Source organism: Athene noctua, chromosome 3 (assembly GCF_965140245.1).
Source record: "Athene noctua chromosome 3, bAthNoc1.hap1.1, whole genome shotgun sequence".
NCBI classification, from domain to species: domain Eukaryota; kingdom Metazoa; phylum Chordata; class Aves; order Strigiformes; family Strigidae; genus Athene; species Athene noctua.
The window spans coordinates 14,613,341-14,757,519 of NC_134039.1; the positions used below are offsets into that span (position 1 = coordinate 14,613,341).

The 144,179-nt window shown below is 44.0% G+C and overlaps 3 protein-coding genes across 3 annotated transcripts; 2 read left to right on the forward strand and 1 right to left on the reverse strand.

Moving 5' to 3' along the window:
* Nucleotides 1-19,916: 19,916 nt before the first annotated feature.
* FAM180A (family with sequence similarity 180 member A) lies at nt 19,917-47,898 on the forward strand. Its single transcript, XM_074901275.1, has 3 exons — nt 19,917-20,141; nt 43,998-44,098; nt 45,044-47,898. The coding sequence occupies exons 1-3, from the start codon at nt 20,066-20,068 to the stop codon at nt 45,395-45,397; spliced, it is 531 nt and encodes a 176-aa protein (XP_074757376.1). The 5' UTR covers nt 19,917-20,065; the 3' UTR covers nt 45,398-47,898.
* Nucleotides 47,899-49,782: 1,884 nt separating this feature from the next.
* On the forward strand, nt 49,783-75,716 carry SLC13A4 (solute carrier family 13 member 4). The gene is made up of 16 exons (XM_074902037.1): nt 49,783-50,088; nt 55,997-56,125; nt 58,729-58,865; nt 59,390-59,571; nt 60,317-60,371; nt 61,988-62,027; nt 62,692-62,769; nt 64,232-64,422; nt 65,711-65,830; nt 68,699-68,800; nt 69,916-70,017; nt 71,072-71,169; nt 72,355-72,485; nt 73,297-73,458; nt 74,825-74,962; nt 75,579-75,716. Exons 1-16 carry the CDS (start codon nt 49,990-49,992, stop codon nt 75,714-75,716), a joined length of 1,902 nt encoding a protein of 633 aa, XP_074758138.1. The 5' UTR covers nt 49,783-49,989.
* A 9,742-nt stretch (nt 75,717-85,458) lies between these two features.
* Nucleotides 85,459-95,163, reverse strand: STMP1 (short transmembrane mitochondrial protein 1). Its single transcript, XM_074902038.1, has 3 exons — nt 95,024-95,163; nt 91,440-91,493; nt 85,459-86,771 (listed from the first exon to the last, which is right to left on the reverse strand). Exons 1-3 carry the CDS (start codon nt 95,036-95,038, stop codon nt 86,691-86,693), a joined length of 150 nt encoding a protein of 49 aa, XP_074758139.1. The 5' UTR covers nt 95,039-95,163; the 3' UTR covers nt 85,459-86,690.
* Between the last annotated feature and the right edge of the window lie 49,016 nt (nt 95,164-144,179).

A 144,179-nucleotide genomic window follows, 5' to 3' on the forward strand; every position in this document is an offset into this window, starting at 1 on the left:
GGGAAACATGTCTGAAGTCATGTCTATGGTCCAGTCCAGAGCCTTGATCACCACAAAATAACTATTCCCCCAACTTGACAGGTAACCTCAGTACAGTTTATCTGTGTTAAATGTACACTTTCTTCATTCAGGATAGATTGCTACTAAGTTTCCTTAGCAATTTTTTTGACTTTCAGTTTAACATTTTTCTTTTTACTTATTACAAAACATGAAGTAAATTACCACAGAAGTCCTAGTACAACAGAAATGCACACTAAATTATCTCTCTGCTCAAATGGTGTTAGTAATTACAATGCAGTAAGTAAAAACAAAATGCATGGGGTTTATGTGTATGCTACCCAATTATAGGAGCAGTTAATGAACTTGAGAGATTAAACATAAGGCATTTACAAATTAAACTGTATGTGAAAGGCAAAAAAGCACCAAGTGCAGTACTTGCTGTTATTTCTGTACTGAACCATTTCTAAGTTTAACTTGCCTGTATTTGGGTCAGTAAACAAAGCAAACATTAAAACACTCAACAGCTAAATTATCCAATAAACCAACATGAATTCAGCCCTTTGCTCACCTACAGGAGTTTGTGATTAAGACAGACCCTTAACAGTTTCTTCCTGGAACAGCCCTGGGAGTCTTCATTTAGACGTCAGTTTTCTAGGAAACTGTAGCAATCCGAGGTTAAAGATAATGGGCAAAAGTGAGAATGCTCTTGTAAAAAAGTATGTGATTGTTTATAGGTTTTTTTCTTTCTGGATGGCTTCAGATTAAAGCACTGCAGTCTTGATAATGAAACATAGCTTTATGAGGTGAATTAGTCTCAGCTGCACCATCTGAAAGTACAGTAGTTATAGTTAAGGCTTGGTTTGCTTTGCATAGCCATAAAAACAGTACAAAGCTGGTGTAAGATATTATTCATAGGCAGTAGCAGAGTCAAAGGCACAGAGTGAACTCTGAACATGTGAACTCATTGGGTTTTTTGACACTGAGTTCATCCTTTCACTACTACTACTACTGTGAAGGTACCTTACCTGTGCCTATTTGTTCATATGACTGCTCTGTGTCTTGGTATCCTCTTTAGCCTTTCATTTCAACTTAACACCCATAGGGCTATGTAAGTTCTATTTAATCAGTGATTTTCTTCATTTTCACAAAGATTGAAAGCTTTTTCATGGTGACACCTCTTTGGCATGTATGAGATTAGATATGGCCAAAGATATTCTGGTAGATGTTATGTTCCTGTTGCCTTTAGCTTTGCTTCATTTTGGCGAGAACTTCTGGTTACCTGGAAGATGTACAAGGTGGCTGTAACAATGAAGACAGTGAAATTTGGAACAAATTTAGAAGAGACTTGGCAAATTCACCATAATTTTGCATAATTTTACCAAGACAGGACAGCTTCCCAAAGGTGTAAGTCAAGGACATCTTTTCTCAGTGGAGCAAACATGGAAATATTGGATCCAAATTTGTGACTGGTGTTTTGCTATAGCTCTGTTATTATGACTTTCACCATCTCTTTTGATGTTTTGATAGGATGATTAAATTCCAAGCACGAAGATGTTCATTATAGCACTTTTACTTTTGGACCACATCCGAAGATGTCTTGCCCTGCCACTCAGTAGATTGTCAGATCTGTGGAGAGGTACAGGGAGCAGTGGAGAATACAGCAGTGTGTCTGTGTTGGCAGTGCTTGCACACTGGCACTTATTACAGCAGGCTGTTCCTAGAACACTCAACACTTGGTTGCACAGCCGTGTGGAGGGCATCCTAGAATATGTAGCGCTGCAGCAACGGGTGTTTCATCCAACTGCAAAGTGCCATGAATCAGCTGGAAATGCAATGATAGTCAATTAAGAATAGAAACACTTTATTATTTAAAGTTCAGATTTTTTAAGCTATTTTTTAGATGTTGTTTAATATTTCCTTTTTTTTTTTAGAACACATTAAAACTTTAAAAGCCTTAACAAATCTCATCTGCAGCGAAATTAACTTTTTTTTTTTCTGTTTTCATCCAACCACAAGGAATGTAGGGTAATTTCTTGTCTCCTTTAAGTGTTTATAAAAGAAATTATTCTGAAAATTTAACAGAACATAATTTTTTTGTCATCCAAATGTCCAGCATATACATCATGTTTCATGACAGAGAAAGTATTTCGGATTAAGTCATTTCACATTTTAATTAAGGTATTTTTTAGAAATACTTTTTAAGAAGCTTTTTCATCTTTTCAGAAAACGTGTTTATGGTGGTGTCCAAAATAATAATGCGAATAGCTTTTCTTCTTTTCTCTTTTATAACTCATGGCTTCAAACTGATGTCTTAAAGCTTACTCAAACTTTGAAATAGGAGAAACACAATTCTTTCCTTCTATTTCAAGAAAAAGCTAGACTAAGTCTTGGTACAAAAACTGAAACAAACTTTAAGGAAGTCTTAAAGTCTGGCACTATCAGAAGATGAGAAATGAAGCAGTGAAATGAAATGTGAAATTGTGCTTAAATTCAAAATCCAACCTCTTAAATTTCATCAGGATTTGAAAATTTCAGAACAAAAGAACAAAATATTCATGATTTTTTTTCTCCATTCTGGGGCAATTGGAAAGCAGATCTCTTTCTGGCAGAGCAGAGACTTCACTGACCAGACCCAGCTGTGCTGTGTTTCATGGCCCTCCGCTCTGCCCTGCATTGGTGGAGGCAGGAATGCTCACAGCCCCATGGCCGCTGGGCAGCCCCCAGGGCCAGCTGGGAGGTCTGCCCACCTGTGGGGAAGGTCCGGTACCGTGCCCCATGCCATTCGTTTGGTACAGGCAGCACAAGCTCTAGGAGAGAAAGGAAAAGGTTGCAAAGTCTGTGGGTTCCTGTGTGAGGTTTCCTCCTCCTCTAGTGTTGCAAGATTCAGGTCTCCACTGAACAAGGTCAGATCTAAAATCTTAGAAGCAGCTAATAGAAGTGGTACTCAGGTAGCAACACCAGCATTTCACCCTTTTTTAATAACAGCCATCTGTCCCAGTGAGGCATTTGGGAAATACATTCCCAGTGCAGTACCTGCTCACTTCAGTTACACTATTTTCTTTCTACCACACAATCTGAGATTTGCTTTTACAATTTTTTCACAATGTACATTAATTTCTTATTTCTTAACCTTTTCCAGTGCTTCTCCAAATATTGATCTGTACTGAGCAAATATTTTCTTTCTCCTAACAGACACTGTTAGAAGGACTTTTACCCTGTTGGCAGAATTTTAGTCTTGCAATCAGTCACACATTGACTTTTTTTTAAGAAAACAGGAGTATTTTGCCTAAAATTGTGTGACAAGGTATTTTATGTACAGAAATAACTCCAGTCGCAGGCTAATGGTTACAAGGCTCTAAAGAATATGACATTAATTTTCTCAAGACAATTTAAACCAAATACAATTCATATCAAACAGCAACATACCTTCTCAGTTAACACAGACACCAGACATCAGTGGTGTCATTTTCTTTCCACAAACTAATTAAAAAAAAAAAATCTATGTAATGCTCCCTTGTTAAGAGCAAACGGTTCATTTAAATAGGAATTATAGCTTTCATGACAAGTTTGAGAATCTGAAAATTTAATTTCTGTGTGGGAGGAAGAAGTGTGCTTTTTTTCCTTGCCTAGTTACAACTCTCCTCATTTTAGAAAAGGGGCCTCTGAACCACGGTAGAACTTCTTCCTGTGGCCTCCCTGATGACCAGCTGTGGTGACCGTGGGAACACGTGTTCACTTCCCAGGTGTTACTGTGGCTGCAGAGCACCTGAGCACAGTAGCTGCTTTAGAGAGCCTGTGTTTCTCCAGTGCAGACTGTTTCTGCCACTGAAGTGTTATACTGCTCCTTCCACCATTGTATACCCCAGCTGCACCAGGTGAGATGGGCCGTGGTGTACAAGGACACAGCAAACACGGGTCGGTTTGCTTTGACTCCTGGGTGTGCAATTCTGTGTTAGCCTACTATGGGTGTCAGCACCGCTCAGCAGCGTCCATGGTCCTAACTCCATGCCTCTTATAAGGGGTAGTCTAGAGTGCTTTCCCAGCTGATTTCAAGAAAACTATTCTGCCTTTTGTGGGGATGGGAGGGAAAGTGAGCTGTTGGGAAGAGGCTCGAGGGGTTGCAGATGGCCTTCTGCATTCATATATGTTGTTCTGTCCCCACAGAGCAAGGAGAGGGGAAACCAGCCCAGGCTCAAGCAGATCCCAGCATATGACCAGAAATCTGCTAATTCAGGTCAGAGGCTGCTCCGTATAAGAACCCACTTTATGCAGAGAAGATTCAGGCTAATACACAACCACAAAGCTAAATAAAACATATTTTCCCTTTCCCTGTCACAATGGTGAAAACTAATTTTAAAAGTATGTGCTCATTATGAGCCTGACAAAGAGCTCATTGTGCATCTTGCTAATTTTACCAATAGCCTTGGGTGGGGTCTTGGACATTTTGGTTAACTTTTTCTGCCAATGGGGTCAGCTGCTTCCTCTGTGATGATGTGTGTGCACGTGGGACAGAGACAGCATTGGGAAGGTATTGGCACATATCTGCCTCTCCTGGGATTCAGTAATGCCTCAGAAGACTATTTGACAAGCCACAGGGAACCACAGAGGGTAGGCACTTGTGGATATTATAATTAGGAGTAAACTAATGAGAGCATTTGGACAAAGAGGGAGGCAGAGTAAATAACCACAACTTGGCATATAGCACTTGGCTCCCAACTCTCCTCTGCTCCTGCCATTCCCCTATCCCAGGGACTGATACCATGAGGAAGCATGAGGAAGCAAGACACTGGGTCACTATAAGAGGAGGCTGTGAGACAAGGAGGTAGAGAGGTAAGAACGACAGACAGGGCAACCATAGCTGCTGGAGAGAATGTAAATCCTTCCCCCTTTGTGGCTGCTAGCGGGTCAACACACTGGGGAGAGCAGCCTCTACTTCAGCATCTGAATATCCCAATTCCTTTCCAACAGTCAAACACCAAACATAAAGTTTCTCCCCATTCAACTATCCATAAAGGCCTAACAGCTCTGTTGCAAATATTATTCTGTGATTAAAATGGGACTCCTGAAATATGTAAGGGCCCCTCGCCCAAAAGGGTGTTTCAGGACCAAGCCCTAGTTTACTAGCAGAAAATTAGAATAACGTCAGAGCTATTATCTCCCTGGGACACATGCTTGAACCCATTTATCTGCTAAGTTTCTTTCTGCTTTCCAACTAAAGACGGCAGGACATGCACATCCCCAGAGGGAGGGGGCGGAGGGAATAAAAGAGGTTATTGTCACAGAGGCAGTAACCTGTAAAATCTGCAAAGCTGCTTTCATCTTTTCCCTTTTCTATCCAATGTTTCAGAAATTTAGCTTTGCTGTTGGTGTTTTCCATTAGGCTTACTGTCAAAGTAAAAATAAAAAAGGAAGATAGTGGCTAAAAAAGAGAGAGAGGGAGAAGAGAAGGGATCAACCATCTTTATTTCATAATTTCAAAAAGGATTATGTTAAATTCCTTTTTTTTTTTGTTTCCCCAGTTTGCTAACGCTTACATTTAATCTCACTTTGATACTTACCAGCATCTGCTTCAGTATAATCTGTCTCCTTCCCTTATTCTCCCATTTTGACTAAAATGTGGCATAACCATTAGATCCAGCTCTTAAAGGTACAGAGTCATATTTTGCTTTTCCCTGTTATGCTGGCAGTGGTGAGCATTATGAGAGGAAGCAGAGGGACCTTTCAGAATGGAAATGAAAATTTCAGAACACTCCAGTTGTCTGGTTGTGTTGTGTTAATATAATGATCAAAAAGTTATATGGGTCACAAAAGGAGGTTACTTAGCACGTAACCTAAATTACCTTAGTAGTGATAGACTCTACATTCAGAGATTACTGGGGCATACAAGTGGTCTCAAGAGGACTGTGTCTGGACATTTCGTCTTACTCTTTTTTTCAAGTGCTGTTTGTTCCTAAACAACCTGCTAGCACACACTAGGCACGTTTTTTGCTATCACTATAGTTGTACCTACCTGTTTTCAGATAAAATTTGCCACGTGTGGTTTCCATATCTGACCAACCTGCACCCCTTTGTTAAGCACAAAGCACGAGATCTGTCCTGGAGGGGAACGAGCTCCAGGCCAGTGAGGTCAAGCAGTTCCCAGCTGCACCAGCCTGGCCAGTGAAATGGTCAGGAAGACAGACCAGTTAGGAGCCAAGAGTTCTAATGAAGCTACAGAACTGAATGAAGCCCGGCTGGATGGAGCAGCAAAGCCTGTCCTCATCCCCAACATGGAGGACAGGCTTCCCCTGGTGTCTAGGAGGGATGGAGATGTTCATGGCCCAGCAAAGCCTCTTGGTAAATCAGCTCCTGTAATAATCAGTGGAAACATCAGGCTGGGAATGCCCAGTATCCTGAGGCTATAAAGCTCCTGAGTCATGTTATGACTAAATCCTCAGAACATTGTGCTAAAATGTATTTTCAGGTTGTTTTTTTTTTTTTTTTTTTCTCATCTCCACCCATGCTCTGCAGTTTGGCTCAACCCTTTGCTTCCATGCTACAACTGCACATGCATTTGTCAGGATGTTACCTCTTCTCCCTTTTACTGTCTGCCCTGCAGCACTGCACTAGGGGGTTATTCCTCATCTCTGTGTGCTCTCCTGACCACCTTATTTCTGCATGAGAGCACCCTAAGAGCTTTCCAGCTTCTGCTGCATCAGTTAATCCCATCATAACCGTAGCATTGCATAGCTGTCCTACTATGGACTCCTACAAGTGGGGACCTAGTACAAACAGTGGGATGGATCTGGTGTGGTTTTGCCCAGCCCCCATCATACCTTCCTCTGACTTTGCTGATGACACCTAGCCTCTGCAGCTTGTGCTGCATGCATTTCTCTTTTCTGCACGCTGGATAGCGATACCAATGCACCCTCTTGATGCTGAGTTCTTCCTGGCAGATACACATTATTAGAGACATAAATTCTGCTTGATGAAACCTAGTATCTGAAGCCTGGTTTAAAGACAAGATGTCACAGCCATGTGAACACAGATGTATGAAAGAGAGTCAGATAGATAAGCATCTTGTTTTGCATTAGTCATCTGCATGTTTCTCCAAAGAGGATATTCATAAAACCTTTATCTGTAGATAAAAACCTACCACTGCTTTCTGTGGAGACTGACATAATGATTTGGCTCCAAGAGAAGCCAAACTGGTAGCATTTCTTCAACTGTCTGCATAATCCTTTTGTGCTTTATGAGCTCAACTAGAAGTACTAAATCCAAGTAATTCTTGGTTTGGATTTTAGTACCCAAACTTCACTTAGAGGTTTATTGAGCCTAGTTCTGCTTATCGTATCTTCTGTTACAGGGACATAATGCTGAGAGGAAACAAGACTTCCTGTCCTGCAAAAGATTTTCCATTGTCAACAAAGTTCTGCCTGTGTTAAGACAAATACAACACCTTTCAGAGAAGGTTCAGTTTCACTCCATTTGTTAAAGTGGTTTCACTTTGTGTAAGCAATTACTTTTTAAGAAGAATGAGCAAGGCATTAGCTAGGGTTATAAGATTCTCATGGGATGTAGAGGAGCCAAGTTGGGATACCTGCTTCAGTTAATATCGGTTTACTTGAAGGAAATGAAGTGCTTACAGTGGAGGAGCCTGAAGGACTCTCTCCTCATGTAGTCAAGACAGATAAGGCTCTTGTCTCAGATGTGGAAGTTACAAGGACTTGAACCCAAGTTTTCCATACCTTGTAGCAATATGCAGTAAGATTTCATTCATCCACTGATGACTGAATGCTCTTTAAAGTTGACCATCAGTTCTATCTGGGGTTTAGAAACCTCCTAGAATTTGCACACACATTTTTCTGTACCTTGAAAATTTTCAATTTCATTTAACTGATATTTTCCAAGAAGAAACAGACTCATCATACAGTTACTTATCACCTCTAGATTACCTGAACCTCATTGATTTTACAGTTTAGAAAAGGGAGACAGTATTTTTTTCCCCTCTCTTCTGCAGTATGGCTATCACTATATGTAAACACTTCTCTTGTTTTAGCCACAGGTGATGTACAAGAAATGGGGTCGGTGTGGCCTCCATTAATGTTTTTGCTACTTTGTACAAAACCAGTTGGGAACAACAGTAATGGTTCAAGTCCAGCTGAAATAAAGAAATTTACCAATAGGGAATTGTTAAGCTTACAGATAGGAGTTAGGTCTCTCAGTGTGGCAAGTACTGTTAGTTCACTGGACGTTTGGTGCAAGTCTGGAGCTAATTAGACTGTTCACTGGATCTCCTGGCACATCGTAGCACAGCTCAGGATGCAAGGAGCAGCTGATACAGTTTCTGATGAATAACAAGTGCAAACATTAAAGTGGTAAGGTCTCTGCAGTGCAAGTGATTCCATACAACCATGCTTTGCAGGTATGAAAGACAGCTTTCCCTCTCACTGAGAGAGCTGGTCTAAGCAGTATGCTCTCTCACTCTTTTATGACCCAGACTGGGAGCCCAGGGAATCATAAAGGTCCTGTGATCCCCTCTAGTTAAATTAAGGTGAAACAACACCAAATGACTGGTTAAAATATTTTACTTGCAGTAGAAACAACTTAAACTTGGAAAAGGATAATAAGCAATGTGGTCTCTTATAAATGTATGAGAAAGAAAAGAAAGGAAAGAAAAGAAAAACAAGAAAGAAAGAGAGTCAACGAAATCCAGTCACGATCCCTGGATTCAGTGTTGTCTCAGGTCTGGTAATCTTGGATGGTGGGTGCACACCCAGCAAAGTTTTCTGTCATCTTTTAAATTCATCTTATCAGCTGGTTAGCACACTAGATGAGGAGAGGCAGATATTACATTAATTCATTTCCATGAGAGATGAGGAAAAAGGTGGATCATGGGTTGTGCACAAGTGTTGAAGAGGAATGGGGTGCACCAAACCCTTTGTCCAATTCAGTCGATAGTCGTGCTCACCCCACTGCCATTACTTCTGCCACAGTTCCCACAGATTTTTGCTGACTTTCTCCTTCTTGAACAACCATCAGGCTTCTGGGGCAGAAATGCTCACTTCTTATCAGTCCTTATCTCCTTTTCAATGGCAGTGCCAGGCCTGCATGGTGTCAGGCTTACACGATAGAGCCACTAAGTATCGAGCTTACACAATGGAGCCAGTGATTAGCGGCCCTTGTGCTTGATGAGAAACATTTGGTTTCACTCAGTCCACAGTTCCCCACTTTGAGGTTTGTCAATACAACTGCAAGGGAGTGGGGACATGAATCCTTCGGTACACTCTGCACTTCCTTGGTGGCATTCCTTAGACTAATTACGAAGGACACAGGTTGTACTGGAGATTTTCTGTGTCAAAAAATATTTGAGGTATTACTTCCTTCAGTTCCTTACACTCTCCATATACATATAGACACACACATGCATATACATATAGTTTCTCAAGGAAAAAAAGAGGTGAGAATTTGCTGGGTTTTCCATTACACGAGCTTTCAAGCTTTTGTGCCAAGCTGAGGAAGGAAGAAAGTAAGAGTCCTTCATAGAGAAACTAGCCCACACCCTTCTTAGCAGCGAGAAAGGTAATCTGGTTGTGTTGTCACCTGTGCACTGTGCCGTACACAATCAAGAAATCTTGGCAGATAAGAAGAATGCTATGCTATCAGTTTTGGTGGTTTGTGGGTGCTAGGCATAAGAGAGGCAGCCTGTTCTGGGAGGGATCAGAGAAATGTAGCAGGCAGCAGCACCACAAGCTAGATTTTCCCCCGGGGCAACGTGTCTGACACAATTGGCAGCTCATTTCTCCTGCCCTTGGATGTGAGCTGCTTTTGAATGCCTCCCTTGTGCTAGGACTGGTACTGAGCTAAATGGAGGCCTCGTGCCAATGATTACAATTCCCATTAGCTGGAATATACATTAACTTCAGAGGTTGTGGACCTCTCCAGCAAAGGAACAGCCTGCTGAATGCATCCATTATTTTTCTGGAGGAGAAGCAACTCTGTTGTGCACTATTATTCACTCACACAATCTGTTTGTTTGGTTTTCTTTTATTTTTCAGGAAAATGGCACTACTGAAAATAATTTTATAAAGGCCCTGGGTCAGTTTCATCACTACACTGTAAAGTTTTAAGTTGTCAAGCAACATGACATTGGGCGGCTGCAGCCTGCTGGGGATGAGGACATGCCCCAGCAACAGGCAGCTCCTCGAGCCTGGAAGGATGGCTGAGAAGTTTGCAGCTACCTCTGCCCCACCATGTATGTACACACAAAGTGAGAGGACACCCTGAGAGCCTGAGCAGAGAGAGAGGGATCACAGCTGGGAAGAAAGTCTCTTGAAAGCTTCAATGGTTTAAAACAGTTGTGAGAGCACTTCTGAATCCAGGGCATTACCCGTGGTTTACACTCACCTTTGCTCCTTTATCCTTGAATGAATCTGCCATCCTGGACAGATTTTAGCTATAAACATGAGCTGTTAAATCAATGAGCTGTCTCTCCTCCTGAAGCCTAAGATACAGTCTAGAGCTTTAAGATGCTATTTACTTTATAGTTGTTTATCAAGAAAAATCTTGGTTCACAAGGGGGGAAAGTGTGTCTTGAACAATCATCCAACACTTCATGTGTTTACGGTATTGATTGCTACTGTAGTCTGTGCAGCTGAGGAGATTTAATTGTTTCTGACCTCCTTTTCCCCTCCAACCTTTGTGTTATTTTCTGTGCTGTCAGTAAAACTGTATCTCAGCCTTATCATTATGATCAAGTTGCTGTTTTGCAAACAGGAGCTGAGAAAAGGCCCAGGGAAGTGAGGAGCCAGTATCTGCTGCTGCTTTTGTGTGTCCTCACACTTTTCCATCACTGAAATAGGTGTCTTGATTTTTAACTTGGAGTAGCTGGTCATTTTTTTGCCCCCTAAGACTGCTGAACAAATATGTGTGCTAAATATCTCTGTTGGTTAGGTCATTCAGGAATGAATCAGGATATGACCTGTTTGAATAAAATAAAGTGAAAATTCCTTTCTCTCTTCCTTTGTCTTTGTGGCTCACTACAATCAGAGGCACAGCGCGGTGGATTGATAGAACGCCTAAAGTGCCCCAGGGCCTCAGCAGAGGTGAAGGCTCATATTTGCTTAGTATGGCACAGACAGTCTCTGGCCAAAAGATTTTACAGTCTAAAGAGATAAACAGATGAGGAACAAGGGCAGCACAGCATTGTCTTCTCTTTCCTGTACACAGGGAACCAAGGCAGAGGAAAGTCAATGTGGTTTACTCAAAGTTTTTTGCCTGAAGCCTGCATCACACAGAGAAAGAAACAAAAGGGTCCCTGAGTTCCTCTTGAAGACCTTTGCCACAAAGTTGTTCTCATATTTGAAAATTTTGCTGCTTCAGAAAATGATTAATTGCTTCTCTGGAGTTCTGACAGCCAAGCGTACTGGTAGCATGGAAAAGTAACTATTGCATCCATGAAGATCTGCACATTCTCAGTGGACCTAAAGTGTCAGGCACATGTCAGGCCTCCCATTTTTTGAGAATGTTTTGACTCCCTGCATCCCCCCTACCTGCAGACTGGTTTAAAGGGCTTATTTAGACAACTGAAGCTAGCAAGATTTTATTTTGCAACAGAAATACATTTGCTTTTTGAGTTCTTAGTGTAAAAAAGCTTGATGGGGTGGGGAATATTCATTTGCAGAGGGGAGTGTTCAGTCTACAGATTACGATATCTTAAGGTTCTGACTTTGCTTTGCAGGTCACCTGTTGCATCTCTCGTTGCTTTGCTCACACAGCTGCTCAAGGAGCAAGGAAAACCTGGACTGCACTACTGCTTCCATCTGGAGGTGATGGGTTGAGTTTTCCTCTTATCTCACTCGTGTTTTAAATCACCCACATGCCCCAGAGGAACCCCACCATTGCTACACTGGAGTAAACAAGTGAGAATGTCAGTCTGTTAACTGGTAGAAGCAGTAGGTGGAAGAAGTTTTCAGAGCAGGTACAACTGCAATCTAACTTTCATGTTGCACCTCCCATTGACTCAAGTTTTATCTCAGGCCTTTTAAAAAAGAGCCCAGGTCTGCTCAGTTCCTGTGCCTGTATGCTAATACCATAACCTCACCTGCATCTGGCTCTCATTCTTAATCCCACCCCTCTTCTGTCATCCTCTTTGTATGATCCAGCCTCATCTCATTCCCATTTGATTCTTTATGTAATACCACTGCATTGCACCCCATCTCTAATACTATCACCACATAATCCATCTTTACTGTGTCTCTAATCTCTTAGTTTTGTAATTATTAGCCAGAGCCTTTGACTATCTCTTTACTTCAGGACAATTTCCTTCCACAGTTTCAAAAGACTGATGAATCTAGGGTTATACTCTAAACTAAAACATAAAATATGTAGAAACATCTGGTCTGGCTGGTTTTGGTAATGATTGTCGTAATGAGCTTATGTTTAGCATTTGGTGTTTCTCTCTGCTCCAGAGATGGCATAAATTATTTTTAGATTTGTATTGTCAAGATCTTATATTTTTTTGTATTTGGATTTAACATTTCATGGCTACTTTTACTAAAGAGACTTTTTTTTCTCCTGTTCTGAGGATTTAGTCATAAAACTCCCCCTTTGAATGTTCACTGCTGTCATTATTGACTTTCTAGTCTGAAAGGCAGGAAATTCTCTGCATAGTTGACCTTCCTTTATGATCTTAGCAGTGATTTGTGACAGAAAATTCTTGTCTACTTCATTTCAGACCTTGTCCTACAGTAGCTCTGCTAACAGCATTTTCTGCTGCTTAACTGCAAGTCATGGCCTTGGTGTTTGCATTGGCTTCGTGCCATGTAGCTTACAGTGGCAGCCAACAGGTTGCAAAAAAGCAGAACTGATGGAATCTTTGAAAAGTTTAATTTTCCAAAAGGGTTATGCTTCATTACCCAGCAAGAATTACATGCTTATTAGCTGGTATAAATCAGCACAGATTCTCTAAGGTAAGTGTAGTTCTGGTGATTTACATCAGCAACTACCCCAGCAGCCTCAAGGGAAATCATCAGTCTGTATTTTATAAGGTGCAACAAGAGAAAATAGTCAGACTCTCATCAGTGACTTTCCATGCTACCTTCTGCTGACTCCTCTGTGGGTTGGTGTAAGGAGCACCACCTTGACTGATGCTTGAGGAATTGAAAGAAACCCCAAATCTTGCATATTGTCTTGAAAATTTTGGGAAAAAATTTGGTATCCTTAATTTTTTGTGGTGCAATACACTTTTGACCAAACCAACCTTACTAGCACATCAGTTTTATGAAGTCTTCATTTAGGAGAGACCCTGGCTCAGCATTGCTAGACTTAACTGTAAGCATGCTTAACTTCACTCTGAGCTGTATTCACAGCCCCAGTTTCAGTATCTGGGCTATCTGTACAGTGCCCGGGGAGAAAGCCTGATGTCTGAGAATGATTCACATAATCCAGGCTGAAACACAGAGACTATCTAAGCTAGTCAAGAGGAAATACCAAGTAGAAAGGGGCATATTAAATTCTGTGTCTCTTTGGAGCTTAAAGCTAGTGAGAGTTATTTGTCTCTGCTCAGGTTTTCATTGTAAATATGAATCATCCCCTGATTTTTTATATCTAAAACAGGAAAGGGATCTCTTCTTAGTTAATTAGTTGGTGTAGTGAACTAGGATCCAAGAACCTGGATTCAAATACATCTTCTTCCTGAGGCAACTTGAACTTTCATCTTTTTTATGAACCTGGTGAATAATGAAATATTAATGGAATGTATAGTGCTTCCAAATAAAAAAGATGGGTAGGTAGTAAGACCTGCATCTCATGTGTGAGTGCTGTGATCATGGTGAAAGAGTCATCCTCACATTCTTTCTCTGGGCCACAACAAATATTTAATTACCTCCAGGAGATAGTAACAGATTCAGCAATATAGCTGAAAATCTCCATCCCAGAAGATACTGTAGTTCAGGTCTTAGAGTCATCTTTTGTGATATGTATTCACGAAGAAAGGATCTGAGCCAGAACACCTTATAAAGCAGGCAACTTCCCGAAAAATCAAGTTACAGAGTAAAATGTGTGCTCCATCTGCTTCCTGAGTATGTGGAAAAAACCTGAAATGTGCAACATGGGACTTGAGGAGGGGCATTTGCAGTCATATATTTTTGTAAATATTAAGACAAGTCTCAATATGTTTGAAATATGAAATAGGATGTGAGTGGCTCAATGTTTTCAAGGTAGATACAGTGCTACAAGCTTAAGGAGCCTCACAAGGGAAGCTTAAGCACACAAGGAATTCAGATATCTGCAATGCTGCATGGGCAGAATTTAAATTTTGGTTATTTAAATGTAGATCTGTAAAGTGTCAGCTCAGCATCTAAGTGCTTTTGTGAATGTGAGCTGAGTCAGCTAGATCAAGGTAGCAAGGGAGTGAGCTCTGGGGCAGAAGCACAACTGAAAGGTGCCTGAAAGTCCCTTCCAGCTTACAACTCCATTGCACTGTATGGCTGTGTAAGGTTCATCCTGGCTGCTGTTGCTCTGAGTGTCGGAGATTCTGCCATCTAAACTGTTGCTGCAGGAAGCTGCAATCTCAATTGGGGGACCAGCAAGAGTCATCATGGATAATGAGGTTCAAATGCCAGTAGTCTGGTTTCGTAGACTTCTTCTTCTGGGAGCTTGTGTACAGCTATTTTTTTTCTCTTTTTTCTCTTTGTGCTCCACGTTGTAAGGGTACTTGTTGCCTCCTGTGGAAGTTACTTGATTTTACTGGTTGATGACATGGTGCTCTTGAGCTGCTGCAGTGCCAGATCAGGGCCTTATAATTGGGGCAGAGGAATGGATCAGCTTTTGGTTTCTAGTCCCAGCTCTACCATCAATTCATTCAGTGAGCGAGTCACTTTGTGTGTATGTCTCCATTTATCTATTCCTCTGGTGGGAAGGGGACCAATGTCCGTGTCATGCATCAATATTGTTCCACTGCACTGGCACAATAGCAGGCAGATACTGCATGGCCTATGGAGCAGGGCAGGGCTCTGACTGCAGAGCAGAGATTCTGGTTCAGAGGAACTTCCTCCCCACATACACTCTGTGTTCAAATTGAACAAGGGCAAATCTAAAAAAATATATTTGTTTGACAGAAGATTTGCAAGGGACACTCACAGCGACTGAGGCATCAGGGCAGACTGGAACCCTACCTTGTGTTTGACAGAAGCTCATCAAAGCCAAAGCTGGACTGACATCATGCACTGGTATTCTCCAGTGAAAAAGAGATTATTTTTCTTGGAAGATCAACAGGTTGTTGGTCTTGGATTACTTGTTGCCTTGTTTCCCCTTCTATTCTCTTTTTAGATTGTACGTTACTTCACACAGTGAGCTACTGAAGAGGACACAGAAGCACCTCACCTGAAGCACTGGTCACTCCAGAGCATCCCTGGGGAAATACAGAGTTTCTACACTCCCAACCTGTTGAAGTTGTCCTTTCACCATGACAGCATATGTGATGGGAAGAAAGGACAGCTTTGGAGTACCACTACCAGCTCTCTGCTCTCACTGTGCATGGGCTGCAAAAAGGCAGCTGGCAGCTTCCCTGTTTGGTCTTCAGCCACTCCTTTCCTCCTTGTCCTATTTCCATATGTCTTAAAAAGACTGTGTGGGAGTAGCAGGGTGTACAGACACTCATTGACAGCATCAGGATGGAGGATTCAAATGGAAAAGCTGCTCCCTTGGTAACTCATCATATTGCTGAGAGTTGTGTAAATGTCCATTTTCACCTCAAACAGCCTGTAGTCAGTCACAGCTTTCCTGTGACTGTCTCATAGATACTAGGGGCACTGGAGATTTTGCAGATTGAACACCTAAATTTATGAGAATTTGCAAAACATAAATATTCACCTCTACATAACTGTGACAGTGTCTAGCACTACACTGATTTTTTCAGCAGCGCTACAGGCTTGGGGAGGAGTGGCTGGAGAGCTGCCAGTCAGAGAGGGACCTGGGGGTGTTGACTGACAGCCGGCTGAACAGGAACCAGCAGTGTGCCCAGGGGGCCAAGAAGGCCAATGGCATCCTGGCTTGTGTCAGCAGGGACAGGGAAGGGATCTTGCCCCTGTACTCGGCACTGGTGAGGCTGCACCTCGATTCCGGTGTTCAGTTTTGTGCCCCTCGCTACAAAAAGGACATTGAATTACTCGAGCGTGTCCAGAGAAGGGCAACGGAGCTGGTGCAGGGTCTGGAGCACAGGTCGTACGAGGAGCGGCTGAGGGAACTGGGGGTGTTTAGTCTGGAGAAGAGGAGGCTGAGGGGAGACCTCATCACCCTCTACAGCTACCTGAAAGGAGGTTGCAGAGAGCTGGGGGTGAGTCTCTTTAACCGAGAAACAAGTGATAGGACAAGAGGGAATGGCCTCAAATTGCACCAGGGAAGGTTTAGACTAGATAGTAGGACGTATTTCTTTACAGAAGGGGTTGTTAGGCGTTGGAATGTGCTGCCCAGGGAGGTGGTGGAGTCCCCATCCCTGGAGGTGTTTAAGAGTTGGGTTGACATAGCGCTGAGAGATATGGTGTAGTTGGGAACAGTCATGTTAGGTCAGTGGTTGGACTGGATGATCTTCAAGGTTTTTTCCAACCTAGATGATTCTGTGATTCTGTGATTTAAGATGTGAATATTGACCAGCCAGCAGACCAGCTCTCAGCCTCCTGGCTTCAGCACCATGGTACCAACTTCTACCAGATGCATCTTCAGAATGAATTCTTCACCATCAAGCTCCTCTGCCTGATACTTCCAAAGCAATCTAGGAGCATTTAATATTTATAAATAGTGAGGATTTCTACCCTGCTTCAGCATTCGTTATAGTTGCAGTGACTCAAACCTCTAGCATAGGCAGAAACTGCCTTGAGCTGAAACTGAGCAACCATCTAATAAAATATAGTCATGAGATGAATAGAAGCTGTATAGTTGAAGTGCCATGAGCATGCTTGAAAGATTTATTTCCTGGCTTCATCTGGAGGGCTTTTTAATAGGGAGGATATGACTCTCTGTGTATATACATCCATACAGGACGGGAAAAGATCTCCAGTTTTAAGGGAGAAAAGGGGCATTTATACTTCTTGATGACATGCCACAGGGAAAGCATTCTTTATTTTACATGGACCTGTTATATTTACAGCTGCATTTCCTGTAATAAAACACATGTGAGTGCATCATTCACAGTCTTAAATTCAAACTTGCCCTACAGTTATAGTACATGGAGCCAGTCAAAGCTGGAATGTGTGAAGACTGCACTGTGGGGCCTTGAAGCACAGATAGTTTGTATTTGAGCTCAGATAAGGAAAAGGCTGCTAAGAGAGGATTCTGTAACCAGACTCAGATCAAGAAGAAATAAACAATAATTTAAAAATCACATTTAATGTAGCTTCAGAGCAACATCAGGGTCTGAAAAAGGAGAGATCAGTAATCATTTCGTGCTTTCATATCCCTTTGACCTGTATGCCAGTCCTATAACACATTTCTTCTGTCTCAGCTGCTGCTCTTCTGTTGCTCTAGGGTGCTTGCTCCAGAGGCTGGAGGTGGAGGGGAAGATTAGAGAATGAAATTCCTGGGATTCTTTTCCTCTCCCTTTCTAGTCTGGATACATAAAGCAGTGACAATGAATGAGCAGAGGAAGTGTGCTGTTGCTGGCAGCCAGGAGGCAGAGCCATCCTGTTGGAACCTTTCTGCAAAATAGTTCCCCTTCTGGTTTAGAGGGAGACAGACCCTGTCTGGCCTTCTTCACCCTCTCTTATCAGCTACCATTTCTCTAGGTGCAAACAATGAAATGATACAGCACCTCAGAAGAGCTTCCATCACTGAAAATGTGTTCCTTTGCTACCCCACAGGATTTAAAGTTTTCTCATAATCTTCTTCATTTTTCAAGCCTGCAAACACACATCCTAATTGCTGCTTCTCCCTTGTCTACCTCACTTTGAAACATCTTGTTCACAAACCCTGCTGACATTAAGATTGTCATGCCAGGGTAGCTAGGCTGATGAAGTTAAGTTAATGAAACCATATATACCCACTGTGTTCACTTGCTAGAGGGCTTTCACTAAGGTGGTTTACTAAATTAAAGTGTACTTCCTCAAGCCCTCCCTACTGGTTGAAGTCTTTCCAGTAGGAGTTATAATACAATGTTTATTCCTCAGCAGTTGACAGATCATTACTCCCTTCCTATGGTGCAACTTGCACCTTCTTGATGTATATCATCTTGACGCATATCCTCTCAGAATTGACCATGCTGATGTCTGGATCCACCTCCTCCAGAGAGCAACTCATCCTAAGTGACTTATCTGAGCTAAGTAGTAATAATCATCCTCTTGTGGCATCTCTCCTTCTCTCTTCCCCTCTCTAGGGAATGTAAAACTAGTTTACACCAGCTCCATGATTTCCAGACATATATGTGAGTGACCTCACTCCTAGCTTTAACCTTGCTTTCAGACCCATCTCTAATGTTATGGTAACAAGAAGAGCATATAGCAGAGAGTTAGTTAGCCACCCTCTGCTTGAATTACGCATTTTTTCATCTCCTTGGAATGTAAAATACTGTCTTGCATTCATGCGCTGTTCATGTGGGAGTAACCTGAGGCAGTCTGAGCAAAGGAAAATCTGTACATGTAGGAAAAGAAGTAGAGTCGCCTTAAGCAAGACAACCTTATTTGACCCTCCTTCTTCCTTTATAAATGGTGTTACTTGAAGCTGGAACAGAAAAGAATGAGGGGACTGAGGCTAACGCTAGACTTTGGCATGAGGCAGACAGGAGCTGCAGAGGTTTTCTCCGTGCCTTCCTGCCAGTGCCCATTAATCCTGAGCCACAGTGTCCTCTGTCATTCCAACTCTTGGTCCTTTCCCTTAATTCTTCTATTTATACCTTCTGAGCTGGAGTCTCCTTTCTTATGTGCCAGTTTTACAACAGTGTAAATTCATGGATGTCTTTGGATTTGTTCCTGGCTTACACTCACCTTTAAAAGAAGAAAATGAGACAGATTACTTCTAGGCACCGAACAGTGTGCCCTGTCCTTTGATTCTGCTAAATACTGCTTGTGTTCCTATTTTTCTTCAGTCTGTTCCAACACACAGCAACCTGCTGTTATTCCAGTGCTGTATTCCCACAAAGAATCCCCTGATGCTGACGATAACGCGGTGCCAGAGACAGTACATACCTGCAGCTTCCTCCATGCTGGATCACTCTGCATGGGATAAACATTTACAGTGTTGTCTTCTCTGGGGATAAACATTTCCAATTTGGGATAAACATTTCAAGTGTTGTCTTCTCTTGGGCTGGTGTCAATGAGAAGATGTCTATCAGTAACCTTTTTTTTCAGCATCACCTCTCTACATCCAGCCTGGCTATTGTAGATTGTCCTTAGAATTGCTCTGTGTTCCCATAGTACCCTTGAAGAGAGCCAGTTAAGTATTTGGGCCTTCCTGTTCTCTGCACTGCCCAAATGAAGGAAAAAGCCAGGACTTGTGTGGCAGAACTGAAGTCTAAGCACAGCATTATATGTTCTTAATAAAGGAGTGATTATATGAATCACAGTAGCAAAATGTTCTTGCAGAGCACATGCCCCACTCCCTAACTTAAGCGTCCAAGAGCAGCTGTACATCATTCCAGAGGAGCCTTTCGCCTTAGACACGGGTTAGTATATAGCCCACTAAGTTACAGAGGAGTAGCTACAGAGCTAGGATTCCAGAGTGTGCTTTAATGAAGTTACTTGTGGCTGTTTATTGGACAAAAATAAATTCCAACTGGCCCATATAACAAACGAAACTCAACTACAAAAATGTAATGATATTTATTCTCACAGCTGCCAGCAAACTCACATGCACCATGAGTCATTCCAGATGTGGATGAAAACAAAATCTGTCTGTGAAAGTAAGTTTCCTGATCCCGAGGAGACTTGGTTTGGGAGAAGAGCTGCACACTGACTTCAGCTGTACTCAGGAGAACAGACAGGTTCTCCTTCAAAGGGGGAGGGGGAGAGGAAAAGCTATTTATTTATTCCTAAAAAGAAAGGAGGTAGGAAATTAAAAAGCTACTGTAGAGCTAGACATACGTATTTTAAAGAGAAGCATGCTTTGGAAGACACTGCTGCTGCTGCTGTTCTATTACAGTGCTCATGCCACTATGACCCACAGATGGAGCAGAGGTAAGATTTAAACGTGAAAATCTATTTAAGAGAAAACTGAGTTTTTAGATTTGCTCTGAAATTACATCCCTTTATACATATCTATACATATAGATAAAATGTATCCCTCCCAACTCTGGAATTCTTTTTCTCCATTAAACAGGTCAACTAAATAATTACATAGACAAATAGAAAAATACACATGCATAAGCGCATAAAGGTAAAATGATATATGTATTCTATTATAATACAAATATATATAAAATATCCCAAGAACCAAACCTACATTTTTCTCACTTTTTCCTTTCTCTCTCCTTCTCATTTTTCTCCTGCATTAACAAAAATTGTAAGTCATGAAACCTTAAAGCAAAAGCCTTTGCAGTCACCAGGCAGATACCCAGTAGTAGTAAACAAAAATGTCTGCATTGTGCAAGGTGCCTGGGAATGTCTACAACCCTACCCTAAAGATTAGCATGTACAACATAGTTACCTGTGGTGTTATTAGGCTTCAGCTGCCATTGTGAGAATATATAGTTGTCACATATTTGTGTTTCGGTGTGTGATAGTAACATATGAAATGTTTTGGGACTATTGGATTACATAGAAGATGCTTGCTTAAAAGCTAGTGATGATGTCCTTTCCTTTTTTTGGCTTTATTTTCTCCTCTGGTATTTGGCACAGGTTTGGTAGGTGCTGGAAGCAGAGAAATGAAACCTTCCAAACAATTTCTGGTTCTGATACTGAAATTCACAGATATTTAAAGGAACCAGAATCTGCTAAAAAAACCAAGCATTCAGATGCCCCCCTCCCCACCCCAGTCTCCCGTGTCTCCCTCATTATATCTGGTTCCTTTCTAGTCTGCTATTTGGGTTTGGTTTTGATTTTGTAGGGGGGGCAATGGCTAAATGAAGCAATGAAGAGCTATGCAATTCTGCTAAGGCTGTATGAATGCTTAATTGTTCCTTACTATTACTGGGGACTCACTGACAAGTCATTGACCTGGGGCTCAGAACAGCAGGTTCTTGACAAGTTTTTCTATCAGCCTCTTGGATGATACTGGAAGAGTTGTTATACCTGCATGTACCTTACTTTTCTCTTACTGTATAATAGAGGTGATTTGTGTCTCTTCCTGTATAATGACACCAACTGTCGTCATAAAAGCTCTTAATTCTGTAGACAAGAATTTATCTTTCCAAGGATGACACATGAATAGGTGAGGAAATCAGAACTACATCTGCATACGTGAAAAAAATATCCCTACCTTTTGGAAGAATGACATCACCTTATCTATGAAATGGAAAAAAAGCAAAAAGGGATTAATTTCCATGAAATAATCACTATGCAGTTTAAGGATGTTCTTCACTTTTGCTAACACACTTATTTTAATTAAACAACAACAACACAACCCTAAAAGGAATCGATGCAACTATTAAAGTCCAATTTTAATCAGCATAAATATTTAAAGTAAAACATCAGAACTCTGTTGTGCCTTTTGGGAAAGCAGATTGTTTCCAAGCTGTAAGCTCTAGAGCTTGTTTTTGGAGACTTCAGAGGGAAGAGAAGATTCATTCCCTGTTGTGATAAGGAGTTCAGTTCTCACAAATACTGTATACAGACCTCTTCTGAGGAAAAAAACAGATTTCTCCACAGCTGCTGGGAATATTCAGCTCCAAATATGTGTTAGAGGCATTGCTCCTTCAACAACAGCTACTCCAGAGAACCTCCTTGACTAAAATATCTCTGTGTCAACCCAACCAATCCCATTCTAATCTGCAGCAACTAGAGGGCCAAACCACTGTCCTAATTTTTTAATTCCTTAGAAACCTAAGAGGAAATTTGAGTACCAAAGCATGACACACCCTTCTGTAGACTCAGAGCTCTTCCTTCCCTCCATAAATGGCAACTGACTCTTGTCTGGGTTAAACCTCAGTCATTTAAGTCTTATCCAACTCCTGATCTGAATTTTGCAATGGAAAAACAAAGACAGATCAGCATCTGGTCTGATGGCAATGAAGGACAGATCTGCATATCATGTCCATGTTGACTAGTAGTCCAGACTGTTTACAAAACAGTAGGACAAAGGGTCCTGCTTTAATTGCCAACAGTTGTTTGCAAAAGAAATGAACAGCCAATATTGGATAAAGCAAGGTTTACTTTTATTGTTTTTTCACTAGGGGGCACTGAGGTAGCCTTGGGTGGCCATCCTTTGTAACCAAGTAATCTTTGGCTCAAGAAAAAAGTCAGATGTGAGGAAAGGGGAACATATTTGTGTTGACTGGTGAGTGGGAACTCCAGATTGTCACCTTCCTTTTCCCTCTGCTATTACGAGCATCAATGAATGAAAAAATAAAAAACATTTCTGGCAGGAAAACTGAACGTGGGATTTTTTTACTCCCTTAGCCATTTGTGTTAAAAATCTCACACATTCCTCAACCTGCCTAGATCGAGCTGTGGACATTGGTCTAGAAGTCACAGGCAAAGCTTGGTCCCTAGGGTGGACATGTTCAGAATAATAAAGATACTGAGTGGCGACAAAATAATTTACTTCTCATCACCTCAGGTTTCCTTGAGCCCCTTGTAGGCTTAGCTGTATGGTATTACCCTCTCAGATTTTGTGAAGCACCTGTCTAAGGAGACAAGGTAACATTAGGTCTCTAGTGAGACCTATGTGATGGTAGAGGTGAGGTCATATTCATTTCTGAAGGTACCAAATAAGAATTCCAGATCTTAAGAAATATTTTTTCTGGAGAAGCCAAGGAACAAATCCTGTTCTTTGACAACAAAAATAAACACAAAACCGCATGCAGCTGTGGTAAGCTGAGATAGTGTCACTGCTTTCTGCCCAGTTGCTTTCATCAAACTGCTCTGATGAGTACCGATACATTGGAGAGCAGAAGTTAGCTTCAGATCTGCATTATAAGAATTGCCTGTTTCCTGAGGAGAAACCCCAAGGCAATCCTTTTTAGCACATTTCACCTCAGCTGGCTGTAGTTTATTTTCTGTAATGGCTTCCTGTTTCAAATAAATGGCACACAAACAGTAGCTTGCTTGCTACATGGTTGCTCAGGGAGTGAAGGTGCACTATGATTTATTGTGGTTATGGTTTCTTGGACAGTGGGGAAGCAGCTGCACCAGTAAGTTCGTCCCTTACTGGAGGCTGGAAAAGGAGATGTTGAAAGATGCAAAATAAGAAGGTAAAACTCTTTTCACCCATCAGTCAGAAGAGGATGTATTAGTTACATTAACACCACTGAGGCTTCATGGTTTTGGGGAACTGCTGTGCTCTGCCTTCCAGACCTCAAAAAGCAGTATTACTGTAGCATCCAGATCTGTCTGACCCACATACATTATTTTGTACCCAGACTCTAGGGCTTGGAGAAATGGTTGTTCCATAACACCAGGGGAACTGTTTGTTCTCCCGAGAGGGTTTCTGCATAAGGAGAACAGAAGGCCAATCCTTCTTGATTTCTCCACAACAGTGCAAACTTCTAGTATTTGCTCTAGTGTTGTGGCAACTGAGTTCGATGGAGCAGCTGCTACATGAGCAACTTCTGCTTGTGGGCTTAGCTTCAGCAGGCTGGCAGCTCTTCAGTGCCAGGAGAGGGAGGACTATGTAGAAGAGAAGGAGAGACTGGCTGTTGCTAGAAAGCCAGCCAGTCCTTCTATAAGGAAGCAGTGCTTAGCGTATTCTATACTCTGTGATCATTTGCTGCATACCAGGTTGCTGGTGATGTTGCTGTGTGGGTGAAGGATGAGTGCCTTGGAGATTAGGGCACGCACTGCAGCCTCAAACCTTTTCACCTTATTTGCCTTTCTTCCCTTGCCATCTCATATTACATCCTGAGAGTCAAGCAATCCTTTCTCAAGCAACTTCTGTGATTCCACCTCTGACAGTAACACTCATTTGACATTTTTGGCTTGGACAGCATGAGCAAAGGGAATGTGGCCTGAACACAGCATGTAATTACAACACAAATGGTCGAACACATATATGGACATTTATATGTCCAGAGGCTTTGAGTATAATCTTGGTTTATTTAGGACATGCTGAGGTTTCAAAGGTTTGGTCCAAGGGTAAAAACAAATTACACCAGCTGGACCAACTAGAAGAACTTTTTAAAATGCAACATTTATTTAACTTCCTTAAATTTCCAAAAAAATACTGTTATCCAATTCTTAAAATATGTAATGTACATAAAACAATGAAAGATATGAAATGTTACAAAACAGAGCCATCTCTGTCCAAACATGGCTGTGTAAAGAATGTTTCTTCTTATGGAGAAAAGTCAATATTTCTCTTTTCTCTTTCTCCCACATGATCACTTGGAAAATTGCCTCAACTGCCCCAACTTCCATGCTTGTTGGACCCATCCCAGTGACCTCACTGGAGCTGCAAAAGGCTTGCTCAATCTGCTGCAGAGGTTTTCCCCACCTACCCCGTCTGTTCCATACGTCTGTACCAGTTCCTGGGAATGCATGTTTGTAGGTTGGAGTCTCCTGGTCTGGGGGTTTATTTGTCTGAGGCAAATTACTACTGCAGCAAGTATTGCAACCGTACCTGTAAAGAGGGGGAGGCACTGCCTGGAAGGTAGTCTGGGATTAAAATTCAGACAAATTAGCTTTGCAGCTGAATGACCTGAAGAAGACAATTTATATACCTATGTTTTTACTTCCTGAATTCTTTTGCAAAGAGCTGTATAAGAGATGAACATAAAAATATGTCATAGACCTAAAAGTAGATCCTTAAAAAAAGAAATTGTCCTACACTGTAAGTATTAGGAAGGAGGCATTAGAAGAATATTTTTGTCCTTTAAGAAATTAGAAGAAAGCAAAGGCAAAAATATGTTTTCAAGCAGGTCTGGAAAATATTTTAGTATTAATGAACTAAAGAGGCAACTAGATTATCTATGTGATACAATGGTGTGTGGAGCAGAGATCACAGACCCAGGGCTGAGGCAAGCTGCCCACTTTGCATGTCACAGGACAGTGCAGAGACTCTAGCTGGTGTCCCAACAGGGTGATAGTCATGTGCACGGCATGTGCCCAAGGGAAGGAGCTGTCTTTCAACAGAAATCACCTGGTTGAACCCAGTGCCACACTGATGTGGCCACAGTGCTTCTGGCTCTGACATCTCTGCCCTGTGCTTTGCTGTGTGGTGCAGACATGGCCGTCTTGTTCCTTGTGGTAGATCCCTTGGGCATCAGCTGCGGTGGCAGTCTGAAACTATTGCTATTGCCGGAAACACAGGGAGAGAACTGAAGAAGAGGCTGGAAAGAGATTAGTAATTAGTACGGGGAAAGCTGCTTGGTCTTGTGAATGGTACTTAGAATATAATAGCCTCTGAATGGATTTAACCTGCATAGGATAAATATCCAATAGGTAGGGCTGCGACTAATCAAAATCCTTTCTAACATGTCCTGATTCCCCAAATGTTCCTTTAGGGGCAGACAAATTAATTAACCTGCATGGAGGATGATCTCTGAATCAGAATTCACAGTGGATACCTGAAAGTGAAAGACATACAAAAGATGTTTAAGAAAAATCAAAGTTTATAATCTCTTCTAGGGCAATGATGCTAAACTGTGATGAGATCAGAGGGAGGATAGATTATAGAAGCTTCCATATTTTAGTTTAGATCACAGATGGATATTGTACTCTGTAAAAGCAGTCATGCTGTTAGCAAGGAGGGATCTAAATGATTCTGAGGCTCTTTTCACCACAGGAAGTAACCAAAAGATGGGTAAAGCTTACAGCTCATACAGTGGTAAACTGGTTGACAGAATCAAAAGTTAAAAAGAGAAAGGGGCTAGACAATTTTGAGGAAATCTGGGTAAACAGCAAGAGGAACATACACGAGGTAAAGTTGTTTTCTCTTGGACATGTGCTAGCCTAAGTGAGAACTATGAGCTGAAAGTGACACCAGTAAACTGTTTTCAGTGATCCCAATTCCATCGCAGTACTGAGGACTGACAAGTCAGTAAAGCATTTGCTGCCACTTTGGTTGATTTTTTAGGATTCCTGCATGCCATAATGTCCCATCTATTTGCTTCAGTCCCAATTATAGAACTGTCATGGGATCTGGATCAGTTTGCACAAGGGTCCTCATGTTCCAGCCGAAGTCCAGCTCAGAAGCACCTCCTGCCATTCAAATCCCTCCTTACACTTTCATATAGAAATAACTCCCCTCACCTCAGCTTTAACAAACACATCACTGCTCTTAATGCATGCTGTTAAGGCAATGTTCCCTTCCACAGACAAAGCAGCTTTCTTACAAATTAAATAACTCATGTACACATGCAAAGACTGTAGAGCACTCTGTGAGTCCCCTCCTGATTATTTTATACCCAGCTGCTGGGCCCAGAGACTTCACTGGTACCTGAAATTATGCAAACACAGTGTGAAAAAAATCTTTTATTCTCCAAAGAATTTTCAGTGTAATTAAGGAAATGTTAGCATCCCTTTTCATTGTGAAGCACAGAATAATTAAATCACTTGCCCCAGGTATCTTCAGGATGACTGTATGCGTGTAGTCCTGTATGTTGTTAATAGTGGTGATTTTCTTTTATTCTGTTTCTGAAGCGTAAAGTGCTTTTTTTTTTTTCTTGGGGTAGATCATGCCGGATTCAGCAGGAGCGTAATGATATCACTGGCAGAAAGAAATCCTGTCAGAAGCCCTGAATAGTACAATGTCATTGAAAGGAAAGTCAGCAGGTCTTAATGAACATCATCAGGCTGCAGATGCTCTGATTACTCAAATAGTGACAGGCAAGATGTAAATTACTGAGGTAAAGCACTGAGTGGTGGAGCAATTAACTTTGCACACAGTGCCTGTGCTTGGCTTCAAGACAGGGCAGGCCTAGGGTGCTAGAGATGAGCACTGGTGCTTGCCTGCATGAACAGCCTGCACCTATCTTGAACTGGGGCTCTGCAAAACCATGCACGCTCCCTCTGCACCCTGGAGGGTCTGCTGAAGGGAGCTGAGTCCATCCAAGATGCAAAGAAGCTAGCAAAACTGGGAGCTGGGCAAGTGTCCTGGTTTGAAGTGGGTAAACCAGTATGCTCCTTGCTCTAATTTTAAAAGCGCTGAAATGTGCAAACCAGCACCACTGAGTTTTGCCACTCTCAGGAATGAGGCCACAATCTGTCATTATCTGGAATTTGATTTCCTGCAGTAACCATGATTGTTAAAAGCTTCCAGCCCAAACGCTGGAATATTGCTTGGTTAAAGTGTTTTTCAGCAAAATGGCACTGGCATGGATGAAGCTCATGCAGGTCAGCTACATGGATAACTGATGGTGGGAAGCAGAGGAGGAAACATCAAAACATCACAAAAAGAATAAAAAAAAGCAACTTGAGCATAAGCTGCAAATAAAACTTGTGGGAAGACACATATACAGAAGTCCCCAAGGGGACAGCCATCTATGGGGTTTGCTCTCCCAATGAAAGAAAGCAGAGGAAGGGACCCTGTATGCCTCTATTGTCCCTGTGTCCCATTACCCTGAAAACTTGCTTTATTTTGCTACTACTGTGGCAGCTTTATGATATATCCTCTACAGCATGCTTGGAGGATAGACCGAGCCTCCACCACAAGTCACGTGGCTCCCTTGCCTACTCAGTGGCTAAGACTTAGGTAGTAACTCTTTTTATTCCCTCTCAGGTGCTCCAGGCTGCAGCAATAACCTGGGTCTTCTTGTCTCCCTATCACAGTGCTGGTGGCAGGGCAAGCTCAGTGCTGGGCTTGAGACTAAGAAGAATGTGAGGAGGAGAAAAGTGGAGTTAAATAAATTCCACTATTCCCAGTTTCCACAAACATTCCTTTCTCCTGGTGAAAGCGTATGTGGGGCCTTTCCTGGCCCAGTTTGCCAGTTGGGTTTGGCAGCTCCCCAGTTCCCCTGAGATCAGCATGCATACCACTCGTCTTCTGGAAATTCCTCCCTGGCCACAGGGAAACAGGTCACCAGCCAAGAGCCAGGCTCCAAACTCACGGAGTCTCAATCCGCTCAGGAGGAGCCAGGTGGGTAGCTGAAAAAAAAGTCACCGAGAAAGGGAAAAATAAGTTGTTAAAAGCTCAGAGGTTTTTTGAGAGAAAATGAGGCGGTGGAAGGGTGATGCTGCACTGCAGTCTCATGTTGAAGACCCAAACACGCAAGGTCTTCTGCGATGCCTGCGTGACCCGCCCCACCCCCTTGCATGGTGCTGGGGAAGCAGACCACTCTAGTTAGGTTTTGCCTAATTGTGAAGAGAGTAAACTGTGCTGGACTGGATGTGGATATCTGTTGTGAGCCAGAACATTAGGATTTCATTGTCTCCACCTATTTGGCAGGTGGTGGCATGCCCCAAACAGAGCCGATGCTTCTAATCTCTTCTCTGTCTTGGAAAGAGTTTTCAATCTGGCAGGGCTTATTTGAGCCACAGAGAGTGAGACAAGAGAGCCAAAGGCAAAAGGGAGAGATGCTGAGAATCAACAGAGAAAAAGTTAGAGTTAAAAATGGAAAATAGAAGAAAGTAGTATGAATGAGAAGAGAAAGAGAAGGAGAAGTGTGGAGAGAGAGAAGATGTGATAAATGTAGATGAGAAAGATTAAAGCACACATACATTTAAGATTAGGGTAGCATTCACCCCCTTGCCAGCATGGTACGCAACCCCATTTGAACCCACCCTTCAGAAGATGTCCATCTGTCACAGCTGGTCTTCATCTTATCCATCTGCTTCTCAGGCTCATGGGATGGTTGCATTTCTCTGGAACTGGCACTGCCTTTTTCTCATGTAAGCAGGATTCATGTTTGCTTCTGGTCCCACCAGCCTCTCAGCACACCAGGATAATGAGATACACTTGTCTGGGCAATTCACCACTGGTCACAGTATAAAAATTAAAGTTATTTCTACTGAATCAGCAATATGTGGAGGTCTCTGCATATCTCTTTTTCCTTTTTTTTTTTTTTTTCACTTTGAACTTTCTAAACTATGTATGAAAAAAAATTACTCTTCTCACTGCCCAAGAAACGGCCTTTTTCTTTTTCTTTTACAGGGTTATGGGACTACAGCATTTCCCATTACTACTAGTCATAGTAACAGTGTCACAACTGCACAAATCCCTGTTTCCCTCCATCAGTCCCTGGAGGAATGGATCAAGTTCTGAAAGCTCTCAGTTTCCTTCTTGGTTTTCATAATGCTTACAGCTGTGACATTACATTTTTGTTTGTGCCTGGCTCTGAAAAAACACAAAGTAATTGTTTATTGAATTTATTTATTAAATGCAGATTTTTTGTCAGAGAGAACTGTTTGTGTCTTAAGCCCTCTCGTAAAATAAAAGACATTTAAGGCACGCTTAATTTTTATTTACTGTAATTGTTTATGGCTTGGCACTGAACAAACTCCATTTTCAGTTAAACACTACTTGTAGACATCCTAATATAGTACAGTATGTGTTAAGTGAAGCCATTGATTTGTCATAATCTCAGCGATTTCTGGTTTTCTGGATTGCCAGGCCAATTTGGCAGAAAGTTTTGGAAGGTAATAAGTCTAATGACAAATATGTATGTACTGCTTGTTTTGTTGCTTTCCACTATCAGGTTTTTTAATAAACAGGGCTCAAAGAGTCTGACCTACCTTGACTTGTAGTAAGCAAATCTAAAGTTAGTTGGGTACTCACAAAGATACAAGGATAGAAAAGAACCCAAAGAATTTTCCACACTGGGGTGTCCCATAACAGGAATCAGATACAATCAACAAAAATAAGATACAATCAAGCCTAATTAGGCTCAAGTAACAAAGAGCAGTGTGTGACTACTGTGTTGCATTCTCCAGCAGAAGAAGGATGATGACATGGCCCTGCTTCCACACAGGATGTCTGGGAGAAGCCAGGGTGAAATGAACAGGCACCACAGTGCCTGAGCTCAGCTCAGAGGATCCCAGTTTTGTTGAATGGACCAGAGATAACAGGTGTCCTCTGTTAACCATTAAGAACAGCCAAAACCTGCTTTCTGACCCAGGCTTGGGGTTTTTAGCTATGTTACCTAACCTTCCTGCCTTCCTGCACCAGGTACCTGTCTCTCAGCGTGCCCCATCTCTCCCTAAAACCAGCCATGCTGCACAGAGGGAAGTCAGCAGCCACTTGGCTGAGGTCTAGATAATGCTGCATGCTGTGGATGGAGGGAAAACTCCAGGAATTCAGAGAGCTGAGAGGGTGATTGAGATGTTTAACGACGGGATTGAGAAAGATGAGGCAGTCACAAACTGACAATTGTACAGATTTGGGGCTTGTCTTGCTACAGTGCTGTATTTCTCACATTCACAGCAGGGAGTTGCTGTGGGCTCCAGCTGATGAAGCTTGTCTTTAAAGAGTCTGCCTGGTAAATAGCTAAATGTTAGGGATACAATGAAAAAGTGTATTTCCCTAGAAAGACACTCCTTTTCTAGCCAGAATTTGTATTTAGGGAGCAGGCTGTTGGACATTTGCTGGGAATTTCTGGATGCCCTTCAAACCCTGAATGACTAACTGCATGTGCCACAGACCATCAATCCAGTACACATCTGGTTATGTCAGCCCCAATCTCTGGGCATGCTGCTCACAGCTAGCGTGGTCCAGCTGAGGTGAACTCCAAAGCTGAACAACATGTGTACATACATCCTCCAAAGGAACATCTGGGGACTCTTAAGCAAAATATCACCATGAAGGCAAAGAGCTCAGTTTCTATTTGCACAGATTTATCAGTGAGGTAAATGTAACCAATCTGTCACATTTCTTAAATACTCTACACCCCTCCCACCTTTCTATTTACATAATCAAAGATGGAAAGCAAGTATCGTCCAGTCAGCTTTTCAGACCTGTCTATGATGTCCCCCAGGAACTTTTCACTCCTGGTTTAATTAATGTTGCCAGACAAGACATAAACTGTCAAAGAAGCAAATATATCTCCTCTAACACTTCTGTATATGAATGCTGCCGGACCCAAGGCTGGACCTCAGCACCCCCTGAATATTTGCCTGCTGAGATGGAAAAGAGCACTAGTCCTACTGCAATTCATCTGAGAGCAGCTATGTGAACATACTGTGATTTACTTACCTGTTTTCAAAACCCAGTGCATTTCCTTATGGGTGCTTTTGTTGACAAAGTAGTGCATGCTTTGTTTAAACAAAGTTGTAAACCACCTTCTGAGTGTCCCTTTCACAACAAACCAGAGCACTCATGCCATCCTCTCTGTAACAAAATTCAATGGGTAACAGCTACTAATCCAGTGTGTGACAAGCTGGTATGCATTCTGCTTCCTCCTTAATATCTGCACACTGATCACAGGTGAAAACATACCTTAAAGGTTATTGGGGCTAGCATTTAGAAGTATAAATAGGGGAACAAGTAGACCCTGCCTTATTTTGTTGCCATGCTAAATGTCAATCCGCCTCTGTAAATGATTAGTTTGTTGTATTAGTGTGCTCCAGTATCTCAGACAATGTTTACCTCCTACCTATAGGCCAAAGATAGTAATAAAATTCCCCATATATAACAAAAGGAAGTTGTATGAAGATGGCATAAGATCAATATCAATCACGTGTTCATAATCAGATGATCTCTAAGTTTACCTGGAAGATCATCATCACTACCAAGCCGAGGAAGAACTGTCATGCAGAATTATGACACAGTGAAGTCTAGTTTTTGCAAATAGTGCTTCTCTACGCACAAGAAAACAGATGTCAGATTGACCAAAAGATTTCTCATTAGCAGCCTATAATGACAACCCACAAAATGTATACATGCTGGCAGAAAAAATTTTAAGTAAGCACATTTCATTATGCAAGCTTCAGAGTGTTTGAATTAGTAAGAAGAAAGCCCAAATCCAGGAAAAGACAGACTGGAATTTACAATGTGAGTATCACAGCATCTTACCTAAAGTGCTTCTCTACAGTAATAATGTCTTTACCAGTCTCCACACACAAAAGAGTTAAAGCAAAGAACAAACTCCCAGCTGGTTACAGTCAGCAACATGCTAGAAGTTTTCACTGGAGATCAAGTCTTCCACCCTTTCTCCAAATTTATTCTTCCTAAATATAGAGCATGAGGTCATTAACCTTTTTTTTCCTTAAACATTTGCTTAGAGTATTTTTCTGTAAGCCAAAATTTATTTTACAAGTTCAGGTCAAAAGACTCCAAGAGAAGAGAAATTATGGTAAGGAAGAATAGCACTGAATCAAATACACAGGACAAATTGGCAGGGTCCTCTTGGGCTGGGAGCCATTGAGATGTGGCATCTGTAGGGGCAGGAACTGCAGCAGTGAAAGACGTTGAGTTTTGAATTTCCATCGATTTCAGGAGCAACCATCAGCAGCAACCTGCCTTTCAGGCTTTCAGGTTCCAGTCCTCAGAAAACAAGATATTGGGTTATCTTGCTGGCTGTAAGATTCCTGAAAGCCTGAATCTAACCACCCTCTCTCCCCTCCAATCCCAAGCATGCCTTTCACAGCCCAGGGCTCTCTGACCTGGCTGCCAGCAGAGCAGCATCACAGGGCTGGTGGTGCCAGCTCAGGTCATATGAGGACCTCGTCCACAGTGTCCAGCTGCCTTTAGCAATTTGCAATAGTCAAGGTTCTGGCAGGGCTTTCTGTATTTAATGGTGAATCCAGTTGTACGTCAGTCTCAGCTTTATTTCAGCAGATTGTGAAACCTGAAAGATCTAGGAATAGTCAGATTTTAGGAGAGCATGAAATAACAAAAAACAGTGGAAAAATGACAGCTTTGTAAAATGGAAATCCCATATGTGTGTTTGTGGTGTGGGGAAGGCATCTATAAAAATAATTCATTTTGCATTCATCCTTCAGATTTCTTTATGTTTCCAGCAGCATCACAAAGATTGTCTTGGCCCACCATCACATCTGTGCACATTGAAATCTACTGATTAGATCTTGTGGACAATTATATTTGAGTTTCATTAATTTTTAAATATTATTTTCATGCAGATGTAGAAATTAACATAATGAGGCTCAGACATTCACGCAGGTGTGAACTTGTTAGAATAAATGCCCTCTCATGGTTACCACTGCTCCAGGAGACATATGGTTCCCCTGCCTCTTACCCAGGCATCCAGCACAGTTTTTCACCCTTCATGTTCTGCTCAGGTGGCAAAACAGCTCTACCAGTCAAGATCAGACTCTGCGTTGCTTGCTCAGACTTCTTGTCTTCATCACTACTAGAAAACATACAATGTTTTGAAAAGGCATTGTTTCTGAAATAGCTCGTTTCCTCACAAAAAGGACCCAGCATCCCCCTGATTTTTGTTTATTGGGCAAGGCTGATTTATACACTTTCTCTATCCAGAACATATTCATGTCATTAAGAAAACCAGCAGCAGGTGCACTGATGTTCAGAGCTGAATGAACAGCTGGAAAGGCAGCTGGGGTTTCCCTGGTTTTGAAGAACAAGTGAAATCCCAGAGCAGGGGAAGCAGAAAACTGGGATTTATGTATTCTCCTAACAATTTATTTCAACTCACATGGGGATTTGAAAGAAAGGGGAAGACAATTCTGTTTCTTTCTAACCTGAGGGAGAATAAATGGTCAATATAATGCTTAGTCCTCGCTTTTGAGCTGCAATATTGACACTTGCTGAGTTTGAGTAGCACTTGTTGTTTTGCATGTGTGCTACTATATGTGGGTGAGCAGTTCATAGGCAGATAAAATAATAAGTAGTTTTTATCAGTTCAATAACAGTTCCTAGAACCACCATCAAACACTTGAATTTATTTGCTAGTGGAAACTATTCACAGATGGCTTAATTGAATAATTCAAGGGTCCCCATAATTTTGTCTCTTTCTTTTCACCTCAATTAACAGCTCCATGATCTCAGTGGGACAGTTCCCATAGGATAATTCAGCACAGGTCAATTCAGTCAGCAATAACAAGAAACCCTCATTATTTTTCTTAATCTGCAGATCATTTGGCTGTAGATTTTCAAGTCAGAACGCCCATGTATTTCTTTGATTTGGCCACTTGTAGAGAATTTCATGTAGTCTCCCTTTCAACAGATCCAATACATTGTGTTTCATAAATATCTTCTGAAAGGCAGACAGTTTGCACTGGAAGACATCATTCTCCCAGATAAAAAGGCAATTTCAAAGAGAGAGCCTAAATCTACATAGTATTGTAGATACTTAGATAAAACACATGATATTGTTCTTACTCTCTGAATAGACCTTTTATAGAACTAGTCAATGACAACAGTTAATACTTGGACTGAAGAATCTGAAATGTCATTCATGATAATAAAACAAAATTCATACTGCTCCTTGCTAGGTCTGTGGTTCAAACTGGACCTTTGATTCCTTTCTCACCATCCAGTCATCAAATAAATTTTAGATATTCTTTTTCCCAATTGAATTTACCCTGTTAAAAGTTATGGGGGATGACATCCTAGTTGTCCTGCAGCTGATCCTCACCTCTATTGGGAGCAATGACTACATCAGTTGAGGTGGCCATCTACAGGAAGGAGCCCATGAGCTTGGCGGTTAGACAAAGGGTGTATAGGCATGAGAAGGGGCTTCTGCTTTTCCTAACCAGGGCTAGTGTCCAGCCTTATGTCATCTGAGAACTGGAATCATCATCAAATGTCCTAAGAGCTGTTGGACCACACTTGTACTGGGATTTCTCACATACATAAGCGCTGCTGCTGTAGCAGCTGTGATGGGGAATGAGACAGCTAAAATCTACCATTCTTTTTTGGTTTGCTTTTTCCCTTCATTCACGACTAGACAGATCTCTGGCTTAGCTCACTGTGTGGCCACACAAAGTGGTGTCAGCACAAAGAGAAGGTGGGAGAGCCTGACTGGAGGCGGGCGTGCTGGACTGCCCCTTGCAGCTGCAGCTGTGATTAGGTCAGCCTCAGCAAAACCTTAGCTACTCAGTCGTCTTTCCCTGCCAGGAAACCAAGGAAGCCTGACAAAAAGAAATTACAACAAAATGTGAAAAGGTCAGTCTTAACTACTGGATGCCTATCCTCTGTGCTTAGTGTCTCAGCTCTTTTAAATACGTACCTGGAGCGTGGTGCAGGGCTCAAGCCCACCCCTTTGGGCTCTGTGACACTAATATAAAAAGGGTAGGGAACTGGAGAGAGATTTGGTTTTGAAGGGTTTTCCTTTCAGAGCAGCAGTAGCATAATGCACGGAGTTCTTGAAGCTGCTGCAGCTCTGTCTTTTCCTGTGAAGCAGAGCTCTGATTTCCATTACTCTAGCTCCATCTTTCAACAGGAGAACCACCTACTTTGCTCTCCTCCTAGGGTCCTTCCCCATGACTCAGCCCCAAAACACTTCACTCTGCTTCACCCTTCTCTGCTCCTTCCTGGGAGAAATGGAAGTAGATTGGATCATCATTACATCCCTTCACTTGTTCATTGTGAGAAACATTTTCAAATGTGTTTAATTAAGATTGCTTTGTGTTTTCCCCTTGCATAAGGGCTGTTGTGAGCAACATGGATAAGGAAAGAGAGGTGACCCTGAAATGAAGACAGGGATATAAAGCACTGGTTCATTACACAACTCTGCCTGAAATTTTGAGTTACCAAAATTGCCTATTGTCTCTGTGTAAAACCTGTGGAACAGGGTTGATATTTCCTTTCTTTATTACTGCCTTTCACTCATACAGTGTTCACCATAGCCTGTCTCCAGTTCCTGGTAATATGGCAGCAAACTGAAGAATAATATATTTCACTTCTTCATTCCTTCAGTTTCTCTGTGTGCATTTTTTCTCTCCATGCTTGCTGCAACAACTTTACTCCAGCATGTTAAAGGCCTCTCTTGACTGACTGCATCGTTTTTTGTGAGCATAAATAATTCCAGGTAGGGACCCCCTCCTTATGACCATGGGAAGAATAAATAAGACAGCATATATTGCTCCAGGCTGAGAACAGGTGAAAATGATGCATAATGGAAATTCCATCTGAGGGAATAAATTCTCAGACTATTTTCGTTGGTTGATGCTAGTCGTATCTTTGAAACCATTTTACTTAAATCATTAAAAAAAAAAATATCCTCTGCTGCTCACAAACACAGGCTCAGATGCACCATTTCCTTCTCTCGCAAAATCCATTTTTGTAAACATAAGGTTTTTTTGGTCTTTCTAATACATCTTTACATTTCTTACTCATGCCAAGCAACTAGAAAGGCTATTACCACTCTAGTATTTATATAGAAACTCTGTGGCATGCTAATCCAATCTAACACATCTCAGGATATTTATGAAACACAAAACTGTAGGTTTGAGTGGGTTCTGTTTTCTGGAACTGAGACCCCCTTTCAGAATATGTGTGTTTCTTAAAAAGGACATAAATTAGCAAAAGGTAACTTTGAAAAACCTGATTGTGTCATGAACTAAGGAAATGAATACGATCTGTTATTAATTATAAGTGCTTTAAACTGGGGGTTTTTTGTTTGTTTTTTTTTAAGAACAGTGGTTGTCTGTTGCCAACTTTTGTAGGGACATCTACTTCCTACATCCTTATTGGCAAAACTTAGACTGTAAAGGTGGATTTTTTTTTTTAACCATCCTTTTTATAATTAACGAAGAAACAAATGTCCATTCTCACTTTTAGCCAAGAGGCAGGAATAAAGAGAGACCATTGTTGCTATTAATTTTAGTCATAGGACCTAAGATAGCAAGGATATGGAGCTGAAAGTAAAAAGAGGCAAATTCTCTTGGTAGCTATTTTTTAAAATGTGCTAGTTCATGTTAGTAATTAACATGTCTTCTCTATCTCACTGCTGTGTTCTCCTGAGGGGCACTGGGATTTAATCTCCCATTAATGGAGATTTAAACGTATTGAAGTTGGAATGCACCAGCCTTTGCATTGCACTTGTTGTCATGGGAGCTACTTATGTGAGTAACTGCAATTCCAGATACAAGTTTCAGAAGCTAGCCTGTAGTGCTGCAGTGTTTTTTGCTTGTCTTTCTAGGTTTTTGTGTGTGTTTCCCCTATTTTATTCCTCTTATTCTTCCTCCAGCTTCCTGCTATTTCCATTTCTCCTGTGATAGGGCAAAGTGCTCCATCATTTCTAATATAGCAGTTTTGATACAGAAAAGCAAAACGTCAGGAAGCACAGAGGAGCTATGCCTAAGCATGCCCCATTGCAGGGCTGTCCAGCCAAAGTTCAGGTTCTGCCCTGGCAATGACTGCAGATGGTGAACATGCATCCTGGGGATGAAGCTAATGAAGGGCAAGATAAAAAAAGATGGGATTACTATGTATAAAACCTGTTCATCACTTATTAACACTGCATTTTTTGTGCTTTACGTTACTACTTTCACTGCCCACCACAACACGTAGGTCAACACCACCTGGCCCTGGAGGAAGCCGTGCTTCTGGTACCAAGATCTGCTGCAGGCACAAATGAGGTAGTTGCTCAGTGCAGCAAAATACTTAGTGACTGTGGGTGCAGGATGGTAAGGACAGGTATTTCACAGTTAGCCTGAGGCAGTAAATTGGAGATAATGAATTGTTACTTTAGCAATGGAGCAACTCAGCATAAGGACCCACTAAAGAGTCATCTGACAGAAATAAAACTCTATGTATAAAATATACTTCTGGTCTGATTGTAAACCCTCATGAGCAAGGTGATCAAAGAGGAACATGAAACAAAAAGAGTATCAGGAGTATGCAAACTTTGACACTCATGTCCTCTTCTGCAGTGCATGGTTAAGGAGAAATGTAGAGAGTTAACTCAAAACAATGCTTTGCATACACTGTTTAGGAAAACCCTCTTGCGAGCATTTCAGGCATTTGCCCTAAGGTCCAAAGTAACAATGACTTCTAGGAACTGCCTGGCAGTCTCTGCAACAAAATAGGTTCAGCCAGCCTAGACCACTCATCATTTTTGCGTGGCATTATAATGGCTGCTGTGTCTGCCATATTTGTGGACAGTGATGAGTTCATTTGCTTTGACAAACACTTAGTTCATCTTGAAGAATCATCTTCATCTTTCAATCGGTGCTAGTGGGAAAATCTGTTGTCAACAAATGTCTTCTCTTGACAGGAGCCTCTGTGTGTGCTAAGATCCATTTTGTGTAAATTCCAGGCAGATTAGAGAAAAATGTCATGACACAAGAAAAATTTCCAGCTCACTAGTGGATCTAGCTTGTGCTCCAGGCTGGCTAACAACAAGCTTAAAATGGTTATGCATCTGGCCCAGAAGATGGCTTTTTTGACTCTTGCAGAAGCTGGCATAAAAAGTATGGCCACAGATTTTTTTAATTTGTTTTTCTAGCCATGTGATGTTTAGGCTCGGGGAAAAGACCACTGGAGTATAATTCAAATGTTTTTTCTCTGGGCTTGTTATAGGACAAAATAGAACAACATAAGCTAATTAATTTATAAAAAAACCCAAAACAAAACAAAAACACCATACTTTACCATGTCTTCATGAACAATAACCTATAAAGTTTAACATTTTCCTATCCTTTCATTTAGGGGTCAGTATGCATATTTGTTTCCATGCACAAATGCACTAACAGCACTGAACAATGATTTTATAGTAAACATTTTTATTACCCGTTTTACCAATAAGACAAAGCCAAATAGGAAGAAATTGCTGTAATTATAATTTGGGATGTATTAACTTCTTTCTATTAAGGTCTAGGAGTCCTGACTTCAAAAGCTTTGAGCAGGAAAGGGAAACTTTTGCTGTGAGGGATCAAGCTGGATGTACTATTGAGCTTGTAGCAGTTCCTCAGTACTAAGGGGTGGTGGTGAACTTGCAGTAAAAAGATGGTTGTGGTGGTCTGAGGTGATATGATTTTGCAGAGCCCTATTAATCCACATTACAACTACTGGCAGATACATAAAGGACTTTCAGAAATCAATTTTCTTTTTAAGTCCATTGCTGAACAGGAACTGCTGCTGCCTGTACAACCTCTCCCTGCCTTGCACTCCCAGAAATAGGGGGCTGGTGCCAGGGACGCCCAAAGAAATTATTTTCATGAGTTTCTTTAGAGTCAGGCCCTAGTAATCTAAGACAGGGTACACAGATGGCAGCCTGCTGACTGATTTATAGGGCAACTCCAGTGGGGCCACTGACTTTCCCTATGCCAACAGGTGACTCTCCTTTGCTTTGCTTGTAGGGAGTCAGGAGTTTTGGCTCACAAGTCCTTCTTATTCCTCTGCTCCTACCATCCTTCATGAAAGGGGATGTACTGAAGCAATGATATAGTCCTTTTCCATGCCCCTGAAGTTAATCAAAATAATTCTTAATGAGTCATGACCCCAGTTAGACTGTGGTCACGTTCTAGAACCCCAGGGAGCTGTATGTGTTTTGGAGCAATGGCCTGCAGAGGGCCTGATTCATGCTCTTGGCTTCATACCTTTTTGTAGGAGAAGAAAAGGGCATTGATGATGCACAAATAATTGGGCACTCCTGCAGCTACACTCTGTACTTATTGAGCAAACACATCACAGGCCAGCAGTTGGGAAATCATAAGCAGGAATGTGAACTGGAAAGCAAAACTAAACTTCTGTACCCTCACCAGTGAAACTGCATGGAAAACCTGTGAGAGGATCACAAATGTTTGTCATGTGGCTAATGAGTTCCAGAAAATTCTGGCACAGTTCTTAAGAAAGATGAAAGCATCTTTAAAATAAAGCTATTGTCAGCCTCAGATGTATTATGTTTAAACCTTCTAAGCTGTCATGAGCTAAAGAGTTAGAAGCAGGACAACAAGTTGGAAAACACGGTTGCAGCTTTTGTTTAAAAACCTAGGTAGTCCTTAAGGAGAAGTGGCGTTGAGTCAGCAGAGCTATAGGACACTGAACAGACTCCTGCAGTGAGCAGTGCAGAAAAGGACTCCTGCATCACATTTTAATGGGCACTTTTAGCCACCCTTAGGACTAGTCTTGTTGGCTGCACACTGCCTTCAAGCAGAAGCAGTGGTGCACTCCAGGGCACAGGATGAGGCCATTCAGGGTCAGGCAGGTGGGCTGGGAGCAGGTGGCTGTGGCACACTGCTCCCATCTACCTCCTGCCCTGAGGCCTCAGTGGGCAGTGAGGGAGATCAGATCAGGGAGCACTGCCAAGGCCCCTCTGAAGAAGAGATTTCGTAGAGGATGAACTTGGTAGTACACAGATATATAATAGAAAATGTTTTCAGTAAGGATAATCAAAACAGTATTTTTCCTACCTCATCTCTGTGGATCATAAGATTTTTGTTATGTAACTATTTAAGCCCCTAGGACAGAAGCACCCGTATCTCCATTGGAGATGTCTTGACAAATTTGTAAAAGAATTAAAAATAAAAATTCAGTAGGAGTCTCTCCACTGACTTCAGAGATCACTGGGTTGGGCTTTTTCTGTCAATACTGAATAGGGATCTTTGCTCCTCAGATATTCATGGCTACTGCCATTGAAATTAATTGGCTGCAATATCAACATAAAATGATGCACATTGTTCTGCATCTTCCTTTGAAATAATTGCTTGATAGTTTTACAGAGAACTCCCTTGGGAAAGAAAATAGTAAAGAGATGGTAAGTCAGTAATAGTCCTCTGCTGTTCATTTTTACTGCCCAGCTAACTCATGTCAAAAATATAAGTAAATGCAGGAAGAAGTAAAGTCAGCAGAAAAGTTTCAAGTGTAATTTGCAAACACTAAATGCAGAAACTGTCTGCAAATCTTTCTGTGTCTCATCTTTTATGCTTAAATTACGTGTGTGTTAAGTCAGTGTTATGAAAATCAGAGAGTACTTGCTCTAAATGCTCACACAGTCTCAGAGGAACTTGTGAATTCATGGAAAGTACTGTGAAGGGAGTAATGGTAGAAGGATTTCACTACTGTGCAGGAAGAGAAAGAAAGGGAAGGATTGAAATAAAATGTGAATCAGGAAAATCAGATCACCATGACAAATACAAATGAGCTCTGAAAGAGTTTGAGTAGAGTCTCTAAGAACTGTAACAAAGTTTGATATGTTTTAGGAACAAGATAATGAGATGAGGGAGTCAGTGATAGCCTGGTCCCTACAGAGGATGGTGTGTTTCTGATACGCATACAAAGTCCTTTCTCCCAATATAGCAGCTCAGGCTATCCCTTTGAATCTCCTAACCTAATCCATGTTATCCTGGGAACAGCTGGAAAACCCAGCTGATTTCTGAGGTGTTACCTGCGATTCAGCAAGTGGGTCAGTACTAACTCAATAATACGGCATTCATTTTTGTGCAAGTTCTTCAGTGAGGCTTTTCTGTGTGAGTAGTGATGCACAGAATCTGATGACTCCTAGCTCAGCTCTGTGGTGAGAATCTACACTTGTCCTGAAAGCTAAAAGCAAATGGTGTGATGACAATAAGCATGACAGCACTGAAGTAAGATGCCACGAACACCTTTTCCATGGCTCAGGAAATATCTGAGATGTAAACCATCTGCATATGCAGAGGTACTCTGTACTCTGAGGCTGTTTCCACTGAAAGGGCATCTCAAAGAGATAAAAATGAATTGTCATCATTATGGACTGGATTTCTGCCAGCTGCTTAGTAATTAGAGTTTTAATTGCCGAGTAATAAAAGTTTTAATTATTCAGCAATTAGTGCTTGAAGTTTCAAGTGCTGCACAGGCACTCAGTTGCATTCTCAAATTGCCAAGAGCAAAAGATGGAGTAGCTCCAGTTGTGTCTCAACAAGGCTCTGAGCAAGATGGGTGAACATCAGTGATGGAGCAACAACAGAAAATGGGTATAGCCCCAGTTGCCAGTGATCGACCAGCCAAACACTCTCACTGAGCAGAACCTACAGACAGCTTGTGACCTTTCCCAAACTCACTACCTCCTCGGCTGGGCCAGATAAAATCGTCAGGTGCTAAAGGCATCATGCTTGGGAAAGGCTACTGCAGAGACCAAGCCCTTTTCAACGTCTCTGTTCTTTTACTTGGTACATTCATTCCTTCCAGGTTTCAGTCATACCCTGCAAATACTATTCAGTTATTTAAACAAGTTTTAATCTAAACTCACATGGATCCAATAGGAAGCTCCTAGCCCTGTAGGTGTCTTACCAAAATGCCCCAAAAAACTCCCTGTAGGATGCATTTACAGTTAATAGTATCCAGCTGCCGTATGTTCATTGCAATTCAACAAACTATTTTACCTATACTGTATTCCCCAGTTAATTCAAGGCCAAATTACCCTTTGCTGGGTCACGCATTAATTACTTCATACCTAGTATTATCCCAATAAATTTTCCTTATGCTAGATAGTAAAGGTCCTAATTAGCACAATGTCTGAGGGCCTGCTTTCTTTTACCTTGCATTACTAGAACTTACAGATCATTAACAAGTCAAACCTCAACAAAGTCAACAGTTGGCAGTGGCCCAGGAAGCAGGACTGCATTTATGCTACAGAGTCTAAAAGGAACTGCATATTTGTGATCTGCTTGGGTAATCAAAGAAGCAAATTGTCTGAGGAACCATGTAGTTGGGGACCAGGGACAACTTTTCCATAAAATGATGGCAGTTGCTCCAGCTTTTTTTTTACAGGCCTAGAAGAGAGAGCTTTAAATGATGTTCATGTTTTCTACAGGCAGCATGCAAAATCCATCACAAGAACTTTGGCAAAACAAGGCAAAATTAATCTAGTAAAAATATTTTGTGGAAAAAAATCTGTTAGAGAGAGGGTAGGGTGAAACTTTTCAGAAATTCAAAGTTGCATGTACTACTAAATGTTACTCATAATTGTAAAACTCTAAGTTTTGAGGGGGGAATCATAATGCCTTTCAAAAGGTGTTTTTCCATTTTTTTTTAAACTGGTTTCCAAATTTATCTATTGGTGCACAGGAGTTAAATTTGAGAAATGAAGTTTATGAAATGTACTAATAGTCACATAAAAACAGCTTTAAATAAACTTCCTGTTACTGAGTATTAGAAAAAATCCAACAAATCCAAACTATGGCTATCCTAAACATCAACATCTAAATCACATATACAGCATTAAACAGAGCACAATATTTTCCCTCTGCTCTGAAAGGAACTTTCACTTTTTAATAGTACCTAGTTACGTGGTTAGTAATCTAGTTAGTAACTCAAAGCATTTAGGTGGTCTGTAATGTAACATCAGATGTTTTCTATACTCCAGACTGTACAGGTCATTATTTCCACAAATGCTCTACCTCACTGGGGTGCTGAGTTCAGGGGATATACATACTTTTTCTGTCTCATTTCCCTATGACAATATCTGTATTACACTTCACAGTGGTGAATAAATACCTGATCATATCAGACTTTGTTGTTTCTAGCTATAATACTGTGAAGTATTAAAGTCATAATAAATTGAGATCTACCTCATTGAATGTAACTGTCTTGTCTAAGCTGGTAACAGGCTCAATGAACAGACATTGGCAAAGGGTGAGTCACTTCTTCCAGACATATATATGCCCAGGACAGATGAGGTGATCTACTCTCTGGAGGAGCTGTCTCTATCACCTAAGGAGAGATCAACCTTTAGACATCTGAAACCAGGAGAAATGTAGTGTCTTAGAAGTGTGATAGTATTAGAATAGCCTGAGGAAAGTAGGCATTGCTGAGGCTCAATATTGCAGAACCAGAAGAAGAACAAGTATTTCAGGCATTGTTGATGTTGCAGTTACTATTATTATTCCTTACCCCATGGCTACACCTCAGAGTCTCAGGGTTGGATTATAAACCACTCTGTTTTAGACACCATATAGATACAGGGCAAACAGCTAACCCCCATCCCTAGTAGATTATAGTCAAAGAAGTCCATGCAGTCCGTTTTATTTACAGTAAGAAGTCATACTGTACAGTAAGTCTTTGCAAAAGGTAGTTCTTTGGTTGAATCTACTATTGAAAAGTGCTTCCTTTCTTCAGTGTTTGCCACCCCATGGAATATCTCTTTTCCCTTTATTATTTTCCAGCTATGCTTTTCCCAGCTGCTCAGCGAGTCAAGAGGACCTCAGCTGCCTTCCTTAGCCCAGTGCTACAAAACTCGCTGGAAGATGTGGTCCTGCTTTATGAGGTTCAGTATATGGGAGAAGATGGTACCTTAAGCCCTAACCAAGACTGGGGCTAGTGTCCATACTGGGGCTATCTATTATCTGTCTTTATGTCACTTTTACTCATTCCAGCAGTAAAGCCATTGCTGACTATGTAATAGCTCACCAGAAGGGAGGGAACAGACATAATTATGACAAAATTGTCTTTTTCAGCACTTAAGCAGGCAGCAAGTTGCCCACAGTACCTTAAATGTGGGTTATAGCTCACTGACAGGCAAAGTGAAAACCAGAGCAAATGCCTTTCCACTGAAACCAGCTGTCTTCCAGAACAGTTATGTATTAACAACACAATGCATTTAAATTCTTTGGTCTAAGTCTCAGTCCCAACTTATTTGTTCAAATCATTAAAGCCATGAGTATCAGTCATTTCAAAGTAATCCCAAAGGCATGACTGTTTCTCTTCAAAATTATTCCGGTTCCCTCTTTCACAACAGTGGAGACTGCAAATGTAATGCACAGTCTGGAACAATGTCATATGGTTAGCTAAGGCAAAGTGGCCCACCTGAAGTCAAATCTATCTATCCCACAATTTGAGAAACTGAGATTGGATGTCAAACAGTGGAGATGGGCTGGAAAGCCACTGCTATCCCTGGTAAGGTAAATGACCTTTCCCACCTGTGCTGCTGCCTCCATCTCTCTAATCCCCATGTGGCACCAGCAGCAACCCATGCCTGTTTTGGACAACAGAAGACTACCCACTTTCTCTAATTTTCCCCGGTAGGTAACACAGGATTCCAATGTTCATATAGAGACCTTCTGGTCTGCCCCATCTCCAGCCAGTGCAATGAGAGATTTTTCTCCATTTGACCTGAAGTAATGACCCAGGGACAGATTTTTAATTCACATTTACTCTACCTAGAATCTCTTGGAGAAGATAAATAGCTTTCTGTGTTCTGATTTTGTACCAGTTTCTTTTAGCTGAGCTTGACATTGATAAAGGCCAGAGGATCTCCATCAAAGATGAGGAGCTCGCTTCACTCAGGAAGGCTGCTGAGTTTGACACCATCTGCAATGAGGTTATTCCCAAGAGCATCACAGAGATCCACAGGCTTAGTAGCAGGCTGTCTTCCTACCCAAGGGTGCTCAAGAAAGAAGACTTTGAAAGGACAGTGCTGACTATGGTCTACACGGCCTACAGGGCTGCTCAGTCCCAGGGGCACCAGAAAGACGTTTGGGCTAAATCCTTTGTTAATCTTTACAAAGCCCTGAAGCACGACTTGATGTTCCCACACAACAAAGAGCCATCACAGTGGGAGACTTGATGCAATGGCAACTCAGCCACCTCTTCTGGTTGATACGGGACACATGTAGCACGTCCACCACTTTATTCTGTAAAGAGTTTAATAGCCTGCTTCATGAAAGATTATTTGTTTTCTAGCTCCCTCTCGTGGAATCCACTTTATAGTTCCATGTAAAATGCAGAAAAATGTTCAGTCCTAGGAATCTGATTTTTATGCTGCCTTGGAGGCACATTCTGTGATAGGCGAAGAAGGGAGTCTAGTGTACACCCCAGACAGACATGTTTTTGTTTCACCTTGTGGGTTTTCTGTATAAGCAATACATAAGTATACTATGCTTATGCTCACATGTTTATTGTGTATGTGCTGGAGAATGCTGCTTACCTAGCTGGGGAAAAAAGGTCATATTTTGGCTGGCCAGTAAAAGGATATTATAAAAAGATGCAAAGGCCCTCTATAAAAGAAAGAGGTTTCATAACTGTCAGCCTTCAGAAATCATGCCACATATTATTCATTCCAAATATTTTTGTAAATAAGCACTGTCTGATTCACTTCATTTGACTGAACCAGTTTTTAATTGAAATAACATTTTCAGAAGTTGAAGGGCATTGTGAAAACCAGCAGCAAACAATGCCTGTGCGTATATTCCCTGCTTCCTAGAGCCACCCTCCCAAACAGTCTGCAATGATTCTTTCATTATTTGCACATGAATTTGCTTTTGCTCCTTGTTTTTTGAAGGCAAGATGTATTTGTCCTCAACAGAGGCAAAGGCAAAACAAAGGTCCTGTTTAGTTTAACAGCGACACATTTTTCCTGATTTTATCACTTGAACATAAATCATCTAAACCCATTCTTCAGAATCCCCCTGAGGCAAGGGAGGAAGGTGCATTAAAACATACCTGGTGCTGAATTTAGCAGTGTCACTCATTTTTAAAGGTAAATTATATATTCACTGTATATATGTGTGTGTATGTTCATGCATGTGTGTGCATGTAAGTGCGGAGTACCTGGAAGAATCCCAAACTGTTCAATCAGGGAACAGTTGTATCTGACCACTTAGAAGAAAAGGCCATTCACCAATCCAGTTGTGGGAATTATTAATTTTGGAGCAGTGGAAAAGTAGTACTTGTTTACAGCAAAAATTTTTGTAGAAATAGTGCAACTTATTATTATAAACTGCAAAAGAGACATGGACAGAAAATGAACAAAAAAAGGAGGTATATCTTGTCAGGCAGATGACTAGCAATGATAAATCCAAACTCTTCTAAAGCAAATCCCCTAATTTCTGTAAACAAGTTGTATGAACTCTCTTTCTCTATTGATATTAGAGGTGCTTCTACCTCCAGAGCATAGGAAAAGAGCTGAACATTTTTTTCATCCTTTCACACCAGCACTTTCTATTTGCATAATATCTTAAGGAGACAGGCCCAAAGCACAAATCCCTGAGACTATAAAAGAGAATTGAGGATTCCGGCCCCAGTTCTTAATCACGTTTTACTGCTTTTGCATCACTTGAGCAAAAGGAATGAACTCTTCTGTGCCTTAACAGGGATACTTCGGGGAATGGAGCTGAAAAATTCCATCCAGCACCACCATGTTGCAGCAAACAGCAAATAGTGCAAGCAGTCAGAGCACCCTGGGTTTGGCAGTCACCCGTGGGAATGTGGAACCACAGCAGATTTAGGGGCAGGCTGGAAATGGCCTAAGCAGCTGGACAAAGGGCTTATAATAGACAGTCAGTCCTGTTTCTCCCAGCAGTATGTGTATGCATGAGTGCGCATGTTTGCCTTTAGATACACGTATGTGTGGGTACACTTTTACACCTGAAGATCTTTGTTGGCAATCTTCAAAGCCTGGCTGGCATATGGCAAAGGAAACTGAAAATCTCAGCCACAAAGCTATGAGTCACAAGTATCTCTGTCTCCACTACTCGCACACACAGCTCAGTGCCCACAAAGCAGCCTTGCCACATGCTCTTTAAGCCTTCAGCATTAACAGTGATGATCTGTTTGTGTTTTCTTCCCACACCATGATTTATAAACACATGGAGGGGAAATGCCATGAGTGCACTCCTGCCTTTCCATCTCTGCTTCTTGGCTTCCTGAAGTACCGCTTGCCGGAAGATCCTGGAACTAGGGCAATTCATAAATTCCTTACAGCCAGTGACTCCAAGTCTGCAAAGATAAACAAGAAAGAGCACTGCAGCAAGATTAATTGCTAGCAGTCATCATTCAGATAAATACCTCTCAGCCACTATCCCACAACAGGACTGTCCAGCAGTCAGGATTTATGCATCAGTATGTATGCCGTAGAAAAGAATCACAGATAATTTTGAATATCCAATGATTCCCTATGGCATACATACCTTATTGTACCTTACAAAATGGTAATTGAAACCATTATCTCCTCAACAGAAAATAAAGGTTTTTTGAGTTTGTTTCCTTCCTCCCATTACTGTGTGTAGTGTAGGAAAAAGTTTTATTCCTTGGCAATGTGCTTGTATTGCCCAGGTTAATTTAACAGAGACTATCCATGTAATAATAAAAATATGCTACATAAGATAATTGGTTTTGCATTGTATTGATTTCAGCAGCAGACTTACTATTTAGCAACTTGCAGCTTGAGTAATTGGTTATCTCAGACTGCAGAAGTCTTCATGGGAGAAACCATAAATGAGAGAAGAGGGAACAGCTCTTCCCTCTGACGGGCAGCTGTAGGTAATAAATAGAAACAAGAGTTCAAGTGGGAAGGAGCACTCTGCCTCAGGGCAGCTCTTTCGGCTTAGGACAAGCTTCCCCCTAGCTCAGTTTGCATGTGATCACTTCAGACTGAGTCATGTTTATAAGTAGCCCTTCTCTCACGGGGTAAAGAGCCATTGCTTCTACATGGCAACATTTATCCACCCACCCTTTGACCTACCTTACAGATTATAAAAATGTGAAATAAGAATAGATTTATTACAGAGTATTTTAAATTGTTTTTAGTATTTTAGACATTCTTTTAGTTTCTCTGAAACAACTGACAAAACAGATATAAATTCCTGGGCTGTATTGGCCAACCCAAAATCTTCACATTTTTGCATCCAGAACCAATTGTCAAATTTGCCTGAAGGATCGCAAGGTTCTGTTGCTGGATGGAAGTTGCAAGGTATAGAAATGTTACAGTCTTAGATACAATTACTAATTTCAGGAAGAATTCATCCTGCACATCAAAGTCTGCAGGTTTGCCTTTGCCAGTTCTCCAGGACTGTGTCACAGAAGCATCACAGTTCAGGCTGGGGAGCTCAGTATGTATCTGACTAGCAGAGGGTGGGGAGTCAAAATGCAATCAAGGTTTAGGAGGATGGAAAATCCTAGGTGTGTGGCTTTCTATGAGATACAGGACAAATTGATGTCCATCTACAGGTCATGCATGCATCCAGACAGCAGATTAAGTCCTAACCCTCCAGTACCTTATGCCCCACAAAAAGCATTAATAATGGCAGGGTTGCAGAAATGTTTCTCCACTACAAGACTAGAGTAGAAAGCCTAAAAATTCTCAACTTGAGTCTGAATCCTATGGTTACTGAGGGCACGTGAATCAGTACAGATATCAGCCCATGCCTTATAAATAAGTGATGTTCATGGATCAGGATGGAAGAACCATGAAAGGCAAAAGATACTGTTTAGAAAACGATTATATATTTATCATCAGTATTGGGACCTTGAAACGATAACAAACTGTTCAGCAACTTCAAAAAGGTCTTCTGTACATTTGTGTGTATGTCAGAAAGAGGAGGCTGCTGATTTTCTCAAATGTTCAAATGGGTTTTGGGTAATGGGTGGAGCAGCTACTACCTTCTGCAGTCCTTATTGGAGAATTAGGGTTGCATGAAGCTTTTTAACAAGTTTTTATCTTGAGACCAAGTATAATCTGTGTTGGAATTGCTGCCCTGTGAATTCCAGGCTCAGGGCAAAAGTAGGGTAAAGGTAGATACAAAGTAGAAGCCAAATCTAGAGCAAGGAGACAAAATCTGGTGGAGCTGCAGATGGTTTTATTTTTATTTTTATTAAGAAGGAATACCTGCAAATTTTCTTCTGTGCAGTGAACAATAAATTGTTGAATTTAATAATTTTTCCACAGAAAAGAAACCTGTATTTGAGACATTCAGACTACCAAACAGGAAGAAAAGCATCCTGAAACGTATCTCTTCTAGTTTATGAAAACGAGAATTATATTGCTAGATGATGAAAGAAAACTTTCCAAAACATGGGGATGAGGATGCAACACAGCTACACCTGTGTTTCTGAATTTAAAAGAAAAATTGTCAAAAGATCACTATGCTCCAATTTACAAATCTCTACATGTTATGGTGTGATAATAATTTGGATGTGCTGGTGAGCCCTACATAAACTGAATGTCTTTTTAATTGAAAAACTTTTCAAAACAACAGATTGAAGAATAACGAGATTAAGAAAGCTATTTTAGGTAACTGGTTAGGGATAGAAATGAGGCAGTGAGAGACGTTTTGTGGAAATCCAGACACAGGTGAAAGAAAAAGTGAAGTGGAAGTTGGAGTATCTGAGGAACCGGAGAAGAAACCCAAGGAGAAGAAAGCCACCAGAAAGCAAAAGAGTATGGCAGTGATGAAGGAGTTTCTCCAATCCAGAAATCTCTTGCTTGTTGTTCTCATTCCACTGTTGTTGCTTCCTCTGCCACTCTTATACCCCAGCAGTGTAAGTACATTTTCATTTTCTTTTTATCAAATCCTCTGAGTGCAGTAGGTAGTCATGTTGGATAAGTCTGCAGTGTGCAAAAAGAAAGGCAAAGATCTAAAGAAGCATAGTTCTTAGAAAAATCAAAGACTCAAATTTGAAGGACTGATAATCATCACAGTAAGAACCAGAGCTACCCTGAGTCATGTCACAAGCAGAGCTGAAGAACCATGTCAATCTAATAAAGCACTACTTTAAAGCAGGAATGTTGTATCTCTTCTTTTTCTACAATAATGTGTGTATGGAGTGGGGAACAGAATAAACATATCCATAAAATTTTGAGGGCTCCTTAAAAGGAATACTTTTAGTGTAATTAGTTTTTAGTAATAAGTATGCATGGAGGGACTGTCAATATAGTGTGGGTTTACAGGGTAGCAATTCAAGTGAGTCAGGAACTAGGATTCAGTGACAGACATGTAGCACCATACATGGCATTGACTACTCTGAAGCAGGTGTAGGTACCTCTACTGAAACACTGCAGCTCTGACAGCGGCTAATAAATTATGGCTCAGAGACGTACACAACAGTACAAAGAAGGGAATGGTAGTGAATGCAGCTGCATTCCTGACAGTTTTGGAGCTACTCAATATCCTTGGCCATGTGGTTAGCTTTCCTTTATGCACACCTCTGCAGTTGTAAATTATAGAATAACAATGTTTTCCTACCTTACAGGGATGATGTTTAACTTATCAAAATTTGCAACGCATTAAAAATTCTACAGCTGGTGCTTCCATAGTTCTAGAGATAACCCTGGCCAAATCGTGCAGCATTTTCCATTCCTTCCTCTACCCTGCTAAAGATTAATTCTTCCTTCTAGTACCAGAGGATTTATGAATACTACTACTTTATCAAGTAGAAATGCAAAGGATTAGAAATTAATTGTATAGCTGTTTTCAAAAATAAAACTGTAGTATTTGGTTTGGAAAGAAAAACAAGACTCATAGAAAGGAAATGTTCCTACACCACTGAACTGTATGTTGCACTTTGAATGAGATTTTCTGCTCTGAATTTCAATGTATATCATCTCGGCTGTCCTCTTATAGCAGTTTTCCATCTCTTTGAGAGAGAGGAAATGAATGATAGACAATCATGCATTTCTTCAGAGAACAGCGGGGCTCACCATTTCACAGAGGCTTGTTTTAAAAGAACGTTTAATCTCCCCCAATGTCACTGGAAGGGTGACATAAAGAACAAATACTCCCTGGCATGCCCATATGGCACTGTAACTGCATCATGCTCCATGTCCCTTGAGAATCTCTCCTAGGAAACATTAGATTCATTGCACTAAAATTTGTCATTCATGTTTGCTCCCTACTGGATTCAGAGGCACAGGATGCAGTAAGAAAACTCTTCAATAACCAAGGGAATTGTAATAGCGTCCTATGGGTGTTGAAACAGAAGCTCACTGACAGTATTGTTGCAAGAATTACTATTATACAGTACAAGCTCCTCTGTGCTATTACTATGCACCTCATGGCATTGCTTTACTGCAAAGTGATATGAAAAACCATCAGATGTTTTACATCCATTTTATATATACATGAATGACCACAGATGCTGAAGTATAGCTGTGAATCTGATACAGAGTTGGACAAATGTTTGTAATGATATTAAGAAAACATCTACACCAAATAAACTCAGTTGACAACACACTATTGAAGTGGTTGAGTGTAGTATTTATTTTGTTACAACCCATTGAGTATGATTATTTCTTAAACCTGAAGATTAAATTTGTAGCCTGCTGACTTACTTACATTTTAATTTATCAGAAAATTATATTAGTTTTCTGTCTTTTTTATAGAGATTAGTCTTACCAGTTGGTTTACATTTGCATTTCTACAAGGAATCAGCTTGCAGCTTCTTTGATGATATCATCACAGCTCTGTAAATGTCAAAGGAGTATTACATGTATAGTGGCAAAAGCAATTAAAGGGATCATGAGGACTCAGAACTGTTTGTAGATACAGCTAGTGGGAATAATGTCCACAGTTTATTTTCTATTATTTTGTGACAACATACAGTTGGATAAAAAATAAATGAGAACATTTGCTTGAATTCTTCTTCCCTCTCCAAAGTTTATATATGACCTATGACTTGTAGAGCAAGTTCGGGACATGGATGAGTGCCTTCCAGGTCATGACACATACAGAAAGAAACATTGTGTGCTTTACAATCTGTGGTTTTCATTCTATCCTTATTTCCCTCATTGTTAACAGTGACATGGGATCATTTTTCCATCTTCTTTTTTCATCTTTATCCACCTTTTTTCATAAAGCCACCAGTGATACCACAAAGCATACCACATGAATTTGGTCAGCCGTGGGCAGGATCTCCTATAACTGCTGATCCTGTGGCCACACCGAACCCTATCAAGGACATGTGGATGACTCCTCAAAAGTCAGCAAGGGTTGCTGTACATTGTGAGACCTGTAGCATCAAGTGATGTTGTCACCTTGACATACCAAATCAGCAGAATGAACCCTAAAGCACAGAACACACTCTGAACAGCCACAGGTAGCGTTATTTCATTCACCTTTGTATTTATTTACACAAGCTGAAGGGAGGGAATTATAGTCTGACCTCATCACCTCAAAGATGGTAGTACAGAGGATAGACTACCTCTTCTCTGCGCAGATTACTCATGTGCCTGCATGCAAAATACACAGTGCACATCCTTAAGTGGACAAGTCTCCAACAAAGAATCTTTCCTTCTTTGTAATCACTCTGAGATCCTCAGATGTTTTAGTTACAAAAATTTTATGCATGGCCCTTATTGTGGAAATTTTAGCCATGTCTTCCTTTCAGTTTCTCATTTCTTTTCCCCTAAGGGACTGACTGAAGACAGGTGGTAGTCCCTCCAACCATCACATGTTTTCCTATTCCCTGCTTCAAGCCCTGAAGTGGGTTAAACAGTAATTTTTTTGTCTGTACAACAAGAAGTTGAGAAGGGTGAAATAAGTTAAAATTATACAGCCATTACTTCAGTCTGGTACTTAGTACCTCTGGTGACCATTAAATGTGTAAATTCAGTTTGATTAAATAGAAGAGATTAATATGATTTCTCTTGGAAATGAGATGGTCTAAAGCACTGAGAAAAGAAAGAAAGAAAGTTGCTAGACAAGCTGATTAAGTTTTTAGTGGAGATTATCAAACTTGGCTTTCCTAGTACTTGCTACCCAGTTTTATACCATTTAAAAATGTGCTCTATTTTAGTTTTGTTTGTAAACCAATTACAGCCTAGTGCGTAGGAAACACAAAGACTCAGTGCCTATCCCAGATAGGTTTTGATAGAGATGCAACTTCCCTTTGCCCTATTGCATTTCCACTGTCTACTTTATTGCTACACACAGAGGAGCAATAGAATATAACAATCTATGCTCAAAGAAATTTAAAAAAAAGTATATTTTTGGAGTAAGAAAATAGTTTGGAATAAGGTTAGGATGAAATTAATTTTATTATTTTGTCAAAACATATCTCTTGGATCTTTTATCTGCACTGCTTTAAAATAAAAATCAATACTTTTTCATTAAAAAGCATTATTCTTCTCAGACAACTGCTGGGTGTCAAACAGACCCCATGCAAACATAGTAGGTTTTTAGCAGAAACTAATGAGTTAAAAAATAAAAAAATGTGTCAGTCACTAGGTCACAAAAATAGCCCTTTGCTCTGCTCTCTGTGGAATACTAACCATGAAGTATAATGTAGTTAAAGGCAACTGAGCAGCAATTTGGCTAATGATCATGAGCCAGTCCATCAGCTCCGTGACTCTCATCCTAAAACATTTTGTCTTCCTAGTAGAGAGGGCTAAAAATCTCTAATGCATATTGTCTCACTTTTTAAATTATTTCCATTTTTAAGTCAAAATTATTTGTTTGGTTTTTTACTGAATAATCACTTGAAGTTGTCACAAACTGAACACCAGTCTTTGGAGTTTCAAACAGCATAGCAATTCCATTTTCTGAAATGCATATTTCATAATCCATTAATATTAAAAAACCCCTCTCTGATCTCATCCATTCTAAGCCAACCTTCTCTAGCCTCTCTTACAATTTCTTCTTCGTAGCAATGAAGCTACAACTCCAGTACAATCTTTTATTGTAATATTTTGCTGAAGGACCTGATCACAGAGGACTAGTGAAACCTGTACTGAAGAGCTTAAAACCTAAACCACTCTTCTATAAAATTTAAGGGAGAGAAACAAATATGCACATTTCTGTGTGGTTCAGAGTACTTGTTGATCCATACAGGAACAATCCAGAGCTAAATTTCTCCAATAGCTTTTTTTTTATAGTCTCTAAAGTAATTTGAGTTCATCTGATTCAAGGAAATTATTTTTCCTGGTAGCTTTATTTCAGTTATTTTGGTGGAACTGCTTATCTGAATCAGAACTGTTTAATGTTACACTTTTCTGAAATAGGAGTCAGAGCAAGGTCTGGCAGCCAATTTAAGCCCAAGCTTCTGAGTAAGCTTGGCTGCAATTTTTAAGCAAGTAAAGGAAATTGCACATAGCAATCTATCTTAACTTTTTCGCTGGGCTGTGTTCTGTCTGTTATTACTATAAGCTGTACTAAAAACGAGGAACAGCTGATTGTGGCTTTTTGTTAGAGGTAATGTAGAAAGGACATGTAGAAATGTGAATTTAAATACAGCCTATTGATTCATTCCATTGAAACCACATCCCTGTATAGTCTTACTTTAGACGCTGTTCACAAAACTGATGGTAAAAATAATGAAGTGTAATACACACTCGTGATTACATAAGGATCTGTGGGAATTGCTTGTGTGACTTCTTGAAAGCCACTTAATTTGGGAGTCATCCTGTCAAGAAACAAAAGTAATGAATTTTTATTTTAACACACTCAAATACAATTTGTGAACAGTGACTTTTCTAAACAAAAGCCATTGTGAGCTATGAATCCATATGGCTCAATAAATTCATATGGAACATCCAGTGAATAATGAACAGGTAGATTTATAGATGCTCTAAATATGTGCAGACTGACTAGCTTCCACAGAATTGCCAGTTAGACCCAGTACAGGACCTAGCTTTAAATTTGGGAAAGGGAAGGAAAAACAATTTCCTGAGGGTAATTTCTATAATTATTAGCAGGAAATATCCCCAGGTTTCTAAGCATAACAAACTGACCCTAAGGAGAACTCCACTGAATGCCATAAATAAAGACATACCTATCTAAAAATGGACCAGAAGACTTTGGTGGACTAGCTGTATTTTCTTGTAAAAATATTCGGCAGATAGTACCTTTCTTCATCATATACCAGTTCTCTGTGAATGCTCATCACAGTGTTGTCGTGACTTTCTCTCCCTGAACCTTGGACAGCAGCAAATGTGTTTGATTAACTCTTTTAACCCACTGCCTCTAAGCCTTTTATGTCTGTGGTCTTCTTCCAAGGGTCTGTGGCAGATGTGAACATTCTCATCTGATTCTGAAAACTCTGGGTTCCTGTTCTTGTCCAATATTGGAGAGAAAGGCATGTAGATATACTAGCTCCACAGGACCAATCTGAGGAGTCATGCTTGAACACTTGGTAAATATTAGATTATGGAAATCAAACAAAATTGTAAATACACTTGGAACTGTTATTTTGCTGATAAATATGTTTATCCCAATGTTTTGCCCTAGCCTATGTGCAAAACCTTTCATCTGCATCATCTGCTGGAACTGGCCTTTCAGGTGGTAACCTAGATTTCACACCCAAACAGCTGCATCTTAGGGGTCCTTAAGCAGTCCTTGTTGAGTTTTATAAGTCCAGGCACCTGCAGTCTGATGATTCCTATGAATGTGTTCACAAGGTTTCCAGAGAAGGGGATGGGGCAGTAACACATAACCTCTCTGCTTTCTCCCTGCAGGAAGCCTCATGTGCCTACGTGCTGATCGTGACAGCTGTATACTGGGTTTCTGAAGCGGTACCTCTTGGTGCAGCAGCCTTAGTCCCTGCTTTCCTATACCCACTTTTTGGAGTCATGAAGTCCAGTGAGGTCAGACCAGTGTGCACATTTTTATCATTTAATATTCTTTATCTCAGTGAATTATTTGAATAAAACTAATCTTAGCGGACTAGCAAGACTAAGAGGTATGGGAGGAAGAAGTGTACATCTTGTAATGTGTAACTTGGGCCAACCAGCTCCTTCTTCTACTGAACACAGATATAGGAAAGGCTATATTTGCAAAAAGGGCCGTTCATCTTGTTAGCTACTGCACCACTGATAATGCCCCAAACCTATGCATCAAAGGATCTCATCCTTTCCCTCCTCCAAAACCGTGTAAAAAGCAGTTATGGGATAAACTGTAAAGTTTTCTTCCAATTATATCTATTATAGATGATGTATAAGGGAAGAGGCTACATATTCTAAAACTAGTTACTATTTACTGTGTAAGACTAGAAATTTTGTTATCCAGGTAAATGTCTAGTCCTTTTTCCAAGCTGTAACCTTAGTGTTGCCTTGTAGCCATGAGTTCTAAGGCAAAAGAGTAGCTGTACAAAAAAGTTTCTATGATCAGTTCTGAATTTGCTTACTTGAGGTTTTTTTGAATGTTACATTCTTTCATGATATGTCCAGGATTCATTTTATTTCATCTACAGCTTTTTTTCCCCTGTTTTTTTCCTCTAATTTTTGAGGGTGAGGGGGCATCACACTTGATTTACAAGGACTAGAAATACGATAAGAACACAGAAAAATATATAACAACCATAAAACTGTTGAATTTCTAGCACAATCTAGCACTGGGTATACCCACAAATGGATGGAGCCAAGCATGAACCAAGAGTTTTATGACCTGTTTTAGTCCTCCCAGTGGTATAAGTATGTAATATAATCAGATGCATTTCCATACTGACATAGTTAAATATTTTCAGGATTTTTTTTTTCCTAACATAAAGTAGTTATGCATTTTCATTATGAAATTCTGCAGTATATTGGAGAAGGAAAATCTAAGGGCAGCCTGACAGAAATTCAGTGTAACACCAGATTAAGTGACAGTGAGATTACTGCAGAAAATATATTATTTGCTTTAAGAACAGTAACAAACCCCTGTATTTTAAAATAAACAACTCCGATGATGCTGCAGTATCTCCAGTCTGCTGTTCTGGAATGCTAAAGAAACCCAGGGCTCTCGCCTAGCAATTTAAGCTACAAATAAGTCACAGGGGCTTAAGAACATGAGCCAGTGTGTTGTATATGTGTACATGTGTATTAATAAGAATATTAGTATTCACTTGGTTCTTCAAAATGGCTGTGAAAAGAATAAAGGAAAACAACAGATTCTTTGTGCTGCTGGATTGATGGATTCCTTTCATTCAGTCCAAGATCTTTTTTTTTTTAACAAAGTAGCAGGAAAATAAAGTAAGTTAATGAGAAAGAAACCAGTGGAAGAAAGCCAAAAAAAGTTCTGGCACACAGCTGTGATGGCCAAGTCTATTTAGGTCACCACTGGGATTTGTTAAATACGTATAATTAAATACTTAACTTGCTGCAGCTTTCACAAAATAACATTAGTGTCATTCTTGCACTTTTATGGAGGAGTGTTAGTATAACTGAGGACAACGGAAAAAACACTGCTTGTACTGATTTTAATTGTTTAATTGTTTTAAAATGCTGGCACCTACATTTGGTTAGAGGAATAGTTTTAAACTGAAGAAACAATGTTTTTTTGAAAAATATTCCAGCAACAGCTTGGGAAAAATTTCAGCAGAATTAAATGAAAATTTTAGCTGAACTCTAAGCATCTGTTTGTAACTTTTATTTTCTCCCATTTTGTTTGCTGTCACACAAGAGAGAATGTGTGAATGTTTTGGTTTGCTTCATTTGTTGTTTTTTGCAGTCACTTCACAGAACATTTTCTTGTATCTTAGCAAGCCCCACATTCAGGAATGCTGCTTTATAGGACCATACATGGTCTCTGAATTTTTTCCTGAGCCAGCTGATGATCTTTGCTCATGTCCTTTCATATAAAGTTCTCTTTTTTGAAACTTTGCCCTATTTTCCTGATACAATGGAGATGGCTTTCCATTGTGAAAAGTTCTGGCACAGGGTTCATGGATCGTCACAGCAATATCCCAAACTTTCTTTGTTGCATTCAGAGAGCATGTCCCAAAGCAATTTTTTCTGAAACTGTAGGTTCTAGGGATGCCACATTCTGCCCAACAGTTGTACAAGATGTAAGAAATACAAACGAGATAGACAACTTCTCTAGAATGAAAAAGCAGAATGAAAAAGCACATGAATTAGCTGCCTTCAGTACAGAGGTTTGTCTGTGACTGTCTCAGTCTGGGCCTAGCTGAGTATGATAAACTGCAGGCAGTGAACAGTGAACTCAAAGAAGTAACATTTCTCTTGATCTCCTCAAAGCTGAGAAACCTACTTACAAGTGGGCATAGAGCCTTGTTATTTGTAAACACAACATGAAAGGATTAAAAAGAACATTTTAACTTATGAATTCCTCATTTTCTCCAGCTTCCTGTCAATCTTTCTCTAGGGGAAAAAAATCTACAAGACTATTTTTCCTCTCATTCAGCATGTTCTCTTTGTAGGTTATTTACTGCTTTTTTAACTGACCTGTTTCCCCCATGCCCTTAATACAGGTGGCTGCTGAATATTTCAAGAACACCACTTTGCTCCTCATGGGTGTTATTTGTGTGGCAGCTTCTGTAGAAAAGTGGAATCTCCACAAACGTATCGCTCTGCGCATGGTCATGATGGCTGGGGCAAAGCCAGGCATGTGAGTGAGCCTTTGACTTCAGAGTAATTTGAAGTTGACAGCAGCAGCTTGAAACAGCAAATAACAACTTTGACTTTCCCATCCCTGGGCAAAATCTACCTTGGTTTGGTGCTCTTCTTCCTACCCACCTTTCCTTTCGGAGTTTGAAAGCTTAAAAATTTTCTCATCCTCTTTCTGCTACTTCCCATTCCTTGGCTTGTTGTCCCTTTGCTTTTTTACTCATACTGATTTTAGTCTCTCTGTTCCTTCTTTGCCTGTTGTTTAGTAAACACAAAAGGATGCTTAAATCCTGTATATGCTGAAATCACTGTTTGTCACATCACATGCTGATTTTCACCTGGGGCATCAAACAGCTTCCAATGATATATTGTCAGTGTTTTATCTGTGCCCAGCATGATATTTTGGAACCCACAAAAATAAATAGACCTCATGTTGTTATCAGTTTATTAATGAAAATGTTAGGCAAGGAGACCTTCAATATTTCTGAAAGTGCCTCAAGGAGATTTCCCTGTGTTGTATTCCAGGTTGCTTCTTTGCTTTATGTGTTGCACCACGGTGCTCTCCATGTGGCTTTCCAACACATCCACCACAGCCATGGTGATGCCAATCGTGGAGGCAGTGCTCCAAGAGCTAGTGAATGCCGAGGAGGAGCATGAGGTCATCAGTACTGCAGGCAGCACCATTATTGAAGAAAACGAGCCAATAGGTATTTGTCAATATTGGTCATTCTTTTCTCATTTGTGTAACAGTGACCACACACATTGATACACATTATGCAAATTCTATCAAGGTCAGAGCTGTCTGACTTGTACCGCCAAAGACGTTTGTCCAGACCTTTTCTTTTTGTACTCTGATACTTCTTTCAAAAAATGAAAGAAAGTTTCAAGATGTAATTGGAAAACTGGAGTTGGGAAACTATTTATGTTGAATTAAGCCATGTACTGGAGTTTGTGTGTCATAAACTCTTAGGTCATAGTATTTCATGAGGATGGAAGGAAACCTCTGAGAAGAAAGTCAAAGAAATGTAGAAGAGGCCTGAAAGTGTACTCTGTGACAATCCTATGCTTGTCCATTCTATCCCTGACGTTCCAGGCTGCCCAGGTCAGAGCAGGTGCAACAAAAAAACATTGATAAGAGCTCTAAGGTTCATTTTGTTCATTCCTTCCCAGAAAGAAAGGATTTGGGAAGAAAAAAAATCTTCTTTCAATTCACAGATACCAGACTGAAAATAATATCATCTAACCTTGCCCATACTTAGGTATGATAGTCTTTTAATTGCCAGAGGCACATGATCAGGACAATACAACACAATAAAGTGCTTCATAAAGGTCACAAACTGAGAGGGTTTGGACAAACTTTTGTCTGCAATAGCTTCTCCATGTTCAGTGCTGTGGCCCATGGGCTCAACTCAGTTCTTACCCCAAGGGCTGCTTTCTCTTCCTTTGTTGCAGGTCTCAGCGAAAAGCATGGCCAACCTTCACTGGAGCTTATCTTCATCAATGAGGAGTAAGAATGAACCTTGTACATCACGACTGGAGATTTGAGCCCTACACAGGTTGCAATGAGATGAACCCAGGAATAGAGTCAGGAAGGGCAAGCAGAAGCTTACAAATGAATATTTCAGATGTGACTGACAAGGAAGGCTTATATGAGAAATTGGATTAATGTAATGGTCTGGATCTCACTCAAGCTTCCCAGTAGTCATTTATTTTTTAACACCATGTCCATTTTAGAAAGAAGGAAATTGTTTTTCAGGAATTGAAAGATCTTTTGAAGTCTGTATTTGTGCTGTATAAGAGAGTGCTATCCATAGAGTTTTATTTCTGTTCCCCTGAAGGAACAGTGATGGAGAGGACTCAAGCACAGTATGGACTGCCCACAGGACATATCCAGAAGGAAGACACTTACAGAGGATTCTTGAGGAAAATGTGAATTGTCAAGAGCATTTAAGGTGGGGGGAGAAGGAACCAACAAAAAACACCCCTCCTCCCCAAAAAAACCCTGTAAAATATATATTTTAGTATAGACAAAGTTCTTCAGAAGTTTGAAACGCTAACAGTTTCAACCTGGTTGCTGTTTGGAGTAAAATCTAATAAAGTGAAAAGGGCAAATTAAGGCAAGGACTAATTTGTTTGTCAAATTATCAAATTAACCAGCAGCTCAAGATACACAGGAGAATATACAAAGTAATTTTCCTAAAACTATAGATAAATCCTGAGGAGCATTTTCTTACAACGTGTGAGAATGAATTACAGAGTTTGTTCTTGAGCTCCTTCTATATTGTTCATAACTGTTCAAAATAAAAGCAAAACAAGTTCTTGTTACACCTTTAAAAATTTACTTTGAAATAAGCATTATCTTTCAAAGAGCACATTTTGATGACTTGCAAGATCTAAATAGTTTTCTTATTATTCTGGAGATTAACAGGTTCTCCAATATTTCCTCTGTTATCTCTTTTTATCCCAGCTATATTTTCTGTGCAGTATAGAATCAATTTTTCAATTTGGCATTGTGCCATTAATCCCTTTAATCCCTATGGAAGAATATGTGATATTGCATAACAGAGCTATTATAAAAATTACTGTAAAAAGAGCTTGAAATTTGTTCAGAAAAGTAGCTCATCTTCTGGAATTAAATCTGTTTTCAATGTAAAAGTAAAAGTTCAGTGGATTGTTTGCATGGTCCACGTGCTGCACAGGACAGATTTTAGTGAAGGCTTTAATGTACTACAGGTGGGTGCTCAGAAACAGCATTGGAGAGGTCGGCAGAAGAACTTGAATAGAACAAGACAGTGGTAGAGCTGGATTGCATGGTGATTCATTCCAATGTGAATGGAGTCCATTACTATAATGGGGTATATACTACCTAGAATACATAATTTTTCTTGCATGGAAGGTGGAACCCCATTGCTACACAGCTGGAGATAGAGCTGTGAAACCTAATGACCCTTATGTGTCTGGCTAAGACACAACATAAGAGGCACTAATAAATGGTATTCTTCACCATTTCAGTAGGCACTAGCTCTCCTGCAGATGTTGCCTCTCCTACCCATGATGTGTGCCTTTTGAGGGAGCTGGGTGAACATGCATTTTTAAAGTATATTTTCTTTTGTTTGTTTTTAGTGCTACTACTACTGACTTCAGCTCCCTGATGCATTCAAAGGTATTGTCATAGGTAGTATCTTCTGAGCTACATTGTATTCTAATGCAGGAACCATCAGAGCAGAGTCCACACAGCTGTGCAACAAACTGTTGTTTCCTTTATTTCAAGCAAGTAGTGGTTGTTGGCAGAGTGTCCTGCTTTGCATTTAAACTATCAGCCTGCTTGCACAAAAGAAGTTGGGGAACGTTAGATCCGTAGTGTTTGTTGTATTTATTGCTGGAGACCTTGAGATTCAGTCAGTACACTAACAATTCCATATGGTTTCTAGCAAGTTCAGATAATGTTATTTTATTGTCCAGGTATTGCCTGCTTCTGCAGCTGAGACATCTCAGTTACTAGAAACTAAGCATATAATGAGGTCATAGTCTCTAGCAAACGACCTGTTCGATTCGCCTACATGGCAGAGGGAGAAGACCTAAACTTATTATAAACTCACTTTTAAGATCACTTTAAAATAAAACCAGAGTTTTATAAAAAAAAAATCTCCTTTTTTTTTCAGTGTAAAGTTTACAGCTGAAATTTTAGTGTGGGTTTGTTGTTTTTTGTTTTTTGTTTTTTTTTCAAAGTCCACTATCCATGACCTTTAGAAACCATCATAAATTCTAATCTAAGTGCCCCTAGGAATGGAAGAAATACTAATCCGAAGGCATTTTACTCCCTACAGAGTATGAATGGTGTGCACATGATAGCCAACCCTATTGGAACAATGAATTCTAAGAGCAATGGGCAGCACCTACCTCAGGTAAGGAGATCTTAGACCTGGGGCGTGAGGGAAAAGACAGACATGAACTTCATCTGCTCCCAACTGTTTCATATTTGTTCCTTGTAAGCTGTGTTACATGGAATCATTTTCCATCATCTTACAGCAGTCATGGCTGGGCCCTTTGCTAGTTCTTGCTCCCGTTTAAATACCCCCAGCAAAGGTATGTTCAGAAGCCTCTCCCCCAGTGGCTAATACAATTCATTTAGCTTTACATTCAGTAATGTGATCACAATCTTCCCTTCTTATCTGGCTATTCTACCCACTTTATTTCTGCAAAGCCTCCTTGGAAAGCAGCCCAACTCAAAAATAACAGTCCCTGTCACACAAAATCCTGTTCAGAACTAAACCAGCAGCACGCATGGACCATTGAACTGTTCAGCCAGTTTGTTAGGTAGTCTTAGTATCCATCTCCTTTTTGTCTTGACAAATATCCACCCTCAAAATCCTCCATTACATCAGTCCATTCCAGTATTTCTACTTCTTGTGAGTGGATCCAAAAAGTGATTTTTGTTTAGACTATAATTATGTAGCATCTTAATTGATGTCCTGGAAGATTAGGCTAAAATCAGCACACAAATTTGCACTCACAGTTCAAAAGAATCTGAATATATGTTTCCAAAATAGGCTAATGCACTGTTCCTGATATTTAATTTCCTCTTATACCCATTTCCCATACACATACCGTGGTTATTTTGTAACTAGTATACTCACTTCAACTTTTAACCTACACAGATTGCAGACAGGGTACCCACACAATGATGATGAACCTATGGCATGACTAATTTTACTACATAAACGCAAATTAATAAATTAACAAATCCATTTGAACCACTTGCTGCCTTTTTCTTGATCCTAAATGACAGCCTTGGATTGCATGTGAAGTCCTTTGAAGTTCTGTACCTTTTTTTCCAGTACAAGAACTTTATTAACCAACACGGAGACTTTCCTGGCACTGCTAAGAAAACTTCTTTTGGAGCAGTATTTTCCTGCGTCTTTTTTCTTCTATATTCTTATTGTCCAGCCTTTTTCATGCCGTTTCTGAGACCTTTAGCACTCCATTCCTAATTAGAGGCTCTGAGTCCAACATGACGACTCATAAACCTCAAGGATTATGGATTTCTACTGCTGCAGTGCTGGCATCCCTCCCCTGAAGCCCACGAAGGCTTTGGTATCCTGCTGAGATTCCAGTCAGAACTGGAGCTGGCCCAAACCACAGCCAGAAGTCTGATTACTGTTTGTCCTACATTTCTGCCACAGGCCAGGCAATTTCAGGCCCCTGGACAGGTTTCTAGTTCTGATCACAGTTAATCCCTGAAGAAAAAAACTGTCCCCTCTTACACAAACCTGTTGTTTCTCTGGGACCAGTATCACCTTGGCATTAGAGCAAGTTGGGCTGCTGTTCTGATCACTTGCTTTCTCTGGTGAATGTATCCCCTTACAGGCTCAGATACTGGTCCTGCCTCCTAAGCCCTCAGAACTGGGCCTGAACACTAAGTACCGGTATCAAACCCGACATGACCACATGGTCTGTAAATGCCTCTCACTGAGTATCTCCTACGCAGCAACAATTGGAGGACTGACAACCATCATAGGGACCTCCACTAGCCTCATATTCTTAGAGCACTTTAACAAGTAAGTGATATTGTGGTTGTGTGAGAATGGTGTTTGGGGTCGTTACCACCTCTGTGGCTTTCCCCATGGGTTATTTACTGCCTCAAGGAAACTTTTGTAAGACAGTCTCTCTGAAGGCAATTTTGTTTCCTACTCTAATGTTATTACTAATGGTTAATGATTGAAAGGGGGAGCTTAAATTAATACATATCTATGTCTTTCTCCATGCAAAATAAAAATTCCTCAGCATGTGGTAGCATTTAATTTTTTTCAGCAACTTCTTTTGATTTTACAAACAAATTATCATGAAGGGAGCAGGAACTCTGGAAAAGTAAACACTAAAGCCATGAAGATATAGTAAAGAAGATAAAGAGAAATGCCCACAAAAGAAGAAATGTCATAAAATCAGCTTCAAATTGTTCTATGGGTTCTTAGAAAGCAGGTTCTTATTCTTATGGTGAACCTAAAGGCATCATTAGTGTTACTTGGGCTGCTCAACATGTAGTGCAAAAATAAATAAACTTAGAAGTGTGGCCTTACACCTTTGCTTCGGAGAAGATGGGAGGCAGCTCTCTGATCAGCTATTTCCTTTATCATATATGCCCAGGGCTCTGAAAGACATGAATGTTACCTCTGTCAGAAGACCGGTGGTACTTCTCATCATGAACAGATATGCGTCCAAACTCAAACCGGATTCTGATCATTTACCTCTGCCCCTGCTGCCATGGTATCCTTCGTTTCTCCCTCTAAAATGATGGTAGCAAAGAAAACTAATTTCAGAAGCCATCTTTAACATGGGGGTTTGGATTTTACAGAATTTCTAAAGATCTTGCTGTTATGACAATTCCCTCAAATGTGTGTATCAGACATCTTTGTCAGTGGACAGGAGACTATAGTTATTTGTGTGGTCCACAATAAGACATACAAAGAGATTCTGTGTGAAATCATTCTAAAGTCTGCTGACACTAAAAAGAGCTTTAACGAAAACCACAGGTAAAGTCAGAATTTCACTCCTGCTAACTCTAAGGGTTTTTGAAGCTCACTAGACAATCCAGACCATCTGGTCTTAAAGGTGTGAAATGCTATATTGCTCTACTCTTGGTGAGGCACAGTCAATGACCGACTTTATTTGGCAATTGGTTTCACTATGCACATGTAACACAGCTGTTGCAAATACATACTGATGCAATTTTTCTATCATGTCATGACAAATATATATACATATATGTGTGTATGCATCTGTGCATACTGGAGGTGCCTGTGCTTTTACCATTCTAACTTCTTCTGCTTCCTTTTTTTAACTTTACAGTCACTACCCAAATGCTGAAGTTGTGAATTTTGGAACTTGGTTTTTGTTCAGTTTTCCCATCTCCCTCATCATGTTGGTCCTGACTTGGTTCTGGATGCATTGGCTGTTCTTGGGTTGCAAGTGAGTGCAGGTTGTTCAAGATGCGTGGATTACAAAAGCAGATCATCTGTGGCTCATCTAGAACCTGTCTCATAAAGATGTTTCCAGTTGGAAATTACAAAAACTAAGGCACAACTTCCTTCTTCTTGCCAGAACAATTACCAGAAGAAATCTTATTGCTTAGCTGTGCTTCATAGACAGCAGTGTACAGTATAATTTCTTGAGAGTGTAGTGCCTAAGTATTGCTGATGGAAATCCTCACTATGCATTCAACTGAGTTTTTGACTCTCATGACCATGAGGATCTCACTGTGGACCAAAAATCTTGTTAAAAGTCCTTTTGGAAAAGTACAGTTTAAAAGATGAATAGAAAAATAACTGCAAGGGAACTTACTTTTCAGATCTGCCCCCAGTTCAGTAAAATTAATGGAAGGCCAGTTAAAATTAAATAGACTCCATATATATTTCTCTTTAAAGTGGAAAGGACTCACAGCCTAAGAGACAAATACCTTTTGATACCAGTAAGTCCCTTAGCCCCAAAATAAGAACAAGGTTCAGTCTCCTAGTTAATTTGCACCATGTATTCTCTTTGCAGAGGTACTCAGCAAAGTTAATGAAAATTGACTAAATGTGTGCATTTAGAGTGGATTAGTTAATCTGCATTAAATTGTGGTGCAGACATATTTACTCAGGATTAAAGTGACCTTAATTTCATTTAGTTTACTCTTAAAAGTAAGCTGAACTGACATCACTAATTTACTTCACCTAAGACAATGAATAAAATGATAATGACTTCTGTTTGCTGCTGACCTTGACTAGATTTGAAGAGGTAATTTAGAGGTGAAGAGCTCCATGTCCTTCTTTCAGTCAGTCTCTTGAACCTTGTAGTTCCAAATGAAAAGGCTAAAATAATTTTTTTTTTTTTTTTTTTTTTTTAAATCTTGAGAGGAAACAGGCCCTAACATGACCCTCAATTACTTTATTTTTTTAAACAAAATAAATATAATTGAAATTCCACATTGCATCCAAGACCTCATGCTGATTAATATTGTTCTAAATAATACCAGAGACTGAAGTATTATTGACTTTTTGAGAAGTACTGGTTGATTCCAAGCCTCCTTAATCTCTGACTCCTGTTCACGGCAGTTCATTAAAGAATATATTATGTTAGAAGCTTGGTTACGATAGTCTGTCTTCACATCCTCCTAAGCCTAGAAACACTTATAAAATGTTGAAAGAGCTGCCTAATGCCTGTGAATAAATGTGCACAGAATTCCCGTAATATTCATGCTTTTCCCTAGGAAGCCCAGTGTCACCAGTCTAGTCTATTTGGCTCAGCTGGAACATGTCAGACTTGGTTTTTAGGCTACAGACTAGGTCAAAGAGAAAGGATAATGCAATCACAAAATGATTTTTGCGAGCAAAGCAGAGCTGAAGGTAGAATTGTTACTATAGAACTGGGCATTATAAACCATATAGCTGGTCTCTTCCAGCAGCTGCATTACTGCTGGTGGATTTTACTGGAGTCTAACAGAAAGGTTTGCAAGGAAATTTAAATGCCCTTAAGTGCAGGGCAGTGCTCAGTGTGCTAAAACCAACTGTCACATAGATGGCTATTTACAAGTGAAATGGAAAGCCTGTTTAAGACTTTTTGTTAACCAGACAGGGCCTGCCTGCATCCTGACCTATGCAAATTCCTTTGAGAATCTGGCCTTAACCAGATACATGGAGGGAGATCGTAGCCCGTGGTTTGGCCATTGCTATGGCATGGATCTCTAGTGAGGTACGAAATGAGATATTAAGATATAACAGAAGCAGCTATAAAACCAGGCCATTGTGCTCCCATGGTACTTCAGTCACTGAAGTCCCTGCTGCTACAGCCTATTTTAGACTAGTTTAGCTGCAGAGGTTTCTCAACCCACTGCACACCTCTGTGTGACAGAGGGTACAGCTGGAGCAGAGGTTTGTGGCTCAAAGCACAGCAAAGCGGTGCTGCTCAAAAGAATAAAACAAAAAGGATAAAGTGAGCCTGCAAGTATCTTAACTTTAATTAGGAATGTGCAGGCTTTGTTATGAAGGCAATCTGAATAAACTATGCGCTTCACCTAATCCTCACACAAAGGTATAACAGATTTAAATACATTCAGCTATGAAATGTGCTTGTGCTCGTATGCTCCTGGCAGAAGTGCAGGTATTTTTCACCATGACAAAACACTAGGCTGATTGCCTTGGCCTCTGTGACAGAGGCAATTTGGTGCTACACTGATTGTGCCTGGTTTATAAACAATATTAGTAGAAGCAGACAGCTCATGAAAGCTATTTGGACCTTCAGCACATTCCCCTATTACTTACTGTGAATCCTGAATATTCATGTCAAATCTGGGCTCAAAAGTCAGACCAGGCCCCATATGTGTTGGAAACGCCTGATCCAACTGGAAAGCATTACAGTTCCCCCACTAAAAAATCTTTTGATAGCTGTCCTCTGTCATGGTCTTTCCATGTGATGAAGAAATTAGCCACAGCCTTTAGAGGTTTCTGGCACCAGAAAAATCTGGCCACCAGCAGCTGTTTGAGGAAGCCTGCACAAATGGAGACCAGTCACATCTCAAAATGGCTCAGTGATACCAGTCAGTATTAGTCAGAGCACCCTGAGGACCTTCCTACTATGTTTAGGATTGATTCTCAGAAGATCTGGAAACTAGACTATGCAAAAAGCACATGCAGTAATTTCCCTTTCCATTGCCATCAGGCCTTGCCCCAGCCACATCTTTGCTCAAGAGCCCTTGGAAACTGAATTCTCGGTTTGCTTCATTGCTGTTATTTTTTTATTACTTTTTTTTTTTTTTTCACTTGATGCCCTTGTCTGATTTTACTGTGCTATCTACCTCAGTTTTAAAGAGACCTGTTCTGTGAGCAAGAAGAAGAAGACCAAACGGGAAGAAATGTCAGAGAGAAGAATTCAAGAAGAATATAAGAAACTGGGAAATGTTAGGTAAAACAGACCTGCCTTCCTCAGAAATTTACCTCTCTAGGCAGGACCATCCTCTCATATTATCCTCCACGTTGCCTTTGGCTCATGTAGATTATTCTTAAACTGTCAGCTCTTTATTCTCTTTTCCAGGATAGGAGTAGAACTAAATGCAAAAATTAACTAAAATCTAAGACTTTGTTACAAGCATGCATTTATTTACTCATTTATTTATTTCTAAAGAAAAAGTAAATAAAAGGAAACATTCAGGTTTATACCAGGATCCAAAGATTATCTGAGTCAAGGTTTGTCTCTATCTCTGAACAAACCGAATCATTAAAGCACCCCTCTTCCCAGTTCAGGCACTCACTGTTAGCAAGTGCTTCGCAGCAATCTCCCATGCCGTGAGATGTCCAACCCTCCCAGTTGCCCACAATCTTTATTCATGGTGGCAAGGAATGTGTCTTGAAAAGATTATTTTGCAAGATTTTCATTTTTCAAAAGGGATGATACCTCATAAAATCCATTCTTCCCAAAACATTTGTGGTGTTCAGCTGAAATGTTGACAGATCAACTTGCTGAATACGATCAACAATGAATCCAGACCATTGTTCAGACTGTGCCTAAATATGAAACCATACATAATTTAAATCTATCCCAAATTAAAATTCAGTATCCTCAAGTCACCTTGTATTTATACCATGTGTTTAAAATATCTGTGCTAATTTACATTTTCATTTGCTCTTACGCTTTCTAAACTTTAAAATACACAATAGAAAGTGTTTACAGTGAAATATTAACATGAGCTTTACCTTGTTAACACATTTAATCAGATAATAATGCAAATACAAAACAAGCATTTACAAATATTTTCCTTCAGGTCTTACTCATGAATTATTGAACTGCAAATACAGACGGATATTTTTAGTCTATTTTCAACTGGATTTAGATGGTTCCCAGCTGAGAGCCAAATGTAGAATTCCTTAATACAAACTAATCTTCCTTTCTATTTTCCCTATGGTTTTTATTCTTTTTTTGGAACCAATTTCTCCTTTCTTACTTCTTCTGGAACTTACTCTGCAGTTTTCAAACAGACCTTTAATTTAATTCCTAGATTTTATTTTTGCCTTTATTTCTAGCTATCCTGAGATGGTGACTGGATTTTTCTTCATTCTAATGACCTTGCTTTGGTTTACTCGTGAACCTGGCTTTGTACCCGGATGGTCATCTTTTTTTGAGAAGTAAGTGAAATTCCCTAAACATCTTCACAAGAATATGGCCTTGCTTCTTCTGGTTTTCTGCAATAACTTTTAGCCTTAAAAACACCATCAGCCACTTTTAACAAGGAGGTAAAAAATAAAAAGATTTAAAGGTAAAAAAAGATTTTTGATTTTTAACCTACATCTGTTTAATTTGTATTCTTTCTCAGTAAGCAGTGACTTGAGAAAGTAAAGTAAACATATTTCAAATGTAAAAACTAGGAGGGTCAGATTCTGAAGTTAAAACATTTTACTGCATTCATAGAGAAGCTGTCACTGGAATAGATTGCAACTGTAATTCAAAATTTTTTTGTTCATTATTTTTTGAAAAGAATAATTTTTGACAAAACCTGTATTTTTTGGAAGATAAATTTTATCAAGAAAATGTGCAACTAAATATTACACAGAATGGTGACTGAAGCAAATAATTTTTTTTTAATGTTGAAAGAAATTATATTAAAAATAACTATAACACACAATGTATACCAAAGAATAAGTGATTTGAAATTTTGTTTACATTTCTACTGAATAAAATTATTTTAATTTTTCATCCTAATTTTGTCAGAAAAACAATTTCTAATATTGGGATTTCCTGAGGAACTCTGAAGTTTGGCACTCCTCAAAATACTTTTTCAGAATGAGTTTTAAACATTTAATTTAAAATCAATCTACAGTCCATTTTCAAAGGATCACTTGGGTTTGGCTTTTTCCCCAGAATGTGTTTACTGTTTCCTGCTTCTAGCAAACACACTACTTCTCTGTACCTCAGTGTTAATACATTTGTAAACCAAAAGGGATTTCTTTTTTTCACTGGAATGTTAAAAATTGTTGAGCAGTGACTGAAGTTGGCTACAGGAGTCAGTCTAACAAATGGGAATAAAATCCAATTTGTATCCTTAATATGCAGACATATTTTTCTAGTGGGCTGCTAGTAAAATGTGGAAATACAACTTCACCTGCAAAAATTTGTTTGGAGCCATGTACCTTGTTTGGAAATGTTTCATTGTTTTTGTTAACCCCATTGTTTCTTTTGTAGGAAAGGTTACCGGACTGATGCCACTGTCTCTCTATTTCTTGGTTTTCTCCTTTTCCTGATTCCAGCAAAAAAGCCATGTTTTGGAAAACAGGAAAAAGGTGAGGGAGATGCAGCAAGCAAGCTATCTGGCATGTTTTCCAGCGCCTATTTCTATTCTCTGTAAAATGTTAAAACAAGAGATTTTTACTGTGAAAGGTCAGGGTTCAGTTTCTCCTCTGATACCAGCCCTTCCTACAACAAACCCCCTTTCTTGTTCACATAAAGGAAAAGAAATGACAATTTTCTATAACTGCTCAACCAGCAGATGACAAATAGATCTTGTACCTGAGGCCACCATCTCTTCTCTGTTAACAGTTATCAAAATTTAGGACTGAGTTTTAGGAAAGGTTCAGATGGAGTTCCTTGCAGAGAACTATAAGGCAGATGTTTGTAAATTCGGCTGAAGATAGGCTCTAGTAAATAATTTGGTCATCACTTATACAGCAGAAATAATTGATAATATCATAAACATAAAGGAGGTCAGTAAATGTCAGACAAAGTTCCAATTTTGAGCAATGCTTCTCTCACAGTCGTCTTGATAATAACAATGATTGTTATTTCACATTCATGTTTGGGTAACACTCGGTGGTATTGATCAGTATGTTGTGCCAGACTTTCAGCAGGCCTGTATGAAAACAGAATTGCCTGCATAGTCTTATGTAGAGATTACAAATGTATATTGATGTGGGGTTTTTTTTATACTGACATATATTATGCAGCATTTAGTAAAAATGACACGCTGCAACTCCTACTTGAAGAAAACACTCAGAAGTCTAAAAAAATAATGTCCTCACATAAAACCTATGGACATAAATGCACTTTATCAAGCTTCATGGCCTACTGGACAGAGAAAATGCCCTTCATGGAGAAAATAATCCAACTGTAACTCCATTTTTGTACTCTACAGATAATTTGCACATGTGTATGCACAACACAGTATACACAACAGAGCGCACAGTCCCTCAAAAAGTGATCGAATGAAACACAGAGGTTTATAACTATTCACATCAACAGAGCAGCCAAGAGGAAGTCAGGATATTTGGAATTAATATGCTGCATTTTCTGAGGCTGAGCTAACCAGAGAAATATGCTTCGCACTTCTTCTTCACCTCTCTCACAGATAAGATAGTTCTCAACATAACTCCCATTGACATTACATTATTCCTACCTGTGTGAAAAATGTGAAGATCTTTGCAAAAAGGTCAATGTAATACTGGTCACACACTTGTTTTATTTTGATATAGGAGATGGTGAAAAGTCAACAGACAATAACACAGTGGATCCCATCATTACCTGGAAGGACTTTCAGAAGACTATGCCCTGGGAGATTGTAGTGTTGGTTGGAGGAGGTTATGCCTTAGCAGCTGGATGCAAGGTACTGGTTTAGATTTTTATCCTCTTTCCTAAAAAAATTATAAACCTGTACTTTTGTGCCTTTGTATGCTCCCTAGTTTGGATTTACAATGTGGATACTTTCAAGTTTGTATATAACCTAGTCCCTACTCTCTTCACTCAATAGACAGTGATCTAGCTAACAAAAAGATGGTTAGGACTTAAGTCAATTGTGCAATTTCAGATGCTTTAGAATATGTACATATTCCTGCAAGACTGGCAGATGTGGCATGAGATCTGAGGGAGACCTCACACCTTCTCAACTAGCAGCTACCCAGACAGAGGGGGAACATCTCAGCTGCCACTGGATGCTCCTCTTTGGGCAACTGAGTCAAGCTCCTAGCCCTGACTGGACAAATCACACTCCAGGCTCTGTTGACTGTATCTAAACTCAGTGTAATTCATGAGTACACATTCTGGTCTCCTATAGACTCCTACATGTAGACAATTAAATCTGTGTATTTTAATCTCAAAATGAATTCTACCCAGCCTGTGCAAACCTTCATCACCAATTTGCAATACTCCACATGCTGAAGAAAGTGGGAAGATCAGACTTGGTGCCTTTTTAATGTTATCAACTGCCAAATGTATCTCTTTGCTACTTCGGACAACTATTTATTAGGCACTGCAGTGAAATCCAGTTTACTGAACAAAAGCAAATGCAAGAAAACATTGACCTAAACTTTGTTTATTTACTGGTGGGATCCTCTGATGCAAACTGCCCCAAAGAGAAGAATCTGTTTTACAAACACACTGAGTATTTACTAATTCTTATGGTTCTGTCCTTTCCCCAGACCTCTGGCCTCTCTACATGGATTGGACGACAAATGCTCTCCCTGAGCAGCCTTCCCTACTGGGCTGTAACTCTGCTGGCCTGCATTTTGGTGTCTCTGGTAACAGAGTTTGTTAGTAATCCAGCAACCATAACCATCTTTCTGCCTATTTTATGCAGCATGGTGAGTAAAAACAACGACATTTTTACTCTGTTGTTTCCTGACATGTTTATGAGAATGTTTCAGGATGTCAGGGTATTGGCACTCTGCATGAAAGCCAGACTCAGTTTCCAAGTTACTGTTCTGCAGTCTTGGGCTTTGGAAAAACAATAAACTTGGGCAGCCAAAAGCATATTTTAGCACCAAGAAATTTATTCACTACCTCTCAGACAAATCCCTCCAGATTTAAATGTGTTCAAGGGGGTGATCTGGTAAGAGTACTATCATCCAGCATGGAAAGCAGAGATGTTTGTAAGGGACAGAAAAGAATCTGGAGACCTGTGACAAAGGCAGAGGAAAGAGATACAAATTTCATCCTATATTGGAAGACCAGTTATAGAAAATTGTAATTTCTTTTCTTTTCCTTTATGTGAAACTTTTCTTACCAAGAATGCAGGTCATTAATTGCGTTTCCCTATTACAAAAATTTTATGGGATTGTCCCAAAGTACATTATGTGAACAGCTCTGAGGTAATAGGAAGATACAGTCAGATGAAAATAAGTAATTATGTTTGTATGGCTTATGAGTTCAGATTTATTTCTCCTCCATGAAGAAAGAGACTCTCCTAAAGAGAAATTTAGAGCAGTAATCTACCTTTAGGAGTCTGAACTGACATTTTAAGACAGTGTATCTTTTTTGACTGTAAAAGTAACCTGGAAACATTTCCCTCTACAAAATGAAGTTAGCCTTGTGAACACCCTCCTCCCCTTCCCCTCTGACATAAAACTAGGCCATAGCAATATAAACAAAAATACAGAATTTCACCACCAGTGAAAGGTGCAGTGAAGGCTGCAGTGGAAGGACTATTCTTTAGTCCACTGTAACAAATATTCCATCATTACTGCCTTCTCACCATGTGAGTTTGGACTATGAACAACTAGTATTCTTAACCATTCAGGATGACTTTACATAATGGTCTCAGTATCTTCAGCAACAGAAAGAAGTTATTTGTGTCAATCAGTTGTGACTTCTCTTGATGAAGACTAAAGTGGCAGTCAGGGTTAAGATCCAGAAGACACAACACAGAATGACATGGAGAACAAGTGGAAGAAAGAGAAAAGGCAGCATAATAGTAGCAATCTCCACCCTCCCTCGGTGTGAAATGTCTCAAGAAATCCCTGGAGCAGCTACAAACTATAGCACTACTCTAAAAAAAAAAACCAAACCACCAAACCACCAAATAAACCTTCCACACTTAAGTTTAGAAAGTAGGGCAGTGACATTCACAGAATCTGATCTTCACATAAAGCGGAGAGGGTCCTTTCATCCTAATTGTGAGCAGTGGCTTTTATCGGTTAAGTGAAACACTCTCTCCCTCTCTCCTTCCAGTCAGAAACCCTGCTTATCAACCCTTTATACACTCTGATTCCTGTCACCATGTGTATCTCATTTGCGGTCATGCTGCCAGTGGGTAATCCTCCAAATGCCATTGTCTTCAGTTATGGGCACTGCCAGATTAAAGATATGGTAAGTCTTAAGATCGGGTGTATCTTCCCATGCTTCCCAACCAGAACACCTTGTCCCCACATAAAGCAGGCAATAATAATAATGATGATATTGGTGCTAATATAAAGTCATATTGATCTGCATTGTTGTTATGCAACCAAGCTGTCAGGTTAAGAACATCCACACATCTGCTGTAGGATATGCACATTTCTCATCTTTATTTTTTATGAATGTAATGGTCTAAAGAGGTACCAGAGAACAGGAGTACACAGTCCTTTGGACTGACCTGTTAAGACAAGCACCGGAGAGCATCAGAAATTAGATTTATCACATAGTTCCACAGTAAGTCACGTAGTTATCACCCTGCTATGTGTAGTATAACTCCCCATTCTGATTATCTGATTGAGTTTGTGACAAACTGAGCAGTTTTCCAATGAGCTGCATCAACTTCTGACTAACTCCTGAATACTCCCACAACATACACTCTGATACGTAACACTCACTGTGCTTTTTTTGACTGTAAAAATCACAGTGTACATAAAACTATACATACATATATACACCCTACTGCCTTCTCTCTTCTATGTTAACTAGTTTTGATCAAGTTGTCATTGATCATGTTCTGATGCTTTTGTAGGTGAAAGCTGGCCTGGGTGTAAATCTGATTGGCCTGGCAGTTGTCATGGTGGCAATCAACACTTGGGGCATTAGACTCTTCCAGTTGAATACTTTTCCAGTATGGGCAGCGGTCAGCAACATCACTAGCCAAACATAATCTGCGGTGAAAAGAAAAAAAAAAGAAAAAAGTGCAAGACCAAAGCAAGACGGGACAAAATATTAAAACGTACATTGCACATGTTAAAGAAAGGAGAAAACGCATCTATACATAGAGCCAGGATCCATAGCAAAACCATGAAGAAAATTGACAGGGAGGTCTTCTGCATAAGCTTTTCAGTTCTCAAAATCAGTGTGAATTAAAAGGAGAGATTAGCTTTGCTCTATTGTTGCTTTCCCTGTGACACCATAACTCTGAAATAAACCTCTCCTCCAAATTGTTTGCCTATGGCTTTTTCCTGCCCTAGAACAATTACGTAGTACTTGAAAACAGGGCATATAGGACTCCAGTGACAGCAGACAAGTATACATACACTGCTGTACACAGCAGTAGGATATTCAGTCATACTGCTGACTCTTACAGTGAATGAAGGATGAGTCTTATTCCTAAAGCCAGAGTTCTAGAAGCCTACTTCTTTACAAGGCAAATGACTATTCATCTTTTGAGGTGACTCATCATTGTGTTGGCAAAAAAACACTTTCCCACCTAACCTATATGGCCTGGACAGAAATACATCTACCAACTACCAGCTACAGCACTTCAAAGGGATAACAGAAACCACCAAACAGATAGGAAGGAGAAGTCTCCTGGGAAGGAGAATGGTTTTTTTTTTCCACAGCACTAGCATGAACTTTCCAATATTGCAGTACTTGCAGTCTCTGGTTTTCAAGGTAGAGTTTCAGAAACAGATAGAAATTTTTGTTCAATACCTTCTTTCTCTATCATTGTACTGCAGTGGGAACTTTTCAGCAGGGGAAGCTGTGACCAGCAAAACTTTACCAGGCCAACAGATTTATTGCTCTCCTCTCTCTTTGGATGCTGTTTAGATAGTTACACAGTTATGATTCCCCTGACAGAGAAAGTACAATCTCATCCAAGACAGCATTAAATGCTGCTCCATGAGTAAGAAGGGAGAGGGCTGAAGTGGAGTGGTGCTGGTGTATCTCCTCATTGTGCACACTGACTTGAACATCACACCCACCTGCTCTCTAGCAGCCCAGAGAACAGGAACTTCAAATGTAGGAAGCTATGACATGAAGTGGATAACTACCAAACCAAAAGGCCAATCTCTTCACCACCTGTAAAATGAATGCCCTGCTTTTCTGACTGGATCCCTGTGATATTCAGTAAATCTTCTCTTGTATTATGTCCTGGCTTTAATAATTTCTTTAATGTCAATGCATTTAAGATGTATATTAGGATGATTGGATCTCATGTAATCACACTCTCTATATATATACCTTAATGAATTTTTATGCTTTCCACTTGTAATCTAGGCTCTCTAGATGTTAGTGTGAATATCTATTCTGCGAAAATAAAATGTCAATAAAATATTCACTACTGCACATTCTGGTGCTCTATGAGACTATAAATAGGATATATTTCACCTCATAACTCACCAAGTCCTCAGGGAAGTAGTGTTGAGACAGCAGGAGGTGTTGGTTTACTACTTATGTCAAAACAGGGGAATCCCACAGTCTTAGAAATAAACAGATACAGTAAGAAGTCATAGGTTGGCAGAGGAGGAGTAAAATGGGAAAATGACAAAAACATGTCTTAGCCCTTGTACCAAAAGCAGAAGGCAGCATCCTTTAGCTAACCAATTGCTATTCATAGTCATTCCTGTAAATTTGGTTTTGGAAAATGTGTTTCTGTGAATCAGCGGCTCAGTGCATCCCCACACCCTTCTAATTCATGAAACAAGACCTCAGCCTCACTTCTTCAACTCTTCTCACCTCCCCAGTTCCTGTGTTCCCCCTATCCTGAGCCTGCTGCTCTGCTGCACCCCAGCATACAAAGCTCATGCCTGCCTCTGGGATTCAGATCCTCCATGCCACTCCATCTCCCCTCCCTGGGTGTCTTCCTGCTCCCCAGCAAGCAGCTGCTTCTGGACACAGACCTTGACATGGTGCTTAAAGCAGAGGTGCCCCAGCCTCCCTCCCAGCACAAGCGCAGTCCCCCAGCAAACTGCGCCCAGCACCAAAGCTGCTGAAACAGGAGAGAGAGGCTGCAATGCCTGTCCACCAACATGGGCAACCTTCTGAGTTGTTGAGAAGGAACAAGCCCTTCAGTGGGTGGGGATGTCTGCAGTACCAAGGTTCCTGTCCCCACACACAAGCAAGGTATCTCTGTTCTCTTGAAAGAAATTACTTTCAAGCATTCACCCCCTGCCAAGAAGCTCTTTCTGGGTTGCTCTTTTCCCAAGGTTTAGCCAGTCTGTGCCTTTTACTGTGCACTCATCTTCTAATCCTTTTCACTTCAGGCTTCATCCACCACCATCTTCAAATTACTTAGCTGCTCAGCAACAAATCATTCTCCACCGTTCTTATGCTTACTTCTGGGCTCAGCTCAGATCCCATCAGGCCTTTCTATCCCCCACCTTTCCCAAGGGATATGAACAGGCAATATTCTCATTTGCAGCAGAGACAAGCAGCTGTCATGCCAATCAGCTTTAGGGAGATCTAGGATTACTCACAAATCAAACACGGTGGCCACAAACACTCTTCGGTAATAACACCAATAGCACTAGGTAAACGGAAATTGCTTGGTGCTGTGTTGCACATCTCGAACAGTATTTCTTCAGAAACATTTCCATGAGTCTCTGACATAGTTTGTTTCTCACGAGACTGGTGCAGAGACATTTGGAGTGGACTTGGGCAAGGAGTTTTGCCTGCAGCTTCGCTCCTGTTTCGTTGCTGTCAGTGTACTTCCATGTCCACCACTGCTGGCCCTTCTCAATGCCATGTCTCACCCAGCACTTGCAGGAAGTCAGTGCACTGTACTGGCCCTTTTTCCTTATCAAATCAGTCCGTGCATACATCACAGCCAGATTCTGCCCCCAGAAGTAGAGGTATAATTCCCTTCATTTCACTGAAGACATAAGAAAGTACATGAGAAAGCATTTAGTGGCAGAATCTGAATACCACAAAGGAAAATAGCAGCAGATGAACAAACTTAGGGTTGGGCAAGCTGCATGGCTCATAGTGTGACAGCAATGGGTGCTGACTGATGTTTGGGGTTTTTTTTTTTTAATTAAAATAAGTGGCAAGTGGACAAAGAAGTGGGAAATTTTCACTGGCAATTTATAGCATACTGCCACTCAACTTCAAATTTGTCTCTACCAATAACCAAAGATGAAGTATTTTCTTCAGAGGGGAGATAAACTTGATATAAAATTAAGCGGCTTCCAGACGCTTTCAACATTCAGCACACACATCAGGTCCCAAAAACAAAAGTTCTGCTTTCAGACCAGAATTTAAGATTCCTATCCAAAAAGTATAATCATATTAGCTAGTAGCAGTATACTATTTCATCTTATGGTTTTATACTACCTTTTACTAGAATCCTATTAAGGCTACATATATACTTTTTTCACAGTAATATAAACCTTGAACAATTTAACTGAAGTAAACTCAGGTGATTTATACTGAGCAATTCTTCATTCTGTAGCTGATAGAGTAATGTTTTATTTCTCAGGAAGAAAAAGAGCATGATAGCTGTACTTACTACTTGTACACAGGTTGTTCAATTCTCTAGTTTGCAGAAAAATGTGAACAGAATTTAAAACAGGCCTTTATACTTTTTCTTCATACATTGAGTAGTATCTTAATACTTGGGTTTCATCTTTGATACCAAAGGTGCAGTTGTCAGGGAAAGGCTCTAGTCAGGGTGATGAAAGGTTGCAGAATCCCTGTTTTCACACAGAAAACCAACAGTATGTTCCACTCCAGGATCTGGGCTCACAGGGTAGGAAAGTTACTAGTTACTAGTGTAGTTACAGTTTGAGTCAGTGATTTACAGGAAAGGAGTATTTAGGCATTTTCCAGATGTATTAAAGACTAAAGTCAGAATCAACTTTGGCAGAAGCATCTATTCGGAAGGCAACTTACGAAATTTGTTTTATTTTTTAAGAAAGTCAATTTGACTGTCTGTGATTAATGTATGTTTCAGGTGAAAAAGCAAATAACATCTGCAGCTACTTTATCTCAGTACAAATTCAGTAAAAATGACCTTGGCTTGGGACTTTGTAAATGTTAGCATATACCACCGAGAAGTGTAACAAATAGAACTAGGTATCTCTTTCTTGTCCCTCTGAGGCAAAAATAAAAAGAGCTGTACAGGAAATTTCTCTATGGAGTTTACTAGTAACATATGCACTCTGATATCCACCATCACTTCCTAATATTCAGAATAATTCTGCATCACATACAGCGGATATTGATTTTTACATAGGAATACCAATTCCCAATTACGTTTCTGCAAAAACAGGTATAATCTAGGCTTATGAAATCAACTCCTTATTAATTCTGAAAACCCCAATTTCTTCCTTTGCAACATTTCAATTTCACCAGTAACCTAAGGGCCACCTATAACCTGGGCCAACAGTAGTCTGGGCCCTTCAAAGCACATTTCCAGATGTTCAGCATGTGTGACAAATCTCTCCAAGAAAGCATGCATAGACGAGTCTCATAACAGCTGTTGGTGCACACAGCTGCCAGCATCACGGGACAAAGGAGAACCACTAAGGAAAACCACAGTGGAAAAATTCTGCCTTCGCAAAGGCAATAAATTGAGAGGTACCACAACTCCCCACAGCATCACCACGGAGAAATGCCCTGTCTGCTACATCAGCACTACGTTACTTTACTCATCAGATATCACTGTGAAGACACTACATTAACAGGAATCATGTATCTTTACCTGAATTCATAATAAAAGTTTCTGATGTAGATGATGCCACCTAATGTAAAGACATAAAGAGTCTTTAAAATTTTGCCTGTCTTTGAGTAATTACAGGAGGTGCCTGGGTAAGGTACTAGTGATCTGACTGAGCCAAATGGGATTAGGAAAGCCAATGCCAGGGCCCTGAGTGCCTCGATGGCCCTGGCCAGCTTCACCTGGGACTCCCACCCATACCTTCTCCCCTTGGGCCCATGAGCCCCCCTTAAGCACAGATTTGGAGCTCCAGGCTCCTGTCTGCCTTTGGCCTTGTCTCTTGGATGGATGCTGAGCCCATGCTGTAGCCTCATCTCCAGTCAACATTCTGGCTTCATCTCCTTTTTCTCAGCAGACTTCTTGGGATGGACCTTAGGCCTGGTTAACCCCCTTGCTGTGCCTGGGGCTGACAACAGACCCTTCTACCAGTCACTGGTGCTGTCTGCTGTGTACACACCTGTGGGGCTGTGCCCCTCTGGTGAGGACACTGACTGCACTGGAATCACCCTTGGCTCCAAATTTTGTAATAAGAAGGGCCTCTATAGGCACACCAGCTGAAAACAGAAATCTAAAGAAATGCTGAGGGAGCTGGCCTATGTCATTGTGAGGCCACTCTCTATTGTCTTTGAAAGGTTATGGTGATCCAGGGAGGCCCCTGAGGACTGGAAGAAAGCAAATGTCACTCCTGTCTTCAAGGAGGAAGATTTGGGGAACTACAGGCTGGTCAGTCACACTTCAATCCTTGGGAAGGTAAAGGAGCAAATCCTTCTGGAAGCTGTTTCCAAACATATGAAGGACAAGAAAGTGATTGGGAGTAATAAGCAGGAAATTATGAAGGGGAAATGATGGCTGACCAGCCTGGCACTTGTACAACAAAAGTACTAGCTTGGTGGGTAAGGGGAGACCAACTGATGTTGTTTGGCAAGGCTTTTGACATGGTCTTCCCCAAAAACCTCACAGACAAATTGAGGATGGTAAGGTGGATTGAAAACTGGACGAAGTGCTGGGCTTAAAGGGTTGTGGTCAGCACCACAAAGTCCAGCTGGAGGACAGTGTCTAGTGGTGGACCTTCATAGACCAGAGAAATGGACCAACATGAATGTCATGAAGTTCAACAAACAGAAATGCAAAGTCCTGTATTTGGGGAGGAAGAATCCCACACACCAGTACAAGCTGGAGCCAACTAGCTGGAAAGCAGCTTTGCAGAAAAGGACCTGAGGGTCCTGGTAGGCAAGCTGAACATGAGACAGCAATGTGTCCTTGAGGCAAAGAAACCCAGCAGCACCCTGAGTTGCATTAGGCAGAGCATCCTTCTCAGGTTGAAGGATGAGGTGATCCTTCCCCTCTTCTTAGCCCTGGTGAAATACATCTGGACGGCTATGTCCAGTTCTGGGCTCCCCAGTACAAGAGGGCATACTGGGCATACTGGAGTGAGTCCTGCGCAAGGGCCAAGATTGAGGGATGGAGCACATACCATGAGACAAGGGACTGTGGTTCTGTGACATAAAATTGCACCACTGAACATTCATGTGAGTGAAGTTCTGTGAGGTAAATCCACTGTCTTTATTTGAGCTCTGGTGCCCAATAAGCTAATAACTACCTTTGCTATCTGGCATTTTGTATATTTCAGTATTAACCCCTTACTGTATACAATGGAAGATGGTCTCCAGAGCCTTAGGGCAGCATTTTCCATCACAAAATAACAGTCTCAATCCACAGTAAACATTTTAGAAGTCTGTTAGTAGCTCATATTTTCCTTTCCTCCCCCTTTGCCTCGAACCTTCAGCTCCTAGGTCATGTCTCAAAAGAAACAATACATGAAAATGAATACAACTGCTTGAATACAACTAGCAAAGGAAGAAAGACTGCATATTTTAGCTAGCAATTCCAGCTATCCACACAGGCATTTTGAATGTGTAGAAATTCACAGTACCCATGTTAAATGGGAAACTTGCTCCTAGGTATCTTGAAAGTGCATTCATCCTGTGACCTGCTATGATACCACCTGCTATGACACCAAAGCCCTCTGAGCCCTCAGATACAAGACCTGCACCAAGCTGTCACTATCTGTGTGTACTCTCTGCCTTCTGAAATATAAGGTTAACCTTTAGTATCATCTAGGATAGCCTCAGGCTGAATCAGCTAAGTAAAATGTGTTATACAGTAGTTGCGAAGTTGACAAGAACTGTGTTAAAATATTATCCAGCTCTCCAGCTTACTATGTAGGACAAAAAAGACAGCTTGAGCTAAAACGGAAAGTGTGGTAAACAGTGTGAAACACTTAAGAAGTCCTGTCTTTAATATTAATGAACATAAATTGTCTCTCCAGCACTACAGCTGTAGCTGGTTCACTTCCTAATCTGATATGAAAAAAAGATATCCAAACATCTGCTTGGAATGCTCAGCTAAAGTTTCAGCTCCAAATTACACTTTTAGAGTAACACAGGCCTGTTTGGCAACAAATAAAAGAGATTTTGGATATTATTTCCTTTCTCATCTCCATGTAAAGAAAGGGAAGAACATAAAGCATGTTTGAGAAAAGAAATCCAATTTTAAACACTAACATAATTTTACATGACAAGCAAAGAAATGTGAATGGGTTAGAGCCAGTATTTTTCAAAACTCTGCTCAAGAATAGGAAAGAAAGAGCAGGAGGAGGGGGGAGAAGGAAGCTGGGGGAAACTAAGTTCATCACATTCATGAAAGCAATAAGACAGCTGTGCAGTGCTGTCTCACTCTATGAAAAAGTTTTTGCGAGTGGAAGACAGTTCCTTCAGTCTGGTCTGGTCTATGAAAGCTGATGCAAAACCCCTTCAAAGACCAGAGAATACACCACTACTTCAATAATCGTAAACATAGCTGTTATTTGTGAATTCCCTTCACCAAGCACATTACTGGAATCAACACATAGGGCTACCACAAGGTTTCTAATAACTAATGTTAGGTGGTAAAAATAATTTCTCCCTGTGTTTACTTTAGAGTGAGTTGGCAACATAGCTACTAAGATTGTCTGACTTAAGGTAGCTTTTAAACTTGACAAATATTCATTAGCAAAAACTGAAAGCTTTTATGTCAGCTACACATTTCAGGACAGATGCTAAAAGGAAGGATGTGGAATGACAGGTGAAATATTTCTCATATATTTATAAATATATATATATATATAAATATATTTATATTCTTTAAGGAGAATCTGTAGATGAGAAATCCATTCCTCAACTGCAGGACTGCATTGTGGAAGAACTCTTGTCATCACCAAACTTTGGAAAAGGAAGCAAGTTTGGCATAAGGTATTCTGTAAATATATCTTTGCTGATTCACTGGAAACTCCTGAGTTTGGAATCCACCCACATGTATCTGAAATAACAGCTTTGTGGTAGACGGTGAAAACAACAATGGTTACGTGGGGAGTCCTGTACATAAAAGCTTTCATGCTATGTTTACCTCAACAGCACAGTCCACTGGATCTACAGAGCAAAACAGTTAGTGCCCAACACTTGGGATATTTTCCCTCTAAATGTCTCTAGGCCTGTCTAATGGACTAAATACCCATTAGATATCAAAAGACATCTTCTGGTTTAGCTTCTTCTGAAAGGAATCCAGCCCATGTGCTCTAGTTTTCCCATGATGAGAATGAAAACATGGTATAAGGACAATTCGCTTTGAAGGCACAATCCTTACCCTAACAAAAATACTAATGGAGAAACACTCTAGATATGTGTATTGGGTTTGTGTGGCAAGGTTCTGGTAACAGGGGCATTACAGGGGTGGCTTCTGTGAGAAGCTGCTAGAAGGTTCCCCTATGTCCAAGAGAGCCAATGCCAGCCAGCTTTAGGGTGGACCTGTCACTGGCCAATGCTGAACCCATCAGCAATGGTGATAGTGCCTCTGGGATAACGTATTTAAGAAGGGAGAAAAAAAACCATGCACCTGCAGCCAAAAGAGGAGAGTGTGTGAGAGGAACAGCCCTGCAGACACCAAGGTTGGTGAAGAAGGAAGGGGAGGAGATGCTCCAGGCACTGAAGCAGAGATTCCCCTGCAGCCCGTGGGGCAGCCCATGGTGAGGCAGCTGTGCCCTGCACCCATGGAGGGTAACAGTGGAGCAGATCTCCACCTGCAGCCCATGGAGGGACCCCACGCCAGAGCAGGTGGGTGCCCAAAGGAGGCTGTGACCCTGTGGGAAGCCCGTGCTGGAGCAGCTTTGCTGGCAGGACTTGTGACCCTGTGGGGAACCCACACTGGAGCAGTCTGTTCCTGAAGGACTGCAGCCCATGGAAAGGACTCATGGAGAAGTTTGTGGAGAACTGTCTCCTGTGGGAGGGACCCCACACTGGAGCAGGTGAAGAGTGTGAGGAGTCCTCCCCCAGAGGAGGAAGGAGCAGTAGAAACAATGTGTGATAAACTGACCACAACCAACCCCCATTTCCCTGTGCCACTGGGATGGGAGGAGGTAGAGAAAATCAGGAGTAAAGTTAAGCCAGGGAACAAGGAAGGGGTGGATGGGAAGGTGTTTCTAGGATTTGGTTTTATTTTTCATTATCCTACTCTGATTTGATTGGTAATAAATAAAACACTAACTTTTCCCCAAGTAAAGTCTGTTTTGCCTGTGACAGTAACTGGTGAATGATCTCTCCCTGTCCTTATCTTGACCCCTGAGCCTTTTGTTTATCTTCTCTCCCCTACCTAGGGGCAGGGATAGAGCACCTCTGGTGGGCACCTACCATCCAGCCAGGGTCAGCCCACCACAGTAGCTTTAATCAAGGGCCTGAAGGAGTGAAGGAGGTCATTCTCTGTGCTTGTTCCTCCTACTTGTCCATAGCAGTCCGTCAGCAGGCATTGCTAATAAAAGCAAGGAGAGTATCTTTTTGGTACTTTTCTTTGTCCCTTACATTCTGAAAAAGACTGTAAAGAAGACTCAATGATTTAAGCCACCTTAGAGAGTTGATGGGTCCCTCATATTTTACAGAAAAAAATATTAAATTAGTTTTATTTGATATTGTTGAATTAATAAAAGTTACATCTATTCAAATTATGGCAATACTTTCTTCAGAATTTACAAAAGAATTTACAACAGACTGGTTTCCAAATGCAGACTTTGCTTTCTGTTCAAACAGAAAGACAGTGATACAATACAATGTGTATTTTCTCACACACCAGGGTTTTTAGTGACAGCAATGGGTGAAGAAGAGTAGACCAAACAAACAATAAGGGGGACAGCAGATAAATGGTTCTAATCCTAAGAAAATACATAGTAGACAACTGAACCAAATGTAAAGGCAGTGGGCTGAAGACCATGCAGAGGAATGAAGAAGTAACAGGAATACCAGACATATTTGATAGAAATACTGAGCTCTAGTCCTTGTTGCACACCAAGAGGCAGTTAAAAAAAGCATACTTAGAACTACACAAACTGGACCATTAAGTACATAAAATGAATGGTTTGGATTCACAATGTAACTGCTGACCTCCACGTGCTCCAACTACCGCTTATGGAAGATAACTCTTCTCTCTCCCATCCTCTTCATTGCTCCAGAGACATCATCAAGTAATCAAGCAGAAGGGAAAGAAGAGGAAGAGACAATAATAGAAGAAACAATGAATTTGAAACATAGGTTAAGGATGACAGCCTTTTATACTTTTTGATATCAGCCATGTTTGTGCAAAGTCTACACTGTTGGAGGTGATCATTTAATGTAATGGAAAAAGCAAGGGCTCTCCCACTCAGGTTCCTAGTTTGATGAATGAACTTTCCTATCTCCAATAATGGAATGAGAATCTTAAGGACAATGAAGTACCGCTGCTCACAACAAATGACAAGAAACCCTGGAAGTTACTTCTTGATGCATTTAATTTCTTTTGCAATATTCTAAGAACCAGGGTATTATAAAGTATGAGGTACGCACAGTAACAAGACTAACAGGATCAGGCAAAAATGGGTTACAAAATATTAGGAAAAGCATAACGAAAAATACAAATTATCTTATCCAGTCACATATCAGCTGCAAGTCCAAATTCTGAAGCCCTTGAAAATCAGGCCCAGGAAAAGTTCACAACTGCTCTTTCAAAAGGACATTCCAGTTCTAGGAGACTGAGAGTAGAGAAACCTTCCACGCCAACTCTCTACTTGATCTTTCTTGCCTGAAAGGTAAATTGCATCCTTGATGCATGCACAGAGGTGATCTGGGTAACATCGCTCTCTTAGGACTTGTCACTGGGAGGTTTCTTCTTTGCTTCCACATCCTTCTTAAAATCTTCAAGCTTCTTTGCAATGTTAGGAATCTTTAAAGACAAAACCAAAAACCAGTCAAAACCCACATAAATTAACAAAAAATCCTGAACTACATGAGCCTCAGCAGGAAACACAATGCTATAAATACAGCAAGAAATTCTATGAAGTTTAAACTGGTTTCTAAAAGATACTTGCTTCCAGGATCTGTTACCTTGCACAGAGGTTAAAAACAAAGCAAAATCAAGCACATGGCAGATGAAAGCACCTCACATGAAGCTTCAGGAAATATTTTAGATTGTTAAGACTGAAAAGTCATCCACTGGTGATGGAAACAGGAGGGAGGAAAAAAGATCACTTCACAGGAAATTTAGTAAGACCAGTCTGGCTTCCTCACTGAAAGAGGACAGACTACCAAGAATAAGCCGATTTAAGCACTGATGGACAGAGTTTAATACTAACTTTCAGAGGTGAAATGAGATTGCATTATATTGGTCACAAACCAAGACAAAAGAGATGTGCACAAGCATCAAATATGTTCTCAAATTTACGAAAAAATAGTTCTGGTCCAGTTTTTGGGAACGAAAATTCCCCATTAGAGGATTCTACTGCATTGTGAATTGGTAACCTGTTGCAGTGTCACACCTGAATGAAAATTCAATTTATCGCTTATGAACTTCAAAACTTCAGCTTTTTCTTGCAAACAAAAGCATTTTGATAAAGCAATCCAACAGTAAATTTTGCTTTTTTTTTTTTTTTTTTAAAAAAAAGCAACAGATTTTAGTGGCAGGGAATGGATTATCTCACGACTAGATAAAACTGAGAATTGACAACACAGGATTTTACCAAGCTAACTGATTAAAATGAAAGTAAAGCAAAGTTCCCACTGGTAGTTGTGAAAAAAATCATGGGCTTTTATTTCATATGTAACCTGACCACAGAGCAGAAGGGAAGTTAATCCAGACAGACTGCTCAGTTCTCTCACTGGATGGTTTGAGGTTGATAGTACAGGTAGTATCATAAATTTTGCTCTTAATTTCATTTGCTTGAACAGCTTAACTTTGAAAGGGAAGGCAAGAGCCCAGCCTGTAAAATGCCTGATATTTAAAGTAAACCAAGAGAACTCCACTGTTGTCAGCAGAATCCTCCACATGAGTGCATAGCTGCAAAATTAGGGCCACATCATAACAAGTTTACCTTAGATGTCATTTAAACCAATCATCTTTGATACCAGCGATAAAATTACCATGTTCATCCTGCAAGTCAGTGTTACATTCCCAGGGAACCATCTCCTGCATATCAAAAGCCTAAGTCCCCCTCTTGTGGCAGTACTTTATTAGTGCTGCCAGAAGAGCACTACACCATGCTTACAATACATACACCCAAATATGTTTTTATGACTACATTTTCATAACACTAGAAAACATATATTGGAAACAAAAAGCATCCTTTTATTAGTATTCTTACTGGAGTGACTAGACAGGAAGCATCAGAAAAGTCTGCGCATGAGCAAGGAGCAAAAAATAAATTCTGCAAGCAAGATGACTTCAATACTAAACATGAGAGGAAAGCAAAATGTAAATATCATCAGAGGTTTGAACCTCAACAGCTTATTTTTCAAAACTAGGCTAATATAGATTGCATAAGAAAGTCATGTCTAATTTCATTAACTCCTCTAGCCTGTAAACAGCTAAGTGGCTGACTGCAGAAATTGAAAGCTTGTATTGAACCACAGAATCATAGAATACCAGGATGGAAGGGATCTCAAGGATCATCTGGTCCAACCTTTCTGGCAAAAGCACTGTCTAGACAAGACGGCCCAGCACCCTGTCCAGTCAAACCTTAAAAGGGTCCAGCGTTGGGGAACCCACTTCGGTGGGGAGATTATTCCAGTAGCCAATTGTTCTCATTGTGAAAAATTTTCCACTTGTGTCCAATCAGAATCTCTTCAGGAGTAACTTGTGCCCATTAGCCCTCATCTTTTCCATGTGACTCCTTGTAAAAAGGGAATCTTCATCTTCTTTGTAGTCACCTTTTAAATACTTGAACATGGTGACAAGGTGTCCCCAAAGCCTTCTCTTCTCAAGGCTGAACAGATCCAGTTATCTCAGCCTTTCTTCATATGACAGGCTTCACAGTCCCCTGATCATCTTTGCAGCCCTCCTCTGAACCCTCTCTAGCCTGGCCATATCTTTTTTGCATAGTGGGGACCAAAACTGAACACACTATTCCAGGTGTGGTCTGACAAGTGATGAGTAGAATGGGATAATGACTTATTTATCTCTGCTGGTGATGCCCTTGTTGATGCAACCCAGCATCCTGTTGGTTTTCTTTGATGCTGCAGCTCACTGTTCACTCATATTGAGCCTGTTGTCCACCAGGACCCCCAGGTCCCTTTCCACAGAGCTGCTCCCCAGCCAGGTAGATACCAGCCTCTGCTGCACTCCTGGATTATGTTTTCCTAGGTGCTAGACCTTACACTTATCCTTGCTGAACTTCATACTGTTCTTTGGAGCCCACTCTTCCAGCGTATCCAGGTCTTCCTGCAGGGTAACTCTCCCTTCCGGAGTGTCCACTGACCTGCTCAGTTTGGTATCATGAGCAAACTTCATTAGGGTACACTTGAACCCATCATTCAGATCATTTACGAAGATATTAAACAGCATTGGGCCCACTATCGATCCCTGGGGGACCCCACTTGTGACAGGTTGCCAGTTTGAAAAGGAGCTATTTACCATCACCCTCTGGGTGCAGCCTGACAGCCAGTTCCCCATGCCCAGCACAGACCACTTGTCTAGACTGTAACACACGACTTTCTCTAGGAGGAGGCTGTGGGGAACTGTATCAAAAGCCTTCAAGAAATCCAGGTAGACAACGTCCACTGCTCACCCCACATCAACCAAGCAGATTACTTTGTCGGAGAAGGCCATCAGGTTTGTCAAGCATGATTTGCCTTTGGTGAATCCATGCGGGCTTTTCCCAATCACATGTTTCATTTGACTTGCAATAGCCCCCAGGAGGATTCGTTCCATAACTTTCTCAGGGAATGAAGTAAGACTGATGAGTCTGTAATTTCCTTGATCCACCTTTAAGCCCATCTTGTAGATGGGGGTGACATTAGCATACTTCCAGCCTTCTGGGACATCCCCTAACCTCCATCACTTCTCAAAGATTATGGAGAGCGGCCTTACGACAACATCAGACAGCTCTCTTAAGACCATTGGGTGGATGTCTGGACGCACCAAGCTGTAGGGGTCACGCTCCTGTAACAGTTTGCATACCAACTCTTCCCACAGTGACAGTGGGTCTGTGTTTGCATCAAACTAGATTTTTGTTCCCAAGGTCTGGGGCCCAACAGTGCAGGTAAAGACAGAGGTGAAAAAAATGCCTCTGCCTTTTCAGCACTGTTGGTGACTAATTCACCTCTTCTGTTTAACAGTGGGCCAATATTTTCCTTTTGTTTCTGCTTGTTGTTTACATACCTAAAGAACCATTTCTTGTAGTTTTTGACATCTCTGGCCAATTTCAGTTTGAGCTGAGCTTATGGTTTTCTAACTGCATCTCTGTACGCCCTGGCAATGCCCTTGTAGTTCTCAACAGGTGTTCATCTGCTTTTCCATCTCTGGTACACTTCTCTTCTGGTTTTGAGCACACTCAGAAGCTCACAATTAAGCCAAGGGAGTCTCTTGCTTCACTGACCTCCCTTACCTTTAAAGGGGATGAACTGATTTTGTGCTTCCAGAATATTCTTGAAAAGCTCCTAGCACTTACTAGCTCCTTTATCCTCCATGGAAGCTTCCCAGGGATCCCCTCCCAACTGAGCTCTGAGTGAGCTAAAGCCTGCTCTTCTAAAATTTAAAACCATCGTCTTAGTTCGTTAGTACTCAAAGTACTAAGGTCGGTTAGTACTCCCACTGTAGAACACTCCTGCATGTTCAGCAGGATCCCAGACTCCACAATACTGTGATCACTGCAGCCAAAGCTATCCCTAACTGATAAATTACAAATGGGGTTTTCTTGGTTTGTGAGTAGCAAGTCCAGCAGTGTCTCATTCCTGATACTGAAGTATTGAAGACTCAACTCTAAATCTTCTTCTACTCTAACTCTCACAGGGAAAAATCTCTGTTCACTGTGAGAACTGAGGAAAGAAAGTTAATTTTCTTTCTTTTCTTATTGTTAGAAAAGAAGGAAAGAAGACTGCAGGTCAATATACTATTTGAAGTAGAAGCACATGCTGAATTTTCAAAAAAAGATGGCAAAACTTATTTTCATTACTGGTACGGAAGACAAATTTCAGATGCTTTGAAGGATTTTTAAGCAGCAAGCAGGTGTACTAAGTGGAGAACACTGTAAACAGACAAACTATTTGAGTCAGTAAACTAGTATTTTAGCACCAGTACAATCCATGAGCAACTGCTAAACCTTTTCTGTTTCTCCTAACTCTATCTGTATAGATGCCTGTTTACCATACATGTACTCTAGGGCCCCAACACCAGACAAGGCTCTAAGCATTACTCCATCACAGAGCAGATATCAAAGATGTAGATGTTTTGGTTCCATTTACATTTGAGTTCATCTGTAACAAAAGTCAGTATGATCTGCATTGTGTTTAAATACAATAAAGTGTCAAAATAACAACTGATTCACTTCTGATTGAGGGAAACCAGCATTATATTTTCAGTTCAGAATAGGTTTAACTCTGAGACTACAAGGATACTCACATCATAGTTCTGAGCCAGATACATCCCAACCACATTGCCAAGAGTAAAACCAAGCTAAAAAGGAAGAAAGAAAGAAAAGAACAGTTAACATCCTTCCATCAAAAGCATATTGGTTAAAATAAAAAAAAAAAAAAAAAGGAATATTGCTAGTCATGTGAAGATTAAAGAGTTTCAATTTCACTCCTACTTAATTTCTCACCTTTCTTCCAGAGAAGTGCAATTCTACCCACCTTCCTCATCAGAAAAACCTTACCATCATTTCCAAAATACAGCACAGTTGTGTTTTTAATACACATCTCCAAGACTATTTGGATCAGGCTATGATCATCTTTGTTAAATTCTTTGCACACCCATAAAGGCAGTAACTCCTATAAAAATGAGTGATAGCAGCAGGGACCTACATACCACAGAGCTCTTGAAACATGCCTGGAAAGCCTAAAGCAATGCCCCACGAAAACACTGCTCAATGCTGGATATACACATACACAAAGATGTAACACAGCAGCATACAGTAAAAAAAGGGTTCACAAGCTTGGAAGTAATAACAGAGGTTCTGACTGCAGAAAGATCCCAGTCTCACCTTAAAAGGTTTAAGAGTAGAGCTCCTCCATCAACTTAAACTGATGTAGCTATTTCTCTTCTGCAACAACTAACTGTTCACCTTACAGACTCCTTTGACCCCAAGAGATAAGTTCTCAGCCAAATTCACTCTGATATAGGGGCTCCTCTGAGGCAGCAAAGCACTGTTTGTTGGAAGCAGGGCACAACCTCTTGACAACTGTGCAAGCTCATGGTTGCTGAAAGGTGTCTGTGAAAATGCACCCTCAAAGGAGAGTGAAAGCAAAAACAGCAGCACAGTTCCTAGCCTGGACTCTGCCTGCCAACTGAGGAAAATCCTCAAGCACAACCATACTCTTGGAGTGACAGAAATTCCTCTCATCAAAGACAGGTGATGAGCTTTTCATTCAGCAGCTCCCCAGGATCCTAGATGTTACTTTTAGTGTTACGTTTTGTATCAAGCACGTCCTATACTACGAAAACTCATTTGACTATTTTGGAAGGGGACATTACTAATATGGTGCCTTTGTTCATTGTCAGTAAACAAATCACTCTGTATGACAGTAAGGCCAATCCTATTTAAGAACTGTTACAGCTTATGGTCACTGTTGTCAAAATAAGATTTTAAGAAAAATAAAACCACTGTCCACACTAATAACTGTGCCATCACACTGACTAGACATCTTTTCCATGACCAAAGCAGGATACAGTACAGCTCATCTTTTCAGTAATTCAGGCTCCATAAGCATCACTGGTGAAAAGCTAGCTGTAGAAAACTAAAATTGGTTGAAAACTGCCAAATGAATCATGACTGCAAGCTACTTCCATATTTTCTTAAACAGATTTTTGGTCTTATTCTTTGTTTATTATTACTTTTTAAGAAGCTTAGTTTTAACAATTTAAGAAAAAGTAGAGGTATTTTGTGTATATTGCACTGATTATCATTTGCTCTTGTGGTTTTAAATATCAGTTAAAGAAGTACTCTGGGAGATAAATATTGCACTGATGTAAACCAGACTTTATTTCTCTTAATGCAGAGCAGCATTCCAGCAGAGAATTTCCTCTATCTTTAGCATTGTCTGACAACTCCCTTGAAAACACAAACCCGGTCCTTGTTTAGTAGCAGTTTTCTAGGCTTTCACCCTAGAATATTTCCAAGGATAGGACAACTATCATATTCTGCTGTGTGGTGAGACTTAACCAGTACAGTTAGTACTGACATCAGTACTCCCTTTAAGGGTACCCCTTTATTGGAAAGTCTAGCACTGTATTCAAGAGCAATCCCCCAATTACATTTACTTTTACAGTTGACCATTCAAGCAGAGTGAAACATTTCACTATTTAGACTTCAATTATGTGGATATCAGAACACATAGCCAATTAAAATGTACATGTTAACTAAGGACAACAGGGCTGATCAAAGTGAAGGGTCTTCTAATTTCTACTCAGCATTTCAAGTTGCATTTTAAACAAATGTTTATTTTATGCCTAACTCTGGCTATCAAAAATACATGGTTTGCAAGATTATCCCTTTATCTCCCTGTTACAGCCCTGACAAGGCAGAGCAAGAGTCAAATACCCAATCTACACCCAAAGCGGGAAGAAACCCATAATTAGTGTAATTTTTTTTCCAACTTTGGGTTGCTAATCAAGAAGTTGTATTTAATAAGAGGTTTTAATCTACCAACTGCAACAAAAAATTAGCAGCAAGCAGCAGAGTTGATAAATACAGAAACTTTAAGAGCAGCTAGGCATATTTACTCTGTTTTCAGTGGAGCAGACGGATTGTAAAAGACAGCTACAGAAATGGCTGAGGTTTTCATACTTGTTATTACATTTTATTTTGAGGTTGCAGTGAGAAACAGGCCTTATTTATTAATTTCATAAAAAACATGCGAGACTTCCAACTTACAATAGGCCATCTCTTCTTGCTCTGTTGATACACTTGGTATGAAACTTTAGCCAGCTAAATTACTCTTCCCCCAATAAAAAATATAAAATAATATCACTTATTGTTTGTATTTAATGGGACATATCTGAACACAACTAAAACCCTATAGCATCCATCATATCACTAGAATGAAAAATGGAGGGCTGTTTCCATGCTTTGCTACAGCAGAAACCAGCATCTTTTTTAATCAGGTAATTTATTTCCATACTCGGCAGTAAAAAATACCAGCATCGATTATTTAATAAAGAGTAGACAGGTATGTAACTTCAGATACCCAGCAGAGTTTAGGGGAACATTAGACAAAAAGGAATCTTAAAATGAGAAAAGTACAAAAACATTTAGTCTATTAATTCTGATGTTGTTAAGGGGAGTTAATGAGAGGCAGTAATGAAACATGACCCCTTGCCTTAGCTTCTATATATAAAAATCCCCATCTCCAGTAATAAATTTTTAAAGGCGAGCAAAACGACAAGGACTGAAAACTCCAGCTCGCACAAAAGGAAGGGAGGCACATATGCCAGTACAAAGAAATTTAAGCAGCATTAGGTCATTACCGTGAGCAAGCAAAGTCTGCTGAATCTCTACGGTAAATTAAGGGCAAGACTTGGATTAAAAACAAGGCAGGCACTTCTCATTTTCCGATGAGTTTTAAGGCACCGCTCTGAGGGGAGAGGGGCCGATCTCGGCGGCACCGCAACGCGGAGCGAGGCGGCTCAGAGGGCCAGGGCGGGTTTGAAGGACCGGAGAAGGGAAACTGCCTGCAGCCGCTCGCCCGCTGATCCTGCGCTGCGCGACAGCCAAAACTGGCGCTGCCGCCCCGTTGAAGGGGCCTCACGGCCACGGAGCAAGGGCAGGAGCGGGCAAGGCGCGAAGCGGCGAGAGCGGAGCGGAAGGGAGGGGAGAGGCGGCCGCCACCGCCCGCCTTCCCCGGAGCCGCCCGCGGGGCGCGGGTGCGGGCGGTGACCGCACACAGCGACTTTTCTCCCTTCGCCGACGAGCGGCCCCGCCGCCGCCGTCCGCCTCGCTCCGCCCCGCCGCGAAATGGCGGCGCCGCCGCCGCCCCGCGGAGCCTTACCAAGAACTGCAGCATGGCGCCCGCCTGCTTCCCTGCTGCCCTGCCTGCTGGGGAAGTCAGGCGGGAGGCGGTGGCTTCTCTTCCGGGTGCCGGCCCGCCCTCACCGCCGCTGCGGGGAGGGGTGCGCCCGGCGCCGCCCGCCCGCGCCCCTTGGGCGGCCCCGGGCCTGGGGCTCCGCCGAGGGCGACGCTTGGGGCGGCTGCTCCCCGCCGCTTTCTGCGATAAGGAACCGCGCGAGGAGGCCGGCCGGCCATCTCTTCAGGCTTCCTTCCTGCTGCACGGGGAGGTGGCTGGTACCGGCCGTCGAGCCTGCCGTTGCCGAGGGGCTGCGTGGGGGGTGCTGAGGAGTTAAATGCGGCTCGAGTTTTTACAGAATACGTAATTTCAAACTGGAATCTTCTCCTTTAAAGAGAGATCAGGGGAACTAGGCTTCTAGATGTAGGGAAAATCCTGTGTGATTCGCTGCTGGGAAATCTTGGGCTCCCGTGCTGGAGAAGTCTGAAAGAAAAGTTGGGTTTGTTTTTTTTTTTGTCCTTCCCTACTCAGCACTTGCTAGAGCAGTCCAGGGTACCCATGGCCAGGTGGGACGGGGTCACCCCACAAAGGCGGTCCTGGTATGTGGCTGAGGGGGACAATGAGATGAGGGCACCCAGGGGTGCAGGTTAAGGAGGAGCGTGCAGAATATGCAGCAGGGGAGCCTTCTGAAAGCGTCAAAAAATCCTCAGCTAGGCAAGCCGAGAAGGCAGAAGCCCCGGGAAGGGGGAGTACCTCAAGCCACCTCCACCCCGGGTGGGAAGAGTGAGCCGAGGGCAGTGGGGACTCGGGGTGGGCATAAACTGGAGTGATGATGCCCCTCACAGAGAAGAGCAGACCCCAGGGAGTGCGAGCAACCAGGAGCGCGGTGCAGCAGTTTGCGCTGGTAAGGCTTGCAGACAGGGCATAGTCCCTCTCCTGGCTCTAGAGCGTACCTTAGCTAGTTGTCATCATCCTCCACGAGTAGACTGAGCTATGGTCTCCACTCGGGTCAAAACCACCACCAGAAAGAACGTGGTGACTCAGACAGAGCTACCACGCAAACACGCAACGGTCCAGGACCCAGGCTGCAGGGAGTGCATGAGCCTGTCAGTCATGTCGGAGGGCAGCAGTGACAACATGTGTGCACTGCGATCAGCTGGATGACCTGCTCAGCCTGGTGACTGAGCTCAAAGAAGAGTTTGAAAGATTAAGAAGTATTAGGGAGTGCAAAAGGGAAACTGATGAGTGGAGCAGCGCCTTAGCACCCCTGAAGCAAAAGGAGCAAATGGAGGCTCCGAAAGAGTCAGGTGATCCCTCACCCTCTTGCTACCAGGCAGAAGGAGGGAGCCTAAGAGATGGGGGAGCTTGGAAACAGGTCCCTGCTCAAGGAGACAGGAAAATCCCTTCCTGACCTCCCCCACCTTCCATGGTGCCCCTTCACAACAGATACGGGGCACTGGAACTTGTGAATGAAGCAGAGAAGTATGATGAATAAGAGCCAAATAAGAAGGAAGATGAAGGCCCACCAAGGCTGGGTTGCCCTAGATCATGTATTAAAATCAATTCTGAAAAGAACCCCAGAAGGGTCGTTGTAATGAGTGACTCCATTCTGAGGGGTGTTGAAGGCCCAATCTTCAGACCAGACCCACTTCATAGGGAAGTCACTGCCTCCCTGGGGGCCAGGTAAAGGATCTCCCAGTAAAGCTCCTCACTCTAGTGAGAGTAAGGACTACCACCCTCTCTTGGTATTTCAGATGTGTAGCTATGATATTATCAGGAGAAGTCCAAAATCAATGAAGAGAGATTTCAGGGCCTTGGGGAAACTCATTAAGGACTCAGGGCCACAAATAGTGTTCTCCTTTATCCCTTCAGTTGCAGGGACGGATGAGTAAGATTACAGGAGAACTCAACAAATGAACTTGTGGCTCTGAGACTGATGTTACCAGCAGGGCTTCAGATTTTTCAATCGTGGGTTGGTATAGAGGGCACCTGACCTTTTTGGAATCAGATGGGATGCACCTGTCCCAGAGTGGGAAAAGGATATTGGGGCAGGAGTTAGCTGGGCTCATTGACAGAGCGTTCAACTAGATTTGAAGGGGGAAGGGGACAAAACTGGAACTCCCAGACATAAGCCCCAGGGTAGATAACCACAGTTTGTGGGCTGGTGTGCCAGCGATGGCCCTCACCCTGCCATCGCAGTGGAGGCAAGGGATGGAGACATGGGGCACAACAAAGATGCAAGGGATATGGATGGATCAGTAACTGTGGTAACACCTGTGAAAGCTCAGGCTGGATTTAGGACCTCTAAATGCAAAAATGTGCTGGGGACATCAGCCCATCTGAAGTGCATCTACACCAGTGCACACAGCGTGGGCAACAAACAGGAGGAGATTGAAGCCACGATGAAACAGGAAAATTATGATGTAATGGCTATTACAGAAACATGTTGGGATGTCTCCCATGACTGCAGTGCGCCAATTGATGGCTACAAACTCTTTAGGAGGGATAAACAAGGAAGGAGAGGCGGTGGGGTGGCACTGTATGTTAGGGAATGTTATGATTGCTTTGAGCACGAGTATAGTGAAGACAGGGTGGAGTGTCTTTGTGTTAGAATCAGGGGGAAGGCCAACAGGGCAGGTGTGGTAGTGGGATTCTACTGTAGGTCACTCAGCCAGGACAGAGGTGAATGAAATACTCTATAGGCACTTAGGAGAAATCTCATAACTAATTGCCTGTATTCTTGTGGGAGACTTTAACTTCCCAGACATCTGCTGGAAATACAACATAGCAGAGTGGGACCAGTCCTGGAGATTCCAGGAATGTGTGGGAGACAACTTCCTGACACAGCTGGTGAGAGAACCGACCAGAGAAGGTGCCCTGCTGGATCTCCTCTTTGTGAACAGAGAAGGACTGGTGGATGATGTGGTGGTTGGAGGCTGAGTAAGGCACAGTGATCATGAAATAATAGAGTTCTCTATTCTTAGAGAGGCCAGGAGAGGGGGCAACAGAACCGACATCCTGGACTTCCAAAGGGCTGACTTTGTCTTGTTTAGGCAACTGCTTGACAGAATCCCTTGGGAGATGGTCCTGAAGGGTATGGGGGTCCAGGAAGGCTGGGCACTCTTTAAGAAGAAAGTCTTAATGGCTCAGGAGCAAGCGGTCCTCAGGTGCTGTAAGAGAAGCCAGCAGCAGAGACCACCCTGGCTAAACAGGGAGCTTTGACTGCAACTCAGGGAAAAAAGGAGGGTTGACAGTCTTTGGAATAAGGGGCTAGCCACACACAGTGATTACAGAGAGGCTGTGAGGCTATGCAGGGCGGAATTCAGGAGGACTAAAGCCCAGCTAGAAATTAATCTGGCTTCAGCAGACAAGGACAACAAGAAATGTTTCTATAAGTATGTCAACAGCCAAAGAAAGACCAAGGAGAGCCTCCATCCTCTGGAGATGCAGAAGGAAACATGGCAGTGAGTGATAAGGAAAAGGCTGAGGTGCTTAATGCCTTCTTTGCCTCAGTCTTTAATAACAAGATTAGTTGTACTGAGGGAATCCAGCCTCCTCAGCCAGAAGACAGAAACTGGGAGAACGACCCCACCACAATCTGGGAGACAGTCAGTGACCAACTGCATCACATGGACACACATGAGTCTATGGGACCAGATGGGATACACTCGAGGTGCTGAAGGAGCTGGCTGGGGTCCTCGCCAAGCCGCTTTCCACCATTTACCAGCAGTCCTGGCTGACTGGGGAGGTCCTGAGAGATTGGAAATTGGCCAATGTGATGCCCATATATAAGAAGGGTTGGAAGGATGATCTGGGAAATTACAGGCCTGTCAGCTTGACTTCGGTGCCTGGGAAGCTGATGGAGCAGCTCATCCTGAGTACCATCACACAACACATGCGGGACAACCAGATGCTCAGGCCCAGTCAGCATGGGTTTATGAAAGGCAGGTCCTGCCTGACAAACCTGATCTCCTTCTATGACAGGGCGACCTGCTTATTGGATGAGGGAAAGGCTGTGGACGTTGTCTACCTTGACTTTAGTAAGGCCTTTGACACCTTTTCTTACAGCATTCTCAGGGCAAAATTGGCTGCTCGAGGTTTGGGCAATCGCACACTTCGCTGGGTAAAACACTGTCTGGATGGCCAGGCCTAGAGAGTTGTGGTAAAGGGAGTTAAATCCAGTTGGCGGCCGGTCACAAGTGGTGTCCCCCAGGGCTCAGTTTTGGGGCCACTCCTGTTTAACATCTTTACTGGTGATCTAGACGAGGGGATCGAGTGCACCTGCAGTAAATTCACAGATGACACCGAGTTGGGTGGGAGTGTTGATCTGCTCGAGGGTAGGGAGGCTTCTACAGCGAGAAGAGATCTGGACAGGCTGGAGCGATGGACTGAGGCCAACTGTCTGAGTTTCAGTCAGGTGAAAGGATGAGTTCTGCACTTTGGCTACAACAACCGCTACAGGCTTGGGGAGTGGCTGGAGAGCTGCCAGTCAGAGAGGGCCCTGGGGGTGCTGATTGACAGCTGGCTGAACAGGAGCCAGCAGTGTGCCCAGGGGGCCAAGAAGGCCAATGGCATCCTGGCTTGTGTCAGCAGGGACAGCCAGTAGGGACAGGAAAGTGATCTTACCCCTGTACTCAGCCCTGGTGAGGCTGCACCTCGATTCCTGTGTTCAGTTTTGGGCCCCTCACTACAAAAAGGACACTGAATTACTGGAGCATGTTCAAAGAAGGGCAACAAAGCTGGTGCAGTGTCTGGTGCACTCAACTTATGAGGAGCAGCTGAGGGAACTGGGGGTGTTTAGTCTGGAGAAGAGGAGGCTGAGTGGAGACCTTGTCACCCTCTACAGCTACCTGATAGGAGGTTGCAGAGAGCTGGGGGTAAGTCTCTTTAACCAAGTAACAAGTGATAGGACAAGAGGGAATGGCCTCAAGTTGCCCTAGGGAAGGTTTAGACTAGATAGTAGGACGTATTTCTTTCCAGAAGGGGTTGTTGGGCGTTGGAATGTGCTGCCCAGGGAGGTGGTGGAGTCCCCATGCAGGGAGGTGTTTAAGAGTTGGGTTGACATAGTGCTGAGGGATCTGGTGTAGTTGAGAACAGTCAGTGTTGGGTTAATGGTAGAACTAGATGATCTTCAAGGTCTTTTCCAACCTAGATGATTCTGTGAAAGACCAAACCAGCAACAGGCCAGCCCTTGCATTTCCCTTTACCTCCCTGTTCCAGGAGAAGCCTAGAAAGGCTGAATTACGCTTTGAGGCTGAGAAGCTCCACCCTGACCAAAGGCATTCATTGCATCTCTCTCTCTCCTCTGGGTGTCTAAAGTCTTAGAAGACCAAGAGCTTCTTGAAGATGAAGCCAGGCGCTCCATGGCAGTGCACAAAGAGTAGCCACAGATCGTGCAAAGACATTAGAGAGACAGCTGTTGCTTTGGAAAAGCAGAAGACTGCAATTCTCTAGGAGGAATTGCTGGACTTCATCCTTAAGGTCCCTTCTAGCTACTTTATTAGGTGTTCTTTTCAAGACTGAGCAATAAACCATTAAAAAAAACCCAAACAGTGAAAAAAAACCACAAAAAAACCCCAATAAAAATGCCTCCTCTCTTATTTGGCGCTTTGGCAACATCATCTGCGCTCCTCTGTCCCCTCTTGCCTAGGAATGCTTTATGGATTTTGGATGTGTCTTGTAAACTGCTTGGGTTTAAACAAATTAGTCAAGTATCTGTAAAGTTTTCTGTAAACGTTAATGGAAGGGCTTTCATAGATGTTGATCTGGATTATGTCACTGTTGTGTCTGTGAAATAATAAACTGTTGAAACTAGTTGGTTGCTTTTGCGAATGAATGCATATAAAATCAAAACCATGAGTGGTTGCTCTGAATGATGGGTGCTTGAAAGATAGTATCCTCTACATCCCTCCCTTAGACCCTGCTGGTATCTGGACTAGTGTGTAATGAGAACATTTGAACAAATGCTACTGTCCTGGTTCAGCTGGGGTAGGGTCAAGTTTTTTGCCAGCAAAGAGAGAGGGCGAAGGGATCTCCAGCCGGGTTATTCATACCATGCTGACGTCAGGTCCAGGGGCGGAGCCTTTTTACTTCCGCTTTGGGTTTTGGGTTTTGCCATACACATGCCGGCCTTGCTCCCTGACCATTTTGCGGTATTTCTTTGTACATCTTTTGTCTTGTTCACTGTTATTGCTGTTTATTGTTGTTATCATTGCCACTGTTGTTGTTCAGATTGTTTTATCACACTGTTGTATTAAATTTCTTCTTATTTTAGCCCGGGTCTGTGCTTAACTTCCAGCCTGACCGGCTGAGCGTGGGGGAAGGGCAACAGCAACGTGCTCTCTGATCCCAGCAAGGCTTAAACCTGCACAGCTACTTATAAGAAATCAGCTGGCTTCGATAATTTAAAGATCTAGTTCTGCATAAGGTTTCTATTACAATTTGTGTGTTAGAAGGACACATCAAACAGGAAAAAAAATGCAGGTTGTGCTGACCATAGATAAATCACATAACGTGAAGAAGTGAGTAGGCAGTGGACATGCAGTTTGGGCTGCCTACAGCACACAATGGGCAAATTTCTACTGAAAAGAATCTTCGGACTTGCTGAGGAATTATAAAAAGCTCGATTCCTCTTAATGCTTCTGTGTCTGAAGCTGAATTTCAGCGAGCAAAAGGAACTTCCCCCACTGTTAAATTGTATGTCCTTTCAACACTGCACAATGATACTTGCCTACATGTCTCTCAATTAAATGTACAGCGGAGATTTTCTCCTTCAAATACTCCAGAGCTCAAGAATCTGTTTAAAAATACTGAGTAATGTAATTTTTTCTACACAGAGCTTCAGTCCACTTGGAAGACATTTGGATTGGTTACACAAGCCTTTATGTAAGGTAAAACAGAGCCTTAGGTTTTGAGTGACCAAGAATGCTCCTTCCAAGCAGGTTAACAGGCACAGAGACACCATGCGATGGCGTAAGGGCTCCCCAGAACATCTCTGGGACAACTCTGGCTCATATAAGCAGCTGCTTTCATGCAAACTCAGCTACTGCTGGGCTGCTTTTTACAGGGTTGGGTGAGCCTTAGGCTGTGGGAACTTAAAATATGTTCCTAATCTGCACGTTCAATAATTAATTATGCGTCAAACAGACTGGCAATCTGGCTGAAGCCAACGCTTCTGAAGAAGATAAAATACAAGCTATGGTGATACAGTCTCACCGACAATATGATCCAATCAAGTAAGTGTTGACAAAGACCTATATGTTCTTTGAAGACTCTGGAAACATTGTAGAGATGGTTGTTTGAACGAGAGAAACGCATACATAACATTTTCTTTTTTTCGCAAAAAACTTCTAGTTGCATGAGGAAACTGTTGGGTTCACCTCCACCGTCATATACTTGCTTTTGCTGTGGAAAACCTGGCCAATATATAAAGAACTGCCCAACAGATGGGGTAAGATTGTGGGGGACTTCTGGTGTCACTTGGTTTTTAATTGTTTTACCTTGGTGTTGTGGTAAGGCATTAGCTGTTTTTTTCCATCTGCTAAGCCACAGGAATGCGGCGCTCAGATCACAGCTAACCCTTGGAGGAGGTTAACCTCCGCGGGAAAAGAGAGCACAAACGCCAGTATGGTGGCTGCTATCTGTTCGATTTATTAACTGCGCAATTGCTTTATATACCCCTTTCTGTACATCGCGAGATCTTTAGTTCCCTGTTCTTTCCGTGCATCACGAGATCTTTTCATGTGCCTCTGTTTTTCCTGTACATCGTGAGATCTTCCGAGCGCCTCCCCCTACACCTTGGCAGTTACACAGCAATTACATGAATACTCCTATTGGGAATTGTTTCTCTTGGGCTGAAATACAGAGGTTATATGGCAGTGGTGCAAAGCCCTTCAAAATTCCAGGGAAAGCTGGAATTTTCAATGGGAGATCTTCTTTCTTCGAGGTCGTAGACATAACATGTGTCCATAGATCTTTCTCTGTGAACTTTAATGCATATTTGTATATGTTTCAATGTTACCGCAATTTTTTCTCATCTTAACTCTTTTTAATGACAGTTTGAAGGTTTTAGTATTTTGTAGAAAAAGATGACGTTTCTCTTGACCCCATCTGTTGAATAGTTGTGTGTTGTAATTACACAGGTCTCTGGTTGAGTATTCATGGCATTTAACGTTACTCATTTGTTGGGATTCTAGAGGGCTTTCTGCGAGAGAATGGACACGTGAGCAATCCTGTGTGAGAACAAGATTGATAAGATCCTCAACTGAGCAAGAATGCGGTAAGGATGTGACCCTGAATGAGGGGGGAGAAACTCGACGAGACAAACAACCCCTAGAAGGGGTTGGGACGGAAGAGTAAGTTCCACAAGGCAGGAAGCCTGGCAAGGCTGATGTGGCACTTTTTATCCAATCATAAGAAGGTTTAAAGCATGGGCTAAGTTAACTGTCCAATCTTGAGGACTTGTACTGCATGTTACTCATGTGTGCGGGAGAACATTATAAAAGGGCTTTCTTAGTTGTAATAAACGGGCATTGCTTGATCACATTGGTCGTGTGCGTGCTCAGCTCTCCCGCACTCACTGAACGTACATTCATGAACTATGAATTCACAGAATCAACAAGGTTGGAAAGGACCTTGAAGATCATCTAGTCCAACCGTTAACCTGGCACTGACAGTTCCCAACTACACCGTATCCCTCAGCACTATGTCGACCCTGCTCTTAAACACCTCCCGGCACGGGGACTCCTCCACCTCCTGGGCAGCCCGTTCCACCACCTAACAACCCGTTCTGTAAAGAAATACTTCCTGACATCTAGTCTAAACTGTCCCTGGCGCAACTTTCATCTGCAGATGGTGACTATCAGTTTCCTCAGTGGCCGATTCAGAGCCCTGCATTAAGCTCTCCCTCTGAACTGCGCTTTGGTGGAGGAGGGGGTTTGTGCGTCTTCTCTGAGGGGATGGTGAGCTAAGGGATATTTCACCCTTAAGGACCATGAAGTTGAGCCAAAAGGATGTCGACTGGGTTCAAAACACAGCTCGAGCCTTTGGAGCATCCTGGCTCTATTCATTTAGGAAAACGAGCATTTCAGTCGGGCAACCCTTGGGCTAGGTAAAAGGAGAGGATTAAAGGCTTTTGCTGCCTAAAATACTGGTTGAAATGTCTTTTTAAGTGTGGGTCTTAAGATGAGCTATGTCTGCATTTCTTTTCTTTACAGGAGAGTAATTTTGAGTCGGTTCCCAGACTTAAAAAGAGCACAGGAATTCCCAGGAATTTCATGGTGGAGGGGAAAGATCCCAATGCAAAGGGTGCTATGGCGACAAAGACTGGAAAATACGCAATACCAATTATTAATGCGTGAGTATGGAGTTAGCTGGTCTGACCAAAAGTGAAGGAGAGAAGCCACATGTCAATGTCTGAGCGGCAAGACCACCTGGCTGACCAGCATCTGTAGTCAGAGGGGAAGAAGCACTGTCATTGTATCTTAAGCTTAAAATCTGTGATGATTTCTAATATTAAAATAGGGTGGTCCTGCTGTTCACACCCCTGAAAGTTGGTTAAGCTAATGGTATGCTAAGAATCTGTAGTTCTGCAAAACCTCTCAGTCGTGTTTACACACATAACAAAACATAATTAGGCGGAGACTGACTTTATCCTGAGCCTGTGATTTACATTTACCCTCTGGCAAAGGAGAGGTGGGGTTCATTTCACCTGGTCTCTAGGTGTCAGAAAATGATTTCTCTAGTCTGAGCTAATTTTTTAGTTGATCTAATGAATGGAAGAGTTCTGCAGAAGGAAAATTGTCCCCCCCTCCCTTTTCTAGTTCTCTGGCATAGAAAAGTAGTTTAAACTAAATGCCTGCGTTTTTGAAGGCTAATGTGGCGTGAGAATGCCACCTACCGTCTTCATTGGATAAAATCCAAAGGTTGGGAAAGTTCTCCTTTACCCTTCTTTAACTTTTTTTCTTTTTCTTCCCCATTCCCTCCTCCAGGGAAGTTTATGCCAGAGGAAAGAAGGAAAAGCCTCCCTTTTTACCAGAGAAGCCGTCCTCTTCCTTCTCCTCCTGCTCCTCCTCAGTTCCTATTCCAGAGTAGCCCTTATGTTGTATTTGTAAAGAAATAACGACTGAAGCAGTTACTATCCCCTGCTGTGGAAACAGTTACTGTGACGAATGTAAGTGTTACTCCCATGTTTGTTAATTCAGAACTTCACACCTGCGGCGGACGGAGGAAGCAAGCAGTCGATTCAATGTGAATGATAGAGCAAACTTCAACTTTATTGAAAGAAATCACACCTTATATAAGCACTCTACAATAATCATGCATACTACTCACAAATCTATTGGATACATCTAAAAGGCTACATTATAATATCCCAGACCCTTGTGGCATTTCAGGTATGTCACAACATCTTCCTTCTTCTGGCCTGCCTTTTTTCCCAAGGTTGTTTTTCATCATACTTAAGGCCGCTCTGTACCTCAGTCTCTCCTCCCCCCCCCCCAACAGTCCTTTGTTAGCATAACTGTGCCCTGAATCTCCTTCCTTGTTAGCATAACTGTACCCTGGGTTTTTCCTTTGTTTACATCAAATAGCTGTAATCAGCTCCTGCACAGACCCATGGCCTTGCTCTCTGCAAGCCGTTCTCCAACACGCACCTGCTCTTCTGAAAGAAGAAAGATCTTAAAATTCCTTTGTTACCAGCTCTGTTTCATACTTAAGTGTACCGCAAAGCCAAGGACTCTTCTTGTAGAAGGGAGAAAACAAAGGCAGGCGGCTTTTTTCCTTGTTACACATCAAGTTAAATCCTCTTTACATGCAGAAGGATGAGTACGAGGAGAGTGCGTAACGGTGCAGCTGATTACAGTATTCGTTCTCAAATGCCTTTAGCTTGTCCACAGTCCTTTCTCTCATACAAAACTATAGAGCCAGCGCTGGTGACTTCCTGTGGTCTGCAGCAAATGGCTCGTGAGGCTTTTAATCCACGTTCTTCTCCACGGGATGGTTTTTGGAGATGTGTCTTGTTCATTAACCTTGAGGTTGGTGACTTCTCACTGTGCCGGACAGTGGAGAAAAGACTAGTCAAAACCTCAAGACACAGCCTAGTCTACTTCTTCAGTTGTTGCAAGAGTGAAATAGCAAATCTGGGCAGCTATTTGCTGCATGCAAGAAATTTTTTACACTGCTGAACATTTATAGCTACGTGCTCTCAATTCAGGACTGTATTCACCCATTAATCATCTACAGGCTTTTATAACTGATTAGAACCCAAACAATGTCCTCCGTTTAGCTAAAATTTATTTTGATGATCCTGATTATACTCAGGTATTACAACAGCGTTACTGGACTCTAAGGAACATACCTGCTCAACGCGTCATCGGGCAGATGTTTCTACCGATGCTTTAGTTGCCAGCAAGTACCTACACCAGGTAACGAGGTGACTTTTAGATAAACTGTTTGTAAGAAAAGTCTCGACAGTCAATTAGCTGAAAGGGAAGAAAATACTAATTTACATCTCCTCAAACAAGGCTAAATTGAATAAGGCTAAGTTTACTTTGCCAAGATATTACCTAATTGTTACAGAAGCTGACAACTCTTGGGAGACAATCGGGCAAACTCAGGTCACACTTGTGTTTAACATCCTGGGGGGCCCATGGGGACAACCCCCCCACCCCCCCCACCCCCCATCCCTTCATCTCTTTTCCATCTTTGAAATACTCCACTTTCCTCCTGATAGCACCTGCTATGTCATTAATTTGACACCAAGCCTACAGGTGGGATTCTGAGTCTTGTAGCTTCCTTTCTGGAACTCTGTTTTGGACGTAACCATAATTGTACATCTTTTGCTTTTTTGATCCGTGTTTTTGTCCTCAGGGCAACCCTTAGCATTTTTGCTACCTTTCTTTTCAGCAGTCCCTGATCCACACGGTCAAAAGTGCCCCACTGTCCTGGTTCAGCTAGGACAGGGTTAAGCTTCCCAACAGAGAGAGAGGGGGAAGGGATCTCCAGCCGGGTTATTCATACCATGCTGGCGTCAGGTCCAGGGGCGGAACCTTTTTCACCTTGCTTTTTGGCGGGCATGGTAGCGGGAATCCTTTGTCCGTACACCAGCTACCGGTATTTCTCTGTATATCTTTTATCTCATTCACTGTTATTGCTGTTCATTGTTATTATCATTGTTACTGTTGTTGTTCAGATTGTTCTATCACTCTGTTGTATTAAATTCCTTGTTACTTTAGCCCGGGTCTGTGCCTAACTTCCAGCCCGACCGGCCGCGGGTGGGGGAGGGGCAACGGCAACGTGCTCCCCGATTCCGGCAGGAGCTAAACTTGCACATTTAAAATTGGCGCACCAACGTGGGGCAGACCCTGTCCAGACTGTGATAGAGCAATCTGTTGGGTGTAATCTTTCTGTTTGTATTCGTGTTTATTTGATAAGAAAATGTTTGCAATGCTGGCCCATTTGCTTGCGTGGTGGGGCATGATTAATCCTTATATCCAGTGTATAATCCCAGTGGTGTTGTTTGTTATCAGTGGAAGATGTGCAAAGGGTCTTATGTTGTTATACTGGCTGTTGAATGCTTATAATGCCTTTCTATCGCTGTGCAGGGGGGCGGGCCGGTACCTGTTTGCCGTTTGGGCTTTTGTTAGGGGTACCACCCCCGTTGTGAGCGAGTCAGGGGAAGAGATCCTCTCGGTTTTGGAGAGTTTAAATTATCCTTGGAGCCTGCAGGCCACTGTGATTGCTGCACTATGCCTTCTGAATGTCTGCCTGATTTCGGTTTTGGCCATGCGGCACTTCTCTAACAATAGCAGTGCCCGGAAACCTGCCCTGAGGTCAGATGATAGTGAGTGGCAAGGGGTGTGGGAAAAGATGGGCAAAGGCCTGAGTCGGTGGGCACCTCCAATGCTTTGGAACTTCACTCCTGAGCAAATGCAGAGCCCTGATAAGCTGATGGAGTGCTTAGAAAGGGTGTGTTACCAAACGGGCAAAACCCAGGAGACACAAATCGCTGCAATGTGTTGGGGACTTGCCCATGCCTACCGTGTCCTCTTTAATACCACCCGCTGCCCTCAAATGGAAGAAAAGGCCACACAAACAATATCTGAACCGGGGGCACAGGCAGAGCCAGTCTCAGTTGCCTCCACCAGCACGCAAACTGGGCCAGAGAGCCAGGCAGTGCCAGTGCCAGTCGCATCCACCAGCACACAGACTGAGTCAGAGCCAGGCAGTGCCAGTGTCAGTCGCCCCAGTACAGAAAACAAAATATACCAGAAAGTCTGTTCGCAGAGTGAGGGATGAGAATGAGCCAGGCCCATCAGGGGAACAGGAGGAAGGACCAGAGGTGACTGTCCGATCTCTGTCCCCGACTGAGCTGCGAGATATGCGGAGAGATTTTGGCCGCCTGGGAGGCGAGCAGATTTGCACCTGGCTGCTCTGATGCTGGGACAATGGAGCCAGTGCTTTTGAGATGGAGGGGAGAGAGGTCAAGCAGCTGGGGTCTTTGGCCAAGGACGCTGGCACTGATAGGGAAATAGGGAAGCAAGCTCAAATCCTCAGCCTTTGGAAGCGACTCCTGCTCAGTGTAAGGGAGAAGCACCCCTACAAAGATGATATCTTATGTCAGCTGAGCAAATGGACCAGCATTGAGAAAGGCATCCAGAACCTCAGGGAACTGGCTGTGTTTGATGTGATCTATGGTGATCTGAATGATGAGCAGTCACCCATGGACCCAGATCAGGCCCCTTGCACACACCTGATGTGGCGAAAGTTCCTGAAGAGCGCACCAGAAGCGCACTCAAAAGCATTGGCAATAGTGTCCTGGTGGACAGACACCCACACTCTAACAGTGGATGAAGTGGTTGGCAAGCTCCGGCAATATGAGGGAAATCTCCCTTCATCTCAACATTCCCTGGTCTCAGCCGTGGAGGAGCTGTCTCAGACGGTCCAGAAAATGGAAGAGGACATGTCCTACGTTCCACCTACATGGGCTAATGTCTCAGCCATTAGAAGTAAACGTTTCCCCACCCAAGAGAAAGGCAGCAGAAGGTACACACCACGAGGCACCCTGTGGTTTTTCCTCCGCGACCATGGAGAAAACAAGAGGAGGTGGGATGGACAGCCCACTGCCGCCCTAGCTGCATGAGTAGAGCAGCTGAAAGGGAAGACCATCACAAAAGGGGAGTCCTCCAAGAGGAGCACAGCTCCAGTGTACAGTCAGAGATCCCCCAGGCAGAACAGAATGGCCAACGTTATGTCTGACCCTCTTGAGGGGACCAGTAAATCATTCTTGCAAGAAGTGAGTGATGATGAGCAGGATTAGAGGGGCCCTGCCTCCAGCCAGGTGGAGGAAAGGGATAATCGGATTTACTGGACAGTGTGGATCCCATGGCCTGGCACGTCAGACCCACAAGAGTATAAGGCTTTGGTGGACACTGGCGCTCAGTGCACCCTGATGCCATCGAGCTACCATGGGGTTGAATCCATCTTCATCTCCGGAGTGACAGGGGGATCCCAACAGCTGACCGTATTGGAAGCTGAAGTGAGCCTGACTGGGAGGGACTGGCATAAGCACCCCATTGTGACTGGCCCAGATGCCCCGTGCATCCTGGGCATAGACTGTCTCAGGAGAGGGCACTTGAAAGACCCAAAAGGGTACCGGTGGGCTTTTGGTGTAGCTGCCCTGGAGGAGGTTGAACAGTTGTCCACCTTACCCGGCCTCTCAGAGGATCCCTCAGTGGTGGGGCGGCTTAAGGTTGAGGAGCAGCGAGTGCCGATTGCTACCAGGACGGTGCACCGGCGGCAGTACCGCACCAACCGAGATTCCCTGGTCCCCATCCATCAGCTGATCCATCAACTAGAAAGCCAGAAGGTGATCAGCAGAACTCACTCACCCTTCATCAGCCCTATATGGCCAGTGAGAAAGCCTAATGGCGAATGGAGGCTAACTGTGGGCTACCGTGGCCTAAATGAAGTTACGCCAGCGATGAGTGCTGCAGTGCCGGACATGCTAGAGCTCCAGTATGAACTGGAGTCGAAGGCAGCCAAGTGGTATGCCACGATTGACATTGCTAACGCGTTCTTCTCCATTCCGATAGCGCCAGAGTGCAGGCCACAGTTTGCGTTCACTTGGAGAGGCATCCAGTACACCTGGAATCGATTGCCCCAGGGGTGGAACCACAGCTCCACCATTTGCCATGGACTGGTCCATACTGCACTGGAGACAGGTGGGGCTCCAGAACACCTGCAGTATATTGATGACATCATTGTATGGGGGAACACAGCCGAGGAGGTCTTTGAGAAAGGGAAAAAGATAATTGAAATCCTTCTGAAGGCCGGCTTTGCCATTAAGCAAAAGAAAGTTAAGGGGCCTGCAAGGGAAATTCAATTCCTAGGGATAAAATGGCAAGATGGGCATCGCCACATCCCAATGGAGGTGATAAACAAGAAAACAGCCATGGCCCCACCAACCTCTAAAAAGGAGACTCAGTCTTTCCTGGGCGCTGTGGGGTTCTGGAGGATGCACATCCCCAACTACAGCCTGATTGTGAGCCCTCTCTACCACGTAACCCGTAAGAAGAACAATTTTGAATGGGGCCCTGAGCAACAACAATCCTTTGAACAGATTAAATGGGAGATTGCCCAAGCAGTAGCCCTTGGGCCAGTCCGGGAAGGGCAGGAGGTTAAGAACATGCTCTACACCGCAGCCGGGGAAAATGGCCCTACGTGGAGCCTCTGGCAGAGAGCACCTGGGGAAACCCGAGGCCGACCTCTAGGCTTTTGGAGCCGGGGATACAAAGGTTCTGAAGCTAATTATACACCAACTGAGAAGGAGATACTGGCAGCGTACGAAGGAGTTCGGGCTGCCTCAGAAGCGGTCGGCACTGAAACACAGCTCCTCCTGGCACCCCGACTGCCGGTGCTGGGGTGGATGTTCAAAGGAAAGGCCTCCTCCATGCATCATGCAACCGATGCCACGTGGAGTAAATGGGTTGCATTGATAACACAACGGGCTCGAATAGGGAACCCCAGCCACCCAGGGATATTAGAGGTGATTACGAACTAGCCAGAGAGCAAAGATTCCGGGATGTCACCAGAACAGGAGGTGACACGTGCTAAGGAGGCCCCACCGTATAACGAGCTGCCGGATGAGGAGAAGCGATATGCCCTGTTCACTGATGGGTCTTGTCATATTGTGGGAAAACATCGACGATGGAAGGCTGCTGTGTGGAGTCCCACACGACGGGTCACTGAAGCTGCTGAGGGACAGGGTGAATCGAGCCAATTTGCAGAGGTGAAAGCCGTTCAGCTGGCTTTGGATATTGCTGATCGGGAGAAGTGGCCAAGGCTCTACCTCTACACCGACTCGTGGGCAGTGGCGAATACCCTGTGGAAATGGCTGCAGCAATGGAAGCAGAACAACCGGCAATGTAAGGGTAAAACAGTCTGGGCTGCTGAAGTGTGGCAGGACATTGCAGCCCGTGTGGAAAACCTCGTTGTGAAGGTGCGCCATGTGGATGCCCATGTACCCAAGAGTCGGGCCACTGATGAACATCGACACAACCATCAGGCAGACCAAGCTGCTAAGATTAGAGTGGCTCAGGTGGACTTGGACTGGCAGCACAAAGGTGAACTGTTCATAGCCTGGTGGGCCCATGAGACCTCGGGCCACCAAGGTAGGGATGCAACATACAGGTGGGCTCGAGATCGAGGGGTGGACCTTACTATTGACACCATTGCAGAGATCATCCACGCATGTGAGACATGTGCCACAATCAAACAAGCCAAGTGGGTGAAGCCCCAGCGGAATGGAGAGCGATGGCTGAAATATAGATATGGAGAGGCCTGGCAGGTCGACTACATCACACTGCCACAGACCCGCCGCAGGAAGCGCCACGTGCTCACAATGGTGGAAGTAACCACTGGATGGTTGGAAGCTTACCCAGTGCCCCACGCCGCCGCCCGAAACACCATCCTGGGCCTTGAAACCCAAATCCTGTGGCGACACGGCACCCCAGAGAGAATTGAGTCAGACAACGGGACCCACTTCCGTAACAACCTCATAAGTGCCTGGGCAGAAGAACACGGCATCGAGTGGGTCTGCCATATCCCCTACCACGCACCAGCCTCTGGAAAAATCGAGCGCTACAATGGACTGTTAAAAACCACATTGAAAGCACTGGGAGGTGGGACGTTCAAAGACTGGGACATGCATCTAGCAAAGGCCACCTGGCTAGTCAACACAAGAGGATCTGCCAGTCGAGCTGGCCCGGCTCAGTCGAAACCTCCACGTGCTGTAGATGGGGATAAAGTCCTTGTGGTGCGCATGAGGAATATACTGGGAAAAATGGTCTGGTTTAGTCCTGCGCCAGGAAAAGGTAAAGGCAAACCCATCCACGGGATTGCTTTTGCCCAAGGACCTGGATGCACCTGGTGAGTGATGCTGGACAATGGAGAGGTCCGATGCGTACCACAGGGGGACTTGATTCTGGGTGAGAACATGCCGTGAATTATGCTGTGCCTATGTAAATTATTACTTTGCTATTGTTAACTGCTAGATGGCAACTGGACATGACGCAGATGGTATAGAATAAAGGGGTGGATTATGTCCTGGTTCAGCTAGGATAGGGTTAAGCTTCCCAACAGAGAGAGAGGGGGAAGGGATCTCCAGCCGGGTTATTCATACCATGCTGCCGTCAGGTCCAGGGGCGGAACCTTTTTCACCTTGCTTTTTGGCGGGCTCGGTGGCGGGAATCCTTTGTCCGTAAACCAGCTACCAGTATTTCTCTGTATATCTTTTATCTCATTCACTGTTATTGCTGTTCATTGTTATTATCATTGTTACTGTTGTTGTTCAGATTGTTCTATCACTCTGTTGTATTAAATTCCTTGTTACTTTAGCCCGGGTCTGTGCCTAACTTCCAGCCTGACCGGCCGTGAGTGGGGGAGGGGCAACGGCAACGTGCTCCCTGATTCCGGCAGGAGCTAAACTTGCACACCCACGCAGAAGAATCAGCTCGACACCCACAGAAGACCTTGGACCTAAATGCAAAGCTATGGTAACACTTACATGTAGCGTATAAACTGAAAACAATAGGATTACTGCGGAATTTATAATTTGAATTAAAGGAATTTAGCTGCAATTAACAGACCACCAGAGTATTAATAATAGTCACTTTTAAGCTAGTTTTACAGCAAATGGTTAGTCATAGTTAGGCAGCGTCCTCTGGGGCAAAATCAACTGCCCAGCACAAAAACATAATCCTGCCCTGCGCCTTGTGCTTTCTTCACAAGCAGGGCTAAGACAGGAGATTGGCTCATGGACTCCTTTAATCTAAAAGCAATTGATGCCTTTGGGAGGATTTTTAACACAGGAACACCCCCTTTGTTCAAGTCAAACATCTCCGTGGCGGGATCGCCTCATTCGCAAGGTCCTGTGAGCCTCCTGGGAACGCTGCAAGATTAAAAACGATCTTTAAGTGTCAAGAGGGAGCCTGTATTGAATACTAGCTGGTATTTCAGAGGTGATGTGCGATTCCCCCAATGCATTCATCGGTCCTTCAGCTAATCTCTCAGGCTCAGAGAGTCCTTCCTGCAATTACAGCTGAAAGGAAGGCACAATGTCTAGGTGTTTGCCACAGACAAATATACTCCAGGATCCCATAATGCACCAACGCACTTCCAGAAGAAAAAATTATCATGCAAAAACATATTCTCAGTATAAAACCACCATTCCGGTAACTGCTTGATACAATTCCATCTGTCTCGTAAAAGCAACAGGTCCCTCCCCACCTGTGTTTCAGACCGCCCCGACGGCCCCGCTGTCACTGCTGCTCTGAGCTGACCCAGGGCAGATCCACACGCAGCCTTACACCATTTTGATTACAGTAGGATGAATTTTTATTTTTTTTTCTACTGCTACTAGAAGGGTTGAAAGTGTAATTCTGAAAACGTTGCTGAAAGAGCATGTTGTTTTACCCTAATAAATTACGCACAGAACGTTCTGTCTCTCTATTTTGACAGCAGAGCCAAGAAGACATGCAAGTCAATATAAAAGGAGAATGCTAATGGACAGGAGAAAGAGATGAAGCGAGTACTTCAATTTACTTATTTTAAAAAAACAAAACAAAACAAAACAGACAAGAAATATATTTTTAAAATCAAGGACTAAAAGTGTTGAAAATGTTTCCTGCCCCCTAACTAGACATCGCAGTTTCAAATTGTAGTACATGATGCCTTGCGGCCACATGTTCTGTGTCGTCTGCCTGAGGCAATTTAAAATCTTACTCCGAGGGATATTGTGTCCAGTTAGATAAGGCCCGGCCTAGCCGTTATCTCAGAGGGCAGCGACAAGATCTCAGGTGAACAGCCCTTTTGTCTGACAGTGGCAATGAGGAATAGCGTTGGCTTCTTTGGGAAAATCCTGTAAGAGCTCAAATGACCAAAACGGGGTGACTTTTCCATGGGTGGAGGTGCAGGGTGTGCTGAGCCATAGTCACAGGCCCATTCAGTGCTGCACAACTTGGGGCTCCCAGCATCTGAATGGTCGTAGGATTATCTACACTGTTCATCTTCTCTTTTGAATGGGATCTCAGAAACCAGCATCTGAAGAGATGCTTGATAGAATCTGAGTGCCTTTCCAAACTGGGATCATAAAGGTTTAGCACCTCCTGATGCAATCTCACCCACCTCCCCACCCCAAAAAGGCACCCCAACAAGCCAAAGGCAAAAGAAAAGAATTTTTTCTAGCATCTTAACATGCCGATATGCCCAGCACAGGATCGGGCTGAGAGAGAGGCCCAGCTCAAGGGAAAGACAGAGAAAAGCAGGAGGAGAAGGACGTGGCCACGAGGGAGATACTTGGCTGGTCCTGGATTGCTGTGGAACCACAGCCTCAGTACATTATTCTTCTCCCTCTTCACTGGAGCTTCCTGCAGAGAAGTTACAAATCTTGTTCACTTGAGCCATCAATGGCTCAGCCCCCAGAACGTCATAGCTCCTAAGAAATACCTCCTCACTGCACCATAAATACAAGGGTCAATGAGGTATTACCCGTTCCTGGGAGGCATTAACTACTCTTGACTGAAATCAGAGGAACAGACAGGCATCAGTGCTTTGTGTCATCAAATCCTTGTCTAAGATTTCCTTTTCACAGCCTCAACAGCGTTAAGATACACAAAATACGAAAAACACACGCGTGTTTCCCCGATCAGGGGTGCATCCCCCATTATAGGGCTTAATCCTCTTCTGTCTGGTCGTCTCAGCCATTAGGGCCCCAAAGAGGAGTCAAAGGAATCTGAGGATATTCTACGCTTCATGCGGTGGGGCCCTAACGATTGCATTTCTGTGTTTGCACATAGTCACTGCGTGACAAATTCCCCACACTGGCTGAAACTATCACGACTATCAAACTGTAAGTTCTGAGGTAACGAGCCAAAGCTCCGAGGCAGAGGGCTGCTGAAGGAGAGCTGGACTTGCCCTGCTATTACATGTGCACGTACATCATCTGCTGCTGAACTGAAAGGCCCAAGGGAAAGAAACGATTCGTTCCTTTCACCTTATACTGATCAAAATATACTAATGTTTTTCCAGATGGTAATTCTCAACGGTCATCAGACACGTCCTGTAGGTGCATCATATCAGATAGCAAACAGATCAGCAGTGGTACCTCCTGTATTTTATTAAAAGCTTGCAAAGCTTCCAGCCTGAGATCCCGCATTCCTGAAAAAACTTCTACGGCTAAATTTAAACCATTAACTCCCAGCATCTTAGCAGCACCGATATTTTAATGAAGCTATTTATTCATTAAGGTAGCAAAATCCATCTCAAGTTCAACACCCAAATGAGAAAAGAAAATTGGTCGTTGTAAAATAAAAACTGAGCAAAACTTCCCTTGCAATTATAGAGATTGCTTAAAATAGAAGGGTCTTGACAATTTCCTCCTAATGAAGACATCTGCTGAAAAAAAGTGCCCTTGTAGGGCAAGGTGTTATGTTAACGTATTTATTTTTGAAAACAAATGAATCTGTAAGTGTTTTAACTCTCTCTGCAGTCCCTAGGGGTCAGTGCAGCCACAGGAATGGTCTCAAATTCCGCCCCAGAGCGACCCTTCGGTAGCGTGCGCTTTAGTCCAGCTCTCCAGAGCCAAAGCCTCTCTGCGGTGTTCTGCAGCGGCTTTAAATTAAGGGAAAAGGGTGCAGTAGGCTTGTTATGCTTCCTCATGGCCAACTCAGGGGAGAGGAACAGCGACTCTCATTCAAAATCGCTAAAGAGCTATTTTGGGTCTCTTAAAACACAGTGATGACATCACCCTACTTCTCCCTCATCCAACAGGTTTTCCACAGGGCATTTCTGTTCCCTCCTGGGCTGGAGAGCCCTCAGCACAGCTTCTCCTCAGGGAAACTCTCTTTGAAAAGAGGTGTTCCCACACTGGGAGTCTCCGTTAACCTTTCCAGTCTGGAAATATTTTACATCATTTTAACTGCCTTTGCTTTTTACAGTCTGGTTTTTTTCAGGTGAAAATAATGGTAGAAACATGCGACGTGTGTCTGGAATATTTGAGGCACCTGGGAGTACAACTTATGCTTAAAATACAGGGGAAGTCCTGTTGCTTCTTTCCTCTTTTTCTTTCCAAAGAAAAAGGCACTTAAGCAGAAGTAACTACTGAACTTTACAGGGCCCTTTGAGAAGGTAAGGTGAACATCCAAGGCACTTCACTCGGTTTAAAAACACTTATGCAAAATACACTTTTGGGAGTTTTATGACACCTTTTGCTTCCCCTGGTCAAAAGCCAAGTCTTCAAACGTTGGTATTCTTGTTGCTGCTCTTCATGCAAGGAACTGAAAAAATACCATAACGCAATTACTTCAAAGGGGATCTTTGGGAGAGGGAGTTGTTCAACATTTTCTCAAGTGACAATCATGTATTCCCCAGTGACAATGTCCCATGACAGTAGCACTGAGATTCCTGGTACACTAACAATAAAGTTTCCTCCAGGTCAGGCAGCTGCAATGCTTCAAGTCTGGAAACTGGCAGATGTTCAGCCTTTGTTACCTGGAGGCCACAGACACCTGCTGTTTGATTTAAGGTGTTAGAAAATCTATCAGCATGACTTGAAGTTGCTGTAGAATAAACAGCTGCAACAGTTGAGCTCTCCTGATTTCCTGTTGTTTCATTGGCCCTGGTGTGCACTGCACTGCACTATTTCAGAGGGAGCACCTCAGGGATTCACCACAGACTCTCCTGCCCTCATTCCAGCATGTCTGATCCCACATTTGGTTTGCCTGAAAAAGCTGTTTTAAAAGACATTATTTTAAAATGCCTGGGGGGGGTGGGGGGGGTGGGGTGGGGTGGTGTACACACTAACTTTATTGAAAAGCCAAGGAAGACCAGTGCATAAGATCTACTCTAACAGACTCGCAACCACTTCTTATTAGGGTACATAATGGAAATAGGTTTCACCTTACCAGATCACATCATTTGTCTCTCAAGAACTTGATATATGACTTGACTCTCATCATTTAAATGATGATTTATAGGATAAAGCCAGAGAAAAGGACATCTTTCCAAATACGTGATCATGGAAATGCAGTTTTCTTTCCTAAACTGAAAGAAGAATGGGAGGAGAGAGCAACAAATACAGCTTTCAGATGGAGGTCCCTGCAGCATACTCTTTATCTCAACAGCTCCGTTTAAACCTCTTTGCTCTGGGAGTGGATGACTGTAGGGAAAGCCTTCTGAAAACTCTCTCTTGCCCTCCCAGGCAAAGTCCTCTGCCAGTTGACTTACTGATGGGTGCTGTTTCAGGGGCAGTCAGGCTCTTATTGACAGAGATTAGACAAAAGTCTGTGTAACTTCTTCCAAGGCCAGTAAAAGGGGTGATTAAAATATAAAAGTGCCGACGTCGGAGTGAGTGTGCCTGATACAAAAGAGGAGTTTACAGAGTTCTTTGGATTAATCTTAGAAGCTATATAGTGCATAACTTTAGGAGAGGAAATAATGCCAGTTGTTCGTAACAGCTCCACGGTTCTGCAACCTGGTGCTGCAGGAGTCTCAGCTGTAAGGCTTGCAAAAGGCGCTGGGGTTTGGGTGTCTTCTGCTCTAGAAATAGATCCTCTTACTCCTGTTGTTTATTTGCATCGTAGTACTTGTGAGCAGAATGTGTGACGTGCACAAATTGAAACAACTGGAAGATATCCACATACCATTAGCTACACCACACACAAATTGCTTTTCTCCCCTCAACAGGAAGTATCATTTGGTAAAAAGAAACCATGACGAATATGAAGAGTCTTGATCCAAAAGGCTACAAGCATATCATGGGGTTCAATGAAGAGGGATGGTGAAGCCTGTGTATAGGATTGCCAGTGAGGATGGATTCATTAGTGAATAAACTATTAGTTTCAGAGGGATTAGCAGCTGTTAGAGATGAACTGAACGCATCCTGCCTGAAATAATTTTAAGGCTGCGGAGAATGTGGCAGGATTTATGAAATGAGAGAGCATGGATATGCTGCAGTGGATAAGGTATTTATTCGAGAAGGCAAACGCACAACAGGTTTGTTTCTCCCCCATATATTCTTCAGAACTCCCTCTTCACTCTTCACCTATTAAACAGTCCTGGCCCCCCAGCCTTACTAAAACATTTCTATTTTTAACATTTTAGATTGAACAATATTGACCATTTAAGACGCTCACAAAATCTGTTGCCCAAGAAACACTGCAAGTCTTTCAGTGGAGTCTGTTCTTTCACATTAAGGTAGGAAGTCCCTGTTTTAGAAGCTCTTTAACTGATAACCACATTAATGGTGTCAAGCGCTTTTTCAGTTCAGCTCTGGTTTTAGCCTGGCCGACATTAGGAACCTCTGTATTTGTGCTTGGGTTCTGAGAGCTGGAATTAACTGTGCTCATGCTACTGAGGAACACTCACAGATTAGTAAGTGGGAAGAAGGGGAAATTTCAGATGCACCAGTTTAAGATGACTGTGGAGAATACATGTGGTAATTAATTTTTCAATGGCTTAATTGGAGTTGGCCTTCACAAGGGGGATCTGTGCTCTCAGGAACATTATTTAAAATAAAACTCCAGTACATGATTGCAAAGAGGACTCTGAAGCATGAACTCTTTCTGAGGAAGTCATACTTACAGGTAAAAATAAAACACAATTAAGGGATCAGATGGAAATCCACCCTCTTGGTTACTGGCTGAACAGGGCTGAAGAAATTGATTTCCCAATAGAAATCAGCCTCTGATATTCTTTTTTTTTTTTTTTTTTTTTTCCCAACTTAGTTAATACTGATTCAGCACACTCCTGGAAAAGGCAACGAACGCTGTTAGTTCACGATTTCGCCATCTCCCCATCTGGGCTCCTCTGTCCCCTCTTGGTCTCCACAGTCCAGGAAAGATTTGTTGTGGGCCCAGCCCAAAGCCCTTGAGATGGTACAAGGGCAGGCAAAGGGAGCTTCCTCTGGCCTGCCTCACGAAGAGAAGGAAGGCTCAGGGGTGGACCTGGCTGGTGACTACAGCTGAGCGAGCGGCACTAGGCCTAGGAGAAATCCCAGCTAGATAAAGGGAAGCCTGTCACCATGAAGCTGCTCAGACATGGCCCCGAGGCCCCGAGGGGCTGTGGAGCCTCCGTGCTTGAGAGCATCCAAACACGGCTGAACAAAGAGCCAAGCAACGGGGTGCAAGCGGGGCTGCTCTGAGCAGGAGCTTGCACGGGAGACCTCCAAGAGTCTCTCCCAACCTTTGTGCTTCTGTGGGTCTTTGAACATCAGCTGGCCTGCCTTCCCCAATATTCATCGTAGTTCAGGAGGTACGTGTCCAATGGAGTTGATTGATACTTTGGGGGTGGGAGGGGAGAGGACATGAAAGAATTATCAGGCAGAAGAGAGGCAAAAAATGTGCTGAAAGACATATGATACCAAAGTATTTTGAGCTTGAGCAGAGATACACTTTCAAAAGAGAATTGTTTGTTGTAAGAAGTCATCACCACTTGCAAACTGCCAGTTTCTCCTTTGGAGCATGCAGTTGTCTTGAAGTGGATGGGTGCGTGTCCCTTCCCATCTGGGGAAGGCAGGACAGCTGCTGGGGATGTCCCTTCGCATCGGGGGAGGGCAGGAGCTCGATGGAAGCCAGGCCCCCTCCTCCCCTCTCCCTCGGGGCTCACTACAGAAGAGAGGGCACCTCTGCACGAGGGGCGGTGCTGGGGGATGGGAAAGAAGGGCCCACGCAACCCTCGACCATCAACCAAAGAGATTATAGCTTAAAAATCCCAGCAGGTAAGGCACCGCCAAGCACGAGGATGGGCAGGGAAATGGAAAGTTTCCAAAAAAGAGCCTCCTACGAAAAGGCAGAGGCCAGGAGAGGTAACAGGAGCGCAGATTCAGTCGCCAAAGTGCCAAAGAAGAGAGGCAGGAAGCATTTTTATTCACTTGTTGTTTATTGTGCCTGGTCCACCTCCATGGGCTCCACACTGTCCTTTGGTGCGGTGTCACGGCTGGGCAGCTGGTAGGGAGCCCATAGGTCCACCTGTAAAAGGAGTAAGCTTTAGAAAACTCTTTTTTCCTAAGGCTATCATTAATAGTAGAAATAACCAATAATTAGATATTGTTTTCTAGGTTTGATTATTAGAGCACAGGTGCACTAGAAACAATACTGACAGCCCAATCCAGTATGCACAGGTGCTCCCAGAACAATACTGATCATTTCATGCATATGCTGCTTACTGCTCCCCCGTAGAACCCTCATCATGCCTGGTTTAAAACCCAGTCAAGGCAAATCATTGAAGATTAACCTGAGGCATTAAGTTGTAGACATGAGAAAAGGTAAGAAATAAGTGATTAACTTGGGATAAGTCGGAGCTGTGGAGTCTAATGCACTTTTGAAACTGAGGAGGAATTAGTATTGTATTACACATTAGGAAGAATCCTATCAATATGAGGCGCTTTTTGTCAGCTGTTGCCACTCACTGAGGTGGTGGTCCAACTCTGAGCTGTTAATCAAGCAAGCCTAGAGCTACCCAGAGTCTGGTGAAATCCTTTAACATACCTGCATGGGCTGCACGCCGTGCTTTGGTGGGCTGTGAGGCCTGGGCGGCTGGGAGGGAGCTGGCCGTGTGCTCCTGAGGTACTGCTGGAGCTGTCGCATGCAAGGGGTCCTGGATAGCTGGGGTACTTCGCAGACGACCCCTGTGGTAGATCCCACGGCCACTGCTGATGATTCTTGAGGTGGATCCACCTCCATGGGCTCCACGCCGTCGTTGGCTGCCCTGTCACAGCTGGGCCTCACACCGTGTCCTGGCAGAGAATCACGGCGGGGCCCCATGCTGTTCCCCCGTGTGTCCACGGCTGCGCGCTGGCCCACGCTTCCATGAGACCGGACCGTGGTTCTCATGGCAAGCAGGGCGATCTCCCTCCTCCTCCTTCTCCTCTCAAGGTCCCTCAGGCTCCTGCGAGGTGCCCTCCTCTTTGGCGGTGGTGGGAGCCTGGCCTCTGATGTCGCCGCAGGTGCTGTGTGGCCACCTGCCACGCTGCTCCGGCTGCTCCCGGGCAGGCACACGTGCTTGGCCCCCACGCTGTTCTCTGGAGGGCCCGCAGCCCGGCGCCGCTTGCCGCTCATGCCAGTAGCGAGGTTTATCGCGCCCATGGCAAGGCCGATCACGCCCATGTCACGAGGGGGAATGGTGGTGTTCCTCCTCCACTGATATGCCTCCCTCAGGCTGCCGGGAGGTGCTGCACTCTTTGGTGGCGGTGGCAGCGGTCTCTGCGCTGTCCCACGCTGAGGTGGGCAGCCATCTGCCTCGCTGCTCCGGCTCCTCTTCCTTCCAAGCATGCTTGGCATCTGAGGGCCTGGAAGCTCGGCAACTGGTGGCTCAGCCGCTGGGTCCCTGGTTTTACAGGGCTCCGTGGCGTCGTGACGTCAGCTGGTGACATTGTGACGTCAACTGTTACTATGGCCAAGGGGTGCGGCCAGCTGTGGCGGGGCTGGGCGTGGCGGCCTGGGGCCTGAGAGATGCCCGGTTCTGCTGCTTAAGGATACCCATTAAACTCAGACACCAGAGTGAAAAGAGCAGGCATATTTTACTAGCGATAGCAGTGTAATACGGAAAACATGCAGTAAGAAAAAGCAGAACAGTGCACTTAAAGCAGCAAACCGCAAAAACCAGGGTAATGCATTAAATCATTACTGCACGAGAGAGAGGGAATGGGATTAATAAAAATACATAGGGTTGGTGCTGAAGAGTTGTTTTTTTCTTCTCTAGTGGTCTTGCCCCCTTGGAACCACCAAGCCCTCCTCAGAGCCCCCCAAAATCGCTGAGGACCCCCAGAAACCCCTTAAGGTTCCCCAAAATTGTGGGGACCCCCTCAACCTCCTGGGAGCCCTAAGCCCCTCTGGGACCACCAAAACCTCCCCAGCACACCCCCAAAATCGGGAGGACCCTGCCTTAACGCCTCAGAGACCCTCAGCTCCCCAGCTGAGATCCTCCCCATCCCCACTGTCCCCTGCAGGGGTCTGGGGGAGGTCCCAGTGATGTCAGCCCTCCTCCTGCACCCCCAGTTTCCCCACTGGGACCCCCAAAGCCCTCCTCCACATCCCTACTTTCCCCTGCAGGAGCTTTGTGGGGGGATCCCAGCACTGTCACCCCCCGACACTCCCCAACTGCCCCACACACTGTGTCCCTGCTCTCCCTACCACCCCCTGCAGAGTTCTTGGGGGGTGTCCCACTGATGCCACACCCCTATCTCTGCACCCCCAAACTTTCAAGGATACAGGGGAAGGGGGCGGGGGGGCATCCCAGTGCCCCCCACAACCACCCACCTCAGATTTGGGAAGCCTGTTGTCATCCGTGTGTGTCCCCCACCCCCAGGAAGGGGAACACACCAGGCTGATGAGGAAAGCCACCAACGGCCTCCGCTGGAACATCCTCGGCTTCGACCAGGATGGGGGACACAGAGACTTTTAGATAAACTGTAAGAAAAGTCTCGACAGTCAATTAGCGGAAAGGGAAGAAAATACTAACTTACATCTCCGCAAACAAGACTAAATTGAATAAGGCTAAGTTTACTTTGCCAAGACATCACCTGTTGTTACAGAAGCTGACAACTCTTGGGAGACAGTCTGGCAAACTCAGGTCACACTTGTGTTTAACAGGGTTGCCTCAGTGTCAAATTCAGTGTTAACGCTGAAGCGCTTTACGCACAGATACCCTGAGTTGCCAGTCAGTAACACCAGTGTTTAACGGGATGTGTTCATATATCACAGAAGGGTTTGGCTTGGAAGGGACCTTAAAGCCCATCCAGTGCCACCCCCCTGCCATGGGCAGGGACACCTACCACTAGCCCAGCTTGCCCAAAGCCCCGTCCAGCCTGGCCTTGAACCCTTCCAGGGAGGGGGCAGCCACAGCTGCTCTGGGCAACCTGTGCCAGGGCCTCACCACCCTCACAGGGAAGAATTTCTTCCTTAGATCTCATCTGAATAGATCCGTATGTTGGTTTATTTTAGTTTGGCTACTATATGCGGCAATACACAAGTAATTTTACTCTGTGGAGGCTTTTGTTCCTGTAGCTACTGAAGGTTCACATCACCTCTTTGTAAAGGTTTTTCTGCCTCTAGGCTGTGAGCAGCTTCAGAAATGGAACTGGTTACACACGAAGGCTCCGTAAGCAGAGGCGGCAGCAGCAGCAGCAGCAGCAGCCACCAGCACCTCCACCAGCACTCGTGGCTCCCACACCTCCTGCTGCGCTGGTGGCTGCCACGGAACTTCTTCAACCTTGCCCCTTGTCAATCCATGGTTTGAGGGAAGAGAAGGCAAGTTTTCCTTTACATACGCAGGGATTCTGGTATTTTAGTAGAGCTTCTTTTCCAACTGTTTGCACTGATTCACAAGGGCTATCGGGTTCCCGGACTGAGGCAGCCAGCATTGCCAAGTCTGCTGGGCTACCAAGGACAATCCATACCCACACCTGGTAAGTAAATGTAACTAAGAAATTTCTCTTAAAAAATTATCTTCATGTAAACTGAAGGGGATTTTTTTTTTTTTTTTTCTGCTCATGACAAAAGGTCATCCAATGAGAGCCAGCAAAATTGGCTGAGCAAGCGGCAGACCAGACTGGGAAGTGCGCTACAGAAATTCAGTGCATTGCTGCTTGTAACCTGTTAAACGGGTCCGTAACACAGAACGGACACAACAGCTGATTGACAAGGTAGTAAGTATGCACAGACAGTTGTGGAGAATACATGTGGTAATTAATTTTTCAATGGCTTAATTGGAGTTGGCCTTCACAAGGGGGATCTGTGCTCTCAGGAACATTATTTAAACTAAAACTCCAGTACATGATTGCAAAGAGGACTCTGAAGAATGAACTCTTTCTGAGGAAGTCATACTTACAGGTAAAAATAAAACACAATTAAGGGATCAGATGGAAATCCACCCTCTTGGTTACTGGCTGAACAGGGCTGAAGAAATTGATTTCCCAATAGAAATCAGCCTCTGATATTCTTTTTTTTTTTTTTTTTTTTTTCCCAACTTAGTTAATACTGATTCAGCACACTCCTGGAAAAGGCAACGAACGCTGTTAGTTCACGATTTCGCCATCTCCCCATCTGGGCTCCTCTGTCCCCTCTTGGTCTCCACAGTCCAGGAAAGATTTGTTGTGGGCCCAGCCCAAAGCCCTTGAGATGGTACAAGGGCAGGCAAAGGGAGCTTCCTCTGGCCTGCCTCACGAAGAGAAGGAAGGCTCAGGGGTGGACCTGGCTGGTGACTACAGCTGAGCGAGCGGCACTAGGCCTAGGAGAAATCCCAGCTAGATAAAGGGAAGCCTGTCACCATGAAGCTGCTCAGACATGGCCCAGAGGCCCCGAGGGGCTGTGGAGCCTCCGTGCTTGAGAGCATCCAAACACGGCTGAACAAAGAGCCAAGCAACGGGGTGCAAGCGGGGCTGCTCTGAGCAGGAGCTTGCACTGGAGACCTCCAAGAGTCTCTCCCAACCTTTGTGCTTCTGTGGGTCTTTGAACATCAGCTGGCCTGCCTTCCCCAATATTCATCGTAGTTCAGGAGGTATGTGTCCAATGGAGTTGATTGATACTTTGGGGGTGGGAGGGGAGAGGACATGAAAGAATTATCAGGCAGAAGAGAGGCAAAAAATGTGCTGAAAGACATATGATACCAAAGTATTTTGAGCTTGAGCAGAGATACACTTTCAAAAGAGAATTGTTTGTTGTAAGAAGTCATCACCACTTGCAAACTGCCAGTTTCTCCTTTGGAGCATGCAGTTGGCTTGAAGTGGATGGGTGCGTGTCCCTTCCCATCTGGGGAAGGCAGGACAGCTGCTGGGGATGTCCCTTCGCATCGGGGGAGGGCAGGAGCTCGATGGAAGCCAGGCCCCCTCCTCCCCTCTCCCTCGGGGCTCACTACAGAAGAGAGGGCACCTCTGCACGAGGGGCGGTGCTGGGGGATGGGAAAGAAGGGCCCACGCAACCCTCGACCATCAACCAAAGAGATTATAGCTTAAAAATCCCAGCAGGTAAGGCACCGCCAAGCACGAGGATGGGCAGGGAAATGGAAAGTTTCCAAAAAAGAGCCTCCTACGAAAAGGCAGAGGCCAGGAGAGGTAACAGGAGCGCAGATTCAGTCGCCAAAGTGCCAAAGAAGAGAGGCAGGAAGCATTTTTATTCACTTGTTGTTTATTGTGCCTGGTCCACCTCCATGGGCTCCACACTGTCCTTTGGTGCGGTGTCACGGCTGGGCAGCTGGTAGGGAGCCCATAGGTCCACCTGTAAAAGGAGTAAGCTTTAGAAAACTCTTTTTTCCTAAGGCTATCATTAATAGTAGAAATAACCAATAATTAGATATTGTTTTCTAGGTTTGATTATTAGAGCACAGGTGCACTAGAAACAATACTGACAGCCCAATCCAGTATGCACAGGTGCTCCCAGAACAATACTGATCATTTCATGCATATGCTGCTTACTGCTCCCCCGTAGAACCCTCATCATGCCTGGTTTAAAACCCAGTCAAGGCAAATCATTGAAGATTAACCTGAGGCATTAAGTTGTAGACATGAGAAAAGGTAAGAAATAAGTGATTAACTTGGGATAAGTCGGAGCTGTGGAGTCTAATGCACTTTTGAAACTGAGGAGGAATTAGTATTGTATTACACATTAGGAAGAATCCTATCAATATGAGGCGCTTTTTGTCAGCTGTTGCCACTCACTGAGGTGGTGGTCCAACTCTGAGCTGTTAATCAAGCAAGCCTAGAGCTACCCAGAGTCTGGTGAAATCCTTTAACATACCTGCATGGGCTGCACGCCGTCCTTTGGTGGGCTGTGAGGCCTGGGCGGCTGGGAGGGAGCTGGCCGTGTGCTCCTGAGGTACTGCTGGAGCTGTCGCATGCAAGGGGTCCTGGATAGCTGGGGTACTTCGCAGACGACCCCTGTGGTAGATCCCACGGCCACTGCTGATGATTCTTGAGGTGGATCCACCTCCATGGGCTCCACGCCGTCGTTGGCTGCCCTGTCACAGCTGGGCCTCACACCGTGTCCTGGCAGAGAATCACGGCGGGGCCCCATGCTGTTCCCCCGTGTGTCCACGGCTGCGCGCTGGCCCACGCTTCCATGAGACCGGACCGTGGTTCTCATGGCAAGCAGGGCGATCTCCCTCCTCCTCCTTCTCCTCTCAAGGTCCCTCAGGCTCCTGCGAGGTGCCCTCCTCTTTGGCGGTGGTGGGAGCCTGGCCTCTGATGTCGCCGCAGGTGCTGTGTGGCCACCTGCCACGCTGCTCCGGCTGCTCCCGGGCAGGCACACGTGCTTGGCCCCCACGCTGTTCTCTGGAGGGCCCGCAGCCCGGCGCCGCTTGCCGCTCATGCCAGTAGCGAGGTTTATCGCGCCCATGGCAAGGCCGATCACGCCCATGTCACGAGGGGGAATGGTGGTGTTCCTCCTCCACTGATATGCCTCCCTCAGGCTGCCGGGAGGTGCTGCACTCTTTGGTGGCGGTGGCAGCGGTCTCTGCGCTGTCCCACGCTGAGGTGGGCAGCCATCTGCCTCGCTGCTCCGGCTCCTCTTCCTTCCAAGCATGCTTGGCATCTGAGGGCCTGGAAGCTCGGCAACTGGTGGCTCAGCCGCTGGGTCCCTGGTTTTACAGGGCTCCGTGGCGTCGTGACGTCAGCTGGTGACATTGTGACGTCAACTGTTACTATGGCCAAGGGGTGCGGCCAGCTGTGGCGGGGCTGGGCGTGGCGGCCTGGGCCCTGAGAGATGCCCGGTTCTGCTGCTTAAGGATACCCATTAAACTCAGACACCAGAGTGAAAAGAGCAGGCGTATTTTACTAGCGATAGCAGTGTAATACGGAAAACATGCAGTAAGAAAAAGCAGAACAGTGCACTTAAAGCAGCAAACCGCAAAAACCAGGGTAATGCATTAAATCATTACTGCACGAGAGAGAGGGAATGGGATTAATAAAAATACATAGGGTTGGTGCTGAAGAGTTGTTTTTTTCTTCTCTAGTGGTCTTGCCCCCTTGGAACCACCAAGCCCTCCTCAGAGCCCCCCAAAATCGCTGAGGACCCCCAGAAACCCCTTAAGGTTCCCCAAAATTGTGGGGACCCCCTCAACCTCCTGGGAGCCCTAAGCCCCTCTGGGACCACCAAAACCTCCCCAGCACACCCCCAAAATCGGGAGGACCCTGCCTTAACGCCTCAGAGACCCTCAGCTCCCCAGCTGAGATCCTCCCCATCCCCACTGTCCCCTGCAGGGGTCTGGGGGAGGTCCCAGTGATGTCAGCCCTCCTCCTGCACCCCCAGTTTCCCCACTGGGACCCCCAAAGCCCTCCTCCACATCCCTACTTTCCCCTGCAGGAGCTTTGTGGGGGGATCCCAGCACTGTCACCCCCCGACACTCCCCAACTGCCCCACACACTGTGTCCCTGCTCTCCCTACCACCCCCTGCAGAGTTCTTGGGGGGTGTCCCACTGATGCCACACCCCTATCTCTGCACCCCCAAACTTTCAAGGATACAGGGGAAGGGGGCGGGGGGGCATCCCAGTGCCCCCCACAACCACCCACCTCAGATTTGGGAAGCCTGTTGTCATCCGTGTGTGTCCCCCACCCCCAGGAAGGGGAACACACCAGGCTGATGAGGAAAGCCACCAACGGCCTCCGCTGGAACATCCTCGGCTTCGACCAGGATGGGGGACACAGAGACTTTTAGATAAACTGTAAGAAAAGTCTCGACAGTCAATTAGCGGAAAGGGAAGAAAATACTAACTTACATCTCCGCAAACAAGACTAAATTGAATAAGGCTAAGTTTACTTTGCCAAGACATCACCTGTTGTTACAGAAGCTGACAACTCTTGGGAGACAGTCTGGCAAACTCAGGTCACACTTGTGTTTAACAGGGTTGCCTCAGTGTCAAATTCAGTGTTAACGCTGAAGCGCTTTACGCACAGATACCCTGAGTTGCCAGTCAGTAACACCAGTGTTTAACGGGATGTGTTCATATATCACAGAAGGGTTTGGCTTGGAAGGGACCTTAAAGCCCATCCAGTGCCACCCCCCTGCCATGGGCAGGGACACCTACCACTAGCCCAGCTTGCCCAAAGCCCCGTCCAGCCTGGCCTTGAACCCTTCCAGGGAGGGGGCAGCCACAGCTGCTCTGGGCAACCTGTGCCAGGGCCTCACCACCCTCACAGGGAAGAATTTCTTCCTTAGATCTCATCTGAATAGATCCGTATGTTGGTTTATTTTAGTTTGGCTACTATATGCGGCAATACACAAGTAATTTTACTCTGTGGAGGCTTTTGTTCCTGTAGCTACTGAAGGTTCACATCACCTCTTTGTAAAGGTTTTTCTGCCTCTAGGCTGTGAGCAGCTTCAGAAATGGAACTGGTTACACACGAAGGCTCCGTAAGCAGAGGCGGCAGCAGCAGCAGCAGCAGCAGCCACCAGCACCTCCCCCAGCACTCGTGGCTCCCACACCTCCTGCTGCGCTGGTGGCTGCCACGGAACTTCTTCAACCTTGCCCCTTGTCAATCCATGGTTTGAGGGAAGAGAAGGCAAGTTTTCCTTTACATACGCAGGGATTCTGGTATTTTAGTAGAGCTTCTTTTCCAACTGTTTGCACGGATTCACAAGGGCTATCGGGTTCCTGGACTGAGGCAGCCAGCATTGCCAAGTCTGCTGGGCTACCAAGGACAATCCATACCCACACCTGGTAAGTAAATGTAACTAAGAAATTTCTCTTAAAAAATTATCTTCATGTAAACTGAAGGGGATTTTTTTTTTTTTTTTTCTGCTCATGACAAAAGGTCATCCAATGAGAGCCAGCAAAATTGGCTGAGCAAGCGGCAGACCAGACTGGGAAGTGCGCTACAGAAATTCAGTGCATTGCTGCTTGTAACCTGTTAAACGGGTCCGTAACACAGAACGGACACAACAGCTGATTGACAAGGTAGTAAGTATGCACAGACAGTTGTGGAGAATACATGTGGTAATTAATTTTTCAATGGCTTAACGGGAGTTGGCCTTCACAAGGGGGATCTGTGCTCTCAGGAACATTATTTAAACTAAAACTCCAGTACATGATTGCAAAGAGGACTCTGAAGAATGAACTCTTTCTGAGGAAGTCATACTTACAGGTAAAAATAAAACACAATTAAGGGATCAGATGGAAATCCACCCTCTTGGTTACTGGCTGAACAGGGCTGAAGAAATTGATTTCCCAATAGAAATCAGCCTCTGATATTCTTTTTTTTTTTTTTTTTTTTTTCCCAACTTAGTTAATACTGATTCAGCACACTCCTGGAAAAGGCAACGAACGCTGTTAGTTCACGATTTCGCCATCTCCCCATCTGGGCTCCTCTGTCCCCTCTTGGTCTCCACAGTCCAGGAAAGATTTGTTGTGGGCCCAGCCCAAAGCCCTTGAGATGGTACAAGGGCAGGCAAAGGGAGCTTCCTCTGGCCTGCCTCACGAAGAGAAGGAAGGCTCAGGGGTGGACCTGGCTGGTGACTACAGCTGAGCGAGCGGCACTAGGCCTAGGAGAAATCCCAGCTAGATAAAGGGAAGCCTGTCACCATGAAGCTGCTCAGACATGGCCCAGAGGCCCCGAGGGGCTGTGGAGCCTCCGTGCTTGAGAGCATCCAAACACGGCTGAACAAAGAGCCAAGCAACGGGGTGCAAGCGGGGCTGCTCTGAGCAGGAGCTTGCACTGGAGACCTCCAAGAGTCTCTCCCAACCTTTGTGCTTCTGTGGGTCTTTGAACATCAGCTGGCCTGCCTTCCCCAATATTCATCGTAGTTCAGGAGGTACGTGTCCAATGGAGTTGATTGATACTTTGGGGGTGGGAGGGGAGAGGACATGAAAGAATTATCAGGCAGAAGAGAGGCAAAAAATGTGCTGAAAGACATATGATACCAAAGTATTTTGAGCTTGAGCAGAGATACACTTTCAAAAGAGAATTGTTTGTTGTAAGAAGTCATCACCACTTGCAAACTGCCAGTTTCTCCTTTGGAGCATGCAGTTGGCTTGAAGTGGATGGGTGCGTGTCCCTTCCCATCTGGGGAAGGCAGGACAGCTGCTGGGGATGTCCCTTCGCATCGGGGGAGGGCAGGAGCTCGATGGAAGCCAGGCCCCCTCCTCCCCTCTCCCTCGGGGCTCACTACAGAAGAGAGGGCACCTCTGCACGAGGGGCGGTGCTGGGGGATGGGAAAGAAGGGCCCACGCAACCCTCGACCATCAACCAAAGAGATTATAGCTTAAAAATCCCAGCAGGTAAGGCACCGCCAAGCACGAGGATGGGCAGGGAAATGGAAAGTTTCCAAAAAAGAGCCTCCTACGAAAAGGCAGAGGCCAGGAGAGGTAACAGGAGCGCAGATTCAGTCGCCAAAGTGCCAAAGAAGAGAGGCAGGAAGCATTTTTATTCACTTGTTGTTTATTGTGCCTGGTCCACCTCCATGGGCTCCACACTGTCCTTTGGTGCGGTGTCACGGCTGGGCAGCTGGTAGGGAGCCCATAGGTCCACCTGTAAAAGGAGTAAGCTTTAGAAAACTCTTTTTTCCTAAGGCTATCATTAATAGTAGAAATAACCAATAATTAGATATTGTTTTCTAGGTTTGATTATTAGAGCACAGGTGCACTAGAAACAATACTGACAGCCCAATCCAGTATGCACAGGTGCTCCCAGAACAATACTGATCATTTCATGCATATGCTGCTTACTGCTCCCCCGTAGAACCCTCATCATGCCTGGTTTAAAACCCAGTCAAGGCAAATCATTGAAGATTAACCTGAGGCATTAAGTTGTAGACATGAGAAAAGGTAAGAAATAAGTGATTAACTTGGGATAAGTCGGAGCTGTGGAGTCTAATGCACTTTTGAAACTGAGGAGGAATTAGTATTGTATTACACATTAGGAAGAATCCTATCAATATGAGGCGCTTTTTGTCAGCTGTTGCCACTCACTGAGGTGGTGGTCCAACTCTGAGCTGTTAATCAAGCAAGCCTAGAGCTACCCAGAGTCTGGTGAAATCCTTTAACATACCTGCATGGGCTGCACGCCGTGCTTTGGTGGGCTGTGAGGCCTGGGCGGCTGGGAGGGAGCTGGCCGTGTGCTCCTGAGGTACTGCTGGAGCTGTCGCATGCAAGGGGTCCTGGATAGCTGGGGTACTTCGCAGACGACCCCTGTGGTAGATCCCACGGCCACTGCTGATGATTCTTGAGGTGGATCCACCTCCATGGGCTCCACGCCGTCGTTGGCTGCCCTGTCACAGCTGGGCCTCACACCGTGTCCTGGCAGAGAATCACGGCGGGGCCCCATGCTGTTCCCCCGTGTGTCCACGGCTGCGCGCTGGCCCACGCTTCCATGAGACCGGACCGTGGTTCTCATGGCAAGCAGGGCGATCTCCCTCCTCCTCCTTCTCCTCTCAAGGTCCCTCAGGCTCCTGCGAGGTGCCCTCCTCTTTGGCGGTGGTGGGAGCCTGGCCTCTGATGTCGCCGCAGGTGCTGTGTGGCCACCTGCCACGCTGCTCCGGCTGCTCCCGGGCAGGCACACGTGCTTGGCCCCCACGCTGTTCTCTGGAGGGCCCGCAGCCCGGCGCCGCTTGCCGCTCATGCCAGTAGCGAGGTTTATCGCGCCCATGGCAAGGCCGATCACGCCCATGTCACGAGGGGGAATGGTGGTGTTCCTCCTCCACTGATATGCCTCCCTCAGGCTGCCGGGAGGTGCTGCACTCTTTGGTGGCGGTGGCAGCGGTCTCTGCGCTGTCCCACGCTGAGGTGGGCAGCCATCTGCCTCGCTGCTCCGGCTCCTCTTCCTTCCAAGCATGCTTGGCATCTGAGGGCCTGGAAGCTCGGCAACTGGTGGCTCAGCCGCTGGGTCCCTGGTTTTACAGGGCTCCGTGGCGTCGTGACGTCAGCTGGTGACATTGTGACGTCAACTGTTACTATGGCCAAGGGGTGCGGCCAGCTGTGGCGGGGCTGGGCGTGGCGGCCTGGGGCCTGAGAGATGCCCGGTTCTGCTGCTTAAGGATACCCATTAAACTCAGACACCAGAGTGAAAAGAGCAGGCGTATTTTACTAGCGATAGCAGTGTAATACGGAAAACATGCAGTAAGAAAAAGCAGAACAGTGCACTTAAAGCAGCAAACCGCAAAAACCAGGGTAATGCATTAAATCATTACTGCACGAGAGAGAGGGAATGGGATTAATAAAAATACATAGGGTTGGTGCTGAAGAGTTGTTTTTTTCTTCTCTAGTGGTCTTGCCCCCTTGGAACCACCAAGCCCTCCTCAGAGCCCCCCAAAATCGCTGAGGACCCCCAGAAACCCCTTAAGGTTCCCCAAAATTGTGGGGACCCCCTCAACCTCCTGGGAGCCCTAAGCCCCTCTGGGACCACCAAAACCTCCCCAGCACACCCCCAAAATCGGGAGGACCCTGCCTTAACGCCTCAGAGACCCTCAGCTCCCCAGCTGAGATCCTCCCCATCCCCACTGTCCCCTGCAGGGGTCTGGGGGAGGTCCCAGTGATGTCAGCCCTCCTCCTGCACCCCCAGTTTCCCCACTGGGACCCCCAAAGCCCTCCTCCACATCCCTACTTTCCCCTGCAGGAGCTTTGTGGGGGGATCCCAGCACTGTCACCCCCCGACACTCCCCAACTGCCCCACACACTGTGTCCCTGCTCTCCCTACCACCCCCTGCAGAGTTCTTGGGGGGTGTCCCACTGTTGCCACACCCCTATCTCTGCACCCCCAAACTTTCAAGGATACAGGGGAAGGGGGCGGGGGGGCATCCCAGTGCCCCCCACAACCACCCACCTCAGATTTGGGAAGCCTGTTGTCATCCGTGTGTGTCCCCCACCCCCAGGAAGGGGAACACACCAGGCTGATGAGGAAAGCCACCAACGGCCTCCGCTGGAACATCCTCGGCTTCGACCAGGATGGGGGACACAGAGACTTTTAGATAAACTGTAAGAAAAGTCTCGACAGTCAATTAGCGGAAAGGGAAGAAAATACTAACTTACATCTCCGCAAACAAGACTAAATTGAATAAGGCTAAGTTTACTTTGCCAAGACATCACCTGTTGTTACAGAAGCTGACAACTCTTGGGAGACAGTCTGGCAAACTCAGGTCACACTTGTGTTTAACAGGGTTGCCTCAGTGTCAAATTCAGTGTTAACGCTGAAGCGCTTTACGCACAGATACCCTGAGTTGCCAGTCAGTAACACCAGTGTTTAACGGGATGTGTTCATATATCACAGAAGGGTTTGGCTTGGAAGGGACCTTAAAGCCCATCCAGTGCCACCCCCCTGCCATGGGCAGGGACACCTACCACTAGCCCAGCTTGCCCAAAGCCCCGTCCAGCCTGGCCTTGAACCCTTCCAGGGAGGGGGCAGCCACAGCTGCTCTGGGCAACCTGTGCCAGGGCCTCACCACCCTCACAGGGAAGAATTTCTTCCTTAGATCTCATCTGAATAGATCCGTATGTTGGTTTATTTTAGTTTGGCTACTATATGCGGCAATACACAAGTAATTTTACTCTGTGGAGGCTTTTGTTCCTGTAGCTACTGAAGGTTCACATCACCTCTTTGTAAAGGTTTTTCTGCCTCTAGGCTGTGAGCAGCTTCAGAAATGGAACTGGTTACACACGAAGGCTCCGTAAGCAGAGGCGGCAGCAGCAGCAGCAGCAGCAGCAGCCACCAGCACCTCCACCAGCACTCGTGGCTCCCACACCTCCTGCTGCGCTGGTGGCTGCCACGGAACTTCTTCAACCTTGCCCCTTGTCAATCCATGGTTTGAGGGAAGAGAAGGCAAGTTTTCCTTTACATACGCAGGGATTCTGGTATTTTAGTAGAGCTTCTTTTCCAACTGTTTGCACGGATTCACAAGGGCTATCGGGTTCCTGGACTGAGGCAGCCAGCATTGCCAAGTCTGCTGGGCTACCAAGGACAATCCATACCCACACCTGGTAAGTAAATGTAACTAAGAAATTTCTCTTAAAAAATTATCTTCATGTAAACTGAAGGGGATTTTTTTTTTTTTTTTCTGCTCATGACAAAAGGTCATCCAATGAGAGCCAGCAAAATTGGCTGAGCAAGCGGCAGACCAGACTGGGAAGTGCGCTACAGAAATTCAGTGCATTGCTGCTTGTAACCTGTTAAACGGGTCCGTAACACAGAACGGACACAACAGCTGATTGACAAGGTAGTAAGTATGCACAGACAGTTGTGGAGAATACATGTGGTAATTAATTTTTCAATGGCTTAACTGGAGTTGGCCTTCACAAGGGGGATCTGTGCTCTCAGGAACATTATTTAAACTAAAACTCCAGTACATGATTGCAAAGAGGACTCTGAAGAATGAACTCTTTCTGAGGAAGTCATACTTACAGGTAAAAATAAAACACAATTAAGGGATCAGATGGAAATCCACCCTCTTGGTTACTGGCTGAACAGGGCTGAAGAAATTGATTTCCCAATAGAAATCAGCCTCTGATATTCTTTTTTTTTTTTTTTTTTTTTCCCAACTTAGTTAATACTGATTCAGCACACTCCTGGAAAAGGCAACGAACACTGTTAGTTCACGATTTCGCCATCTCCCCATCTGGGCTCCTCTGTCCCCTCTTGGTCTCCACAGTCCAGGAAAGATTTGTTGTGGGCCCAGCCCAAAGCCCTTGAGATGGTACAAGGGCAGGCAAAGGGAGCTTCCTCTGGCCTGCCTCACGAAGAGAAGGAAGGCTCAGGGGTGGACCTGGCTGGTGACTACAGCTGAGCGAGCGGCACTAGGCCTAGGAGAAATCCCAGCTAGATAAAGGGAAGCCTGTCACCATGAAGCTGCTCAGACATGGCCCAGAGGCCCCGAGGGGCTGTGGAGCCTCCGTGCTTGAGAGCATCCAAACACGGCTGAACAAAGAGCCAAGCAACGGGGTGCAAGCGGGGCTGCTCTGAGCAGGAGCTTGCACTGGAGACCTCCAAGAGTCTCTCCCAACCTTTGTGCTTCTGTGGGTCTTTGAACATCAGCTGGCCTGCCTTCCCCAATATTCATCGTAGTTCAGGAGGTACGTGTCCAATGGAGTTGATTGATACTTTGGGGGTGGGAGGGGAGAGGACATGAAAGAATTATCAGGCAGAAGAGAGGCAAAAAATGTGCTGAAAGACATATGATACCAAAGTATTTTGAGCTTGAGCAGAGATACACTTTCAAAAGAGAATTGTTTGTTGTAAGAAGTCATCACCACTTGCAAACTGCCAGTTTCTCCTTTGGAGCATGCAGTTGGCTTGAAGTGGATGGGTGCGTGTCCCTTCCCATCTGGGGAAGGCAGGACAGCTGCTGGGGATGTCCCTTCGCATCGGGGGAGGGCAGGAGCTCGATGGAAGCCAGGCCCCCTCCTCCCCTCTCCCTCGGGGCTCACTACAGAAGAGAGGGCACCTCTGCACGAGGGGCGGTGCTGGGGGATGGGAAAGAAGGGCCCACGCAAGCCTCGACCATCAACCAAAGAGATTATAGCTTAAAAATCCCAGCAGGTAAGGCACCGCCAAGCACGAGGATGGGCAGGGAAATGGAAAGTTTCCAAAAAAGAGCCTCCTACGAAAAGGCAGAGGCCAGGAGAGGTAACAGGAGCGCAGATTCAGTCGCCAAAGTGCCAAAGAAGAGAGGCAGGAAGCATTTTTATTCACTTGTTGTTTATTGTGCCTGGTCCACCTCCATGGGCTCCACACTGTCCTTTGGTGCGGTGTCACGGCTGGGCAGCTGGTAGGGAGCCCATAGGTCCACCTGTAAAAGGAGTAAGCTTTAGAAAACTCTTTTTTCCTAAGGCTATCATTAATAGTAGAAATAACCAATAATTAGATATTGTTTTCTAGGTTTGATTATTAGAGCACAGGTGCACTAGAAACAATACTGACAGCCCAATCCAGTATGCACAGGTGCTCCCAGAACAATACTGATCATTTCATGCATATGCTGCTTACTGCTCCCCCGTAGAACCCTCATCATGCCTGGTTTAAAACCCAGTCAAGGCAAATCATTGAAGATTAACCTGAGGCATTAAGTTGTAGACATGAGAAAAGGTAAGAAATAAGTGATTAACTTGGGATAAGTCGGAGCTGTGGAGTCTAATGCACTTTTGAAACTGAGGAGGAATTAGTATTGTATTACACATTAGGAAGAATCCTATCAATATGAGGCGCTTTTTGTCAGCTGTTGCCACTCACTGAGGTGGTGGTCCAACTCTGAGCTGTTAATCAAGCAAGCCTAGAGCTACCCAGAGTCTGGTGAAATCCTTTAACATACCTGCATGGGCTGCACGCCGTGCTTTGGTGGGCTGTGAGGCCTGGGCGGCTGTGAGGGAGCTGGCCGTGTGCTCCTGAGGTACTGCTGGAGCTGTCGCATGCAAGGGGTCCTGGATAGCTGGGGTACTTCGCAGACGACCCCTGTGGTAGATCCCACGGCCACTGCTGATGATTCTTGAGGTGGATCCACCTCCATGGGCTCCACGCCGTCGTTGGCTGCCCTGTCACAGCTGGGCCTCACACCGTGTCCTGGCAGAGAATCACGGCGGGGCCCCATGCTGTTCCCCCGTGTGTCCACGGCTGCGCGCTGGCCCACGCTTCCATGAGACCGGACCGTGGTTCTCATGGCAAGCAGGGCGATCTCCCTCCTCCTCCTTCTCCTCTCAAGGTCCCTCAGGCTCCTGCGAGGTGCCCTCCTCTTTGGCGGTGGTGGGAGCCTGGCCTCTGATGTCGCCGCAGGTGCTGTGTGGCCACCTGCCACGCTGCTCCGGCTGCTCCCGGGCAGGCACACGTGCTTGGCCCCCACGCTGTTCTCTGGAGGGCCCGCAGCCCGGCGCCGCTTGCCGCTCATGCCAGTAGCGAGGTTTATCGCGCCCATGGCAAGGCCGATCACGCCCATGTCACGAGGGGGAATGGTGGTGTTCCTCCTCCACTGATATGCCTCCCTCAGGCTGCCGGGAGGTGCTGCACTCTTTGGTGGCGGTGGCAGCGGTCTCTGCGCTGTCCCACGCTGAGGTGGGCAGCCATCTGCCTCGCTGCTCCGGCTCCTCTTCCTTCCAAGCATGCTTGGCATCTGAGGGCCTGGAAGCTCGGCAACTGGTGGCTCAGCCGCTGGGTCCCTGGTTTTACAGGGCTCCGTGGCGTCGTGACGTCAGCTGGTGACATTGTGACGTCAACTGTTACTATGGCCAAGGGGTGCGGCCAGCTGTGGCGGGGCTGGGCGTGGCGGCCTGGGGCCTGAGAGATGCCCGGTTCTGCTGCTTAAGGATACCCATTAAACTCAGACACCAGAGTGAAAAGAGCAGGCGTATTTTACTAGCGATAGCAGTGTAATACGGAAAACATGCAGTAAGAAAAAGCAGAACAGTGCACTTAAAGCAGCAAACCGCAAAAACCAGGGTAATGCATTAAATCATTACTGCACGAGAGAGAGGGAATGGGATTAATAAAAATACATAGGGTTGGTGCTGAAGAGTTGTTTTTTTCTTCTCTAGTGGTCTTGCCCCCTTGGAACCACCAAGCCCTCCTCAGAGCCCCCCAAAATCGCTGAGGACCCCCAGAAACCCCTTAAGGTTCCCCAAAATTGTGGGGACCCCCTCAACCTCCTGGGAGCCCTAAGCCCCTCTGGGACCACCAAAACCTCCCCAGCACACCCCCAAAATCGGGAGGACCCTGCCTTAACGCCTCAGAGACCCTCAGCTCCCCAGCTGAGATCCTCCCCATCCCCACTGTCCCCTGCAGGGGTCTGGGGGAGGTCCCAGTGATGTCAGCCCTCCTCCTGCACCCCCAGTTTCCCCACTGGGACCCCCAAAGCCCTCCTCCACATCCCTACTTTCCCCTGCAGGAGCTTTGTGGGGGGATCCCAGCACTGTCACCCCCCGACACTCCCCAACTGCCCCACACACTGTGTCCCTGCTCTCCCTACCACCCCCTGCAGAGTTCTTGGGGGGTGTCCCACTGTTGCCACACCCCTATCTCTGCACCCCCAAACTTTCAAGGATACAGGGGAAGGGGGCGGGGGGGCATCCCAGTGCCCCCCACAACCACCCACCTCAGATTTGGGAAGCCTGTTGTCATCCGTGTGTGTCCCCCACCCCCAGGAAGGGGAACACACCAGGCTGATGAGGAAAGCCACCAACGGCCTCCGCTGGAACATCCTCGGCTTCGACCAGGATGGGGGACACAGAGACTTTTAGATAAACTGTAAGAAAAGTCTCGACAGTCAATTAGCGGAAAGGGAAGAAAATACTAACTTACATCTCCGCAAACAAGACTAAATTGAATAAGGCTAAGTTTACTTTGCCAAGACATCACCTGTTGTTACAGAAGCTGACAACTCTTGGGAGACAGTCTGGCAAACTCAGGTCACACTTGTGTTTAACAGGGTTGCCTCAGTGTCAAATTCAGTGTTAACGCTGAAGCGCTTTACGCACAGATACCCTGAGTTGCCAGTCAGTAACACCAGTGTTTAACGGGATGTGTTCATATATCACAGAAGGGTTTGGCTTGGAAGGGACCTGAAAGCCCATCCAGTGCCACCCCCCTGCCATGGGCAGGGACACCTACCACTAGCCCAGCTTGCCCAAAGCCCCGTCCAGCCTGGCCTTGAACCCTTCCAGGGAGGGGGCAGCCACAGCTGCTCTGGGCAACCTGTGCCAGGGCCTCACCACCCTCACAGGGAAGAATTTCTTCCTTAGATCTCATCTGAATAGATCCGTATGTTGGTTTATTTTAGTTTGGATACTATATACGGCAATACACAAGTAATTTTACTCTGTGGAGGCTTTTGTTCCTGTAGCTACTGAAGGTTCACATCACCTCTTTGTAAAGGTTTTTCTGCCTCTAGGCTGTGAGCAGCTTCAGAAATGGAACTGGTTACACACGAAGGCTCCGTAAGCAGAGGCGGCAGCAGCAGCAGCAGCAGCAGCCACCAGCACCTCCCCCAGCACTCGTGGCTCCCACACCTCCTGCTGCGCTGGTGGCTGCCACGGAACTTCTTCAACCTTGCCCCTTGTCAATCCATGGTTTGAGGGAAGAGAAGGCAAGTTTTCCTTTACATACGCAGGGATTCTGGTATTTTAGTAGAGCTTCTTTTCCAACTGTTTGCACGGATTCACAAGGGCTATCGGGTTCCTGGACTGAGGCAGCCAGCATTGCCAAGTCTGCTGGGCTACCAAGGACAATCCATACCCACACCTGGTAAGTAAATGTAACTAAGAAATTTCTCTTAAAAAATTATCTTCATGTAAACTGAAGGGGATTTTTTTTTTTTTTTTTCTGCTCATGACAAAAGGTCATCCAATGAGAGCCAGCAAAATTGGCTGAGCAAGCGGCAGACCAGACTGGGAAGTGCGCTACAGAAATTCAGTGCATTGCTGCTTGTAACCTGTTAAACGGGTCCGTAACACAGAACGGACACAACAGCTGATTGACAAGGTAGTAAGTATGCACAGACAGTTGTGGAGAATACATGTGGTAATTAATTTTTCAATGGCTTAACGGGAGTTGGCCTTCACAAGGGGGATCTGTGCTCTCAGGAACATTATTTAAACTAAAACTCCAGTACATGATTGCAAAGAGGACTCTGAAGAATGAACTCTTTCTGAGGAAGTCATACTTACAGGTAAAAATAAAACACAATTAAGGGATCAGATGGAAATCCACCCTCTTGGTTACTGGCTGAACAGGGCTGAAGAAATTGATTTCCCAATAGAAATCAGCCTCTGATATTCTTTTTTTTTTTTTTTTTTTTTTCCCAACTTAGTTAATACTGATTCAGCACACTCCTGGAAAAGGCAACGAACGCTGTTAGTTCACGATTTCGCCATCTCCCCATCTGGGCTCCTCTGTCCCCTCTTGGTCTCCACAGTCCAGGAAAGATTTGTTGTGGGCCCAGCCCAAAGCCCTTGAGATGGTACAAGGGCAGGCAAAGGGAGCTTCCTCTGGCCTGCCTCACGAAGAGAAGGAAGGCTCAGGGGTGGACCTGGCTGGTGACTACAGCTGAGCGAGCGGCACTAGGCCTAGGAGAAATCCCAGCTAGATAAAGGGAAGCCTGTCACCATGAAGCTGCTCAGACATGGCCCAGAGGCCCCGAGGGGCTGTGGAGCCTCCGTGCTTGAGAGCATCCAAACACGGCTGAACAAAGAGCCAAGCAACGGGGTGCAAGCGGGGCTGCTCTGAGCAGGAGCTTGCACTGGAGACCTCCAAGAGTCTCTCCCAACCTTTGTGCTTCTGTGGGTCTTTGAACATCAGCTGGCCTGCCTTCCCCAATATTCATCGTAGTTCAGGAGGTACGTGTCCAATGGAGTTGATTGATACTTTGGGGGTGGGAGGGGAGAGGACATGAAAGAATTATCAGGCAGAAGAGAGGCAAAAAATGTGCTGAAAGACATATGATACCAAAGTATTTTGAGCTTGAGCAGAGATACACTTTCAAAAGAGAATTGTTTGTTGTAAGAAGTCATCACCACTTGCAAACTGCCAGTTTCTCCTTTGGAGCATGCAGTTGGCTTGAAGTGGATGGGTGCGTGTCCCTTCCCATCTGGGGAAGGCAGGACAGCTGCTGGGGATGTCCCTTCGCATCGGGGGAGGGCAGGAGCTCGATGGAAGCCAGGCCCCCTCCTCCCCTCTCCCTCGGGGCTCACTACAGAAGAGAGGGCACCTCTGCACGAGGGGCGGTGCTGGGGGATGGGAAAGAAGGGCCCACGCAACCCTCGACCATCAACCAAAGAGATTATAGCTTAAAAATCCCAGCAGGTAAGGCACCGCCAAGCACGAGGATGGGCAGGGAAATGGAAAGTTTCCAAAAAAGAGCCTCCTACGAAAAGGCAGAGGCCAGGAGAGGTAACAGGAGCGCAGATTCAGTCGCCAAAGTGCCAAAGAAGAGAGGCAGGAAGCATTTTTATTCACTTGTTGTTTATTGTGCCTGGTCCACCTCCATGGGCTCCACACTGTCCTTTGGTGCGGTGTCACGGCTGGGCAGCTGGTAGGGAGCCCATAGGTCCACCTGTAAAAGGAGTAAGCTTTAGAAAACTCTTTTTTCCTAAGGCTATCATTAATAGTAGAAATAACCAATAATTAGATATTGTTTTCTAGGTTTGATTATTAGAGCACAGGTGCACTAGAAACAATACTGACAGCCCAATCCAGTATGCACAGGTGCTCCCAGAACAATACTGATCATTTCATGCATATGCTGCTTACTGCTCCCCCGTAGAACCCTCATCATGCCTGGTTTAAAACCCAGTCAAGGCAAATCATTGAAGATTAACCTGAGGCATTAAGTTGTAGACATGAGAAAAGGTAAGAAATAAGTGATTAACTTGGGATAAGTCGGAGCTGTGGAGTCTAATGCACTTTTGAAACTGAGGAGGAATTAGTATTGTATTACACATTAGGAAGAATCCTATCAATATGAGGCGCTTTTTGTCAGCTGTTGCCACTCACTGAGGTGGTGGTCCAACTCTGAGCTGTTAATCAAGCAAGCCTAGAGCTACCCAGAGTCTGGTGAAATCCTTTAACATACCTGCATGGGCTGCACGCCGTCCTTTGGTGGGCTGTGAGGCCTGGGCGGCTGGGAGGGAGCTGGCCGTGTGCTCCTGAGGTACTGCTGGAGCTGTCGCATGCAAGGGGTCCTGGATAGCTGGGGTACTTCGCAGACGACCCCTGTGGTAGATCCCACGGCCACTGCTGATGATTCTTGAGGTGGATCCACCTCCATGGGCTCCACGCCGTCGTTGGCTGCCCTGTCACAGCTGGGCCTCACACCGTGTCCTGGCAGAGAATCACGGCGGGGCCCCATGCTGTTCCCCCGTGTGTCCACGGCTGCGCGCTGGCCCACGCTTCCATGAGACCGGACCGTGGTTCTCATGGCAAGCAGGGCGATCTCCCTCCTCCTCCTTCTCCTCTCAAGGTCCCTCAGGCTCCTGCGAGGTGCCCTCCTCTTTGGCGGTGGTGGGAGCCTGGCCTCTGATGTCGCCGCAGGTGCTGTGTGGCCACCTGCCACGCTGCTCCGGCTGCTCCCGGGCAGGCACACGTGCTTGGCCCCCACGCTGTTCTCTGGAGGGCCCGCAGCCCGGCGCCGCTTGCCGCTCATGCCAGTAGCGAGGTTTATCGCGCCCATGGCAAGGCCGATCACGCCCATGTCACGAGGGGGAATGGTGGTGTTCCTCCTCCACTGATATGCCTCCCTCAGGCTGCCGGGAGGTGCTGCACTCTTTGGTGGCGGTGGCAGCGGTCTCTGCGCTGTCCCACGCTGAGGTGGGCAGCCATCTGCCTCGCTGCTCCGGCTCCTCTTCCTTCCAAGCATGCTTGGCATCTGAGGGCCTGGAAGCTCGGCAACTGGTGGCTCAGCCGCTGGGTCCCTGGTTTTACAGGGCTCCGTGGCGTCGTGACGTCAGCTGGTGACATTGTGACGTCAACTGTTACTATGGCCAAGGGGTGCGGCCAGCTGTGGCGGGGCTGGGCGTGGCGGCCTGGGGCCTGAGAGATGCCCGGTTCTGCTGCTTAAGGATACCCATTAAACTCAGACACCAGAGTGAAAAGAGCAGGCGTATTTTACTAGCGATAGCAGTGTAATACGGAAAACATGCAGTAAGAAAAAGCAGAACAGTACACTTAAAGCAGCAAACCGCAAAAACCAGGGTAATGCATTAAATCATTACTGCACGAGAGAGAGGGAATGGGATTAATAAAAATACATAGGGTTGGTGCTGAAGAGTTGTTTTTTTCTTCTCTAGTGGTCTTGCCCCCTTGGAACCACCAAGCCCTCCTCAGAGCCCCCCAAAATCGCTGAGGACCCCCAGAAACCCCTTAAGGTTCCCCAAAATTGTGGGGACCCCCTCAACCTCCTGGGAGCCCTAAGCCCCTCTGGGACCACCAAAACCTCCCCAGCACACCCCCAAAATCGGGAGGACCCTGCCTTAACGCCTCAGAGACCCTCAGCTCCCCAGCTGAGATCCTCCCCATCCCCACTGTCCCCTGCAGGGGTCTGGGGGAGGTCCCAGTGATGTCAGCCCTCCTCCTGCACCCCCAGTTTCCCCACTGGGACCCCCAAAGCCCTCCTCCACATCCCTACTTTCCCCTGCAGGAGCTTTGTGGGGGGATCCCAGCACTGTCACCCCCCGACACTCCCCAACTGCCCCACACACTGTGTCCCTGCTCTCCCTACCACCCCCTGCAGAGTTCTTGGGGGGTGTCCCACTGATGCCACACCCCTATCTCTGCACCCCCAAACTTTCAAGGATACAGGGGAAGGGGGCGGGGGGGCATCCCAGTGCCCCCCACAACCACCCACCTCAGATTTGGGAAGCCTGTTGTCATCCGTGTGTGTCCCCCACCCCCAGGAAGGGGAACACACCAGGCTGATGAGGAAAGCCACCAACGGCCTCCGCTGGAACATCCTCGGCTTCGACCAGGATGGGGGACACAGAGACTTTTAGATAAACTGTAAGAAAAGTCTCGACAGTCAATTAGCGGAAAGGGAAGAAAATACTAACTTACATCTCCGCAAACAAGACTAAATTGAATAAGGCTAAGTTTACTTTGCCAAGACATCACCTGTTGTTACAGAAGCTGACAACTCTTGGGAGACAGTCTGGCAAACTCAGGTCACACTTGTGTTTAACAGGGTTGCCTCAGTGTCAAAT

What these genes read in the sequence shown, in the direction of transcription:
- STMP1 (XM_074902038.1), bottom strand. An exon ending in ATCTGGCTCAGAACTATGAT is followed by an intron (nt 86,772 to 91,439) that starts GTGAGTATCCTT and finishes TTGTCTTTAAAG; the next exon opens with ATTCCTAACATTGCAAAGAA.
- FAM180A (XM_074901275.1), top strand. Translation starts at nt 20,066, where the DNA reads ATGCTTTGGAAGACACTGCTGCTGCTGCTGTTCTATTACAGTGCTCAT. An exon ending in GACCCACAGATGGAGCAGAG is followed by an intron (nt 20,142 to 43,997) that starts GTAAGATTTAAA and finishes ATTATTTTCCAG; the next exon opens with CTATGCTTTTCCCAGCTGCT. An exon ending in ATGTGGTCCTGCTTTATGAG is followed by an intron (nt 44,099 to 45,043) that starts GTTCAGTATATG and finishes ATTTTGTACCAG; the next exon opens with TTTCTTTTAGCTGAGCTTGA.
- SLC13A4 (XM_074902037.1), top strand. Translation starts at nt 49,990, where the DNA reads ATGGCAGTGATGAAGGAGTTTCTCCAATCCAGAAATCTCTTGCTTGTT. An exon ending in GCTGGGGCAAAGCCAGGCAT is followed by an intron (nt 58,866 to 59,389) that starts GTGAGTGAGCCT and finishes GTTGTATTCCAG; the next exon opens with GTTGCTTCTTTGCTTTATGT. An exon ending in CTTATCTTCATCAATGAGGA is followed by an intron (nt 60,372 to 61,987) that starts GTAAGAATGAAC and finishes GTTTGTTTTTAG; the next exon opens with TGCTACTACTACTGACTTCA.